The following is a 102,601-nucleotide window of genomic DNA, read 5'->3' on the forward strand; positions in this document are numbered from 1 at the left end:
CGAATCCACAACCCCAAGATCAAGAGTCACGGGCTCTACCAACTGGGTGGGCTGGGCACCCTGGCCTTCGATGAAGCTCTGACTTTGGGAATCATGTTAATATATCACACAAACAAAGCAGGGAACTAAATCCAAATGGAGTATATGAACGGAGCCACATTTCACATGAACTCCATACCCACAGTGAAGAGGGGGTTTTGACTGTATGCCCTCAGGCTAAAGCCAAGCCAGAACTCTAAATAACTATTAAACTCTAGTTAGGTAAGCTGTGTTTTCACAGAGGCATAGGTTGGCAATGCTGACCGTACTTCGTGTTCTAGGGTTGAGCAAATAAATATTCATGGGTAGCGAAGCCAGGTTTCTGTCCAGAAGGGACTCACAAATATGAAGAAAGGAAAAGAATCGGGTGGTGTGGCTTTGCAATTAGAAGTATCCGTGTGAGCTCATGGTTTTAATGTTTCTGAAGAGCAAGATATTGACGTGCAGAGTACAGTTTCCTAGCTGTCTGCTGAAAGGACCTAGAAGCACTGAGCCCTGGAACAAATCACACCGCACAGCCGCCATTCTCCACCAACCAGTGTTTGGGCTTCTTGGAGAAATGTCTGGTTTTAGGACTAGGACCGGAAAAGCGCAAAGCAGCCAAGAACAGCTCACAATGATGGTGGGTACGGTGCCTACAGGGTCCCAGGAACAGATCAGGACACAGGAGACGAGTCGATGAAAGCCAGCATCTCCAGGAGTGGGACAGACAGTGCACTGAGCACACAGCGTCATTTTCAGGGAATTCCCACCCAAAGTGCAAAGCCCGAATCTTATCAGAAAAATCCACGTTGAGGAATATCCTTCAAAATAATTAGCTTGTGGGGCACCTGGGGGCCTCAGTCAGTGAAGCGTCTGCCTTCAGCTCAGGTCATGACCCTGGGGTCCTGGGATCGAGCCCCACATCGGGCTCCCTGCTCAGTGGGGAGCCTGCTTCTCCCTCTGTGGGAGGCTCCCCTGTTCATGCCACTCCCGTCAAATAAATTCTTAGAAAAAAATTTTTTTAGCCTGTGTTTTTTTAAGGTATCCGTGTCATGCACCCTTCCAAAATAAAGACAGCAAAATATACGTATCTGCTGAACAGCAAAATCTGAATAAATTTTGTTGTAGAGTCTACGATGTCGTGTCAGTGTTAGTTTCTGGGGAGAACTGAACTGTGGCCGTGTGATGCCCTTGTTTGGGAGGAGCAGACACAAGTATTTACAGGCCAAGGGGCATGATCTCTGCAACTGATGGCCAAATGGTTGAGAAAAAGAATATAGCAAACAGGAAATGTTAGTATTTAGGGAACCCAGGAGGTGTGTAAATGGGAATGTTTTTGCAATGTTTCTGTAAACCTAAGTTTGTCAAAATACAAATGGGAAAAACACTATGGCATCACCTGAGAGAGACAGTATACTTTACCTTTCCTGGAGGACCCCGGGTGTCGCTCTACACCTTTGTCATGGGGGCGTGTGCTCACACATGCCGGCACCAGGCCCGCAGGCGGCCTGCCCACACTGTTCCTGTGGCTCTCCGCTTTCTGCAGGCATCAAGTTGCAGTCGGTCAGCCTATCTGAACTGCAGCTGGGTGTGGAAGGTATACAGAGTCCTAAAGCAGAAGACTCCCTATGTTCCTGGGTCATGGCCCCTTTGAGATCCTGGTCACAACTGTAGATCATTTCTCTTTAAACAATGTACACGGGAGCTCGAAGGCAATTTGGGAGGGAGGCAGTTATGGTCCTCCTGAAGACCACGGGAATGGTCTTAAATTGCAGTGAGGGCCCTTTTGGGGTCTAGCTTATGCGAGAGGCTGCCGGGGGCTGGGCCTGTGACTTGCACCACCATCCCGTTTCTCAGTGACTGCCTTGGGTTAATGAGATAACCCTTCCATGATGAGGACTCTAGAAGACCGAGCATTATCTGCATGCCAGGCCCCGTGCTCAATGCTTCCTAGACCCTAAACACCCCACAAGGTATGTGTTCTCACCATTCACAGAAATGGGGCTGACAGCCACAAACTTGGCCCTCTGCTTCCCATCAAGAACTTCTGCAAAGAACAGATCACATTTGACCCCACTGGATGGGGAAGACTGGGCTTTTCCAAAGCCTGCACTTGGTCTGCATGTCAACAAACTGTGCTTTGTCCCCAATTCACCACACGCACCAGAGTGTAAGAACACGGATTTAATGAGACAGCAGCCAGAGCGTTGTCATGGTGGGACACCCCGGCTGCTCTCTGTGGAGGGCGCGCCACGCAGACTGGGTCTCGGTGGTCTTTTTACCGTGCTGTGGACACCAAGACCCACACACGACTTTGTTTAAAGACTTTGCCATTCCAACAGGGTAAGTGGAGACATTGGGAAGGAGGAAATGGGCTTGGTCAAAAAGGAAAGGGAGCCAACTCTTTGTCCAGCAGACGCCAGTGTATTATTAATGCTTCCTACGGACACGGTGATTGTAACTGGAATAATGTGATGTTCACTACACAGGAGATACAGGAACGGCCAATGTCCTTGTGACAGAAATGGAACACAGTGGAGAGAAATGTGCAGATTTGGGGGTATAGGAAAAGATTGTTTGGCCCTTAAGCCCCTCTTCAGCCCTGGAGAGGAAGGGGAAGCAGGATGGGGACCTGTCGCTGGTCCAACCTCTCCAGTGCTTGCTTCTCACTGTCACCCCGAGGCAGATCAGAGCACACCACTAGAGGACTGCCCAGGGCCACCATGGGAGGCTTTCTGATGGTGCAGAGAAGCAAGGAGGGGACAGTCTTTATCCACCATTCTTGTCAGCCAGCAAGCTAAGCTGGCCTTTCTGCCACCAGTCCAAGGTGACAGACGTCCAAGGGGACTACACTCCACCAGCACCACCCGGCCCGTCACCTGTGCACATCTGCAGCCAAGCGCAAACCAGGCAAGAGGGCACAAAAGATGAGAGTCACACCATGGAACATCCTCTTCCCACAGACCTCCCCCCACGGCGGGGTCTCTGCAGCACAAAACAACCCCGCAAATACTGAGCCAACATTGGCGCCCGCGGTGAATATCTGGGCGTTCTCACCCTCCGTCCCGGGATTCCACTGGCCAGCAGGGGTAGAGGACCTTCCACATCCAATCCTCAGTCTTCCTGCACACACTCTGGGGTCCCTGCCCAAAGCTCCCTTGAGCAAATACTCCCAGTGCCTGACCTCAGGCCCCCAAACAAAAGACCAGTGGCTGGTGGTGATCTCTGAGCTGTCCAGAGCCCTCAGATGGCACAGGGAGCCCCTCCGGCAAAGATCTGACTGCAGCCAACCCTGTTGCCTAACCTAGACCTTCCCCCAGGGGCACAGTCCCTGCTCCCAGCTGGGAAGGAGGACAGCCTCTTCGACCGGACCCCCAGCCGCCCAGCCTGGAGCACCACAATGAGCACAAAGGGAGGAGTGGGGTCCACCCAGGGGGAAGAACCTCATGGCCCCCGTCCCTCCATGTTGTACGGAAGCGGGAACCCCTGGATGGGCCCTGTCGGAGGAGAACCCAGAGAGAGAGAGAACCTTGAGAGGCAGGAGCAGGGCTCTCAGGAGACAGTCGTGAACGACTCCAATTAGGGCCACCTACAAGTCCCCACACAAGGGGTGAAGGGGATGGGGGCCTCCAGGTAGATCCAAACCATCCATTGCAGAGGAAACTCAGGCCACACCTGGATGTCTGCAACCAGCATTTCCGGGGCTTGTCGGCCACTCCCTCAAAGCCCTCTAGGGGTTCTCAGGGTGGCCAAAGCCCAGCGGCCTTGACCCCAAGGGCCTCCTCAAGGCTCTTTGCCACAGGGGGCAGTAGGAAGCCTCTCCCTGCTTCCCTGTTCATGGACCCCACGCCTTCCCAGCAGCACACCCAGGAAAGAGCCCCACGAGGCTGCCCCCAGTCCCAGCAAGTGCCTGGGACAGGATGATGGTCCTCACAACCTGCTGGCCCAGCACTGGAGAGAGGTCTGGGGCTGGGCCCTAGGGGTCTCCAGGACACAAGAAACACCTTGACTTTGGCAATCACTGGCAGGCTGGATGCCAGAAAGACCTGGGAGGGGCTCCTGCTGCTCTACGCATCCACATCCGGACCAGGCTCCTGGAAGAGCGACTGCTTGCGCAAGGTGAGCCGAGCACATTTGGGGCACGTGGTGGAGTTGTCATAGTAGCAGTCCCTGGGGACACGGAGGGTGGGGTCAGCCCCAGCAAAGGTCTGGGCTCTGCACAAGAAACTACCACGAAGCCTTCCAGGACTTCCTAAGTCAGGCCCTTCTATCCGCCTTCTATGGATGGGCACATGGAGGCAGTTTCTCCCAGAGGGCAGAAGTCAGGTCTGCACCCAGTGCCCCCAGGCCTGGATCCTGGGCCTCAGGGTGGGCCCCTGCCGCAGGGTTCACACCTGCCAGCCGGCTACCATCCGACATCTGCTGGGAGCACCCCGTGTCTCGGCTTCCCTGCCTGGTCTTTCCACCACTGCACAGAGCCTCACATGGGGCACCGGGTGCACACCGGGTCCTGGGGACGGCTGCTCCTGGAATACCCACTTTTCACTCCAGTCCCTCTGGGACAGCAGCCCCAGGCGGCAGCAGCAACGCGCGCCGGGGCGGACAGCAGGTGCCCGACGGAAATCCACGTGGGCAGCCATGGGAGGCGCCCATCTGAGCCCAGTGTGCAGCACCCTGCGGGGTCCGGCAGGCCCAGTCTACGCTGGTAACTGTACGGGTCAGTCTTCCAACCTATGGCATTATTTTTCCGAATATCCCCTAAGTCTTTTTCTCACAAACACTTAACGTTGTTCAAACCTAAGTAGTTAATAAAAACGTTAGGTATTTCTTTGGGCCTAGGGATGTTTGAAAAACCACCGGGACACTGGGGCTGCCTGGAACCAGAAAGTCGAGGGCCCTCTGGCCTCCGCTACAGCACGCGTCTGCCGGAGCAGGGAAGCAGTCAGACCCACCCGCACACCGGGCTCTGGGCCACAGCACCCCTCCCTGGCCCCAGAGGGACTTGCTCCCCTTGGAACGTCTAATTTAATCCCACACATTAGGGTCTAACGCTGCATCTAGGATCAAGGCAAGGGGCTGTGACAATCAGACAGCAAAGACTGACCCCCAAATGCCGCCCCTCCCTCCGCCCCTCCGCTGCCGGCCGGGAACCCGCACACCTGGCCTAGGGGTGGGTCGGGCCACACGAACCTGTGGAAGACAGCAGAGCAGTCGGTGCACACGGACGTGTGGCTGTCGAAGGGGAAGAGGACGTCACCCTCTCTGCAGAGCTCACACACGAAGCCCTTGGCCTGACACCGCTGGGACGACAGGGCAGCGTGGAGGGCGGGTCAGTGCCGGCTGTGGAGGGCACCTGAGGCCGAGGACACACGGGGCCCAGCGGCTCGCCCGCCCTCCCTGCCCCAGGGACTGGGAGTGGCGGGAAAGACGCCCCCAGCCTGCGGGTCCCCGGTCTGCCCACCTCACAGTCCAGCTTGATGTGCTTGGCGAAGAGCGTGTGTGTCTCCGTGAGGGAGCAGCTCAGGCGACCCGTGTGCGCGTCCAGCAGGTCCTGCACGGAGTACATCTCATCGTTCTCCACGAAATGCTGCCGGTCCTGGAGCTGTGGGTCCCAGCAAGCGCCACCCCAAACACTGGGTGAGGGTCCCTCCTGCGGCCCGCCCCCCTCCCCCAACCAACCCGCCCGTCCTCCAGGCCCCCGGGAGCTCACGGGAAGCAACAGGGGGTGTCGGACTCTGGGCCTCGTGGTGCCCTCCCCCAGCCACGCCCGCTTTCGGCACGCGGGGCACCCCGCACCTCTGCCCAGCACGCCAAAGCTCCTCCTGGGCCTGACCCTGTTCACCGTCCCCCCTTCCCGGCTTTGTCTTACTCACAGACCTCACCACCCCCTGACTCTTTCTTTTTCTTCCCCACCTGAAGTGAGGACACAGACTCCTGCCTGTTTTATTTCCTGCTCCCTGGAATCTAGAACAGTGAATACCCATGAACGCTTATTGACCCAAGAGTAGGGGAGCCTTGAAGAGTGTGTTTGTGCTCAGTCCTGCCTGAACAGTGCTGTGCCCGGTGCACTCTGTGGAGACCCAGGCAAGGGCTAGCGGGTGACACCCGCTCCCCTCCATGACAGAATCCGGGAACACTTTTGTGGCTAGAATGCCTGTTTGCTCTCCGAGACCTGGGGTTCCTTGGGACGGAGCATGGGAGACGCGCGCAAGTTAGGAAGTCCTCGGAAAAAGACCCTTTCCCCTTCGCCCCCTGGACTCCCAGCTCCCACTCCGGGGCCGGGGGCCTGACCTGCAGGAGCAGACGGGCCTCCATCGCCTCCCTGCAGGTAATGAAGTAGGGCTTCATGAGCAGGATGTCCTGGCGCAGCTTCTGTGGGTGAGAGGGGAGGTCTGCCGCGGCAGCCCCGGCAGGTCCGCACCGTGGCACACTGGGGGCCAAGGGGGCAGGCACTCCAGGTCAGGCGGGGACAGACGGTGCCTTCACGGCCCCCAGGATGGTCCCAGATCTGAGAGCTCCAGCCAAGCTCGAGTTCGAACCACGGCTTCCAGGCCAGGGCTGCCCAAGGAGCGTTCACCCTCAAACACATTGTACGAAAAAGAGGAAGAATAATGTTGTGTGCTGACCCTGCTGCAATCATCTTGTGGATATCCAGAGTGACATAAAACATACTACTAAATTAACTTCACCTGCTTTTTCCTTTTATTTATTTATTTATTTATTTATTTATCAGAAAGAGAGAGAGAGCGAGCGAGCACACAAGCAGGGGGAGCAGCAGAGGGAGAGGCAGGCTTCCCGCTGAGCAGACAGCCCAGTGCGGGGCTGGATCCCAGGACCTGATCACAACCTGAGCCAAAGGCAGACGCTTCGCTGACGGAGCCCCCCAGGCGCCCTGCTTTTTACTTTTGTAAAAAGTAAAAAGACAATTTCCAAACTGCCTCTGGGCCTTGTATCATATCGTGACTGGACACTGCTCTAGGGTCTTGAACCCTAAGGACAGCTGAGGCCCCCCCCGAACCTCAGCAGGGGGCACCCCCCCGGCTCCCAGGACACACGGGGAGCGGCGCACCCTCACCCCTGGCCCTGCAGCCTCACCCGGATCTCCACCAGCTCCTCCACATAGTTGAACAGCAGAGGGTTGATCTCCCGGAGCCTGAGCACCGGCCGAGACACCATGAGAGCCAGGTACCGCATACTGCAGCGGGACACCTGGGGGGCGAGGGGAGGCACCCCCAGCGTTGCACACGCTGCCCCCCAGGACTCTGTCCCCCCGACCTAAGCCAGGCCCAAGCCCTGGCTCTCCCTTCTAGGGGCTCCAACTCCTCCCTCCCAGCCCCAACCCCCACCCCAGCCTCTACGCCATCCTCGCCGCCCCCCGCCCCCACATCCCGCTCCCCTGCCTTGCCTTGCGCGGCTCGAAGTCCCAGTTGTGCACGACGCGTGCAGGGATGACGGCCAGGTCATTCCAGTGGCAGTGAGTGCAGTAGTACCGGCCCGTGTAGTCGCACTGCCGGGCCTCGCTGGGCGCGCCCCCTGTCACGGTGATGGGTCACTACAAAGTCAGGGCTGCCCTCACGGTCCCTGACAGCTTAGGAATCACACAATATGTGGAAAGCGTGTGGGGCAAGAGGCAGATGACCTGGGAGGCTCCGCCCTCCAGACCTGACACAGTGTCTTCTCAGCCAGTAGGGCACCCTGCCGCCCTCAGTTGTGTCATCAGTAAAGTGGAACAATAACAGGACCCCCGCAGGACTGCTCGGAGGACCCCAGAAATTAGCATGAGTAAATCTCTGACATGTGGCACACCAACGACACTGTGACTCTTCCCATCTACGCAGGCTTTCTGTGACAACGAGGCCACACAGGAGGCTGAGCGCGGGCCAGCGCTGGGCTGGAACCTCAGTCTGCTTGAGTGGGAGTGAAAAGATGCCCGCAGCAGCCCCTTCCCATGGAAAGAGACAGGACACCAGCGCCGGGAGCCCAGCTGCCCCTCACTGTCCAATCTGCCCAATTCTCTTACCCCTGCCCCCATAGCCCCGCCCCCGCACCCTGCTCCCTCCGGGACACTCACGCAAGGAGATGGGCGCCCGGCACTCCGCGCAGCGGTAATCTTGGCTGTCCAGCCCTGTCTCCGGGCAGATGTTCAGCTCATACTCGGCTTGGTGGCTGACTTTGGAGCGCACGCAGGGCTTGGAGATGAGATTCAAACACTTGCTGTGACATCGGTAACAGCATCCTGGGTGGGGGGCAACAGGGTGCCTGTCAGAAGTGGGGGGTATCCAGCAGCCCAGACCGGCCTGCAGCTCCTCCGCAATTCCCACCTCACTCTGAGAGCTTTGCAAGGCCCCCTGTGGGTCCCAAAATGCCAGAGACCTTGTCAGTCCCCATCCCAAGCTTCCGCCTGTGGTGTGAGCAGACCCTCCTCCCCGTCTCCCACCTGCGTGCCTCAAGGGCAGCGAGCTCACTCCATCTGAGGGAAATTCTCGCTCTTCCCTCACAAACCCACCTCCCACACACGGTTTTCTCACCTCAAATGTACTGACTCCATCTTCCCACCTGCTGAGACTAGAATTTGTAACGTCTTCTCAACTTCCCTTTGACAAAAGCCTCTTTCCAACGCTTCTCACCCAAAACACTCCACCCTGATCAGAGAGCCAGCGTCCTCCCCCGGCTCTCCACACTCCTTCCTTCAGGCCATGCTCAGCTCAGTGCCCAGAGTGGTCCTTTCAGAACCCGGGCATGGCGCCTGGGTGGCTCAATTGGTTGAGTGGCTGCCTTCGGCTCAGGTCATGATCCCAGAGTCCCAGGATCAAGTCCCACATTGGGCTCCCAGCGACATGGGGAGTCTGCGTCTCCCTCTGACCTTCTCCCCTCTCATGCTCTCTCTCTCAAAAAAATAAAATCTTGGGGTGCCTGGGTGGCTCAGTGGGCTAAAGCCTCTGCCTTCACCTCAGGTCATGATCTTGGGGTCCTGCGATCGAGCCCCGCATCGGGCTCTCTGCTCAGTGGGGAGCCTGCTTCCTCCTCTCTCTCTGCCTGCCTCTCTGCCTCTCTGCCTACTTGTGATCTCCCTCTCACTCTCTCTGTCAAATAAATAAATAAAATCTTTAAAAATAAAGATCTTCAAAAAAAAATAAAAAAAGATTTTATTTTTAAAGATTTTATTTATTTGTTAGAGAGAGAGAGATCACAAGTAGGCAGAGGCAGAGGGAGAAACAGGCTCTCTGCTGAGCAAGGAGCCCGATACGGGACTCGATCCCAGGATGCTGGGATCATGACCTGAGCCGAAGGCAGCCGCCCAACCAACTGAGCCACCCAGGCATCCCTAAATAAAATCTTTTTAAAAAATAAATAAATAGGGCGCCTGGGTGGCTCAGTGGTTTAAGCCGCTGCCTTCGGCTCGGGTCATGATCTCAGGGTCCTGGGATCGAGTCCCGCATCGGGCTCTCTGCGCGGCAGGGAGCCTGCTTCCCTCTCACTCTCTCTGCCTGCCTCTCTGCCTACTTGTGATCTCTCTCTGTCAAATAAATAAATAAAAAATCTTAAAAAAAAAAAAAATAAATAAATAAATAAATAAATAAACCGGGCGTGTCCAGCACCGACCTGTGGCCCCCTGTGCGCTTAGAGAAAAGCCCTTGGTCCCCTCCGAGGCCGCCTCGACCAGCCTCCTCTCAGACCCAGTGCCCCAGCCACGCTTCTCTCTGCTCCGCGTGGAAGACAATGGCCACACACCAGACACGGAGCCTCGGCACACACCTCCCCCACAGGAACATTCTTCCCCAGATATCCTCCTGGCTTACACCCAGACTTCCAAATTTTGCTTAAATGTCACATGATGCCTTTTCATTCCACCCTAAAGTCACACAAATCATCACACTGCCTGACCCACACTGTTTCTTCCCCTTGTTTTTCTTCAGTGGACCATACTATCTAACACACCACAAGCTCACTCGGAACAGCACCATCCACAGAAATTCTCTGCGAAAACAGAAACGTCCAACACAGTGGCCGCCAGCCTCACGTGGCCACTGAGATTGCATAACTAAGGAAGAAAGTGGTTATTTATTTTAACTGGTTTAAATTAAAATTGGAAGAGGCACCTGTGGCTTGTGGCCACCGCACTAGAGAGCCAAATGTGGAGGAAAGGCTGGTAAAGAAAGGAGTTTGGGTCTGTTGTCCCTTGTCTCATCCCAGGTAGTCAGTCCATCAGGCTCAGTAAACACTGAGCCCACTGCACGGAAGTCACGCGCACACGCCCAGAGCTGCCAGGTCTGGGGTTGACACCCCTGTGCCGGGGCACCCACCTGTGCAGGTGTACCAGGTCTGAATGAGCCCCCAGATGATGGTGTTACACTTGTCACAGGTCTGCTTGACGCTCTTGCTCTTCTCCTTGTAGAAACGGTGCTCCAGGAGGACTCGGATATTGGGCTCGTCCTCATTGGGGTCCTGGAGAGAGGCCCGGGAGGGGTCCCAGGTGAGCTGCAACTCCTTTTCCTTGCCACGAGTTCTTTTACTTATTTCTTCCAGGTACCACTTACAGCAGACGTGGTGAGTTTCCCCCAGCGTCACACCCCCTCTTCCCTTTAGCAACAGAACTCCCCAGGAAGCAGTCGGGCCTGGACCGTCCGGAGAGCAGACTGACTCTCCCCGCTCCCAGATGCCATCCTGGGACGATGTGAGGGTCAAGGGTGTGTGAGCAGGAGTGGTAAGGCCTTCCCTCCCCTCCCACACTTTTCTTGCTAAGTACAGACCCAGAGGTGACAAGAGGCCACCTTAGATTCTCCACGAGGACTGGCAAAGCAATAAGAACAGAGGGCCTGGGACCCCCCAAGACCATTAGCCGCTCTGTGGGCCCTAGGTCACCGACAGGATCTCCACAGAAGTAACATTATGTGTCATTCCTTCAAGCCACTGTATTTCGGGGTATGTTGTTACCAAAGCCTTCCTTGTGCCTTAATGAATATTGTGCTTTCTAATTCCCAGGGATGGTACCAGAAAGTTAAAGAGCACACACGGTCAAGGTAAACCTGTGCGTTTGGGCCTCCAGACCTGTACTGCTGTCCCCTTCATGAAACACTCAGGAAGTCGTCCCCAAGGCTCAAGGAGGGACTGACCTCACGTACTTGAGCCGGTGGGTGGGCATGTGCCCAGCACTGGCCAAGCCAGATTAGACTAACAGAGAAGAGCCTGCCTGTGGGGTGAAGGCCCAGCTCTGTCCTCCATGGGGGGGACAGGTCAGCGCCCACCTTCAGCTCCTGGAGCTTCAGCCGGAGGTGGATCAGCCTCACGACAGCGTCCTTCTGCTTCTCCGACTGCTCAGGCAGCTCCAGGATCACCTGCTTGCACTCCTCGATGGCCTGCCGCAGCTGCTGAATGTCCGAGGCCAGGAACAGACCCTGCCCAGGGCAGAGGGAGGCAGGTGACAGCGTCAGAGGCTCACCCTGCCTGCTCTCCACATGGAGGTCCAGCCCAGGCAGACCCCTCCGCCCCCCGTCACCGGCCTCCATGAAGAAACAGAAGCCCACGGGGAGGGGCCGAGGACTTGCTCAAGGCCCCACGAAGTTAACAGCGCAGGTAGGAACCAGCCCGTGCCACCTGCCCACCAGCGGGACGTGGCCACTCACAGGCCTCTGAAACCCTAATTCAGGATGTTTTCCAAAACACAAATTCTTCTTTTAGAAACTACCCTTCTTCTGGCTGTGTTATTTTGCGTATTTCTACAGAACTTCCTCTTGAATGAAAGCCGGGGGAAGGACAATTTGCCTGTCATGAAGGACAGGAAGTGGCCTCCAGTTTAATCACCAAGCCCCGAGATGCCTCAGGCACCCAGGCACCCTGAGCAGCGGCACCTCACAAGGACTCGGGGCCAGGGCCCAATAAAGGCCCTGGGCTGGGGACCCTGCTATTACAGGGAAGGAAGCCAGGCTCAAGTCGGAGCAGGGTAGCTGAGGCCGCGACCTGGCACAGGGCCTCGGGACACAGCTGCCCTCGGGACACCCCCCACCCCACCCCACCCCCGCCTCCAGGAGACCAGGCAAAGAGCAGGAGACAACCCTACTCTGGAAACTCACTGTGTGGCCCGTAGTGGGGGAGCAAAAATTTCTTCAGTGAAGGTACAAAACACAAATACAAAATACTAAATGAAAAGTAAATGAGAACCAGGGGCTTCTGGGTGAATCTTTTTTTTTTTTTTTTAATTTCAGTTACTTAGGATGTTTCTGTATTTCTCTCAAATAAAAGTTGAAGATACTTTGCATAAAATTAAAAGATTTTCAAACTTTTTAAAAGAAATTATTAGAGCCCTTTAATTAAAAAAAGGAAAAGCAGGGGCGCCTGGGTGGCTCAGTGGATTAAGCCGCTGCCTTCGGCTCAGGTCATGATCTCAGGGTCCTGGGATCGAGCCCCGCATCGGGCTCGCTGCTCAGCGGGGAGCCTGCTTCCTCCTCTCTCTCTGCCTGCCTCTCTGCCTGCTTGTGATCTCTCTGTCAAAGAAATAAATAAAATCTTTAAAAAAAAAATAAAAAAAAAAGGAAAAGCAAAAAAAAAAAAAAAAAGGGAAAGCTTCCATAAAACAAGAAATTGAACCAAGGAGAGTGGCCTGCGGTCCTTCCTGCACCCTGCTGCATGGCCGCAGCTTTCCCAGGACCCAGAGGGAACCAACCCTCATGTCTGCCACCCAGTGACCTGGAATGTGGGGATAGGGACGGCCCCAAACCAGAAGAGCAGCTTTGGGCCCCAAACCCCAGGTCAGCTGGTCCCTCTGGCTCCCCACCAGGGTTTGGAGATGGGAGGCAGGTGTCATTAGGTCTCAGATTCAAGGCCCAGGAGCCTCTGCAGGTAGACCGGTCCTGCTCCCCGAGGACAGGGTGACAAGGATATACCCAGCCGCTCCCGCCTTGGGGGCTCCCCCAGTCCCCCTCCAACCCCAGGCCCAAGCCTTACCACAGGGCGGGAGAAGTGGTCCTCAGATAAGCCAAGATCCATCACTCGCTCGGTGCAGCAGAACTCCGGCTCTCCAGGGGGCAGCTCGGGCAGGGCCTCTGCAGTGGGTGTGGGTGTGGAGGGCGGCAGAGCGAGAAAGGAAGATCAACCTGCCTCTCCCCCAGGAGTAGGCTGGGGCCAGAGAAGCCCACAGGAGGTGCTGAGGGCAGCCAGGCCCTACCCTGGTACCTGCTGTGTTTGCATTGGCAAAGGAACCCTAACCCTATACAGGTAAGAGAGAGCCATGCAAAAAGATGAGGTGGAAAAAAATCTAAAAATAAAATTTAAAAAAGAAACCAAGAAGATGAGGTGGATACCTATGGTCCACAAAGCAGTATTAGAGAAACATCCCAATTTCTTTGGTTGTTTTTTAAGATTTTATTTATTTGAGAGAGAGAGACAGAGAGCACAAGCAGGGAGAGGCAGAGGGAGTGGAGGCAGAGCAGACGCCCCACAGCGGGGGAGGGGGAGGGGAGGCTCGATCTAGGACTCTGGGATCACCACCCGAGCCCAAGTCAGACGCCCCAGAAACATTCCAATTTCTCGGGCACACCTTACGCATGCATACATGGGTTCAAGGCTGCTGGCGGATTTCACAACAGAATTTCTGAACCCCCGTATGGACTCCAGGAGATCTCCGAGCGTGCGCACACACAGCCCAAAGACCCTGACTGCGTCTGCAGCTCTCAGAGCCCTGCCTCCTGACCCCCCGAGGAGCTGGGCCTCTGTCCAGGCCACTCCGTCCTCTCCCTGACCAAACTGCAGCTCTGAGCTCTTTCCCCAAGTACTCCCCCAGTGAGCGCCTGCTCTGTGCTGGGCCCTGGGACACAGCAGTGACACGACAGTCACAGATCAGATCCCTGCCTTCGGGAGAGCGTGTCCTAATGGGGCCACAGAACAGGCAGAACATAGCTTGTGCCGAGGAGGAAAGGGAAGTGGTCAGTAAGGGGCCCAGCTACCTGGGAAAGCCAGCACGCTCCACGGGAGGAACTAGGAAGAGAGGATTGGGGGGCACTCAGGCCTCCCCCCAGCACCTACCTTCAGAAGTGACTTCCGGGGCCTCCTTGCTGGCCCTCTGCTCATGCTGCCGTGGCCCAAGCTCCTTGTTGAAGGGGTTGAGATGGGCCTGCCGGAACCGGGCCAGCTTCTCGTCATATTCCATAGCATCCCACCTGTGGGGGCGGGGAGGGGGGGACGGACAGACAGAGATGAGCCTCTAGGTGAGCTCTAGACTCCCTGCACTCCCACCCCCTTCCTGAGTTCCCAGGGTTCCAGAGGGATGTCCGGCCTCCTTCCCTCCCCCAGGAGGGTTCAGGTGGAGCACCCCCCCACTGCGGCTGCCATCCTCTGCCCTTCCTCCAACCAGCTCAGCCCCTCACCTGGGCCCCACGGGTAGCTTCCCCTCAGGAACAGAGACCCACAGGGGGCACGCAGGTGGAACAGAGCTAGGAAAGGGACGTCACCACCCCAAGAGTACCCGGCCAGTCTGGAACCCAAGCCCCCTCCCTCCCAGGACTTCCCATTCGGCCCCAGGCCAGCCATGCCCTCACTGCTGAGAAGGCAAGGCGTGGCCACTCCCACGAGACGACACCTCCCAGGACTCCGGTCCTTACTTCTGGACCTGAGCACAGGTGTTCCTCTTCTGTCAGAGCACCCCAAAACCAGAGCAGTGCAGCAGAACCATCAGAGACAGCTGTCAGAGGTCACAGTGCTGGACACTGAGAACCAAGGCTGGGGGGCAGGCCTGCTCTCCCACCTGCACTGTGGCCTTGGGCACAGCCCATCTTCCTGGTGCCCAGGGAGCCCTACGTCTCTGCTGGCATGGGGAGAAGGCTCCGGAATGCTCATTAAGCATCACGTAGGCCAGCACGGCACCTCACTGGCCTGGATTCCCACTGAGGCTCTGTGTGGCCCAAGTCAGTGCACGGCCCACACCTCAGGATCTCAGGAAACAGGAAATGCCTCACTCCCCACTGGCCCGTCTCTCCCCTCCCAAGAGCTCAGCAAGTGGCCAAGCACACAGGGCTAAAGGCTCCTGAAAGGTAGAAAGGGGCTTTGACTGGAGACACTGATTCACTTCCCAGGTCCTCCCCTCCTTAGCTTCTCTGCCACCAAAGTGACATGAGTTCATAGGAAGTCAACTGTTTTTCTTAAAAGTGCCGGGTGTTACTAATGCTTTCTCTGTACCTATTTAGTCTAAAATAATTCATGATTATCAAAGACAAGCCTATGACTGCTATCTGCACTCCCTCCAAAAGAAAGACAATGGATTCCAGAGAGGACAGCCTTGACAAGAGTCATCCCCAGCGCCACCCAGTGCTGGCTGCCCAGCATCTGGGTCAGAAACTCCGCACCAACTGTCGGACCTGTCCTACCTGTTCAGCCTCTGCGGTGGGGATGTGGCAGAACCCAGCACCTGGGTCAACGCAGATGCCATGGATTATGGGCTTAAGCCTCCTCTCTCTCATTACCTGACAGCTTTGGGCAGATCACTCAGGGTGGTTGGGCCCTGACGACCAGTGCCTCTCCAAACAACAGAATCACAGTGTCCTGGGAAGCACCTGGAGTGCAGGACAGACCCAGCTATGCCAGGACTCACTCACCCCATCTTTCCTAGTGGTGACAAAGATTCTGTGCCCGACCAGGCTGCAGTCAGGCTCCTGAACCTTCTCCTAGGCCCCCTGGGCCCCTCCTGTGACATCGGTTCTAGCAAGAACCCTGCTCCGTCGGTTCAGCAGGAGCCCCCCACCCGGATACCCCATCACCCTCAAACCTTCTGTCACCCCAGGTGACACCTGATCACCCCAGCCTGCCCTCATAAGAGATCCTGGTAGGTCGGCTTAGCCAGAATCCCCACTCAGCCCTGATGTGTCCCCTCAGTGATTTTACCCTGCTCCCTGGCTATAAATTCTCACTTGCTTGTGTTGTGTTCTGAGTTGAATGCAGTTCCATACCGAGAGGTCTCTTTCCCCTACTGCAAGAGTCTTCAATAAAATCTGCACTTACTGCTTTAGCAACAGTCCGGGTATGTTTTTTCTTCTCTGGGCCGGGGAAGCTGGATTTGGGGTTTGTCACGATTTCCCAGCCTCCCTATAGTTAGATGTGGTCATGCGACTGTGTTATGACCAATGGAATTTAAAGAGAAAAATCTCATGGAATTTTTCTTAAAAGAAGGCCCTGCCCCTCTTCAGCTCTTCCTACCTCTTGCCGCCTGAGATGCAGATGTAATGGGTGGAGCTGGCGCAGCCACCTTGGGTTTGACAAAGAAGCCCTGAGCTCCTTCACCCCAGGCTTCATTCAAGTGAGACAGAAATAAACTTCTGCTTTAACCACTGTTACGGGGAGAGGGATCTCTATCTCTTACATCTGAAACAGATCCTGAGGGATCATCTCAAGAGCCTTGTGGTAATAAAATGAACTGGTGCTATTCAAATCCCAGATCTGTCAGCAACTAGCTGACATGTATGGTCTTGGGCAAATGCCTAAACTTTCTTAGCTCTTGATTCCTCATGTTTCAAACAGGGGAAATGACAGGGTTATTGTGAAGATTAAATTAGTTAATACAAAGTTCCAAGTATCCTGGCCAGCACACAGTACGCATCTGATAAGTACCAGGTACAGCTTACTATTATTATTGTTGTTACTAATGTTATTAAGAATCAGATAGCCCTGGGCACCTGGGGGGCTCCGTCCGTTAAGCATCTGCCTTCAGCTCAGGTCATGATCCCAGGGTCCTGGGATGGAGCCCCGCATCAGGCTCCTTGCTCGGTGGGGAGCCTGCTTCTCCCTGTCCCTCTGTCTGCTGCTCCTCCTGCTTGTGCTCTCACTCTCTGTCAAATAAACAAATAAAATCTTAAAAAAGAATCAGATAGCCCTGATTTAAATTCTGGGTTTCCCAGTGATGAGCTATGCGATCCAATGTTCCTGCCCACAAAGAAGAAGACTACCTAGCTCCTGGAGTGGGTAGAAGGACTAAGTCTGTACTTATAGGTCAGGTGAACCCATAGCCCAGAGCTGCTGCTAAGCGAGCTGTCACAGTCATCCCATGATTACCACCCCAACCCCAAGGAAACCCCCCACATTTTGAACCACGGCCAGAGGAGCTGAAAAGCAGGAACACCTCTGCTCCTCCCAACAGCCCTCCTCTGGGCTAGAAGCTCCCCTGGAAAAAGCATCTTTCAGTTGCCTCCTTACGGGCTGTGCCAGCTGCCGGCCTAGCACAGAGGCCATGAGTGAAGATGCCTGCTCATCCGACCTCTCTAGCCTCAGTCTCTCTCCTGCCAAGCTGGAGAATCACACTTCGCTCAGGACTTCTGAGGGCACACAAGTGATGTCCCAACAACAGAGGCCCCTGGGAGGCATTACTCAGCAGCTGCCTTGGCTCCACCCCCTCCTCCCACTCTCCTCCCCACCCCTACCCCACCCTGTTCACCCCTCAGAGAGCCCTGCGCTCAGATTTGGGCTGGGTCTCAGAGAGGAACAGGCAGGAAGCTGAAGACTTAGAGGAATGAAGGAAATCCATCGCCCCACCCCTGCCTCCTCTAGAGACTCCCCTTCTCTGGCAGGGGAAGAGAGGGTAGGATGAGAGGACTTAGCAACTCAAGCGAACCTCAGAATAAAGCCCAGGGGCTCAGGAGGCAGGCACTGAAGCCCTGGGCTTAAGCGCAGGTGCACTCCTGACGGTTCTATTCTCCCCCAGCCACAACTGGGGCCCTAGAATTCCCCCTGCAGGTGGCAGGGTATAAAGTACATCCTAGATTCTCCTGCCTGGAAGAAGGCCTGGCAGAACCCTCCGGGGAGCAAGGGCGAGCTACTCCCCCTTTAAGGGTTATTTGCCACAGAAGCCTGGCTCAGTGGCCCCCGCGGGCCTCAGGAGCGAGCCACCCCTAAGACATGCCTCCCGCAACTTGGCTGCCGACGGCAACAAGCATACCCTCTCCTACCACGCCCAGCCATTCCCTAGCGAGGAAACGGAGGCCCGGTATCCCCCGAGAGTGGCACAGCCCTGGGATCTGCCGCGGGCCTCACCATCCTACGGCGAGCCCGGACGGCCGGACGCGGTGACAGAGTGACCCGGGGTTGGGGAAAGGCGAGAGAGGAGCCCCTCTCTGGGCTGATAAACCTGCCCGAGCAGGGTGGGAGGCAGCGCAGGTCCCCGGTGCCCCCAGCGCCCCAGGGAGGTCGGGCAAGTCGGAACCCTGCATCGGGCGCGGGCTGGGGCCCTGGGCGGGTTCCTGAGTCCCGGCGCCCTCGGGAGAGGGGGCTCCCCGGGACGCGGCGGGCCCAGACAGCCCCCGAGGGTCGAGCGCCCCTGTTCCCTCCACCCCCAGCACCCCCGCCCCTCACCTGGCCCGCCCAGACTCCCCCCTCCGCCGCTCACCTGACCGCCGCCGCCCTCGCTACATTGTAACGCGCCCCGCCGCGCTCGCTACACTGTCTCGGCCCCGCCGCCCGCTGCTGCCGCCTGCGGCCCGGAGGCTCATGGCAAGCCGGCCCCGGAGGCTGCGCGCCCCGCCCTCGCGCGCTGGCGGCCTCCGCGTCCCGCTCCGGGAAATGGGTGACGCTTCCTCCCGCCTGTTCAGGACGGCATGGCGGATACCACGTTTTCTGTTTTCTGCAATCATAGAAGCCGTGTTCTAGTAGAAACCACAACACTTGGGGCGCCTGGGTGGCTCAGTGGGTTAAACCGCTGCCTTCGGCTCAGGTCATGATCTCAGGGTCCTGGGATCGAGTCCCGCATCGGGCTCTCTGCTCGGCAGCGAGCCTGCTTCTCTCTCTCTCTCTCTCTCTCTCTCTCTCTCTCTGCCTGCCTGTCTACTTGTGATCTCTCGCTGTCAAATAAATAAATAAAATCTTTAAAAAAAAAAAAAAAAAGAAACCACAACACTTAAGGGGGAGAACGGCTGGGGTGTCTGGGTGGCTCAGTGGGTTGGTCCGCTGGGGCTCTGGTCCTGATCCCGGGGTCCTGGGATGGAGTCCTGCGTCAGCTCCCCGCTCGGTGGGGGCTGTGCTGTTCCCCTGCTTGCGCTCGCTCCGTGTGTGTGTGTCTCTCTCTCAAGTAAGATAAATACAATATTCTTAAAAGGGGTGGGGGGGGAACGGTGATATTTAATTTCTTTTTAAAAAGCCCAATGGTGGGGCGCCTGGGTGGCTCAGTGGGTTAAGCCTCTGCCTTTGGCTCAGATCATGGTCTCGGGGTCCTGGGATTGAGCCCCGCATCCAGCTCTCTGCTGGGCGGGGAGCCTGCTTCCCTTCCTGTCTCTCTGCCTGCCTCTCTGCCGACTTGTGATCTCTGTCAAATAGAATCTTTTGAAAAAAAGAAAAAAAAATTAAAAGCCCAGTGGTTGAGGGGAAAGAAAGGGAAGAGGGAATCACTGTGCAGACAGCAGCTGCTGGGGCTCACCTGCACGACCCTGTGTGGTATTCACAGCTGGTGAGGAAGGGATGGGCGGTCATTCTATCCCATTTTACAGAGGAGGGAACTGAGGCACGGTCAGGTTCGGGGAAGGCTCGGTGGAAGATGGGTTGGGGGATGTTGGTGAAGCCTGTGTCTGAAGCAGCCGGTACAGTTTGTGCTTCCCAGCTGTGCTGTGCCCCTGCTCTGTTTCTCTCCATAGACCTCACCACTGCCTGACACCCCCACCCCACACCGTCCTACTCGCTGTCTGTCTCCACCAGCACCCCTCCCCCCACCAGAAAAAAGGGCTCACATAGGACTTCTGTTTCCTCTCTTCACTGCTTCTTGCCTAGAACAGTGCTGCACAGAGTCAGCGCTTAATTACAAGGACTAAGGAAGGGATAAATCCCTGGGTGAAGCCAGCCCTGAGAGGCAGAAGGTTTCACCTGGCAGGTGTCCCACTCCCCAGATGTGTGTTAGCACCAACCGCTAAACCGAGCCATTATCCGCTGCCCCGGACACAGTGGTGAGAAGACAGATAAGGCCCCAGCCCTTGAGGAGCCGCACAGACGGTACACAAAGACGAAAGTTAATAAGAGATGTGATGAGCACTAAGAAAGAAAGAAATAGGGTGACAAGGTCATGGACAAGTACAGGGGAGGAGGACACCAGGCTCCGGCTGAGACCCAAAGGTGAGAAGATGAGAACAGAGAGCTGTGGGAAAGCGTCCAGAGGGAAACCACGAGTGTGAGACCCTTGAGGAACAGAAAGCAGGCCAGTGTGGCCAGAGTTTAGTAAAAGTGGAAGGCTGGTGAAAGATGAAGTGAGAGGCAAAGCTGTAGTACTTGTAAACACATTGGCTTTTTTTTTTTTTAAGATTTTATTTATTTATTTGACAGAGACCACAAGTAGGCAGAGAGGCAGGCAGAGAGAGGAGGAAGCAGGCTCCCCGCGGAGCAGAGAGCCCGATGCGGGGCTCGATCCCAGGACCCTGAGATCATGACCTGAGCCGAAGGCAGAGGCTTTAACCCACTGAGTCACCCAGGCGCCCCGATGCATTGGCTTTGATTTGTGCCAAGACGGAGCCACTGGAAGCTTTAGTGCAGTCTAAGGAGGTACAGTAACCGCACGTGTGTAAGTGTGCAGCCTAGTAAGTTTTGACATGTGCGTACACCTGCGAAACTGTAACGAAGATTGCCAACGTAGCCATCATCGTCGAATGTTTCCCCGTGCCCTTCTGCGATCCTCCCTCCCTGTTCCCAACTCCATCCTCAGGCAACCACAGATCTGTTTTGGGTCACTGCATTGTACTGCATTCCAGAATTTTCTAGAGATGGGATCTTCTCGTATATACTCTTCTTTAGTTTGGCTTCTTTTATTCAAAATAATATTCTGAGACTCCTTTTGTAGCAGGTGTCAGGTGTCGGCTTATTCACATTGCCAAGTAGGATTCCATGGTGTGGACAGACCACGGCTGGTTTATCCATTCACACGCTGATGAACATCACTGCTGTTTTCAGGGTTTGCTGCTATAAACATTTGTGTATGATTCTGTGTAGAAATACACTTTAATTTCTCCTTGGTAAATACTTAGGAGTGGAACAGCTGGATTGTATGGTAAGAATGTGTTTAACTTCCTAGGGATCTGGAAAGCTTCCTCCCATGGTCATCGTGCTGTCTCACATTCCCACTGGCATAAACATTGTGGTCCCTTCATGTCCCCACAGACATTTGATGTCATCAGTCAGTCTCTCTACTGGAGGATTTTGAACGGAGTAGTGGCATTATTTTTTTAATTATAAATTTTATTTTATTGGGGCACCTGGGTGGTTTAGTGGGTTAAGCGTCTGCCTTTGGCTCAGGTCATGTGGAAGGCTGGTGAAAGATGAAGTGAGAGGCAAAGCTGTAGGGTTCTGGGATCAAGCCCCATGTCGGGTTCCCTGCTCATCAGGGAGCCTGCTTCTCCCTCTCCCCTCTGCTTGTGCTCTCTCTCTCTCTCTCAAATAAATAAATAAAATCTTTAAAAACTTTATTTGATTGTGGTAAGGACACATTTATCATGAGATCTACACTGTTAACAGATTTTTAAGTATACCATATAGCACTGCTAACTATAGGCACAGTTTTTTATGGTAGATCTCTAGAACTTACTCGTCCTGCATAAGTGAAATGGTACTAATTGATTAGCTGTTCCCCCTGCCCCTGCCCCTAGAAACCACCATCCTGCTCTTTGCTTCTAGGAGTCTGACTGTTTGGGTAACTCACACGAGTGGAATCATGCAGCGTTTGTCTTTCTGAGTCTGGCTTATTTCTCTAGCATCATGTCCTCAAGGTTCATCCATGTGTGAGGGACGTCCTTCTTTCGTAAGGCTGAAAACATCCCACTGTATAGACCAACGAGCCTTTATCCATTCATCTGTCAACACGCATTTGGTTTGTTTCCAAAACTCGGCTATTGTACATAGTGCTGCAAAGAACGTGGCAGTGTTAATATCACTTTGAGATCCTGATGTCAATTTTTAAATTTCTTATTATTTCTTAAAGATTTTATGTATTTATTTGACAGAAAGAGATCACAAGCAGGGGAGCGGCAGGTAGAGGGAGAGGGAGAAGCAGACTCCCCGCGGAGCAGGGAGCCTGACCAGGGACTCGATCCCAGGATGCTGGGATCATGACCTGAGCCAAAGGCAGAGACGCTTGACCAACAGAGCCCCCAAGCATCCCTGATGTCAATTATTTTAGATAAAGACCCAGAAGGGGGATTGTTGGATGATATAATAGCTCTGGTTTTAAGTTTTTGAGTAACCTCCATACTGTTCTCATAGGAGCTGCACATTTTGCATTCCCATAAACAATGGTCAACGGTTCCAGTCTCTCAACATCATTACCAACACTTGTTGTCTTTTATTTTTCTGGCAACAGCCATCCTAACAGGTGTGAAATGGTATTTCATTGTGATTTTGATTTGTGTTTCCCTGGTGATTAGTAACATTGAGCATCTTCTTAAAAAGTTTGTTTGTTTTAGTAACCTCTACCCCTGGCATGGGGCTCAAACTCAAAACCCCAAGGGGTGGAGGAAGGGTGATGATTCAGCCCCCAACCTCTTCCATTCAAACTGTAGCCCTGCCACTGGCAGCTGGACAACCTGGGGGCAGTTTCAGTTGTCTCCTGCCTCAGTTTCTTCATCTATAAGTGCCTGCTTTCTAGGGCCATATAAGGAGCAAGCAAGGGGGTGAAGAGCTCGAGACCACCTGGCATGGTCTCCCAGAAAAGGCCCAGCTTCAGGCTTGCTGGGATCCCTAGGCTAGGATTACTGGATCTAGCAATGGAGGCGTAATTGCTTACTATAATCATGCCCCCAAGTGGAATGTCATTTGTCGCTTCTCTGAACTTCCTATTTACCTGGGCACTGTGTATTTGCTCTAGCAGCCCTACCCGGGCATGAAGTCATCTCCTAAACCCTGAGCTCTGCCTGCAGGGCACCAGGCAGAGGGTCAGGCAGGGGCACACACTGGGAGTGTGCCCAGGTCTGGACACCCCCGGCCCTGCACCTCGGCTGAAGTGGACAGGTGGAGCTGGGGGTGAACCAGCCAATGAAGCCACCGTCCCGAATGCCAGCCGGACGTGCAGCGCTCGCTGGATGGTGCTGGGCTGAGCAGAGCCCTGTTAGGAGGTTCAAGCAAGCCTGAGCAGCCACGTAGCTGGCCTCTCCCACCTCTCCTGCCCTGCATCTCTGCAAACAAACTTCTTTGGCTAACATGAATGCATCCGTTTAAGAGCAGACATTCGTGGCCTTTACTAGGGGCCACATGCTGTTCTAGCCACTCCCCACATGTGTTTCTATTTTTAGCTGCTGCATAACAACCCACTCTGAAATTCAATGGCATAAAGCAGCTGCCATTTCATGAAGCTTAGGGCTATTGTGGGTCAGGAACCCTTGTAATGCACAGGGCTGATTTGGGTCGGCCCCTCCGATGTCCAATGTCTGATGTCCGAGATGGAGGGAATGACAACTGACTGGTGGAAAACAGCAAAGACCTAAGTTCCTGCTCAGAAGACGGTGCAGCTGGGGCGGGGTGCAGCCGGGGGGCTCAGTCAAGCCAGCACTGCCATCCGCTCAGGTCATGATCCTGGAGTCCCGTGTGGGGCTCTTCCCCTCTCCTGCGGCTCCCCCGATCGTGTGCGCTCTCTCACTGTCTGTCAAATAAGTGGATAAAAACGTTAAAAAAAGAAAAAGAAAGTACAGCTGGAGCTTCATGAGGGAAAACCAGCTGGCAGAGAGGGGGCAGGCTGGGAAGGAAAGCATGACCCCGGCCACAGAGGAACCCTGGGGGGCAGCTGAGAGGAACTCTGGGGGCGTCAGGGATGGGCTGGGGTCTGGAAGTCCTGGGTTCCCACCCCGATACCTCTCACATCCCCGCCAACACGCACACCACACACTTGTGTTACATTGGGCTGTGGGCCTTGGGAGGAGAAGCGAGCGGAGTGGCCGGAAAGCCAACTCCACAAAGGCAGGGTGGCCCAGGGAGGCCAGGCTCATCTGAGTTGTGGTGGGGGTCAGTGCTCAGGAGGGAAGTACACTTCTTGGCCATTTCTGGCCCCAAGGATAGGGCTGGACACTTGGCTGTGCCACTTGCCAGCTGACAAACACCCTCCGTTCTCTGAGCCTCTGTTTCTCAGCCTGAAGGACGTGCAGCTCACAGCGTCACCATGAGGGTTAAGCGAGGTGCGCGTGTTGAGCTCTCAGAAGAAGGCCCGGGAAGACGGAGGACCTGGGGCCCAGGAGCAGCATCTGGGAGTGTCATTGGGCCAGACGGAACTTTGTCAACACTGAGCAGGTGTCTCAACTCTTCTGGGGCCGGAAGCCTTGAGAGCCTGGGTGGTGGACACCCCTGCCCGCCACCATGTGGAGGACAGCAGCCCAGTGAGGCCCTGGGGGACGAGACTCAGGCACTTCTGCTGCTTCCTAGGCAGCGAGGACCCAGCTGCTGTGGCCCAGAGCAGCGCACAGACCCCCACTTCCCACATGGCCATGTCAGTCACAGACACTCTGGCCTGGCCAGTGCATGTGTGGGGTGGGGGGACACTGTTCTGGGGGTAGCGAGCAAGTGTGGCCAGGCACACAGCAGGCCCCCAGAGCGTCGGCCTTTAGAATGTGCTTCTCCGCTACTCGGGGACCCCAGGGGCCCAGCCTGGCAGGGGTCAGGACGAGAGCCCAAGACTTGCACCCCGTTGGGGGCTTCAGTTTCCTAGCCTGCCTCAGGGCCAGTGGTCTCCTTGGCTTCCCTTCTTCTGCAAAGACGGGCCAGGCACCAGTGTGCCGCCGGCACTGAAGCCGCTGGATGTCCCAGGTGGAGCTGGAGGAAACCCCTGGCTTCCAGGGACTGGGTGTGGGAAGGCAAATGGAGCCAGAGCTGGGCTCCGTGGTGGGCCCCTTCCCGGTGCCCGTGCCGTCGGACACAGGATTGCCACCAGGGGGCGCATGAGGCCAGCACAGGGCTCCCCGCCAGGAGAGTGGGAGCGCGGGTGACACCTGGGTGCAGTGGCCACAGCTCACTGACTCCCACCAACCCCTTCCCAGGGCCGAAGACCGAACTCTCCAACATACCACACTTTTCCGCGGAGTGTTCAACGTCCTCCCTTCCCACCTCTGGTTCGCCAGAGGAAAGCTCTGGAGCGTGGGCCTCCCCATGGGAGACAGGGAACGCTCTCAAGTGGCTGGGCTCTGGGACGAGGCTTCAGCAGCGCGTGGCCCATCTCCAGGACTCCGCCTCCGGAGGCTCCCAGCTGCTGAGCCTTCAGAACCCACAGGCTTTCCGCACAGGCCAGCCCCAGCCAGCGGCCTGAGACAACAGCCCTTCCCTGCCCTGGGCCTCCCTGTCGGCCCCTCCTCCCACCTCAGGACCCAACTTTCTAGAATAAAAAGAACTCTCCAGCACCAGGCAGGGATATCTGACAGCAATAAATTTATTAAGTATCCCCCCGCCCCAAAACAAAAACATAAACCAGTAAAAAAAAAAGAAAAGAAAAGAAAACGAAACGAACCATCAAACAGGCCTGGAGCAGACACAGAAGTGGACCTGACCTATGCAGAGAAGACGGGACTGGCGTGGGGTGGGGATGCGGTAAATACAGGAGGACAAACACTCAGGAGCCCTAGGGTGCCGCGGCCGGAGCTGGCGGGGGCGAGGCTGGGGGCGGTGTTAACGGCGACATGGCTCTGGGGGACAGGCCTCTGGGGCCACAGCCGCAGCCCGGCTCCGGCCCTCCAGCCGCCTCATTTGGGGCCCTGAGCCTCGGACTCCTCCTCATCATCTTCGTACATCTCGCCCTCCTCCTCGGCCGTGGCGTCCTGGTACTGCTGGTACTCGGACACCAGGTCGTTCATGTTGCTCTCGGCCTCGGTGAACTCCATCTCGTCCATGCCCTCGCCCGTGTACCAGTGCAGGAAGGCCTTGCGCCGGAACATGGCCGTGAACTGCTCCGAGATGCGCTTGAACAGCTCCTGGATGGCCGTGCTGTTGCCGATGAAGGTGGAGGACATCTTGAGCCCCCGGGGCGGGATGTCGCACACGGCCACCTTCACGTTGTTGGGGATCCACTCCACGAAGTAGCTGCTGTTCTTGCTCTGGATGGCCAGCATCTGCTCGTCCACCTCCTTCATGGACATGCGGCCGCGGAAGACGGTGGCCACGGTCAGGTAGCGGCCGTGGCGGGGGTCACAGGCGGCCATCATGTTCTTGGCGTCGAACATCTGCTGCGTGAGCTCGGGGACCGTGAGCGCGCGGTACTGCTGGCTGCCGCGGGCGGTGAGTGGGGCGAAGCCCGGCATGAAGAAGTGCAGGCGGGGGAAGGGCACCATGTTCACGGCCAGTTTGCGCAGGTCGGCGTTCAGCTGGCCGGGGAAGCGGAGGGAGGTGGTGACGCCGCTCATGGTGGCCGACACCAGATGGTTGAGGTCGCCGTAGGTGGGCGTGGCCAGCTTGAGGGTGCGGAAGCAGATGTCGTACAGGGCCTCGTTGTCGATGCAGTAGGTCTCGTCCGTGTTCTCCACCAGCTGGTGGATGGACAGCGTGGCGTTGTAGGGCTCCACCACCGTGTCCGACACCTTGGGCGAGGGCACCACGCTGAAGGTGTTCATGATGCGGTCTGGGTACTCCTCCCGCACCTTGCTGATGAGCAGCGTGCCCATCCCGGACCCCGTGCCGCCACCCAGCGAGTGGGTCAGCTGGAAGCCCTGCAGGCAGTCGCAGTTCTCACACTCCTTGCGCACCACGTCCAGGACGGAGTCCACCAGCTCGGCGCCCTCCGTGTAGTGCCCCTTGGCCCAGTTGTTGCCGGCTCCGCTCTGACCTGTGGGGGTTGGGAGGTGGCAGGAGGGTGACAGGCTAGGTAGACCTACAGCGGCCATCTGAGCAGCCTCCCAGAGAGCAACCATGGAATCTCTGTGTCTGCTTCCTGTCTGGGAAGTGGGGGTGCCCACATCTCCTCACTCCCTCCATGGCCCTCCACACCCACCATGATGCGTGTCGGGGACCCCACTGCCTGGTGCCCTAAGGCACCAGGGCTCAAGACAAGAATTGAGAAGCTGGAGGGACGCCTCCTGCTTTGCCTCCCTGGGGGAGGTTCTGGGTGAGTCGTCAGTCCTCCCCTCCAGCCTCTGGTTGGCTGTGCTGGAAGCATCAGCTAGAGCTCCCAGAATCCCAGAATCCCTTGCAGCTTGGGTCTAATGTGGATTGGTGCCCATCAATTGGGGTGCCGAGCTTCAGAAGACAGAACTGGGGTGAGGCCCTCCTGATCACAGCAATGTTTCATGCCCGTGAACTTGAGTCCTCTGGAGCCCAATGCCCGTCTGCCAGCTCTGTGATGGTCCTATAAACTTAGCTCTCTGTCTCACCCATCATTCTGCTTGAAACACCAAGTGGTTTCTATTCCCCGCGCAGAACCCTTTCTCTGTGCCACTGCTGCCAAATGCAAAATGGGAAGGTCAGTTCTGTCCTGCTCAGGGGTGACTCTGCCCTGTTGTTTCTGCTGATCTTATTTGCCTGTGATGGGGTCTGCATCAGAGTGTGAGACAAGGGAAACTTACCAAAGATGAAGTTGTCAGGCCTGAAAAGGTGTCCAAAGGCACCAGACCGGACGCTGTCCATGGTTCCGGGCTCAAGGTCCACCAGAATGGCCCGAGGCACATACTTATGAGCTGAGGGGAAAGGGGTAGGTTAAGTGGGTCACAGAGGGTCAGGGGCTCCTCCTGACCTCTAAATCCTGCCCTGGCCTGCCAGAGTGAGGCTGTCATCGTAGGTGCTCAGACTCCGGGGTCAGAGAGGCTGGAACCATGTGTGAAGTGGGGATCTCGGTCAACACCCAGCCATCCAGGACTGCGAACTACACTGACAGGGCAGGTTAGTATTCCTCCGGCTCACTATGGACATCATCTTACAGCAGCAGCTAAGTGGCCCCTGCTGGACCCTCCCATGGACTTCTGAGGAGCCTCCAGGACCCTGCCCAGCCCTGTTCGTCCCCCAGACTACGCAAGTGTCAAGGGAGGATCCCAGATATTTGAACCTCACTATGGTGGCAGTTTCCAGGGCTCCCCATGTTTGTTTTGTGAGTCTCGGGTTATACCTGCCAAACCACCGATAGGAGGGCAGAGATGCTGAGACCTGCAGTCCCAGCGCCCTCCCCTCCCTCCTCCCAGACCAAGCGCAGGGGTGGGGGGAGCTCACAAGAGGCCTCGTTGTAGTAGACGCTGATGCGCTCCAGCTGCAGGTCTGAGTCCCCCACATAGTTGCCACTGGGGTCTATTCCATGCTCGTCACTGATGACCTCCCAGAACTGCAGGGGGGAAAGGAAGGGTTGGCAGGTGCTTATGACCCCCACCAGGCCCTTTCCCTTCCAGGGCCTCAGCCATGTCTGTTAAATTAGGGGCCTGGACTCAAAGCTTGCACTAGCCCCTTTGAGTGACTTCAGAGAAGAGCCCCAAAGTTGGTCATCTGTCAGAAAAGAATCCCAGTAGACATGACATTGACTGCCTGTATGTCCACAGTGCCTGGCGCCCTCAGAGTGGCTCAGGGCTCAGCAGACGCAGACCCAGGCCCCCCAGATTCAGCTCTGCACTTGCTAACCAGAAGTCCTGCTCGGTCCATTCCTCCATGAGGGGCTGGTAGAAAACACCCTCTAGGGGTGGTTTTCTTTATTCTCTCTTTCCAGACAAAGGAACCAAGGCACAGAGAAGGCAAAGAGCTGCCTACAGTGACAGAGACAGTGTCCGGGATACACATGCCCCTTAGTGTCCGGGCAACGGATGCTCAGAGACAGGGTCTGGTACATCATCAGCCTCAGCCAACGGGAACCACAGGGGCCCTGAATGGGGGATGACTTGCCTGGTTCTCCCAGCCTGTCTGCGAAGAGCTGCCCAGCCCAAGCTCCAGGGTTCACTCCGGCCACTGCCTGCTGCCACCCACCCTCACCCCCTTGAGCTGGAACCCATAGTGCTTCTCAAAATCTGCTCCCAGGGCACAAAAGCACAGAGCAGGGCCCACATTCAGGAGCTGTACCACGTCTTCCCAGCCGTGTGACCCTGGGCAGGTCCTGAAGACTATGTGCCTCAGGGTCCTCATCTGTTCATAGGCCTGATGGGGAAAATGGTCTTTGTGGGAATAAAGCCAGGGCAGAGCATGTGAATGGGCACTTATATGTCAGCACACAAAGCCACATCCCCTGGGTGAAGGGAAGGCTGCACAGAGCTTGGCTCTCACCCCAAGGACATTTCTAAGCCATGTGGAACACAGTGGGCCCATGCAGAGAGGGTCATTAGTCACACACGGTGTGACTTCCCAGGGCCCCTCCCCTTTGCTCCTCAGGGTTGGAGTGACTTTCAGAAGATGAATGGTAGGAAGGCCTGGAGAAGTAACAGATCCTTACGTGGGAGTCATGTGCCCATAAAAGACGGCTCAGTGAGAAATGCAGTTAAAACCCAGTCTGCGCGTGTTTATCTCTATACAGACGTCTAACAGGCCCAGAGGCATCTGCTCCAGGGAATTGGAATGTGGGTCTGGGCTAGGGGAAAGTTCTTCTCACTGTATATCCTTTGGCTCTTTTGGAATTGTCCCATGTTAGTTTCTAAACAACAAAAGATTAGTTAGAAAATATTTTTTAAAACTCTGATAATTAAAGGGGCGCCTGAGTGGCTCAGTGGGTTGAAGCCTCTGCCTTCAGCTCGGGTCATGATCCCAGGGTCCTGGGATCGAGCCCCGCATCTGGCTCTCTGCTTAGCAGATAGTCTGCTCCTCTCCCAACCCCACCCCCACCTGCTTCTCTGCCTGCTTGTGACCTCTGTCTGTCAAATGAATAAATAAAATCTTAAAAAAAAAAAAAACTCCTCTGATAATTAGGGACGCCTGGGTGATTCAGTCACTTAAGTGTCTGCCTTCGGCTCCAGTCCTGATCCCAGGGTCCTGGGATTAAGCCCCCCATTGGGATCCCTGCTCCACGGAGAGTCTGCTTCTCCCTCTGTCTCTGAACTTTCCGCCTGCTAGTGCCCTCATTCACTCTCTCTCTCTCTCTCAATTGAATAAATAAGAAATATTTTTAAAAATAAATAAATTATTAAATTCTGATCATCACAGACAGTGTTACCATTATTATAAAACAAGCAGGAAAGTCCTGGTGTTCATCCAGAGAGGCTGTTACCGGAGGTCATCCCTCAGCGAGGGGAGGGGCTGGATTTACTCCCCATTTTGTCACTGTTAACTGTTCTTTTCACATTGTGTGTGTTAATTTTGTGAGTACAAAAAAGAAACACAAAAATGTCACTGTGGCCTTTGGGGTCTGATCCGAGCTGCCAACAACTGCGTGGATCTCCTTGGGCCCCCTCAGCCCAAGGCCTGCATGAAGGCAGGAGCCAGAGCCTTGGCCCCAGAGCTCTGAGACATCCCAGGCTTCTGGTTTCAGGGACACCACAGCCCCTGCAGAGGACCGGGAGGGAGTGAGCTGAGCACCGTCCTGCCAATACATCTGCAGAGAGTTATGGGAAATGTGTCTCTGGAAATCATGGTCTTCCAGGAGGTGATGGGCCAGAACCCAGCACCGTCAGGGTGGTCCACTGGCTCCCTCTCCTGGGACCTCAGTTTTCCCATCTGTAAAGTGGACACAATAGTAGTACCCACATTAAGGGGTCAGCACAAGGCCTGATGGATTCAGCAAATGGTGGCTTCATTGAGTTAGAAGGTTAGATGCTATTTAAATCTGTAACGCCATATGCACGATAGCAAATAAAAATGAAAGCTTTAAAAAGCCAATATACTGTGGTGCCTGGGTGGCTCAGTGGGTTAAATTTCTGCCCTCAGCTCAGGTCATGATCCCGGGGTGCTTGGATCGAGCCCCGCATCAGGCTCTCTGCTCGGCAGGGAGCCTGTTCCCCCCCCTCCACCGCCTGCCTCTCTGCCTATTTGTGATCTCTGCCTGTCAAATAAATAAATAAATAAAATCTTTTAAAAATAACATAAAATAAAAATAAAAAGCCAATATACTAAAAAAAAAAACAATATATTTTGGGACACTGTGGTGCAGTAAAATATCATCACTGATAGGAACACATCTCCAAGACACACCCTCGATGGAAAGGCACATTGCATAATGATAAAGTAAAAAAGGGGCCTTCGAAAAGATGTTATGTTTTTCTACAAAGATATGCATAGCTGCACATACACAGAAAACAGGCTGGAAGAATGGAAACAAAGTTGTCCCCCCAGGAGAGCAGGACCTAGGGTGGACCTAGCAGGTCCGAGCAGGACCGTGAAGTGGTTATATGGGCACTTTGGTTTTATCTGCAATGTTTCAACTTTTTAGAAGAATGTATTAATTGCTTTTGAGGTTAAAACTAACAAAACTGTGATTTAAAATAAGTATCGTCCTAGTAAAAATATGATGTGATATTTAATCAATAACAAAACGCAATTTTGTAAATTAAGTACGAAATAATTATGACCATCACTACGGTTGAGAAAACTGCCGGATGGCGCGGGGACTGAGCGTCGCGGGGCCGCGCCCGGCGCTGTCCGTGGTGCTGATCCTTCTCCCCGTCCTCGCTCTGGGACGGAGGAGGCGTCGGCGAAGGCAAGCGGGGGCAGCGGCTCCGCGGAGGGAGAGCTTGCAGATTACGGGCAGGCGTCAGACCCTTCCAGGATCTCGAAGCCTCTCCCCGCCCGGAGCACCGCGAGCGCGAACACTGACCCATTTAGGAGACCGGTTCAAGGAAACCAGGAAACCCCTCCCCCCATTGGCGGTCAGAGCCAGGGCCCGCCCTCCCGAGGCTCCGCCCAGCGGCCGAGAGAAGGGGGTCCAGACAAAGGCTCCCGGATGGCCCTGCACCCCAGAGAAGGATGAGGTCCCCGGATTCATCCGCCTGTTGTGTGGCGGCCGTGTGGGTTTTGGGGGGTGTCCCCGCCCATCCTACGGATCCGTGCAGACCTAGAGTCCAGCCCTGCCCTGTCCCTCCTGGGCGGTGCCTCAGCTTCCCGGAGCGACCCATGGGGGAAGGGCGACCCCCTATGTCACTGGATCTCAGTGAGGTGATGGGTCTGAACACCAGGCACCGTGCTCAATACTCAGAGGTCCATTGTCATGAGCGTAATGCCGGCAACCTACCGCTCAGGAGAGGTGACCTCTCTCCTAGCCCCAGTCGCCCTGACGTCTCTCCATCCCCCACAGCCAGGCCCCTCCCTAGAGCAGGGGCTGGGCTGGGCCAGGCTCCACGCCAAGAGGGGCAGACAGGAGAGCAGCGGCTCCTGCCCACCCCTCAGCTGCAGCTGGTGCTGAGAAGGAGAAGTTTGCCCTCTCCCCTCACCAGGGAGCCCACAGCCACGATGGGATCAGAAAACAGAAATGGTCAATGAACAACCTGTCCACAGGGCAGATGGCAGCATCTGCTCGGCCCGCAAGTTACCTACACGGAGCCTGGCGCAGGGGCTTGGAGAACTTTCTTTGAGTTTGGTCTCTGGAGACTTCAGAGGACAAGGAGGCCAGAAGGAAACAGCCTAACTGCTGTCACTGGTCGCCACAAAAGGCAGTGGTGAAAAGAAAGAACCAATTCCTCTCCCCACAAAATCCACCTCTCTCTGGTTTGAATTGTTAGAAAGGATCAGACACTAATTTTTAAAACAACATAAAGTAAGAAAATCAACCCAAAAAGAATAAAAAATAAGCAAACCCAGGAGGCCACACCTCCAAGAAGTAGGAAATAATCTCAGCCAAGGACACCTGTCCAGCACTCAGGCTACTGACCGCCCTCCTCCCTCCCGTCCTGCCACACCCTGTGCCCTCCCCCCACCCCAGTGACAGCTCCGGGTGTGGACTTGCCTTTGCTTGGTGTGCATCTGCCCCAGCCATACAGAGGAAGAGTGTATAACCAAATCACCACTCCCCCAGGCTCAGGCAGAATTCAGGGCTGCCCTCCCTCCCCCCAGTGACCCCTGGCCCTCCAAGGAGCAGATGTTCAGGGCAGGCCTGGCCCCTGTGGCCACATTAATGAGCCCTCCGCCCCTCCCACCTGGCCAGGGCAGCTGTCAGTGACTGCCCCAGGGGTCCTGATTTGATTTGAGACCATCATCCCCCAGGCTTCCCCCTCTCCCAGCCCCCTTCCTGGAGGCAGGCACAGCTGTTTCTTCGGGGGATTAGGGAGTCTCCTTGGTGCCCCCCCCCACCCCATCCAAGTCGCCTCCACCCTACACAAGAAGTTGCAATTTACATGTCAGCCACGAGGCTGCCCCATCCCGGTTGTAATTAGCTTTTTGTTCTTTCCTGGTTTCCATAGCAACAGCCTCCAGAGGAACCCCTTCCGAGGCCCCTTCCCCTTCAAGTCCTGTCTCCTCCCACTGCCTCCTTTGGGAAACCCGCCCTGCCCCACTCCCACACTGCGTCCCTGGCCTTGGTCCTGACAAAGCCACCCCAGCCCCGTTTTGTTCTGCGGGGTGCCCCGGGGGCAGCAGGCCCCACCCACCTAGCCTGAGCCCAGGGTGCATGTCTGAGGGTGGCGTGGCTCTCTCGCACTGGCTGTGTGACCTTGGGCAAGGGACTCTGCTGGATTCGGGGACGTGACACCTGTCTCCTAGGTTCCAGTGAGGATTGTACTCCCTGCTCTTCCTCGCAGTCCCCACGTCTGCGAGGTGGACTAACAATGGAGGGGAGGAGCCCGGGGGTGATGCCGCGCTCCAGCCGAGGAGCGGGGCTTTGTTCCTACGTCTCACCCCCAGACTCCACAGTCCCTGGGCGGGTGCTGTCCAAACCCGGCGGAGGTTTTTGCCCAGGCTTGGCTGAGCTGAGGGACAGCCCAGTTCCGGACCAAGGTCACCCCGAGTCTGGCCCCAACCCCTCCTCCAACAAAGGAATAGGGTGGGGTCAGGAAGGAGGGTGGCAGCGAGGCTGCGGGCGTGGGGGCGTCCCACCCAAACCTGCCCACCCCGCCCACCTCGCTCAAGGCCGAATCGCGACCCCAGAGAAAGGGGCCACGCCCAGGCCGTCCCCGCAGCCGCAGCCGCTGCGGAGGGCGCTCAGCCGCCGACGTGCGCTCCGCGGCCGCAGGCCTGAGATACCCGGGCAGGGCCGGAAAGAAGACGGGGGGGCGCGGCAGGGCAGGGGTCCCGGTGCCCCGGCCGCCGGGCGCGGGGCCCGGCTCGTCCCTTTGTTCCTGGCTTCGCAGTCGCAAGCGCGGCTCGGGGTGCGGCGCCTCCCGCTTCCCTCCCTCGGGCCCGGCTCTGGGCGGGGAGGCGGGCTGCGCGCGGGGCGCGGGGCGCGGGGCGCGGGGCGCGGGCCGGAGCCTGGGCCGGGGCGGCGCGCGTCCTCACCTTGGCCCCGATCTGGTTGCCGCACTGGCCGGCCTGGATGTGCACGATCTCCCTCATGCTCGGTGCGTGCGGCGGGCGGCTGCGGGGCGCGCGGACGGGCCGGGGCTGGCTGCGGAGGGCGGGTCGCCCCCGCCGCCCGCTCTTATAGGCCGGGCCCCGCCCGCAGCGCCCGCCTGGCGTCACCGCGCGGCCAATCGGGGCGGCCGCCGCAGAGCGCCGCACGGCCCGCAGCATCGCGCCGCGCCCCGGCCCGCCGTCCCCGCCCGCCGCCACCGGGTCTGCGGGGCCCGCACACCGGAGGGAGGGGCCGGCGGCCCGGGGAGGACAATAGAAGCCCCTCTTGGCTGCCGGACGCCGCCCAGGCTGCCCGCTCGGGTCCCACCGCGCGGCTGCCCCGCCCCACGGCCTTGCAAAGACGGGCTTTCTTCCCCACACCCGTTCGGGGACCGGCCCCGGGGTCCCACCCCAAAGGGCGGGGAGGACGCCTCCCGGCTCCCTGTCTGGGGGCATGAAGGGACAAACAAGGTCCCTTGAGCTCTGCTGGACCCCTTAGGGCTGGGGGAGGCAGGACAAGGCTGCGGCCGGCGCTGACCCCTCCAGGAGAAAGCACGGGGCAGGGCTCAGACAGCCGTGTCAGAAGGACGGTGGGTTACAATGGCAGCTCTGAGTCGCGGCCCTTCCCTGCAGCGGGGAATGCCATCTGCCCCTCCCCTCGCAGGGATCTGCCACGAGGTTGCCAGTGGACCTGGTCCGTGGGGCTGCTTTGTGCCCCTGCTAGGCACAGTGCCTGGTACGGAGCTGCTGCTCAGTGAGTACTGCTGTCGGGAATTACCCAAAGGACCCCAGCCAGGCAAGGGGCTGACAGGGTGGGGAATGGTGGGCAGGGATTTCTGTCTGATTCACGCCCTGGTGTCACCTGGACTCCTGGACTCTTGGTCCAAGTGAGGCCAACACCACAGGGGATGGAGGCGAAGTAGTGAGACGGTGTGCATAAGGCAGAGATGGGGGATTCCTGGGACGGGGGCGGGGGTCAGAGGAGAAAGGAGGGTGTGAACTAGACCACAGTACAGACATTACGTTACACGTGCAGGACACCGAGGTCAGACGCTGTCGTGAAGCCACCTTATAATAAGGTCCTTCTGGTATTTCAGTATCAGAACCTTCCAGGAAGTCTCGGTCACAGTGCATGGAGGTCCCACAGGCGGTCAGCTGGGCAGGCCTGTGGTGTGCCTGTGTCTAGGCTGCGCTCAGGAGTGCATGGACAGGGTGTGCCTGTGCATACGCCCTTCTTTACCCCCACCCTGAGCTCTCCAGTTCAACTAGTCTAGAAATGGGTCTTTTGTTCTCAAGAGACACCCCTCCCCCACAACGTGTCCACGATGCGGCTTTCTGTGGTTGGCTTCCGGCTGCCTGGGGCCCCTCCCTGTCTCCCGCTCAGGGGGTCCTTGGTAAGCATTTGGCTCTTCCCCAAAATTGGCTGCGCCTCCCCATCCGAGCAAAGGAAGAACCTTTGCAGCACCGTGTTGGCCAAGCTCCATTACCCAACATGCCCGTCTCCCTGCGTGATGGCGTCGGGCCAGGTCACCTCTCTCTCCATCCCCAGAGGACTCTGGTGCCGGGTTCAAGGCTGACTCACTGTCTTGTCTCCCAGCAAAGGCTGGCCCTGCCGGGAACCAGTGCCTGGCCTCAAGGCCAGCAGTTTGGGCTGAAGCTACCAGCAGGGGTGGGGCCTGGCTGGGGCAGAGTGGGGGTGGCTGCCAGCGGCTGCCGAAGGCTTGAGGCATTACCAGACCTGCCTTCAAGTCGGCTGATACCATCACGCTTGCCACGGCTGAACCTGCGTCAGGAAGGGTCGGCTGTAGGCTCAGTACCTGCGGAGGGAACCAGGTGGGCTCCCCAGTGAGAATCCCAGGTTCGCAGCAGAGGGAGGACCCAAGGGCTGCCAGTACCAGGGCTCACCCCAGAAGTGCTCATCCTAGAGGGCCATTCCCTTCGGGACTTGGACTCGGACAGTCCCTGGACAGCCTCACCCCACTCTGGGAGGCCTTGCCTCCTTCCCCGGGGGGCTGTCCAGGAGGAGAGTAGACCGCAATCCCCAGCACACTCCGAACTGTGGGCAAACGTGGAGGAGGGGCAGCAGGACTGGGGGGGGTGGCTCAGGCTGAGGTCACACATGGGTCACGGTGGTCGTGCTCCTGCTCCAGCTGAGGGCAGCCCGGACGGTCCCGGTGCTGAGTTGGGTCCCCATGGAGGTGACTGGGCCAGGGCAGCTGCTGTTTCTCACTGTAGTTGCTCTGAGCTGGGGTTTCCACCATGGAGAGAAAGCTGAGACCCAGGCCCGGGGTGGGTGTGATTGAGGCCCCCACACTCTCCCCTTGGTTAGGCCGCAAGCACTCTGGGTCCTTGGGGGCTGTGGCCTCTTCACCTGGGCAGGCCTGCCATGGTGTCTGGCTGGATTCTGGTTTCTTCTCCCTGCCCATCACCCTCAACCCCACCCCGCCTCTCCCCCTTCCTCATCACTCCAGCTCCAAGCACTTTCTGGAAAGAGGCAAGGCAGGGGGCCATGAGTCTGCACCAAGCACAGCATTTATTACCCGACTGCTTCCCTGAGGCCCTGCACACTGGTCTCTGACTCAGGCCAACAGCCTCTGCCCTGGCCAGAGCAGGTGTTGGCCGGCCCGGTCCGCTGGGGACAGGCAGCAGACACGGATGGGCCCCCAGCTCTCCGGGCACCACTGAGCCTTAGATCAGCACCCCCTCCACTGTAGACACGGCCCTCGGCCTCAAACAGGAGCTCCCTGCTTCCTGGAGCGGTCCTGTGCGGCCGGTTCTTGCTGGTCAGGAAGCCCCTCTTGCGGAGGCTCTCCTGGGGAGGAGTGCTCGTCCTGCACCCCCCACGGACGCTGCACATCCCAGCAGGCAGGGGCAGCAGAGGTGAGTGTGCAGAGCTTGCCTGGTCCCTGGGTGGAGGTGGAGCGCTCCCGGAGTCCGCAGAGCCGCGCCCAGAAGCCGGAGATCCGCCTCGGGTGCCTGCGGCCCGGCCCTGTCTCCAGCCTCCTCCACGGTCCACAGCTCCTCCTGGCGCGCCTTCCTTTCTCGGGCCCCAGAGGGTCCGCGCAGCCACACCCATGGAGATCATCTCTTCGTTCCCTTCAGGCTCACACAGGCCACGGGCCCCAGCCCCCGCCCCCTGCCCAGCGGTGCGGCCAGCCCTCCGCCTCCCCAGGAGCACAGGACCACCTCCTGCAGCGCCCTTCGGAGCTCCCGGCTGCGGAAGGCGTAGACGAGGGGGTCGACGATGGAGTTGCAGATGATGAGGGTGAGGAAGAGGTTGAAGTTCTTGAAGACGCAGCCGCAGGTGGGGTGTTGAGGGCAGAGGACCACGAGAGAGAGGTGCAGGAAGAAGGGGCCCCAGCAGAGGAAGAAGACGCCCAGCAGGACGGCGAGCGTGGCGGTGCCCTTGAGGCGGAAGCCCTGGCGGGCAGGGCGCTGCCTCTTGTGCAGCCGCGCGATGCGGCGGGCGTGCTGGCGGGCCCGGGCCAGCATGTGCACGTACAGCCCCACCAGGAGCGCCAGCATGGCCACGAAGAAGCCGACCAGGCAAAGCAGCACGGCCGCGCGGTCGTCGTAGGCGATGAAGAGCGCGCCGGAGAGCACGCCGGCCAGCCAGATGGCGGAGATGGCGCGCCAGGCGCGGGCCAGCGTGACGATGCTGTGGTAGCGCAGTGCGTAGAAGATGGAGATGTAGCGGTCCACGGCGATGGCGCCCAGGAAGCAGAGGCTGGACACCATGGCGCCACAGACGAGCACGTCGATGGCGTCGTCCAGCTGCTGCACCACGGTGGCCCGGGCGGCCAGGGCGCCCGCCTCCAGCAGCAGCAGCGCGGCCGTCTCCAGCACGTTGCTCACGCTCACCAGCAGGTCGGACACGGCCAGGCAGCAGATGAAGTAATACGTGGGCGAGTGCAGGTTGCGGTTCTTGGCGACGGCGGCCACCACCAGCACGTTCTCCAGCACGCTCACCAGCCCCAGGCCGAGGAAGAGCCCGTCGGGAACGGACACCTCCAGGCACTGGGGCCCCGTCCGGTTGGCAGGCGGCCTGAGCGGAGGGGAGGCTGGGAGTGTGGAGTTGAGGGAGCCCAGCAGCCTCCTCTGGGGGCCCTGCACGGACATAGTCCCACCGGGGAGCAGGAAGGGGTCCTCACTCGCAGGCGTCCCGCTCAGCTCATCGCCCCGCCAGCAGGACTCGTGTCCCCCCAGACCGCCCTCACACTCACCCTCTCCCTGTCTGTACCCACGTCCGCTCGGCCATGACCCTGCTGGAGAGACCCCGGCTTCCCACCAGAGTGGTCGCTTCCCAGCCAGGACCCCAAGCCCTCAGCGGCAGAGCTTCTCGTCTCTCTGGACTCCGGCCCTTCAGCCCACCTCCCCACCTCCTCTGCAGAGGTACCGTTGCTCAGGTCCAGACGTACGTTTCGGGGCGGCTTGCTGCCTGTGGCTCGCCAGGCCTGCTCCTCCGGGCCTGGGATGGGCTGAGGTCCCAGAAAGAATGAAGCCTTTCTGCACATCTTCAAAGTCCCCGGAGCCCCTCCCCGAGGGTGGCCACGTGACAGGCGCGCACCCTGGACGCCCAGTGGAGACCACCCACGCTCGGCATTCTCCAGGCAGCACCAGTGGTGGTCAGGGTGACACCGAAGACGGGGGCTCTGGGGGACGTCTCCCTCTCACCTGTGCTCAGCGCTCCAGCGCTCCCAGCCCTGCTCCACTCCCGGGGGCCTCCGATGCGGTGGGGGGGCTCCTCTGCGTCTGCTCCAGGTCCCCCGCAGACTCCACCGCCTCCTGGCGCCATCTCGGACCTCTGGCCGCCCGATGCCAGTGTGCTTGGGAACAGTCATTGGCTGTCGACCACCCACCTCCCACCTGAAGCCCTGACTCCCTACCCCATGTGAGATGCTTACTCAGGGCAGCCCCTACCCCCTAGGGCTCCCACCCAGGCCCTGGAGCCCTGAGGGAGGGCTCTTGCTCTGCCTCCTTCTCCCACGGGGGAGGGGCAGGGACAGAGCTGCCAGCCCCAGCGACCAACAGCCCCTACTTCCTCCGCAGAGAAACCACTTCCAAGACAGCCACGGGGTGCACAGCCCAAAGGGCCTGTGGGCACCTGCTCTGGCCTCGCTCCAGGGCGCTCCTAGCACTTTCTCACTGCAGACTGGAGCTCCTCCTCTGAAGAGCGGAAGTGGGAGGGGGAATCAGAGGTTTGTGGACGGTTTGTGGATGGGGAGACAACTTGAGGCAACAAAGGAGGTCGGGGCCTGGTTGGGTGTGGTGCAGGGCTGGGAGGGCGGGCTCCCTGTGACATTCCTGTTCAAGCCCACTCCCCCCGCCCCCACCGCCCAGGGCCAGGCACCCCACTCACAAACATCAATCACCCCTTATATCTGCATCACCCCATGGACAAAGCTGTCCCCCCTCCGTGCTTCTCGCTGAAGAACATCACACATCGAAGTACATGAACTGTAAATATGCAGGTTCGTGGGTGCCCCAACCTAAACATGGCCAGGAAGGCAGCACCCAGACCCATCCAGAAAATGTCAATTGCCCCTGAACCGCTTGGGGGTCCGCCAGCCCTGGGGGCCCCTCCGTGACATCCTCGTGGCTGTGTGGAGTGAGTGGTCTTTGGTGCACAGACCCCACTGGGCGTCTGTCTGTTCTGGTCCCATCTTTGGTGGATGCAGGCCCCCCGCTTGCACAGGGCAGGATGTCGGAGTGCAGACCTGCTGGCCTGTTGCTGGCAGAGCATGAGGACCCCAGCCCGTCCCCCCACGGAGAACAGAAGACAGCCCTACACCCCACAGGCGCCAGGCACAGGATGGATCCACACAAGCAGCTCCTTGCCCTCTGTGGACTTCTCCCCTCCCATCCCCCCCTCCTGATGGAGAACCCAAGGGAGCAGAGGTTCCCAGGACCACGGGGCGGCGGTCCCAGCCGCAGGGAAGCCCAGCTGGGTCCCTGCCACATGGTCCCAGGGTTCATACCGCAGCTGCCCATCACCAAGGCCCACCTTCCTGACCACCTTCCGCCTCTGGGGGCAGTCTGCCGGCCACCCCCCCCCCCCCCCGATTCTGTGTCCGCAGGCTGCCAGGACGCGGGATCTCCAGCTCCATAAATGAGGCCTTTGAGACGGACATGCTTCCCCACCCCCAGCTCCTGCTGGAGACTTCAAAGAGCCTGAGAACTGGACGGCCTCTGGCCGGCAACCAGTCTTCCTGCGGAGGCCTCGAGACTCCCCATCCGGTTCTGATGTGCGCGACAGGGACTTCACGGGAGGGAGACTCTCAACTTTGTGATTAGTTACGGTTATGAGGGAAATGTCTGGATGAAATCCCAGATAATCTTAAGGCCAATGATAACTTGATCTCTCATGCCCCTGGGAGGTAAGGACTGGCCACAACCATCCAAACGGAGACCCACACATGAGGAGGCTGAGAGCAGGAGCGCCAAGGACAGGGCCTGGCACACAGCAGGCCCGCACAGTGCAAGCACTCAATGCGCAAACGAGCTTCACGGGGCAGTTGGAGTCCAGTGAGAGAGCAGTGTCTAGCCATGGCCACACCAGGGAGTGGGGGTTAGTGCCTGACCAGAGAGCCCAGGCCCTGCTTCCTTCATGGAGCTCCCTGCAGGCCAGCTAGGAGACAGAGTCCGGGGAGCAGCCACACGGCTCCTCCTGGCTCTTGGCAGGATGGGACCTCAACAAGGCCTGGCCCAGAGCTGGGTCACAGGGCGTCTCTGAACTCAGGGAGGGCAACACCCTACATGCTCACCCCGTGGAGTCTGTGCTAAAGACCCTGGGGTAGGGTCTGACTTCACAGGAGAGAGCATAACCGTCAGCACTCTCCACGGGCAGCAGGCCGGGAGGAGCCCACTCACCCCTGCCTGGACCCTGGGGGGCAGGGCAAGCCTTTAGACAGATGCTCCCATGTGAGAGAGCTGTCTTGCCGTCTCCACGGAAACGAGCTGCAAGTAATGACCTAACCCTGAGCAGTCTAGCTGAGCACCGATGACGTGATCCTCTCTCGGGGCAGCGGGCCCAGAAGCAAGCAGCCGCACCAGGGCCTGGGCCCAGCCTCTCTGCCGCACTCTCTCTAGGACACGGGCTCTGCTCTGAAGGTCACCGGCTCCTGGTTGTGAAAGAACTGCTGCGACTCGGGACATGTCCCCGTGCAGGCGTACTTACAGGGAGGCAAGGTGTCAAGCTCACCCTTGCTTGCACGTCTCCATCAGAGGACAGACCCCTTCCCGGAGGAGCCCAGCAGACCCCCGTCCTGCTGGCTGAAGCTTATCACAGGGCACCCTCGTGGGACAAATGTGGACCTAGGACAGCCTGGGATTACGTCGGTCCTCCTCGATCCCACTCACCAAATCCAGGTACAGAGACAAGGACTAAAGTCCGGGTCGTAACTGACAGACTCCAGCATGGGTACAGGGCACCGTCCTTGTCGCAGCTGTTCACGGCAGAGACTTGCGTTGCTGACCCCCAAATGCAGCGAGTCTCCAGCTGGAACTTCTGACAGGACAAGCTCACAAACCACCCTCTGCCACCAGCTGACTGCACAACCACGCCTACAGCACTGAGGGGACTTCCCGGCAGGCTCAGCCCACACGGATCCTGGCCCAGATTGAGCAGCACACCCAATGTGGCCGAGGTCAGGGCCGGGAGGGCGCCCGGTACATGGCAGCTCACCGCCTCGGTGTCCCTGATGCTTCCACGACCCATCGGACTCCGGAGCTCCAAGCAGCTCTGTGTGGTGCTGAGTGACAGGGGGGCCAGGACTTGCCCCAGGTGATGAACCCTCCCCCACGCTCTGTTCACCTCCCCTCCCCCCCAATCAGAAGCCCCCTAATCTCTGCCACGTACAATCTCCAGAACCGCCAGGACATCCTTCCCAAGGTCCGCCTCTCAGCCTCCCCCCAGCCCAGGGCTGCCCTCAAGTTCCCCAGTAAAGCCGCCGGGACTCTGCCTCCGTGGTGCCCAACCCTGGGACTACGCGGTCAGCCTCCAGCCTCTGGCCGGCCCGTCCAGGCTCCCAAGCGAAGCAAACATCTCGGTGTTCTCGGCTGGGATGTCGCAATGGAAACCCGTGGGACCTTCTCCACTCCGTGGCCCAGACTGTGAGGGCAGGGCGGCCGCCGAGAGAGCTCACATGGCGCTGGGGCTCGGGTGCCTGGGACCCTGGGTCATGTTCTCTGCTGGGACACCTTGGGGGCTGGGTGGATCCAAGACCCACCTGCCTCACATGGGCACAGAGTCCAGCCCCGGGAAAGAAGAGCCCACGCTGCAGGGAGCGTAACCCATTCACATTTATAGGCGACACGGGAGGCAGGCGGACGATACATCAGCGTCTCGACTCCAGGGAACTGGCCAATTCCGACCAGAACAGCAATCAGGAACATAATTGTACAGCGCTGGGGCACGGCATCTCCGCGGGCTCAGTCCCACTCCCCGTCCCCCTCGGGGTTGTCCTCACGAGCCGCCTCCACGTCGTGGAAGTGGAAGTTGGCCATCATGTCTCGCACGGCCAGCATCAGCCTGTTCAAGCCTTGGTTGTGGTTCAGACCTCCGGCCCCTCCGTCCTCCGGCCGCTCCCCCTGCAGCAACGAGACTCATCTGAGCTGGGGCTGTCCTGGGTCCTGAGGCCCAGCGCTCCCACCCCAGCTCACCCAGGACCCTGCTGGGGAGAGGAAGCTTCAAACCCAAACACAAGGCCAGGCCCCAGTACGAGGTCCAGGACCCATGCCTGGGGGAGGGGCTGAGGTGGCCGCGACGGTTTTCAGGCTCGTCCTGGCCTCCTGAGCGGGCTGCGGGCGCCCACCTGAACCCACGTGGCAGAGAGAGGCCAAAACGCGCTCACATACCTCCATGGTGTAATTGGGCAGCAGAGACCGGAAGAAGAGGGCGATTGTGTTTCCATGGCTGACGGGACTCAGCCTGGAAGAGGAGGAAGGAAGGTCTGATGGTGCAGCTGTGCACCCTGCCCCGGGGTTGGGGGCGGGGTGCACCAAGGCAGCCAGCGCAGCAGCTGAGGCACGAGCTCAGGCCTCCCAGGGAAGGTCACCCAGAGGGGGCGGGCCCTTGGGGACCTGGCTAGTCCAGCTCAGCAGAGAGCGGAAGGTCACCTGCCGCGGCTCAGTGGCTGGCTTTTAAGAAGAGCCATGCAGGGGCTACAAAGTGGTCACGTGAGGAGAAGATTCTAGAGTGTGCTGGGGAGTGCCCTCCTGGTTAAAACATGGTGCTGAAGCCCAGCTCCACTGGCCATTTGAGGACTGGTGGCCTCGGGCTGGCACAGCCCTTCAACCTCTCCTCAGGGCTACACTGTCCAGCAAGCCAGCTCTCTGAACCCACCGACATTAAAAATGTGTGTCGCCTTGATTGATCGAAGAATTCAAGTGGGCACTCTTTCCCTAGGCGCATGCAGTCCAACTTTCAGAACGTAATTCAGTGAAGAAAAAGCTTTTTATTCTACATAACGTGCTCGACTGAAGCCTGGAGAGGGCATGCGTTCTGGAATGGGACAACCTGCCTGGGGCTTCCAGAGCGACAACCTGTGGTAAGGCTACCACTCAGCCTGGAAGGCTGCAAGGAAAGCAGAAAGCAGCTTTCCCAGACCCGAGGCGAAGCGCCGTCCCGCTCCACTGCAGCTCTCCTGGGCTGGGCCACACGGGCCCTTCTCAGTTCCCAGGGCCCCCGGCGCCGGCAGACTAGGGCTGTGGCTTTGATCTTACACTGCCTGCTGGTTCCACACGTAACACGGCCCCGTGGCGCCGCACAGGCCACGAGGGCGCGGCTGGTACGCTCCTCCAGCTTCCCACCCTTACATCCGACACCTGCTCTAGAACCCCATGGGAAAACGCTCCTTCGTCAGACAAGCAAAAGCCGACCTACGACCTCACATCACCCTGCCCTCGGGGGCCTGGGTCTGGAGGAGGCGGGGAGCCCCAGGGAGCAGGAAGCACGGACCTCAGAGCTACACAAGCAGAGGAGCAAAGCAGGAGGCGGAGAGGTACCTCTCGGGTCTGACGTAGGAGTAGATCGTGTCCAAAGGAGGCAGAGGGTCGAAGCCCATCACAGACTGCGTGGTCACGTCCTTCAGAAAGGGAAGCAGACCCACCGTGAACCCCGGCCGTGCCCCCAACAGACGTCCAGCTGATTCCAGCCTGGACTAGCCTCTCCTCGAGGAGGTCGTCAGCCGAACAGAATCGGTCCCTGGCTGTGCGGCTGCGTCTGTTGGACGCGGGGTGGGGGACAGCCTTGCTTCCACCCAGACAGGCACTCTGCCCTACTCAGATGGCCAAGGACGGCCAAAGGGCCCGCGCAGCAGGGGAGGAGCAGAAAGCCACGCTCCCTGTGCCGGGATCTCTCACCAGAGCGCCCCAGGGCCCCTGCGCTGAGCCCTGGGAGGTCAGCCGGCCAGGAGCAGCCCCCCTAGCTGTGAGGGAAGGGGCCCGCAGGCAACAAAGCCCCCATTTCCAGCCCCTCTCCCTTACCGGGGGGAGGGCAGCAACAGCCTCCTTGACCTCGGACAGGACCACATGCCGGTGGATGTTCCTGGGCGCCCGCTGGTACAGCACCTTCCGCCTAAGGCCCGGGAGAAGAGGCGTAGGCATGTGGCGCGGAGCCCGCCCTGGCCCCACGGCCACCCCTGTGACCACCACCCCGAGCACAGGGCTTTGCCACCCCCCAGGCCGGGTGCTGCCCCCCTCGCCCCCACCGGCCCCCAGGCCCACCTGCTCTCACACGCTCCCACTGCAGGGTCCCCAGCGTCCACTGCCCGCAGAACCTCACGCACGTTGTCCTCCAGCCAGCTCATGGTGGCAGGCTCCTTCCAGAGGAAGTGTGACCTTCCAAGGTACAGGCTCACCAGCTGGCTAAGGGCGGGGGGCTGGCTGTGGGAGACGAGGGCTCATGAGCTGAGCCGGCCAGGGTATGGACTCGACACCCACCAGCCCCTGGGGGGAGGCACAGGGGCCCGGCCAGCAGCCGAGGGGCGGAGCAGGTTGCCCAGAAGGGCTGCTGAGCTGGGACAGGCCGCTGCCCAGACGTGGGGACACATGGGTCCGCTTCCATGAAGCCCGCACTTTTTAGTAAGAACAAGGTCTTTAACAGAACTGCCAAACAGAAAGGGCATGTGTAGGTCTGTGCTGGTCTGCCAACAGGGTCTGAGGACGGCCGGCTCCCACGGCGCACGTTTCCCTTTACTCTTCATGAGGCCTACACGAACACCCGTAGGGTTACCAACCCTACCCAGCAGGGCTGGTGCATCGGGCCCCACGCCCGGTCCACTTCTCAGCAAGAAGGCTCATGCTCGGGGCGGCATGTGGCCCACGTGCCGGCCGGCGCCACGTCCAGGCAGTGAGGACATGGGGCCCAGGCCCCCGTGGTGGGAGAACGGTCTGGCCGCCAAGGTCCCCGCAGTGAGCACCTGGCAGGACTCTCCCTGGGGCAGGAGCGAGCAGTGATGGCCAGCCTCACGAGCCTCGGGTCTGAGTGAAAACAGTCCCCGGGCTCTGCTCCCAGGGGCACCCCCATGACCCACCTGTGGGCGGGCACTGTCCTGTCTTTACCTGATCTCAGCCTCCGGGCCAAAGAAGCGGTGCGTGGCGACGGCGGCATCGGGCCGCACGCTGCAGTACTCGAGCAGAGGCAGGAGGACTGCGGGAGGAAGCAGGGGCCCCCAAGGGCACGTGACAGGGTGAGGCAGTCCGCCCGTGCCAGCCCCCAGGGGGCCTCTGCCACCTTGGACAGGGTCTCTGCCCTGCTGCCTCCCAGGGGCCCCCTGTGCATCCGAGGGCACCTCCACAAGGCTGTCCCCACACATTCCACCTGCAGGCTGCTGGAGGGGCCGGCTCATGGGGTTCGCGCTCTTGTGCAGACACCCGTGAAGGCGCCCTCCCTCTGAGCACCGGAGGTCAAGTGGCCAGGGATGGGCGACAGCTCAGTGGGCCAGCAGGACCCCAGGCCGCATGGAAACACCACCAACAGTCATCCCAAGGCCGCTAACACCCCCCAGGCCGCATGGAAACACCACTGGCAGTCATCCCAAGGCCGCTAACACCCCCCAGGCCACATGGAAACACTACCGGCAACCATCCCGCAGCTGCCAATAGACCCGAGGCTGTACGGAAACACCGTCAGTCATCCCGCGGCTGCCAACAGCCCTGGCCCCACACGAACAGCTAGCGCCCACCGGGGCCTCGCCTCCTCGCTACACGCAGCTTGATGAGGAAGGGTCAGTTCTCCTAAAACTTGGCCTGGCAGCTACGTGTGTTAGGCCCAGACGTATGAGCAGAGACTGAGAACCCTGTTTGGTGGGAACCCTCGCTGACACGGGCTTTGATCCTGTCCTGGCCACCTCCTCAGACAGCCACCACCCCTGTCTCCACCCCCTGCTCTGTTCTGTCCCCAGCACCTCGTATCCCGATACAACATCCTTTTCAGCTCATTCCACTGTCGGCTCTCTGCCCTAGGCTGTGAGCCCGAGAAGTGGGGACCTTGGCTGCCTCCTCTGCCTGGGAAGCAGCAGGCTCACGGAGGCTGACGGAGCTGTGGGGACAGTGTGCCTGAGCCACACGGCCAGTCCCTGGCACACAGTCCTCTGTGAAACCGCACGTGGCAGGAGGGCCCAACTCCACCAGGACCCTGACAGGACAGGAGGCTGTTCTCTGATCTCCTGTCACCACTGAGATCAGCCCGCAGATCTCTATCCCCACATGGACACTGGCCCACGACTCCAGAAAGCTCAGGGATGGTCCAGGAGCCTGTGCTGTGCAGCCCCAGGACAACCTTGTCTCTGAGTTCTTCCACCCCCCGAGAAGCGCGCTCTGCGGACCCGGTCCCTCCTGCGCGGCTTTGCCGCCACCCAGCAGCTCAGGCCCCTCTCTGGAAAAGACCTGCCTTCTGAGAGTAGGTTTTTCTCTGTCAGTATCGACACACTCATCCTGAAACCCCAAGAGAGTTGGAGACCAAAGTCACTTCTGACTCATGTTCAGCTTTCAAACTGTGCTTGGGTGGGGGTGGGGTGCTCATGAGGGTGCACCCACCTCCGGGGAACATGGTGAGGGCCTGTCGGATCAGGACAGACGCCTGCTCCCTAGCAGAGCTCAGCTCCTGTTCCGGGAGGTCTGCTTGTTGACTCAGCAGGAAATAGGCCAACGGCACAGAGAAGGCAAAATTTGGGAGCTGAGACAGGTTCCGGTGAGCCTGCAAGGGCCGGAGAAACAAAGTCTGGAGGGCTGACATGGCAGAGGAGGACGACGCACAACTTCCAGGTGCTCCGAGTCTGGGCCCTGGCAGTGAGCACGAGAGTCATGCTGGCGTTTCTCTACTTGGCATGAAGAACTTCATGGAATATGTGGGGGCTTTCCCTTGGCAGGAGACAAGTAACAAGGCTGGAGTGGGGGAGGGGGGTTGACAGAGACAGAAGAGGAAGGTCCCAGGGGAGGTGGAGTCAAGTGGGGTCACAGGCACCCACAAGCAGGCAGCTCGTGCTCACCCACAGTGGGAAACTCGGGAAGCCCGGGTCCAACGAGGAGCGTCCCTCCCCTCGCTGGGACCTGATCACATCCGTGAACATGGCCAAGCACTTTGCTGGCCTTTCTCTACGTGTCCATAACAGACAACACACAACGGGCCAGGTTTTCTCCACTAAAGTGGGGCCATGGTCTCCACAGCTCAGCAAATGTTCTCCTTTAGCCCTGCTGTGGAGGGAGGGTGCGCTCCCTGGAGCTGCATTGGGGGCTCCAGAAACTTCTGTAAAGTAGGTCCCCAGAAGGGGGATGCCTCGGCCAACGAGCCAAATGAAAGGGTTCAGAGTGACTCATGTATGTGGTCATTTCTCAGTGACACCCACCAGCCCCACCCCACGGGAGGTGGTCAGGGTCACACATCCCCAAGAGGGCACCATCCAACAGAAACCTCTTTTCCAGCAGTGGAATCAAAACCAGAACAGGGGAAATGAATGTCCCAACTGTGACACCTAACGCTAACCCTAAAACAGCGTCACTGCAGCCATCACTACTGAGGCCGGCGGTGAGGCAGTGCATTTTTTAGTGCCCAGTTCTGCCTTGAGGTCAGGACCACGGCGGTGGGGGTGTGTGTGTGCGTGGGGGTGTGTCCGTCCCAAGGGGCCCCGCCCCCCACAGCTCCGGCGCCTACAGAAGCAGAAAGGGCCCAGAGAGAGACGCGGAGGGAGGGGCGCACACCCACCTCCCACTCCTGGAAGAGGCGGATCAGGTACTCGTAGTTACGCGCCCGCAGGGCCAGGTGGTCGATGAGCAGCAGCATGCACAGGGGGTCCTCGTCAGGCTCCAGGCTTGGAGGGCAGCACAGCAGAGAGAGTGTCGCGTGGGCGGGGGCGGGCAGCTGCGGGCGCGGGCCGCGGGGACCCCGGGCGTCAGCTGCAGGCGCTTACCTCAGGATGAGCTTGCAGAACTCCAGCGCCGTGCGCGGGCAGCCTCGCTTCTCCAGGAAGCTCATCTGTTTGTAGAGGGCCAGGTAGAAGCTCCTAGACCCAACACAGTTCCGGGTGAGCCAGGGTGGCCGCAGCCCCCGAGCCGCACCGCCGCCCACTATGCGCTGGTGCCTCCCGGGCAGCCCGGGCGGTGCGAAGGGTCATGAGCGTTCCTCGGTCTGCGGTCCTGGCGATGCTCCACACTGTCCGGTTACACAGCTCCCCAGGGAACGCAACAAGCTCGCCATTAGCTCAGATCGTTTTGTTTTTGGTTTACTGTTCAGCATTTCTGGGAAGAGTCAACCTCTCCTCCCATCACTACCGTGGGAACCTCCGTCCCAGGAGCACCCAGGGCGCCGCTGCCCGGTGTCAGGTTTGCTGAGCTGGATCCTCCTGGGGGGGCGGGGATTGTTACCAGTGGACACCACCCTGCTGGGCCTGCACGTGTTAGTATGTTATAACCCATCTCCAAGAACCAACAATTTCACTGGAGAGACAAGTGGAACATGCACAGAACCAGACAACCGTGCAGTGAGGGGTCCTAGTGTCCTGGGACCCAGGCTGACGGCCAAGGTGTGTGTGCGGACATGAGCCAAGCTGCTGCAGGCCCTGAGTGGGTGAAGAGGGCACCAGGACAGGACACACCCATCTCCCCCACAAGGCCCTGAAGGCCAGGCCAAGGGCAGGAACCCAGGGGGTGAGGAGGGCTGGTGCCGGAGCAGTGCTCTGGGGCGGGAGTCACATCTGTGAGAAGAGAGTATCACGCAGTCATCCCTGTTCATTGCAGGGAACGGGATCAGACTGCGTTCAAACAGCTGGATGATGGAGGAACGTAGGGCTGCCCACAAAACATTCCAGAGCATTCCAAACTCATGGGGCACAGATCCTTTTGTCCAAATATAACAAGGAAACACAACTACACACTCCCTGATCAAGCAGCAGCTTATCAGACTCATTTCTTTCAAGGACAAATGGAAGCTGGCCCAACCCATCTGTCCTTGAGTCCAGCCCTCTTACCTTCAGGTTACAAACACAGTGAGATCCCCTGGTGTGAGCTAGCAGGTGGGACAGCTCCGGGACAGACCCCTGCCACCTGCCCTAGCTGCTACAGGGGTACTCACATCCCATCACCGCTCTGACACCCCTTAACACACCTGTCATCCTGGAAACGCAGGAAACGCACCTGTTCTCAGGTCGGCGGTAGTCCAGCCGGCAGGTCCCGCTGGTGAGGCTGAACAAGGGGTGGAAGGCACACTCCATGCTGTACAGCGCTCTCTCTGAGGGCCACACGAACACCAGGGGAGGGCGTCACGGCCAGCATGGGGCACCTCCAAGCCTATCCCCCATGGCTCACAAAGAAAGCTCTCAAAGGAAGAAGGGAGCACAGCAAGGATTCTGGAAAGTGCCATGGTGCAGCTGTGACCCTGGGGATCACTGATGCCACTCTGTGCATTGACCTCACGCAGAGGGACGACTTTCTAGACAGGGAGATACAAACACACGTCCTCACAAAACCCACATGCACACATCCACAGCAGCTCAGTCATGTAACCCAAGAAGTGGAAACAACCCAAGTGTCCGCCAAGTAACACTCCAAACACAGCCCATCCCCTCTACGGACCATAATCTGACTGAAGAGGAGGGAACCCTGAAGACGTGACAGTCAATGAAAGAAGCCAGGCCAGGGCGCCTGGGGGCTCAGTCAGTGACGCATCTGCTTTTGGCTCAGGTCGTGACCCCAGGATTGTGGGATCGAGCCCCGAGTCGGACCCCAAGTTCAGTGGGGAATCTGCTTGAGATTCTCTGTCCTTCTGCCCCTTGTCACCTCTCTCTCCCCCTTCCTCTCTTAAAAAGAGCCCTGGCAATGGTTGCGTATGGCCAGCGCCTTCGGGGACAGCACCTGCGCTCCGTCAGCGGAGGGGGTGCTGGGCCCGAGGGGTGGCAGGGCCGGGCGCCCAGGCGGGCTCTTACCGACGAGGTCTCGGGCCATCTCCTGATCCTCCTGAAAGCGACAAGCATCGCTGAGCTGCAGCAGTGAGTCCACATGGTACGGGCTGGTCTGGAGCAGAACCTACAAGCAAAGAGGGGACGCCGCTGGGACCACAGGCCATGCCTCCTGAACAGCCTGAGCAAGGCAGCAGCCCCAGGCGGGGCTTTCCCTCAGCCACGGAAACCAAGCAGGCCTGTGGTGGGAGCAGGGACTCCGTGCCCCAGGACCTCTACCTTCACCCTCTGCCAGTCCCCCAGCCCCGGGATCCAGGTGTACAGCAGGGGTCAGAGGAGCCAGAAGGAGAAAGGGCTTGTGGGCCAAGGGACTGCAGGCTGGGATCCAGGCGCAGGGCGGCCTGGGTAACTGAGGAGAGGATGTGGGCCGGGCAAAGACACTCTGGGGACACACGCACCACGATGTTATTGGGCTCCATGGACTCCACCGCGGCCAGGAACTTGTGCTGGGTCTGCTGGTACTCCTCACTGTGCTCGAAAGCAAAGGAGGAGAGGCCCTTCTTGGACTCCAGCAGCCTCATTGACAGACCTGTGGGGAGGGCAACGTCAGGGCCCTCCTGCTGACCCCCACGAGCAGGCTCGGGCACACCCCACTGAGTCCCCGTCAGAGCGCCGACTTTCTCACAATGCCCAGGACTGACTGCCCCTGGTGTGGTCCACACCAGCTTCCCGCCTATGCTTTTCCCAGGAAGAGGCTGCTTCCCCCACGGGTGTGGCCGGATCACCAATGTCCCAAGACAACAGAGGTGAGGACACACAGGGTGCCCCCCCCACCCATCTGGCTGGGCTTGAACACCAGGCAGAGCCCAGATCCAGCTGGGCACGGGAGACCAGTGGAAGTCCTTTCCCCTTCTCCTCCTGCCAGAAATCGGGCGTATGAAGCCGTTTCTTCCGAGGAGCCTTCAGGAGCATCATGAAATAGGTAAATGGTTCCAGGCTACCCTCCTGCCGCACCACAGAGCCAAGGAGACTCATCTGCCTTGGCTCGGGGCTTCTGCGAAGAGCTTCCCGTGTCTACGCTGCTGGCACATGGGACACGGGCAAGGTGGGGCCGTCACGTGCTCCCTCCACTGACGACAGTGGGTGCCCTTGTCTCTACCCTCTCTCCCACCCCAGTCAGGCCCTATACCCAGGGCCTCTCAGATATGGGATGTTTACGCCACACCCCAAGTGCTTCTGCACAGTTGCTGATCTTAAGTTCCACAGACTTACTAGCTGGCAACCAAGTACAGACTATCACACCTGGAAAATGAACGAGATCGCTTCCTACAATACAGTATCCACAGGAAAAAAGTAGAAAAAAGCCGCATGGAAGCCTATTTGAGAAAACACGCAGCTGGTGTATGGGGCGTCAGGAGGTCCTCGGTCCTCCAGCACCAGGCCATGGAGCCACACACCTGCTCTGCCGAAGCCTGCAGCCCCTCACCTGGTTTGGCGTACCGCGGCCAGGTGCTCTTCGGGGTTGTGAGCCAGGTACACTTGGGGTACACTCGCTGCCTCTGCCTTGGCCTGGGGAGAACAGACATGCTCACAGCTTCCCTTCACTGCCTGACCCCTGCAGGGACTGTGGAAACAAAACTGTGGGGAAGGGAAGGGTGGGGACGGGGGTGGCAGAGTTATGGCCAGGACAAAGGACCCTCGGGGCGCCTCGGGAGCTCAGCTGCTCAGTCTGCCTTCAGCTCAGCTCATGATCCCAGGGTCCTGGAATTGAGCCCTGCTTTGGGCTCCCTGCTCAGCGGGAAGCCTGCTTCTCCCTCTCCCTCTGTTCCTCCCCCCACTTATGCTGTCAAATAAATATATAAAATCTTAAAAAAAAAAAAAGAAAGAAAAACAAAATTTACAGTCCAGCAAAATGGCAGAAAGGGTAAAAAGGAAACAAACGCACAACACCGAAAATAAAGACACGGGGACGCGCGAGCCTGTAGGCCCCCGTGGAAGGAAGCGATCTGCATCCCTAAGGACCAGGCCGGACAAACGCCACACCAGACGGGCACACAGGACAAAGGGAGGGCCTCTGGCCTCTGTCCCGAGGTGGTCCACTCCTCCCCTTGCAAGACGCCACTAGTGCGACAACAGGTTTTGAAAAGGGAACAATGGTAACCTCGAAAAGGACTGGTGTAGCAGGACACAGATGTCAGCACGCTTCCGGGTGGGAATGAGCAAGACAGAGCACGAGGGGGCGGCCGGAACGGGAGGCCCGGCTCCCGAGATGCTGTGCCTGGACGGCCCCCTCCCCTCGGCCGTGTGCCCCACTTCCGTTATCCGGGGGTCTCTGCTGCGGGGGCCAGACCGCCCTCTTGAAGCAGTGGCCACTAACAGGTTATATATTGTCACTGAGGCTTTTTTTCTTAAGCTGAGGAACAGGGAGGTGGACATGTGGACACTCTTCTCTATCCTTTGATAATCTGAACCACCTCATTGAGAAAAAAAAGTACGAGTAAGAACTGGTCTGTATTAGGAACAGGATAAAAAAGCATGTTTCTTCTCCCAAAAAGAAGGCAAAACTGCAGGGGAAAAAACAAAAAGCATGGTCAAAATCTAAAGAAAACTCGGGGCACCTGGGTGGCTCAGTGGGTTAAAGCCTCTGCCTTTGGCTCAGGTCATGATCCCGGATCCTGGGATCGAGCCCCGCATCGGGTTCTCTGCTCAGAAGGGAACCTGCTTCCTCCTCTCTCTCTTCCTGCTTCTCTGCCTACTTGTGATCTCTGTCTGTCAGATAAATAAATAAAAATCTTAAAAAAAAAAAAAATTAAAGAAAACTCATCATTACCTATAAAATTTTAAGCTTCTAGCCCTGAAATTTTGGCCAGCTTAATTTTTCTCAGCAGCAAAGCCAACACGGGGTTCAGATTCTGGGATAAGTCTGATCTTTGTTATGTAACAGTTCTCAGTGCTTGATGACTTCTGGGAGACGCAGCGAGAAATGCTCTGAGAAATGTTCAAACAAGGGTCTGTTTTCAGGACTGTTATGTCGGAGGGGTGGGTGTTCAGCTCTCCGGACCCCCAGCACCGAGGCAGCTCTGATTGGGAGCGTGGATGCTCAGAACCGTGTGGTCCCTCGAACCGCAGACAGAGCTCAGCCGTGCACTGAGCAGAGGAGCAGGCAGACACCAGCAGGGCAGTGGAAGGGCTGTCCCTCCCGCTGTCGGGGGGAAAAAGCCGTGCATAGGCCCTGCAGAACTGAAGGGGCTGCCAAAGAGGACAACCAGAAACACACGGAGTCTGCCTGTGTGCAGAGGAAGGAATGAGGGAGACAAGGGAACCGGAGCTTTTCAGGGAAGCCTTTGGTGGGACTTGAAGTATTAAATCGGTATTCTAGAAGTATGCTTCTACTATTAACATAGTAACTATCATCACTGTGAATGACCGTTTACACAGACATAAGACCGGGCGGACATATGAAGGAACAGCAAAGATGGACCAAGCCAACCCAAACCAGTGGGACAGGGTGGGGGAGACACGCGGTTCAGCCAGGTGACAAAGAGGAGCACCCTGCAGTGACAATGTGTTTTCATCCACTTTCTGAAAGAAGACAAAGTAGAAACCCTGTGTCCTGAATAACTTAACACCCAAGATAAAACCAAAACCCATTCGCAAGTAACAAGAACAACTGCTCGTGGACATTAGACAGAATGTGAAACCCCAACCCCAGCGCAGGTCAGACAGCAGCGGGCTGCGGTACTTGGAGGGCAGTGGAGACCTGGCACTACCGCACACGGGGAGAGCCACCGCTGGGCAGTTTCACTAGAAATGACCCCAGCTGCAGGGAGACCACAGCGGACACAGCAGCCGTGCCCTGGGGCGAGTGCACTCCCCTCATCCACCTGGAACCCAGGACCCGGCCAGGCAGAACCAGGTGGTGCGGCACACGGCAGAAGTGCCCAGATGGGGGCAGGAAGCGCTCCTGAATGGTTTTCTTGGAGGGGGGCTCAAAGGAAACAATTCTATTCTAAATTGCCCCAATTTTTTTTTTTAAAGATTTTGAGAAGAAGAGAGTGTACACACGAGAGAGCATGTGTCTGCGGGGATGGGGGGCAAAGGGAGAGAGACAGACAAGCAAGGCTCTAAGTGCAGAGCCCAAAGTGGGGCTCAATCCCAGGACCCCAAGATCATGACCTGAGCTGAAAATAAGGGTCTGATGCCCAAACGACTAAGCCACCCGGTGCTCCTTGCCTCGATATTTTTATAACAAGCATTTAATTCTACATTTAGAAAAAGATCATATACTGCAAAGACAGAGCTTCTGCCTGTGCGAAAGCTCGCAGTCAGAACTGGCCTCAAGGCTGGGGGTCAGGAAAGCTAACACCCACCCCTCCGACACACAGTCCTGCAAACAGACCTCGTGCTCAGAGCAGTGCTCGCTGCATCTCCCACAGGTCGTCAAGCACTGAGAACTGTTACGTAACAAAGATCAGACTTATCCCAGAATCTAAACCCTGTGTTGGCTTTGCTGCTGATGGAGAAAAAAAACTAAGCTGGCCAAGATTTCAGGGCTAGAAGCTCAAAATTTCAGGACCTCCAGAATCTCTGTGAAATTGTGACTCACATGCTAGCAAAGGCGGTGTGAGGGCTAGAGCCCAGTGGTCACGGAAACAGTCAAACATCAGCTCCTCCCTGACCCTTCAGGTTCCGCAGAGTTTGCAGAACCAGAAATTCGAAGGCTTTCTTTGGCAAGGAGCTTTACCTCCCCTCCCCCAAAGGTTCAGAGGCCTCGAGAAAACTCCCGCACGTATTTTAGAACAAAGCCAGTGTTGTGCTCACCTTTGCTCCCCAAGGACAGCTCGAGCACCAAAATACCTTTTCAGCTCCGTGTCTGGATTCAAGTGTCTAGAAAATTGAAAATTTTACAAAGAAAAATGAAATGGAGTTCTTTTACGAGTCTGGGAATTCTGAAAGGTCACATAAAACTCAGCAGGGAGAGCGGCTACTCTGACATGAAAGACAGCTGGCAGGCCTGCTTTCCTCCAAACCATGCGGATTGCAAACAGAGGCGGCCAGGACTGGGGCTGAGTCAGAGCAGCCTCAGGCCTACAGACCAGATCAAGGTGGGCTCACTGACGCAGGAAAAAAAATAGCTTTTGGAACACTGGCAACAGTCTCTTAGTAAGAACAGGGTTTCATTAGGCATCTACTAGGACAAGAGAGGAATAATTTATCACAGAACGACATCTTACTTCAATACCATTCAAGGAAAAAACATTCCCAGATATCTGAAGCTAAAGGACGGGTCCTTGGAAACGGAATATTTCCCCTTTCCTTCTTTCTCCTTGTTCCTATTGCCTAAATGTTTGGCAATAAACCTACACTGCTGGGGCGCCTGGGAGGCTCAGTGGGTTGAGCCTCTGCCTTCTGCTCAGGTCATGATCCTGGGGTCCTATGATGGAGCCCCGCATCAGGCGCTCTGCTCAGCAGGAAGCCTGCCTCCCCCCCCAACCCCGCCCTGCCTGCCTCTCTGCCTACTTGTGATCTCTGTCTGTCAAATAAATAAATAAAGTCTTTAAAACAAAATGAAACAGGGATGCCTGGGTGGCTCAGCGGGTTAAGCCGCTGTCTTCGGCTCGGGTCGTGATCCCGGGGTCCTGGGATCGAGTCCCACATCAAGCTCCTTGCTCAGGGGGGAGCCTGCTTCTCTCTCTGCCTCTGCCTGCCACTTTGCCTGCTTGTGATCTCTCTCTGACAAATAAATAAATAAAATCTTTAAAAACAAAACAAGACAAAAACAACAAATCTACATTGCTTTTGGATATAGGAAGTCTTTTGCAAATGTTTTTTTTCCTTTTTGGGGAGTCTGTGTCTCAGCAGGGGAGGGGCGTACCTGTGCTCCACATACAGGACGTGCTTCTTGGAGCTGAGGGGAGGCGGCCCGGGGCGGCTGGAACCGCTGCTGTCCTCGATCCTCTCCAAGATGCGATCGATATCTTCCAGCCCATTTTCCTAGAAACACCAGAACAATCTATCAATCACCACAACGACTTTATTTTAAATGTTGTAATAATAACAAAATTATTTTTATCAGAAACCCGCATTATATTGTTTACGTTCCGAAAGACAGTATGACCCCAGCACTGAGTGCTGCAAATACATTTAGAAAAAGGGAGAGCGTTCAGCACTGGCAGGACCACAGAGCCAGAAGGACCCTTGGAGGAACTCAGTCACAAGCCCAGCTGCTAGTCCTACAGGACTGCCACCTCTCCAGGTGGGACTTGGGACCAGAACCACCGGTGACAGGTCCAGAAAGCTACAGCCTCCTCAGGAGACACTGCGTCTGGCGGGGACGACGGAAGGCAACAGACGGCGCCTGGAGGCTCACACCTCACCGTCCCGTCAGTCCGGCGGCCTAGAAAAAGCTCAGGGCACGGGGCCAAAAGACTGAGAAGGGACTCTGCCGGCCAGAGAATGTCACTTCAGATGGTGGCCAGGACGTGGATGTCAAACCCTCAAGGAACAAAGTGAAGGAACATCAGCCGAACCTGGTTCGTGACTTTCCCTGACCTCTGAACTAGATTCCTAACGGGGAGAGATCAAAACACCAAATAAAAATGAATTGCTTCGACCACCACTTTGAAAAACAGCCAGACGCACATACCAAAATTTCTCCTGTAGTGTTTTTCTTATTTTTCTGTTTCTTTTTCTTCTTTCGGAGTTTGCCACTTACATTAGACTAAGAAAAGAAGCACGTTTTGGTCAATGGACAGAGACAACAAAATGTTAAAATCTAACAACTAAAGCAGCAAGCTGAAGAGGGACATGGGACCTCAAGAGACTCACAGGGCCCAAACCATCCACCCATCTGCCCTCTGCTTTCATCTTTCACTGTGCCAACCACCCTCCCTACCACACGTAGCTGCCCTGGAGACGGGGGCCCCTGCACACCTCCCCCCACACCCGTGGTGGCTCCGCCAGAACCCTCTGGTGCCGCCACCTGGCCACCTCCCTCCTTGCAGTGTCCAGCCCCCCACCATCCCGACCTCGGACAGGGGTCCACCCCTCTCCAGCTGCACTTGTCCTTCACTCGCTGCACAAACAAGCAGAAGCCCCCAAGAGACCCTCTCCTGTGCCACGCACCAGAGCCATGCTGCGACACTAACTGCCAGCAGTTCCTCAAGGCCTGACCCCCCCCCCAGAGCCCCGCCCACCGGACCAGAGCTGCACCCACACAGTCCCTGAGCACACACAAGCTGCCGAGCACAGCAGACCCTCCCCAAGAGTGAAGGCAGGTCGCGTGCTAGGAAACCTTGTCGAGGGGACACTATGTGCCTCCCTTAAGAGCTTCCTGCAAATCTTCTCCAGGGTCCCAAGGAAACTGTGGGGCAGCTGCAAGGGCCGAAAATGACAGCGCAGAGTGGGTGTGGCGGCCCCCCGTACCTGCTCCGGGGGCGCCGCCGTGTCAGCGACTTCTCCAGCCTTCCTGCGGCCTGCACCTCCACTCTGCGACCTCCTTTTGTTCCCGGACACCGCAGTGCCTGTGCGCAGACCGTCGGGCCGCTCCCCGTTCAGCACAGGTCCCTCCTCCAGGTCTTCGATGTTGATCTGGGGAGACACAGACGAGAACAAGGACGTTCCGGGTGTCCCGGTCACAGAGTAAATGGTGATACTGAGCTGTGTCAGAGTGGAAAGTGGAGCAGAGCTGGGGCGCGGAGATCTACGCAGGGTCGCTCTGAGGTCACAGTGGGAAGAAAAACACCCATGTCAATGTGCCCGGCAGAGCCGTGGTTCTTACCTTCTCAACAAGCCCTGCTTTAGGGTCATCTTAGTCAACGAACCCCAGAGATGCTAGGGCCCAGGGTCGCTCCATGTGTCTCTGTCTTTACAGCTGACATAATGAAGAATCCCCAAACCTTACAACCTATCTCCCTTGCTGACCACCACCCTGGGGCAAAGAGCTCTAAACAACCCATTCATGTTCCCTCCTGCTACTCAGAGCTCTAGCTCAGTTCATCTACAGCAGCCAACAGGACTAGGAGCTAAAGAAAAGGTACCTAGGGACTGCCTTACCTAGAGACTCCTCCCTGATAATAACAAGAGCTCACACAACAGAACCATGCACAGCAGTGCAGAAGACTGAACTGTGCACACACACTCACACTCGCACTCTGGAGGCGAGACGGGGGCGGGGTGGGTACAAGTCACTGGACAAGCTCTGGCCCTTCAGTCAAGGAATAAACAAACAAAAGAGGCCAATACGGAACAATGACAGTGATGTTTCATCAGCCGGATGGGGTGGACCCCATTACTGCACTGAGGTCCAAAAATAAATAAAACTGAGTCTTCAATTTAGGGCATCTGAAAAATATAAAGCTCAAAACATAAAATAAAAATATAAATATGATCTACTTTATCCCCCACAACCCTGAGAGAACTTTTTTTTTTTAATTGAGATCAAGGGGCGCCTGGGTGGCTCAATGGGTTAAGCCTCTGCCTTCGGCTCAGGTCATGATCTCAGGGTCCTGGGATGCAGCCCCAGCTCTCAGGCTCTCTGCTCCACGGGGAGCCTGCTTCTCCTTCTGCCCTCTCCCTGCTTGTGCTCTGTCAAGTAAGTAAAATCTTAAAAAACAAAAACAAAAACAAAAAAAACACCTAATATGGGGGGGGGGAAGGACACCTGGGTGGCTCAGTCAGTTAAATATCTGCCTTCCACTCAGGTAATGATCCCAAGGTCCTGGGACTGAGTCCCACACCCAGCTCTCTGCTCAGGGGAAGTCTGCTTCTCCTTCTGGGGCTCCCCCTTGCTTCTGCTCACTCTCTCTCACAAAAAAAAAGAGAGAGAGAGAGAACAAACCTGAGATCATACTGTACCTGGTGGGTTTTCATTGATTTTTTTTTCTTTTTGAACCTACTGTCTCAGCTGGGAAAGTATCAAAGAAAAGAAAGCAGGAACAAGTTTTGTGTCCTTTGGTTTTGCTTGCTTTGTTCACTAAGGGAAATTTCCAAGTGGCAAAGATAAATTTCAGGAGTACATTATGCTTGTCTGTCTATAAATCCATTCCTGACTTGAAAGCGCTAGAATCCTACCAAAGCAGCATCTGTCCCAGCACCACCCAATACTATGGAGAGTCCTACTGTGGATACCTTTTTAGCAAGAGTGCCAGGGGCCCAGGTGTGGTCTGGTTGGTTTAGATTTGGGAACAAAGAAAGAAAACTGGACCGAGGCCTCCTGGGACATTTCCTCTCAACAAAGGGGGGAACTGGCACCCAAGTTTTCTCAGGCATTCAACCAAATGGTATCTCCAACGCTTCCAGTGAAGCTGGGTGCCAGCCGACTCTTTTTTTTTCCCCCTTAAGATTTATTTCTTGGGTGCCTGGGTGGCTCAGTGGGTTAAAGCCTCTGCCTTCGGCTCAGGTCATGATCCCCCGGTTCTGGGATCAATCCCGGCCATCAGGCTCTCTGCTCAGCAGGGACCCTGCTTCCCTTCCTCTCTCTCTGCCTGCCTCTCTGCCTACTTGTGATCTCTGTCTGTCAAATAAATAAATAAATTTAAAAAAAAAAGAGTTACTTATTTTAGAGAGAATGAGTGCAGGGGAGGGGCAGAGAGAGAGAAAATCCTCAAGCAGACTCCCTGCAGAGCAGGCTGTCCGAGGGTGTGGGGTTTGATTTCACAACCCTGAGATAAGGACCCACAGGCGCCCTGGGGTAAGTGTACTTTTAAAGCAAGCAGGAAGGGTAGGCAAGCCTGAGGAAGGTGAAAGAGAGGTCACCTGCATACAAGATGCTAAAGGCGAGGAGACAGCAAGGGGACGCATCGCTGCGAGAGCACAGCGGACCAGGTTATAAAGGAAAAAGGTAGGAGAGCTTATGGGGCGGACTGGGCCAGCCTGGAACCACTGGGGGGTTGTAAAAAAGGAGGGCTGAGGTCAGACATGTGCCTAACAGGGTCACTGTGGCTGGCCTCTGTGTTCAGAGGGACTGCAAAGGAAGAAGAGCAGAACCAGGACTGGGCAGAAGGAAGGTGATGATCCAGGCCACAGGCAATGGTGCTGCACCAATGGTCTGAGTGTATCGTGCGAGAGAGAAAGCAGCTCAGGGATGCCCTCACATTGCTGGCGTGGACAAGAGGAAATGTGGAGATGCCCTCCACAGAGACAGGAAGCCTGGAGGAGGCAGGAAGGGCAGTGAGCATTGGACACACTGGGTTTGAGATGTCTGTGAAAGGTCTAAGAGGAGACAGATGTTAAACTGGATACATGAACCCTAAGACAGGGAAGGACATCCTAGCCAATGGTATCAACATCAGAACGCGGAAGGGAAAACACAGACAGCAGAGCCCTGAGCAGAGGTACAGGATCTCACAGTGAGGTCCACGTCAATATTCCTCCTCTCCTTTCGCATGTGAGCTCCTGCCACTTTTTCCATTTCTCCCGAACACTCCGCCCTCTGTCCATCTATCCTCCTTTCTCCTTCGGCGGGAACATTAACTTGCTTCAGAGACAAATACCGTGGCAGGTTAAGAGCACAGGTTTTAAGTCGGAAGCCTAGATTTACTCTGCAGCTGTCACTTACTACCTCGTTTGCACAAGGGGACAAGATGACCGCCTTCCCAGACAACGAGAATCCCATGACACAGGGGCGGCGCCCGGAATGTGTCAATGTCCTCCTGACAAAAGCTACTGGTGCTAAAGACTGAACCTGGGGAATACGGGAACCAGGAAGCACAAGGTGGTCGAGCGTCCACGGAGAGGGCCGACGACAGCACACGCTGGTTTCAGCCTGTGCACGAGGGAGGCGGGAAAGAAGACTTGGTGTTCCGGAGGAAGTCAGAAAACCGACCCGCAAGGTTACGGGCACACGAGGGGTCAGGAATATTGGGAGACAGACTGCTGCGAGCCCAGCTGCGGGCGCCGGGAGGTGAGCCCAGGAAGGTTAACGCCACTCTTGTTCCTGCACGTGTCGGAGACGGTTTACAACAAAGATGTCAGAAGGACAGAAAGGACAAGAAGCAGGGTGGAGGGGCGGAGAAGCAGAGCAGGTGGAGGCGGCTGCGGAGATCGGAAGACGGGACCGGCCCCACCTCCCCCGTCTCGGCCCTCCGAGGGAAGGGCAGCACTCTGGACGCCCAGCTCCCGGACGGGCCGCCCCGCTCCCCACCATCTACGAGGGAGCAAGCGCGGCCCAAGAAAGCGCTGACAGAGGTCCCCGGTCTCGGCAGACCCACGCCGGCGGTTCGAGCGCTCGGGCGCAGCGAGGAGGGGTCCGAGCGGAGCCACAGACACGCTGGCTGCCAGCACAGGGCGGTCAGAGAAGCGAGCGCAAGATGGGGCGCGCACAAGCGAGGGGCTGCCTGCGGCCAGCTGCAGACACCCCGCGGGGCGTGCACCCTGCAACTCGCGTCCACCGCGCTGGGGCTGGGCCAGACACCTGCTGCGGGGGACCCAGCGACGAGCCAAACACCAAGTCCCGGGCTGGGAGGAGGACACAAGGCTGTGCCACCGCCCTGCGAGCTCCTGGCGTAGGCAACGCCCAACCCTGCGACCCAGCCAAGAGCCCCCAGGCTCGGAGACGTGAAGCCCCGCCCACAGGACTGCGGACCCGCCCCGACGTCACGGCCACGCCCCCTCCGCCGCAGCCCAGACCTCCACGGCCTTCCTCGCCGCGCCCGAGCCCGACGTAGCCACGCCCACCACCGCCCCGCGGCAGCCCAGACCACGTACCGCCCCGCCCCCGTGACGTCACGGACCCGCCCCTCCCACTGCCCCCTCCCACCGCCCCCACCCCGGGCAGCCCCGTTCCTCACCAGCTCGAACCGGTTGTTGACGCAGACGCCCTCCTTCCCTGCGCCCCGGGGGCGTCGGCCGCCTGGACCCCGCTTTGGACCTTCTTCTTCCGCATCATCGTCATCGTGGAGGACAAACTGCAGGGCGCCGGGCCCCAGGGGCTCCTGGCCGCGCTGTTCCCCCCTCAGCCTCCGGAGGGCCCGGCGCGACATAGGACCCAACGGCCGCTGACGTCTGGAGACCGGGAGAAGGAAGAGCAGAAAAGAGAGCGGCCGGCGCGCCTGCGCACTCACGGCGCGCTGGCGCGAGGCTGGCGTGTCGCGTCTGCGCCCTGAGCTTCTCCGGAACTTCCTCTCGGTCGTCTGGGCGTCAAAGAAGGTGCGGGCGCGGCCGGGCCAGTTCTCGCGCGACTTGGGCGCCTCCGCGCGGCCGTCCCTCTGGCGGTACCGGCGCTAGGCGTCTCCGGGCCTTCCGGAGGCGTGTCCGTGGCCGCCGCTGAGCGGGGGCGGGGGCGGCCGCGGCTCCGAGCCGTCCACTCGCGAGCCCACCCTCTGCTCTGCGAGTGCGGGCTCGCCGGGCGGGAGGAGCCTGCAGGCGGGGTGGGCGGGGAGGCCGTGCGAGCAGGCGGGCGCGCGGCCTCGTGGCGTTGCACCTGTGCGGGTGCACCGGGGACGGACGGACGGGCGACCTGGGGGGCAGCGACTGCCCTCGGTCAGCGCCCTTCTCATTAGAAGTCAGCACGTGCACACCGAGGGGCGTCCCAGACGTGCAGATCTCCGCGCCGCTTCCTCCCCGGATAGACTGAAAGCGAATCTCTGGCCGTCCTGGGAGTTCGCCTTCTGTTGGCGTTAATGCGTCCGCGGTGATCTCCTGCGCGTCCGCGTATCCGGGGTCTGGGGTGGAGGCTCGCCACCCTCACTGTGTCTGATCTCCTGGGGAGATTTTTGCAATAAAGATCAAGGCGCATTCCTAGCAGTTAGAGGTGGGGTCAGGCATTGATGGTTTCTAAAAGCTCCTCGGGGATTCACGTGTGCCGGCAAGACCGAGAGCCCCCGCACTGCGCAGGTCGGAGTGCAGGACCAAGAGGCTCTGGTGTGTGTTAGAAGAGTGGAGACGCGGCCTTGAGTGTGGTGATGGCACTGTGCTGAGCTTTCCTCCTGGGAGTAGCTGTCCCCGCCATTCCAAGTAAAGAAACCGGGATTGAGAGTAACTGGCCCAGGTGGAACCTGGGTTTGCATGCAGGACTGCGGTTCCGGGGTTCGGTTTATGTGCTGCCCAGGCGAGCGCTGGTTCCAGGGTTCAAGTGAGGAAGACCACTGCCAAGGACCAAGAAAGGGAGATGGGGACGGGATGGGTCATGGCCTCTGGGATCCCTCTCCCTTGACCCTTGAGCTCCACCCCATCCTGCCTTCCTCTTAAGCCTGACTGTTCCTCTCAGACTGGGCATTGGGTCTCCAGAGACCCACGGAGGGAGAGGGTGTGCGCACACCGGCATACGTGGCTGGTCAGCCTGCGCAGGCCGTCAGGGTCTACGGTGCTTCACATTGGCTGACATAGCTGCTGTCTCTAGCCCCCCAAATGCGCCACCTGCTCCAGGCACTCCCTGGAGTCCTTAGGCTTTACCCTCCCTACTTCCTGTAACCCCACTGTTAAAGGACTAGCTCCGGGAGAGCCTCCAGGACACCACCCTCATCCATTCCAATTGGCCAAGGCCAGCCTAATTAAGTAGATTTTGTGTCCCCGCCCCCAAGTGGTGTGAACAATTTATGCAGGTTTCTTGCCTCCCCTTTGGATGAAGACTTAGGGATTCTCAGCCTGGAGCTGCTGCCTCCTTTGCCCTTTTACAAGAGAGCAGCCATGTGCCCCTGAGAGATGCAGCATCCGGCCAACCTAAGTGGAGAGCGTCGATCTCCCTGTCCCCACCGAAGGCATGGCCCTCAGAAGTTTGCTTGTAGACAGTTCTAGACAAAGTGAGCTCCATTTGTCACAATCCGAATTAGGTGAGGGTTGGGTTCACTGGGGTGAGTGCACGGCTTTCAGTCCCTGGGTCAGCAGGAGGAGACCCTGCCAGAATGGGGCAGCACCCTCCCAACTTCACCTTCAAGGGTTATGTGGGCCCCCTGCGGCTCAGCCCAGATGTCCCAACGTGGGTTTTTACTTTTATTTCCAAGCATTCCCATGTGGAGTAGAACCTTGGTTTCCCATTCTTGGGAATGTGGGCCTGAACCTATTGCCTGGCCCGCTTCCTCGCCTGAGTAATTAGAGCGGTGACGGCAGCGCTCACCTCCCAGGATCGTCCATCGATGGCGGCTGCTGCACAAAGGTTAGCTTTCCCATTGCTGGTTGTGTGACCAGGAGCAAATCTTACCCTCTCTGTGTCTGCTTCCTCATTCTTTTTTTTTTTAAGAGAGGGAGAAGGCTCCATGCCCAGGGGGAAGACAAATGAGGGGCTCAGTTTCACAACCCTGAGATCATAACCTGAGCGGAAATCAAGGGCTGGACGCATAACCAACTGCTGCCCAGGAACCCCTTTGCTTTCTCATTGTTAAATGGAAATAATAATACTCCCTGCCCATGAAGTGCCCAGAGGTGTTGGAAGCTGTTTTTAATGGGCTGTTGTGATTTAGTGTAACCTGCTGATGAGCTCTCTCTCCAGCAGGTCCCTCTGTTACAAGTCCTGTCCCTCAGGGCCTCCTCTGGGCCCCTGTGCACCTGGCAGACAGCTAGAGCCTGGCATCTCATAGGCCTGGGTTGAGGTCGCAGATGAGCTGTTTATTTGGCCAAACTCCTTCCCTCTTGAGCCTCAGTTTCCTTTCCTGTAAGGTGGGATGACAAGCCACCTCCCAGATGCATGTGGCAGGCCGAGCACACAGGAGCTTCAGCTGTTCTCCTGAAGAGCAGCGGGAGCTGCCCCCTCCCCCGCAAACCCCAAGGGGGTCATCTGCATGGAGAACAGGAGCAGGGATCTGGGGATGAGGCTGGCGGTTGACAGGCTCCAGGCTGAGCCACATGCAGAAGCCCTGCGGCTGTGGGAGACTGCGATGGCCAGATCGGGAAGTTGGGCCTCATGGACAGGAGTGGGTGTGAGCGGCCTCGTCTCATGGTGGGCATCCTGAATGGACCCCAGATTGCAGGTGGCCCCTAAGAGCCCAGCTTCTGCCCTCGGAGACTGTGCCCACCGCTGTGGCTCCGGAGTGCTCAGTCCACACCCAGACGGAAGACTGTGAGACCGCCTTTATTAGGCCAAGAGCAGCTCTGTGTACACACTTACAGACTTCCTCCCCGTACCAGGATCACCAGCATCACCGGGGCCCTGGAACCAGCACCATCTCTGCACCTCTGAGTCTGGGGGGATAGCTGGGGCCTGGGTGCTGGCCAGGGGGCAAGGAGTGAGCCTGGCCTGGGACCTTCCAACTGGAAGGCTATGATGCTGCCCACCCCTGATCTTTCCAGCCGCCTCCGCAGCCCAGGTTCCACTCAGAGTGCCCCTGTCTACCTGAGGACCAAAGCATCCCATCCCAGCCTGGACATCCACCCAGGGAGGGGAAACTGCTGTGTTCTCATTCTTGGGATGGAACAAAGACCGGGATGAGGGTCTTCCAGAGCTCTGACACCTGGAGCCCACTGCTGTATCTCCAACCTGCCCTTTTTCCTGAGTGAGAAACCCACTCCTGTCCCGTCCCCGACCCCAGCCAACAACTCCCAAAGGAAACAGCCTCCCTCAGGGAGGGTCCTGGAGTGAGCCTGACCCCAAATAAACTCTGGGGCCAGAAAACATGTCTATAAATATATAGGCTGTGTGTGTATTATATAAATGTATCTGTATATGTATATATGTACATGCACACTCGGGAGAGCCGCTGTGCCCCAGGACGGGGAGCTTCTCAGCCGGGGCAGGACTAGCCTGGCTCCTCCCCAGAGGCCTGGCTGCCTTGAAGAGCCTCTGGCTGGTGGCCCAGGAGGTTGAGAGCCATCACTTGAAGTTGAGAGTCCAGGTGTTGGGGACGTAGAGAGACTGGGTTTGGCGGGTACGGCGAGGCGTGGTGTTGAGCGCATCCACACTCCTGCGGCTGGAGCGAACCACGTCCGCCACGAAGCTGGTGCAGTCGCTGCAGACGTCCTTGAGGACACAGCCATGGGTGTAGATGTGTGGGAATGCCTCCTCCACACTCTGCCACTGGGGCCCCTGCAGGGATCTGGAGCAGGACCAAGCCGTCAGGGACGTGCCCTGCTGTCTCTCCGTATCCACAGCCCACCCCCGTCCCCTCCCCCCAGCAAAAGCCTTCCCTTGAGTTGGCTGGAGGCCTGGAATCTGCTTACCACTTCAGTTTCCAGCTCCTCCCACTCAGCCCCCAGACCCACCTGAGACCGCTCTTCCTGGACAACTGCCTTGGGTTTCCATGTCCTGGGAGTGTCCTCACAAACCACCCCCGCATCCAGCTCCTGTGTTCCTATCGTGCCTGCCACCCCAGTGACATCAGCAAAGGGCAAAGGGACTCACTGGAAGGCCTCTGTTCTCTGGGTCGGGGTAGTGTTGGTAGTTGACACCCTCCGAGGACTCTCAAAGCCCAGCGTGTAGACGGGAATGTGTGCAAACTTCTTCGAAGGCATCTTCATCTACAACACACACAGGGAGACGTGAACCAGGCAGCCACAGGGACAGGCGCACGCACACACCCACACACCTGCTCTGGGCCCGGGTGACACCTTGGGGGTGTCGAGAGGCCATCCTTTGCCCCACTCCACGCTTGCTTGGTACCCACACCAGCCACAACGTGTGCCCATCTAGACAGACGCTTGTACCACCTGTGACCTGGCGCATGGGCGGAGGTGGAGCTTTGCCGCGGTGAAATGGCAGGACACAGAGGGTTTGGAAACGTGGTGGGAAAACCCCTTTCCAGCACTCCTGGTTTCTAGGCTGAGGTGAACCAGGACGACACGGTTCTAAACGTGATGAACCTTCTGTGCCTGTCCGTCTGCAGGTACAGACGCCCCCGAGTGCTGTGCGGAGCCTGGAAATGTCCAAGGAGGCTGTGGTGTCAGAAATTAGGACTTTCACAGGGGAAGTGAAGGTTTCCTGGCACTAGCCTGCTGACACGGAATGTTAAAGAACATTTTTAAAAGACCACTTACAAGCCTTTAAAAACAACAGTCTTGGGGCACCTGGGTGGCTCAGTCAGTTAAGGGTCTGACTCTTGATTCTGAATCGGGTCATGAGATAGTCCGGCCCCTTTCTCTGTGCTCAGCAGAGAGTCTGCTTCTCCCTCTGCCCCTCCCCCCACTCTAAAAATAATAAAAACTGCACAGTGTGGGGAAGTGTAGGAATGGGTTCTGTGTGGAGGAAGGACGTGAACAAGGTGGCTGGTCCACGTGTGACCTGCTCACAGGAGACGGAGAGAGGGTGCCCCCCCCCCGGTTCTGCCACTCTTGACAAGTCACAGGTCACACACCTGGGGCCCTGCTCAGACCCCAGATGCTCCTCACCTTCATGCTGCAGGAAGTGCAGACAGCCCTGGAAGGGAAAGAGGGATCAGCTGAGAAGAGGCCACAGAGAAACTGCTCCCACCGTCGACTGCCCTGCCCCCTGCTCGACCCCCATTTATTCAGTATTTCACTTAGTTTATCCCCAAACCTGGCTTTTCTCTTTAATTAGCTGTACATCCAAAATACGTGTGCCACTCACAGCTCTTTCTCTGGACAGTTTGGTCTGGTTTTCTCATGCGCCCGACACTCCCCACCACAAGCCCCCCAAGCCACAGGGGCCACAGGTGAGTGGCTCAGTTTCGAGCTGCGACGGACATCTTGCTCCCCATTCCTGATTTCGAGAATGAATCTTTTTTCTTGGGAAAAAACCTGACAGAGAGACGACTGTGATGGAGACCCAGGAGCCCTGTCCCGTAAAGCCCGTCCTCAGAGGCAGTCCTTGCTGACTGGTTTCCCTTCTCCAGATGGAAGTGTGGTGGACAAAGATACACATTTAAACGTGAAATAAAAGTAAAAAGAAATGGGGTTTTATGCATACTATCTACAAAGTTACATCAGGGGACAAATTGTCCAAATTCATTTTTTTAAAAGGACAGACGGTGTCGTCTTGCATGGACTTTTTGTTTTGTTTCGTTTTAAATTTTATTTACTTGAGGGAGAGAGAGTGCACACAGTTGGGGGAGGGGCGGAGGGAGAGGGACCGCGGGGCTCCATCCCAGGGTCTTGGGATCATGACCTGAGCCAGAGGCAGACCGCCAGTACGTTTTATAATTGGTTTGCCATCTAGAAACCTCTGCGTTAATTTTACTTTACTTCGCTGCAGTCAGGGAACTTACTTTCCTTGAGTCCTACATTTGTGAGAATTGTTCTGTGCCCCAGAACATGGTCTGTTTGGAAACCATTCCATGTGCACCTGAGAAGAACATTCTGCCGGGCTCAGGTGCGCGCCATGAACGTCCGATCAAGTCTCCTGTGTCGCACTTTCCTGTCTGCGCGTCGTGTCAGTTGTTGAGAGAAGGCTCTTGAACCTCAAGGGACTTATCAATTTTTCCTTGCAACTTGCTCAGATTTTTTACTCCACGTATTTTTGACCTCTGTTGTTAGGTAGGTCAAGTGTTTAGAATAGTTATTTCTGCCCCCTTACCATGATGACGGGAATGCCTTTAATCTCTGCTAATGTTCTTTGTGATCTACGTTGAGATGAATAATTAATACATCATCGTAGCTTAGCACTTCACACAGATTATGAAGAACTTCCATCAGCAAACTTCCGATCTCCTCCTTGGCCTTAATGCTGTCGGGACGGTACTTTTTACTGAGATGTCATGAGTCCTGTGAGATGCTGCTGCTAATTTCGGGGCTGCCTGGTAACTACTGAGTGGGCAGCGGACACTGCCTTTCCCCCCATTGGGTGCTGGATCTCGACTCACCTTGTGAAGACCTGTGAGAAAGCAGTCTGTGCTCACTGACTGGTTGCTGCCATGCTTCCCACCCCTGGGTGCATTCAGACTCCATCGGGTGAAGGACTGAACATTTGCTTTGTGTAGGTCTACTGCTGAAGAACTCTTAGTTTTTGTATTTCTGGAGATGTTTCTACTTTTTGTCTTTGTTTTTAAAGCATATGGTGCTGGGTATAGGATTCTAGATGGACAGTTTTTCAGTCCTTCAGAAATGCTTTTACTGTCCTCGTGCTCACACTGTTTCAGCAAGAAGCCTGCCACCCTTGTCTGTCCTCTCCGCATGTCTTTACCTGCTGCCTGGTTCTAAGAAGTTCTCCTGGGGCACCGACCCTTGATTTTGCCTTAGCCCACATCGGGTTCCACACTTAGCATGGAGTCTGCTTGTCCCTCTCCCTCTGCTCCCCTGCTGTCTCTAAAATAAATAAAATCTTCTCTTTATTACAGTTTTGATCACTTTGGTTAATATGTGGCTTGGTGTAATTTTTTTTCATGTTCCTTGTGCTTGGTGTTGAGTTTCTTGTGAGTTTTTATTTATCATCAAATTTAAAAACCTTTTTAGCTATTATTTCTTCAAATGCCTTTTCTGTCCTCCTCCCCCTTTTCCTTTGGGGACTTTAATTACGTTTATATTAGATTTAACGTTATCCCACAGCTCACTGGCAGCGTTTTTGTTTTTTAAATTATTTTTTCTCACAGCATTTCATTTATTTTTTTTAAGTTTTCTTTTTTTTTTTAAGATTTTATTTATTTATTTCACAGAGAGAGAGAGAGAGATCACAAGTAGACAGAGCAAGAGGGGGAAGGAGGCTCCCCGCTAAGCAGGGAGCCCCATGTCGTGCTCAATCCCAGGACCCTGGGATCATGACCTGAGCTGAAGGCAGAGGCTTAACCACTGAGCCACCCAGGCGCCCCCACAGTGTTTTCATTTTAGACAGTTTGTATTGCTTTCTCTTTGAGTTCACTAATCTTTTCTTCTATACATTCTTGTGAATGTTCAATCTGCCGTTAATTTTATCTGGTGTAATTCACCCAAACATTCTGGTTTTTATGTCTGGGACTTTGAGGCTTCTTCAGATCTTTCATGCCTGTAACTTTTTGAACATATGAAATACAGTTCAAAACTTTTAATGTACTTACCTGATTCTAACGTTTCTGTCAGTTCTGGGAGATTTTGATGGATTTTTCTGTCAAGGGTCATGCTTTCCTGCTTCTTGACGTGGCTAGTATCTTTGATTAGATGCTAGACATTTTATCTTGCTGGGTACTGGTTATTTTGTTTTGTTTTGTTTTGTTTTGTTTTTGGTTATTTTTTTATTCCTATTTTTGAGCTTTGTTCTGGGAAGCATTTAAGATATTTGGGGATGGTTTGGTCCTTTTAGGTCTTGCTTTTATTAAATTTTAGGTCTGGAACAATGCTCAGCCTAGGGGTACTTATTCCCCACTTGTGGAACAAGACCTTCCTCTGTGTCCGACTTCCCGGCTCAGGACTTCCAGCCCTTCCACCATGGTTGGTGGGGACAGACACTAACCCTTAAAGCTTCAGCACAGGGTCAGAACACTTCTTCTGTAAGGGGTCAGACAGTAAACATTTTGGGTGTGGCTAAATGAATAATGAAGAAACAAAGGATGTGACTTTGTTCCAATAAAGTTTTATTTGCAAAACAGGTAGTGGGCCAGACTCGGAGCCTGCAAGTCCCTGCTTCAGGGAGCTTCTTCCCCAGCCTTCAGTCATTTCCTTGCTCATGTGTGCTGATAAGAGCCTTGCTGACTACTCTTGGGGGATCTCACCCTGCAGACTGCTCTCTTCCTGCAGGAAGTATATTCTGAGACCTTCAGCTGCCTTGATCTCTCTAGGCCTTGCCCTAGAAACTCCAGGCTGCTGAGGCAGTCGTAGGGCTCAGCCTGTCTCCTACTATTGCCCGATACCCACTGCTTCCTGGTCTTTGGGTTTTCTGTTTTTTTATGGGTTTTTTTGGTTGTTTCAGGTGGAAAGTGCCTGTTCTAATGCCTGTTACCCCACCGTGGCTGAAGGTGGGAGCCCCTTAGCTATTAAAATTAAGTTAAAAATTATGTTCTAAGTTGCACCAGCCCGTGGTGCATGACAGAACATCCCCACAATCCCAGGAAGTCTGACAGATCAGGGCAGGCTTGGAGACGCTTCCCTCCTCCCATGTTAATCACTGCTTACAGACGCTCACCTCTTGCAAAAGAGACAGGTGGGTGGCCAGGAGAACAGCGGGAACTTGGTTCGGCAGCAGCAGCAAATCTGTAAGAAAAGGCCCAAATTAGCTTGTCCTGCCTGGGGAGGAAGCAGCCCTGGCTTCGGGTTCCGGCCTGCCCTCGACCCAGAGCTCCTGCCCGACGGGGGAGCAGCTGGATCCGGGCCAGCTCACCTTCCCCTTCCTCAGACTGCTGGCGAGCTCCTTGTCGTGCAGGAACCTCTCCATCTCGGCCTTCACCAGCACGCGGCGCACACCCATCACCTCCTCCACAGTCAGAGCAAGGCTCTCCACGGGATGGCTGAACTCCTGGGGACAGAAGGGTCGAGCGGTCAGCACTGCTTAGGCCTTCGGGAACGAGGCCCTTCAAGAGTCTGTCCACAAGGGCCTCTCTCCTCTGAGGACTCTGGAATCTTCGTGGCCTCAGTCTACCCACACCTAGCAACTTCCTAAAACGCCCCACTCTTCAGTTCGTCTACCCCTGGGAGCCATACACGCTCCTCATGACTGCTCTGACGGGGTCCTGCGGCTGCAAGCAAGCTGTCCTGCGACCCGCCCCCGGCCGCTGGGGACCACAGCCCCTGTAGCCGGCCTCACCTGTGTTCACGGCGCTCCCCGACCTGAAATGTCTGCCTCCCACCTCGTCCCCGCCCGCAAGGTCACACGACAGCGATCGAAGCCAGCCAGGGTCCCCAGGCCCGCCTCTCCCGCTGCTGGAGCCCTTCCCCACGGAGCTCTCTCCTCCACGCCGGCACCCCTGCGCCCGCCCAGCTCAGGGCTCGCCAGCCCGCGGGGTCTGAGTCAGCCCGTCCGGAGGCGGCGTGTGTCCGTGTCGCGCCGGCCACAGCCGCCTACCGCGGGAGCGCGCCTGGCTGGCGGCTCCCTCCGGGCAGGGAGGGCGGAGCTCGAGCTCTCCAGGTCTCAGTTCCCCTCCTGTGGGGGGTTGTAGGCCGCTGCAGGGGGGTAGCACGGCCCTCAGCGCGCAGCCCGAATTTAAAATGTTAGCTGCCGAGATGAGGCATCCTGAGGGTCACCAGCCCGTGAGGGTGCCCTAAAGATGGGCGCTGGGTGACTGCTTGGTTTCCCATCGCCAGTGCGTTTTCCTCTTCAGGGCAGTGGTCTGGGGAGCGTCTGGGAGCCGGTGTTCTCACTCCCAGCCGAAGCATTAGGTCGTCGGGCTTCCGGCAGCCCCAGCAACTCCCTGGGAGCCTCCCACGCGACACACGACACACGACCAGCACACGTGGCCGGGAAGCCTCACGTCAGGACCAGGGGCCGGCAGGCCGTGTGTGTCCGATCGGCTGCAAGACGCGTTCAGGGCGGACGGCCGCTGAGCTTGTGTGCCGTTTGGCAGCCGAGCCTCCCGGGAAGCGCTGGAGACCGGCGCTCACGGAGCCTCCTCTGAAACCCGCCGCCAGCAGCTGAGGAAGAGAATATACTGAGGCGCCTGGGGGCTCCGTCAGTTCAGGGTCGGGCTCTCGGTCTCAGCGCATGGCTCGATCTCAGGGTTGTGAGTTCAAGCCCCACGCTGGGCGTGGAGTCTACTTTAGGAAAAAACCCCACACTTTCCCCGGTTCTTTGACATCCCTTCAAGAAGCGAGCCTGCCTCCTTCCCGGCCTCGCTCCTTCCCGGGGCTCACGTGCACTCAACCTCAGCTGCCCCCGTGCCCCACCGCCATGGCCGAGGAAGGCCCTGCTGCTGGAGGGGTCAGGGCATTAGCACCGCGTTCCGGGGGCCTGGGACTGCCCTCATCCGCCATGGCCTTAGACCAGCGCCAGGCCCTCTCGGCGCTGAGCCCGCGTGCGCCCAGCTGGAGGAGGCGTGTGTTCCGAGCACCAAGTCAGCCTCAGGAGGCTGGCGACGACCAGCAACGCGGGGAAGGGCGGAAGGGAGACCCCGTGAAGGACTACAGCACAGTCAGGTCACGATGTCATCAAGGAGCACTTCCAATGCAAGAAGTCAAGAAGTAAAAAACTTGTTCTGGTTCTTCGCCCAAAGAGGGAAAAAAAGTGCGGGGGGGAGTGCTTCGTTGTCCTCCGCTGAGGACGTACTTAGCGAGTCGTCGTAACGACAGATCGGTCACTTCCAACACTGGCGTCTGCCTTGGTGTCTCAGACCACGAGCGCTAGGGAAGGCCGCTGCCGGGTCCTGAGGACACCCGAGAGCCCTGGGGAGAGGGCCACGTGAGGAGCCCCATTCCAGGGCCACCTCTGGGGAGGCCTGAGCGCGTCTGCCCACCTGCCCAGCTGGGCCGCTTCTGGATTCCTGACCCCGGCAGCTGGGTGAGAGAACAGAAGTTTGTGGTTTACACTATTCCCTTTGGGGGAAAGTTTTAATGCAGCAAGAAATACCACGGGACTGAGCCGAGAACTGTCGGTGTAACCGTACCTCACGTTTACACGGCACCTGTCAGCATTTTGACGTCTGTTCTCGTCTGAGCCTTGACAGAACTTCAAGGGCGGGATGACTGCAGCACCAGTCACGCGGGTCGTCAGCTCTGCCCCCCCAGGGAGGCTGAGGGAGCCGGTGCGAGGCCCATGCTGCAGCGGCAGAGGCTAAGTCCTCCTCCTCACTGCCTTTGGGCCCAGGGCCCAGCTTCTCAGAGAGCGAACCGAGAACTGCCCATGTCCATCCCCTTCGCACGGTCCTGGTTTGGCAGCGGCGGCCGTGCCCAGAAGGCCCAGAAGGCGGCGACAGCACAGCCAGCCACACAGGCTGAAGGAGCGGCCCCGCTCCTGGGGCCCCACGCCTGCCGGCCTTGTCCGGGGCAGACATGAGAGGGAGGGCCCAAGGGACGCCCCCACCCAGTCACTGTGGACGACAATGCCTCTGTCACTCACCAGCCACAGGTGATGGGTGTCTGGGGCTGCGGAAGCCTCTGGCTTGTCCTCTGCTGAGCCCCGGTCGCTGTGTGGTCTGGAGCTGGGGTCAGGCTGGGCCTGGGCACTCATTGGGAACAGACCTGGACTCAGAGCACACAAGTCCCGTCAGGACAACCTGGCAGACGCTGGTGTGGGAGGGCTGTGCCCAGGGACCCAGGGAGACAGCTGGCCTGGCCATGGGGACCGTGGGGGCAGTAATCAAGCAGAAGGACATGTAGAGAACATATCAACCACTTTGGGGGCACCTCGGTGTGGTAGGCCCAAGGGACCCCTGTCGGAGGCCCCACATCTGATCCCTGCTAACGAGCCAACAGGGAGAGCAGGTGACACCAGCCGCGCAGGAAGCCCGCCTCCCCCACTCACGCCGCTCCCTGCTCTCAGCGCGGAAAGGACGAAGGAGCAAGAGGCCGGTTCACCACAGGGTCTCTACGTCTGGAGGACAGTTGGGGGACAGTGAGGTATGGAATTGGCCTGGCCCGGACCCCTTCACTCCAGCAAGTGAATCAGCTACCAAATGGCACCACCATGAGTGGCAAGAGAGCAACAGGGTGGCTCCGGGTAACCTCGAAGGCAGAGAAGGCGGGCTGGCCAGGTCAGGTCGAAGCAGTGGGGGAGGAGGAGAGGACAACCCCATGTCCTGTCAGCACTTGGGGAAGCACAGCCCTCACAACAGTGGACTAACTAACCCTGTGTGGCCAGAAGGGTTATTTTGACCTCTGTGCTGAACAGGACAAGTCAGGTTCTAGAATGGTGTGTGCTGCATAGCCCATCTGATTCACTGCAGACACCTTTTCGTTGACGGGAGAAAAAAAAAAAGACTAGAAAGATCTCCCAGTCATCCATCCATCCACCTATCCTGTCATCCGTCTATATATCCATCATCCATCCATCATTGTCCACTCTCCATCTGTCATCCATCCACCCATCCATCCATCCATCCATCATCCATCCATCCACACATCCATCCATCCACACATCCATCCATCCATCCATCATCCATCCATCCATCCATCCACACATCTGTCCATCATCCATCTATCCATCCATCCATCATCCATCCACCCATCCACACATCCATCCATCCATCATCCATCCATCCACACATCCATCCATCCATCCACACATCCATTCATCCATCCATCATCCATCCATCCATCCATCCATCCACACATCTGTCCATCATCCATCTATCCATCCATCCATCCATCCACCCATCCACACATCCATCCATCATCCATCCATCCATCCATCCACACATCTGTCCATCATCCATCCATCCACACATCCATATATCATCCATCCATCCATCCATCCATCTATCCACCCATCCATCCATCATCCATCTATCTATATATCATCTGTCCATCTATCCTCCATCCATCCAATTTTCTTTTCATATACCAATATAGTAATACCAATGTTGGCATATATGGCATTATCATATATATGGTAATTCATATACCAATATAGTAATAATAATTATCTCTAGGTATTAGAATCATGGAAATGTTTTAAAGTTTTTTAAAAAGTGTCTTACAGGGGTGCCTGGGTGGCTCAGTGGGTTAAGCCGCTGCCTTCAGCTCAGGTCATGATCTCAGGGTCCTGGGATCGAGTCCTGCATCAGGCTCTCTGCTCAGCAGGGAGCCTGCCTCCCTCTATCTCTCTCTCTGCCTGCCTCTCTGTCTACTTGTGATCTCTCTCTGTCAAATAAATAAAACCTTAAAAAATAAATAAATAAATAAAAAATAAAAAGTGTCTTACAAAAAACATGGGTGACTAATTTAGTAAGATTTTCAAGTTAAAAAAGTGGGGGATGCCTGCCTGAGGCAATGAGGTAGATCTGGGCTTGAACTTTAAACACCCTTCTTACAGAAATGAGCTCCCTGTGCCCTCTGGGTGCTGCCTGCTCGGGAGGACAGTAGGATCCAAGCGAGGACATGATGCCCACAGGGCAGAATCAAGGGAGAAGGAATGAGAGGCACCACTTGCCTTGCTCTTGGGTGCTCGGCCTCCAGGTGTGCATGCTGCCTGCGCGGGGCCGGGAAGATTCCAGCCCTCCTTGGGGCTGAGTGGCCGGCTGCAGGCTCGAGGACACTTCGCTCCGGAGCTGGACCAGGTCATGCTCTGAGAAAGAGCGGTCCCGCTTCAGTGTCCCCTCCCCACACGGAGACTCTTCCTCCTGTGAACACAGCAGACTCAGCCCTAACCACTCAACCTGACCATTCTGCCCGCCAGCATTTCCGGCCTGTCCCTGGACTGACCAGGGGCTGCTGCCTCACTCTCCTCTAGACAGTGGAAACAAGTACCTCAAAAGATAAACCCTTTCCTGAGGCCTGTGGGAGGTCCTGGAGACGATCGGTCCTCTCTCAGGTGTAGCCCACTGGGATCGCTACCACCCCTGGTTTCCTTGGGCTCTGAGGGCTGTGGGGACATGATATCCCCATCGATTTCCCACTCAGTGTCCCACTGAGACACACTGGCTTTTCACATCAGCCAGAGGGCACTCAGCTTCCCAGCCACAAGATGATGGAGCATGTCCATTCCAGCCCTTTCTGTGCCGTGGGAGGAGATGGCCCAAGGCCACTGTTGCAGTCACCTGTCTGAGCCACCAAGATGGGGACATGCTCCCGAGGCCCACCACGACTGCTTTCAGAGCAGACCCAGCGCCACAGCAGGACACCAGCTCCAAAGAAGAGTGCGGCCCTCAGCCCTAAGCGGTGGATGCCTGCGGCTGAATGCCCCACGCTGCCTTGGCTCAGCCCTTCTCACTTTCCCCCACCCCCACCCCCGGCCTCTTTCCAGGAATCTAAGGGCTCTGACCTCAGATGTATTCATCTCCTCCATCTCAGCCAAGGTGGGGGCCTTGAGCAGAACCCGGGGCCGTGGGCGCTGCATGTTGCTCCCAGCACCCGTGACGGACAGGTTGATGCAAGACGTTGATTTGGTGTCCCCCGAACAGGCATTGAGAATGCAGGGCAGAGAGCCAAACCCTGGTGGAGGCAGCACAGTGAGGGGCGCGGACGGAGTGGGGAGGTAGCAGGGCAGGAGGGAAAGTGGGGAGGGGGCGTCCCATGCTCACCCCGGCCACCCCAGCGCTCGCCCCCCACTGGGCGCAGCCTCCGCTCCTGCTTGATCTCCTCCAGGATCTTCTCGTGCAGGGTCCTCTGCTTTTGGGGTAAGGGGCGAAGCCTTCTCTCTGACACCTGGAGGGAGTATGGCAGTTCTGGGAAGGAAGGGCAGTGGGGCTGTGCCACAGACACACGGGAGCGGGGAGGAGCCCTGCGGACACAGCCCATCAGGAGCGGGTACACGGAGGGCAGACGGAGGTGGCCTGCGTGCTCCTGGGGCAGGTCCATCTCAGACCCAACCTTCCAGCCACCTCCTCTGGGGAGGTGCCAGTCTGCCCTTGGGGAGGGAAGGCCAAGAGGGGAGGCCCCGTGCAGCACGTACCTGTTTCAGTGGAGGCCGGGAGCGGATGAAGTCTAAGATGAGTTCATGGGCGTCCTTCTTCACCCTGGGAGGTATGTCTCCATCGACCTGTGGGGGAGGCAGCTAAGGCTGAGGGCTTGATCCCCACCCAGGAGTGGGGGCCATGGGAGGGCTCACAGTCCTGAGCAGCGCCTGGTCCTCATGCCGTCCTTCCCTCGGCTGCATGGCATGCACCTGGCTGCCACGACCACTACCACCGTCCCTACATCTCAGGTTCTTCGTGTGGAAATGAAGGTCGGTGGCGCCCCTCCGACCCAGCTGTCCCAAGACTGAAATGAACGCGCACATTTAGAATTCGCAGAGTGAAGCCAGCACGTAGCACGAGCCTCATGAGTACAGACGGGACAACCCTCTGGGGTCCTCCACACTTCCCTTCTCCCCCTCCTTGTCACACCGTGTCCCCGACATCACACTGTGTCCCCAACATCACACCGTGTCCCTGACATCACACCGTGTCCCTGTCCCAGTTACATGTCTCTGACATCATACCATGTCCCCAGCATCACACCGTGTCCCCAGCATCACAGTGTCCCCAACATCACAGTGTCCCCGTCACACCATGTCCCCGACATCACACCATGTCCCTGAAGTCACACCGTGTCCCTGTCCTAGTCACGTCTCCGACATCACACCGTGTCCCTGTCCTAGTCACATGTCTCCGACATCATACCATGTCCCCAACATCACACTGTGTCCCTGACGTCACACCACGTCCCTGCCCTAGTCACACTGTATCCCTGCCCTTGTCACATTGTGTCCCTGATGTCACACTGTGTCCCTGACATCACACTGTGTCACACCATGTCCTGTTACACTGTGTCACACCGTGTCCCAGCCCTAGTCACACTGTGTGCCCACCCTTGTCACACCATGTCCCTGCCGTAATCACACCATGTCCTAGCCCTAGTCACACTGTGTTAGGTGGAGCCAGATGGGTCAGGGCCACATCTGTCCCTGCACATCTGAATACCCCCTCAGTAGCCAGCGCAGAGAGTGGGGGCTGCAGAGCCACCGGCGGGCAGAAGGCTCAGGGGCAGGCTGCCATCCCCCAGCAGCTCACCATGACCTTGCGGAGCTTGTAGTTCCTGGCGCGGATGTCCTGCATCAGCATCTCGAAGGGGGTGAGCTGGAACTCGGTGGGCAAGGGGTTGAACTCCTGCTCCTGCACCTTCTTGAGCTTCACGCCGTGACGGAGCTCCCTCATGAGCTGCACCCAGAGTCGGGCCTGGGCCCCCGAGAAGACGGAAATGGTCCTTAGACCCAGCAGGGCTCCCCCTGGCCCTGGCACCCCAGGTGGGGGGTAGCCATAGCTTACCCAGTCGGTGTGTCCCAGGTGGTCAAGCTCTGCCAGGGGCTTGCCTTCCTGCAGCTCACCCTCCCGAAGCTTCTGCAGCATCTGTTAGTCCAGGAGAAGGTGACAGTGGCTGTCACAGGGCTGCGGGCCCCGCCAGTCTGTCCATCTGGGGACAGTTCCTGAACACGTGGGCTACTGTTCCACCGGCTAAAAAAGGGATGAGTGGGCATCTGGGCCGAGGCTCTGGACTCAGAAAGATCTGGAGAAACAAAGCCATTAGCTTTGGAGTGTGGGAGGCCACGATAAGGCTTGAGATGAGGAGCCATGTGGGACCCTTGGTGGCCCATCAGCTATCTCTGGCAGTTTCTCTTGGGCCAGGAATGAGAGATGAGCAGCCACCTAGCACCCACACAGAACGTCCTGGCTCTCTTTCTTCTCTCAGCCAATCCACACGGCCCAGAGGGGCAGCGTGTCCTTCCAAGAGGGCAGATGCAGGGGGACCCTGCTCTCTGTCACCTGTGAAGAGCTCCCAGGCTTCCTTCCGATCCAGCTCACGTGGCGCTCCCTCAGCCATGCCTCAGCCTCTCTGTCCCGGGCGCATGCATAACCCCCTCCTGCAACCCCCAGAGCTGCTTCTTGACCCACTCCAGTGGGGACACTGGCGTTTCGGTAATCTGCTTCTGTGAGTGTTGTCTGGACCACTGGCTCCATGAGGCCAGAGCCACGGGTATATTTCTGTTTTCTACCCTGAGGATTCCTGGTTCCTAGCACAACTGGCAGAGGTTAGTCTTCAACAATGATGGATGGATGGATGTGTGGGTGGGTGGGTGGATGGATGGATGGATGGACGGACGGACGGATGGATGTGTGGGTGGATGGATGGATGGATGGATGGACAGATGGACGAACGGATGGATGTGTGGGTGGGTAGATGGATGGACGGACAGATGGATGTGTGGGTGGGTGGGTGGATGGATGGATGGATGGACAGATGGACGGATGTGTGGGTGGGTAGATGGATGGACGGACGGATGGATGGATGGACGGACGGATGTGTGGATGGATGGATGGATGGACGGACGGATGGACGGATGGATGTGTGGGTGGGTGGATGGATGGATGGATGTGTGGGTGGATGGACGGATGGATGGATGGACAGATGGATGGACGGACGGATGGATGGACGGATGGGTGGACGGATGGGTGGACGGACGGATGGATGGATGGACGGACGGATGGATGTGTGGATGGATGGATGGATGGACGGACGGATGGATGGACGGACGGATGGACGGATGGATGTGTGGGTGGGTGGATGGATGGATGGATGGATGGATGTGTGGGTGGATGGACGGATGGATGGATGGACAGATGGATGGACGGATGGATGGATGGACGGATGGATGGACGGATGGGTGGATGGATGGATGGACGGACGGATGGATGGATGGATGGATGGATGGACGGACGGATGGGTAAGAGGATGAGTTACTCAGCAAGTCCTGGGAAACAGACAGGTTCATATTTCATGAAGCAGAGAAAATGCCAACATCACAGTGAGGGCCAAAGAAGAACAGGAAGGATTGTTAGGTAACTGTTCTTTGCTCAGAATTTGGGAAGAAGCTACTCGATTCACTCCCTTCATTGTCCTGGATCTTGGGAGCAGCCAGAGACTCGGTTCCCACCAACTCCCTTACCCTGGAGAAGCATCGAACCCTTAGCACACAGCTCCCAGCTCACCCCTCTGCCCTTACACACACAGTAAGCCAGAACCGGTTACCCTGGCTTTCACTTGAAGCTATTTGCTAAACTGCTTTGGGATGCTCTAGAAAACGCGCCAAGTCTCAGAGTGCCGCATGGTGTGTGACTTGGCTGATTCTAAAAATAGACCTGTGTGTGATCCGGCGGTTCCCGTGGGCAAAGGGCATGAAGGGTGGGTCTCCCAACCCTCCTGGACTTTCTCTACCTGTCCCTGAGCAGGGTGTTTCTTCCTAAAATGCCGGCCCAGGTGTGTCCCACTGACACCCTCTTCTCATTCCCTGTCACTACCAATTCCCTAAACATCTCTTGGGGCAATTACTTGGAAGTCTGGAGTTATTTGCTCCTGCTAAAGAAAGAGCTTCCATTGTCTGGATAAGGAATTGATGTAGCAACAGAATAGACGACTTCAGAGCAAGAAAAACAAAAGCATGAAGACCGTCCACTCATTAGAACATCAGAACATCTCCAAGATGCCAAGGAGGAGCGGGTTGGGGGGTTGCAAGAGGAGAGTGGCCAGAGGAGCCACCTACCCTTGGGCCACCAGCTGGGCTACAGATAAAGGCTTAATGGCTCAGGCACTGTCACTGACGTGTCCTGTTCTGGGCCCCCCGCCCAGTCCATCAGAGCAATACTCAGAATCGACTCAGCCCACAGTTCAGGGAAGCTGGTGGGGGGAACCAGACACCAGTATCAGTCAATTCCCAAGAACACCTCTGCGTTGAAGCAATGGAACCAATTCCCCCGCCCTCTGCCAAGTCTGCCTTTTCTCATATCTGACTGCTGAGGCAAGGCAGGAGTCCCTGTGCCAAGACCCCTGCTTCAAGGAAGTCTGCTACCTCCTTCCAGGATGGAGATGGGAGAGTTGGAGGAAGACCGTCCGCTAGTAATTCTGGAACCATGAAAAGACAGGACAGCCCTGGGGAGACCCCAGATCTGCTTGGATTTCCTCTGACTTGGGGCAGGGGACACCTTTCAGAACCTCTATTTGTGGGGTTCCCGGGTGGCTCAGTGGGTTAAAGCCTCTGCCTTTGGTTAGGGCTCTCTGCTCAGCGGGGAGCCTGCTTCCTCCTCTCTCTCTCTGCCTCTCTGCCTACCTGTGATCTCTGTCCGTCAAATAAATAAATAAAATCTTTAAAAAAAAAAAGAGAAAAACGCTGTTTATCTGTAACAAGGGGGGGCTACGGTCACTGAATTTCCTACCGCCCCAAACTCCAGGCACAGTGAGAACACATGTGCCAAAGTACGCTAGCGGCGCCGTCCGTTCCCGTTTCCAGAAGGAACCAGCCCTGGGAGAGGACAGCCAGTCCCGGGACAGAAACAGGAGGATCCCGGGGGCAAGAGGAAAGAGGTCCTGGGGCCAAGCGGCTGCGAGCCGGTGAGTTAAGGTCCTGACCCTCAGTTCCTCCCTGTGCAAAATCCAGCTCCGGGTCCGGGGAAAACCCGCACAGCGTGACAGCGCCCGGCCGAGCGCCACTGCGGGGCGGGGCGGGTCAGAGCCCGAGCGGAGGACCCCCTTCCCGCGGGAGCGACAGACGGACAGACGGACGCACGCAGGCGAGGGGCGGGGGGCGGGCAGGAAAGACCGCCGGGAAGTACCTTGGGGGCCTCCGCCCCTTCCCCTGGGATCCCTCCCGCCCACTCCCGGCCCGGGCGCACCTTCCCGGGGGCCCTGCCCCGCCCCTCCCTCCCTCGGCTTCCGGGAAGCCCCGCCCCCTCTGCGGCCCCGCCCCCGCCCGCGGCCCCGCCCCGACGCGGCCCCGCGCGCACCTCCTTGGCCTCCCGGACCCTGGCCAGGAAGGCCCGCAGCTCCAGCGTCTCCACGAAGAGCGCCCGGCACACGGCCTGGTAGTGGGTCTGCGCGCCCCGGGGGTCGGTCAGGCGCGCCGCGCACAGCCGCATGGCCTGCGCGAAGGTGCGCACCGCGCGGGGGCCGCCCTCGGCCTCCTCCTCCTCCTCGGGGCCCCCGTAGCCCTCGTCCGCAGCCCCGCAGACGCCGTCCTCGCAGTCGTTGTTGGCCATGAGGTCGATGAGCCGCTCCAGCTGCGGGCTGAGCTCGCGCTCCTCGCTGTCGTCCAGACCCCAGTCCAGCGCGCGGTAAATGGCAAAGCCCAGCGACTGCACCATCTGCAGGACAGGGGCCCAGAGTCAGCGGGGGGGCGGGGGCCACCCGCAAGGGACCGCCGCCCCGCTGGAGCACAGCGCGGCTCCCGGCGGCGACAGCGCGACAGCCGTGACCGCCAGCGGCCCAGCCCGAGGCCCCGGAGGCCGTGCCAGCCAGACAGGTCCGGAGCGCGCAGGCCGCTTCCAGCCCCGGGGCACAGCCTGCAGCCCGCTCTCACCCGGGGAGGAAGACGCGCACCCCCACGGACTCGTCCCGAACGCCCGGAGCGCCCACACCTGCGATGTCCAAACGTCTTCCACGCGGACACCGAACACTAAGGTGACCCATCCTTCCGGTGGGATGCCAGGCGGCAGTGCCAAGCCCAGACTCAGGCACTCCCCTTACACGCAGGAGCACAGAGCCACAAAGCCAAACTACATGTTTCCATTCATACAAAACCCTGCGCACGATGAAGCCCGCCTACAGCCGTGAAAAGCCGGTAGGAGCTCTCCAGCCAGGGTTGAGGGTTGAACTCACTGATCATAAAGCATATCCCAGTAAACGGGATTTCGAAACACAGATAACCGCATTAAACATTAGCTTTTAAAGTGACAAGAGTGTGTTTTAAATCAGAGGAGAAAGACCAGCGTGCTGGAATCATTAACTACATGAGATACCGTACAGACACCTGAACTCATAAAAAATGACACCCTCTCCCTTAAAAAATACTGTAAACGCCATGCAGATTTCAACATATGTAAATTTAATCTGGAAAAGAAGAGACTGAAGAAGCAGTGGCACCTGTGTGGGGGCTTGCCCAGGGCAGGGAGTTGCCAAGGGACCAGGAGCCGCGGGCACCCAGCCAGGTACGGGGCCTACAGTGCTGCAGTTTACGTATCCTTGAAATTCTCCATAATTAGTTCCTTTAAAAGCATATTCACATATTGAAAATCTGAGTTTTGCAGTAGAGAGACCTCTTAACTCAGCATTTCTCAATTTTATTTGTCAGGAAACCCTATTTTCATGGACTACCATTAACCACCGGGACTCCGCCTTCTCCGGGGGACATCTGCAGACCCCGCCACTCCATTTGTGGGTCTGTCCAGTGGCCATCGGCCCCTGGCGAGGGCTGCGCACAGGACCGCAGTCCCAGAAAGGTCAGGGCTGCTCGCACAGGGAAGAACCACGTGCCATGCGCAGAGAGGGGTGAGGACGACCACAGGGATGCTGCTTCTAGCCTGCCTGGCTTTCATATTTGGACATTTCTCCTTTGTGACAATGATACAAAATGACCATAGCTCTTCTCGTGGCATCAGCTACGCAGAGCCCTAGGCTACTTAACTCTAGGACAACCTAACCGGAGTCCTAACCTCTGCCTTCTAGGCAGAGGAGGGAGGCACGGAGCCATGGGTCATGTGACCACAGCTGGCAGCTGGCGGAGCTGGACTTGGGACCCACGTTTGTCCCCAACCTGGGCTCTAAGCCTTGGCCAAGGCAGGAGGGAGCCACACCCTCACCTTCCACCCGGAGTCTGAGTCTGCCTGGTCTGAGGGAGGGGGTGGCCTCTGGCCTCTCCTCCTGTTTCCCACACCTGCAGCCCAAGGGGACTGGCTTGAGCAGAGCTGAAGGACATGGGGAGAGTCAGTGTTGGGCAGGGGGACAGGCACAAGACAGCCTTCTCTATCCTGCAGAAACGCCTCAGACACACCCTGGCCAGTGTGGGGAGAGGGATTCCAATAGAGCCAAGTTCCAGTCTACAAAACCCCAGTCCACCCTTGGAGGCGGTCTTATCTCTGCTTAGCCGGGCAAGAATCACAAGCCCAAGTCATGAGTCAGAGGGCAGAAGGCCAGGGCCAGGTGGAGTCCCCTATGGCAGTGGGACCCCCATCAGGACTACTGGGCTGGCAAGAACCACAGGTCACACAAATTCCCATCGATTCTTTCTTGGCCCAGAGGTAGAGGTCAGAAAGGAGATGGTGAGAGAGGTTCGCGCCCATTCTCTACTCCACGGCCACTGCTGACCCAGGTGTGGCTGTGGCCTGGTCTCTCCATCGGACACCACTCTACCACCCCGTGCAGAGAGGGCCCCGTAGGCCAGCCCCTGCTCCAGGGCATCTTGGAGCAGCACCCAAACCCTCCATGCCTCTCCCTCTTGCTCCTGGTAGCTGGCCTAAGCTAGCACCACGTCAGTTAAAGGGTTAACCCGACAGGAGCCTCTCAGCTGTGACAGCTGCTCTGTTAAAAGCTTCTCTGTTCCAGCCCAGACGCTGGAAACCGCCTGAAAGGCAGAGAGCCCTTGCTTTCCCATAAGGAACAATCTGGGCAGCTGGCCAGGGTCTGAAAGCCTCCAGGCCTACCTGCCCACAGCGTTTTGGGAACTGAGCAGGCTTCCAACAGGCCAGCTGGGCGAACAGCCTGCTAACTGAGGGGCTTGGAGAGAGAAGGGGCTGAGACTGCAGGACGGCGTCCACAGGAGGCCGGCAGCAGGAAGCCGGGTTAGCCCAGCAAGTGGCCCCTACGGTGGTTTCTGGGGTGGGGCTCCGGGGTCAGTCTGTAAGAGCGCAGACGACCCCCACAAACAAGGCTCCTTGTAAATATCATCAGAACTGCTAAGAGGTCTCCTTTGGGGCGGCAGGTGGCCACGGTACACTCACGTGGGGACTCTGGGCAACAGGGGCCACCCTGGGATCGCTGTCTGAAGGGCAGGGGACTGTTCCTGGGCTTTGGATGAACAAAGTCTCCAGAGTACTCTGCCAGCCGTGGCAATGTTGTCTTCAGCCCAGACCGAATTACGGAAGCAACATGGAGCGGGAGAGAGCCTCACCACGGAGCCCTGGACAGAGGCCGTGTGCCACTGGGAAGGGTGTCTTATCACTGACAGCAGAAAGATTGCCAGCATGTGCTAGGAAGGAAAAGCAGGGAAACTCTGGGATGATTCTATGATCGTTTTTCAATTCTCCACGACAGACTATATGGCCTCTTTGCCGGTGACCAGCCCCCCGCCCCGGTATAAGGCTGTGTTCAATAAATAAACACGTTTGTATAAAGCTTTCTTGAAGGCAGTAGAATGATCCACATTAAATTCAGGACAAATTCCTGGACGGTAGAGGGAGGGGACAGGGAGGCGCTGGTCCTACTGGCGAGGTCTGAATTGCGGGCGGGGTGGACAGCGGCCACCGGCTGGTTTTCCTGCTTGCCCTCAGACCCACGCCCTGACGGACCTTCTGCGTCCACAGACCACAGCCCCTTTGCTCCCTCCCTCAGGTCTGTGGGAGGCAACACCGGCAGCTTGGGGGCGGAAGAGGAGAGGGAGGTGGGGTACCATCGCCCGCCCCCACCCTTCAGGCCCTCCAAGACCTGCCAGGTTCCGCACTGACCAGTGGGGTCTGTCCTCACCTGCCCGCTCTCGTCCTCAAGTCATTTCAACGAAGCCCTTTGAGTATCTTATCTGTGTCCTGCCTCGTGGAAACAATCTTGTAACTTTATATGCTGACTAATTCAGACAATGTGAGGCATATTAGTTTTAATGTGTATCACGTAAATTAAAAATTATTTTAAAGGTACCTGGGCTTCTGAGCTGGCTGCTGACAGCACCATCGTTGTAGAATCTGCAAGAGGAGACAACAGGCAGTCAAGACACACCTCAGCAACCCCAGGCCGTGGCAAATAGGGCCGCCCACCCAGCTGGCCTCCCAGGAACACACAGTGTATCCCAGAAAGCTTAAACAGGTCGAGCAGCCAGTCATTTGGAATGGACATGCAGAGGCAGGAGACACGGCCCCTGTCCACACCCTGCACAGCAGTCGCACCCCAACGGGACCCCTCAGAGGGGAGCAGCCAACAGGGCCCCCTGGGGAGGCATGGTTGGTGCCGGAGTAAAGAAGGAGTAAGGAGAGAGCAGGTCAGTTAAATCTTATCTGCAGGAAAGCCCTCATGGTCTGTAATTCACAGTCTGAGTCCATGTGCCCCCAAATCACAGCAGAGTCACATAAGACCCAGGCTCAAAGGCAGCCACAGAGTTTGCTCTGGAGTTCCCAAGAGCTGAGCTGGGTAAGGCAGCATCTGGCCACCACCTATAGATCCGGAGACCTACGGAATGTGAGGGCCTCCGTCAGAGAATCAGTCTCTGGGTCAAAGCCCAGGTGCTAGGGGCGCCTGGGTGGCTCAGTGGGTCAAAGCCTCTCCTTCGGCTCAGGTCATGATCTCAGGGTCCTGGGATCGAGCCCTGTGTCAGGCTCTCTGCTCCGCAGGGAGCCTGCTTCCTCCTCTCTCTCTGCCTGCCTCTCTGCCTACTTGTGATCTCTCTCTCTGTCAAATAAATAAAATAAAAATCTTAAAAAAAAAAAAAAAAAAGCCCAGGTGCTAAACTAGGTACTAGGTAATTTATTATCTTCACTACTGCACACGGTACTGAATTCACAAGTTTATGAGTGCTCACTTGTTGAAACCCGTATACAACCCAGAAGGTAAGTGGTTTTGTGACCCATTTCACAGGTGAGGAAACAGAGGTATCACAGCCGGAATGGTGGTGCTAGGTGGGCCCCTGCGAGGGGGTCGTAGTCTCTGCTCTAGCCACTCCCCACACCACCCCAGATGCCAGCTGGATGAGCCGCAGGAAACCCACCTACTTCTACAGACTTCCTTGAATTCAGCGTGCAGGTAGGACCTACGCGAGGGGGTGACCTCGAGTTGCCTTAACTTCTTTTTGGAACGAGGTAGGGTATAAAAAAAACATAAACCATGAAATCGCCACTGAGTGAACCTGCTAACTCTGCAAATATTTTCAAAATGCCATTAAGAGCAGAGAGATTGCCAAAGATAAAGGGCGTTTGTGTTGGGCTGATCCATTAAAGTAATGGAAAACAGCCCACTCCCAACATCAGTGAGGCCGAAAGGGAGGGGCCTGCAGGACCCTCGGCCCGCCGGACTGCAGACTGCGCAGCCGGCTGGAGGCAATGGGAAGAAGAATAAATCAGACTCAGAGCAAAGGTGGTCCCTGGAAGCGGCCAGCGTCCTGAGTTATTCTGAGGGCTGAGAAGGGATGGAGTCAGCCAGCCCTTACAGATGGAGCACCGTGCAACCCTGCTCAGTGAGAAGCCTTCTGGCTGGAACAGTTTTAATGCCTATACCCCAGTTTAAATGGTCCATATGTTAATGAAAATAAGGGATTATTAATTATACGTGAAGTGGCAAGGACTTGGGGAGTCTCCGGGTTTCAAGGAGCAAGCTGCCCTTTCTGGGCAGAGACTGTGCCCAGCTCTTTGCTACAAAACGAATGAATGATTTATGTTTTCAATCCACAATCACCTCATGCAAGTGGGTACCATGACTCCCTCGTTACAGACAAGGAAACTGAGGCTCAGGCAGGTGGAGAAAATCACCCAGAACCACAGAGCATATTAGTAAGCGCGGGTGGGGGGTGGGCAAGCCTGCCAAACCACCCAGAGCCTCGGGACGCGCTTCCTGGAGCTACAGACTCTTGCTGGGGGGGGGGGGGGGGGGGGGCGGGGGCAAGGGAGGTCACAGAGCATTTGCAAATTGCGTCCTGCTCATTTAAAAAACTGTCTTGGGGCGCCTGGGTGGCTCAGTGGGTTGAGCCGCTGCCTTCGGCTCAGGTCATGATCTCAGGGTCCTGGGATCGAGTCCCGCATCGGGCTCTCTGCTCGGCAGTGAGCCTGCTTCCCTCTCTCTCTCTCTGCCTGCCTCTCTGTCTACTTGTGATCTCTCTCTGTCAAATAAAAAAAAAAAAATCTTAAAAAACTGTCTTGGAGGGAAGGCACAGAGCTGCAGACAGCATGGTCAAGAGGGCCCTCCAGGTCACATGGAGTTGGGACTGCAACCAGGACACCGGGTCTCTGGGATGCTGTCCCTCCACGGGGGGCTCCTCTCTCCCTGTAAGGAAGAACAGCCTCACCAAGACATGCCAGGAAAGAAAAGACACTGTGATGTCTTGGGTATAAGATGGCAATGAGGAGAACTCAAGATGCTAGGAGGTCTCCCTGGAAAGATCACGATCACGTCACGGCAGGATGAGATCAAAGACCACCCAGAGGAGGGAAGTCTGTGAGGGCTGTGCAGGCTGGACCTCCCGGAGGAAGGGCTTCCCCCTGCCCGGCAGGTGAGGTGGGCCGCCGGCTCTCAGACAGCCTCACCCCGCTGTGCGGGTGGGGCGCACAGGGAAGAAGTGTAGTTCAGGCCAGATCCCTGCCTACCTATGGTCATGACCTCGAGGTCCTCTCTGACCTTTCCTCATCTACCTGCCCAACCTACCCGACAATGTCACCTCAAAGGGTGTGTGAGGGAGTGGAGGCGGACACTCCTTGTGTGTCCAGACCCGTGAGGATGTGGACAGCCGTGATCACCGTGGTGACGGGGACACCAGGACCTCCCAACCAGGCTCTGCCCACGGGCATCCTGCCTGTGACTCTGTTTGGGCTTGGGGTCAGGACAGAGAATGGCCGTGGAGGAGCCAAGGGCTACCTCTGCAGCCCCCAGGAGGAGACCACGCACATGGGGGGGGCACTGGCTACCCTAGGCTCCCCTCAGGTTCTTAATTACATACAAGGAATGCAACTACCAAGTGTGGGGTCCTAGCTTGAGCCCAGGTGGCTCCTGCGTTTCCGCATCTCAGGCTGAGCTCCCAGGAGCACCCGTGTGCCCGGCAGCGGGGTGGACAGACTGAGGCCCTCAGGGCCCCCACTCAGTGCCAGCGGAACTGCCAGCCCCGCCAAGGCAGGCAACTGGCAACATCTCAAAACGGCACCCCTGTTTGCCTCGATTCAGCAGGTCTGCTTACGTCGACCCACGACCCCTGAGACTGCCCACAGGGGCAGAGGCAGCCGCAGCGAAGGAGGAGGAGATCGTTGGAGGTCCCCATTAAGGACGAGGAGAGTGCAGCCCCTGCCTGCGGTGTAGACACTAGGGCTCCTCCGCGTGGGAGGCTGGCAGGAGACTGTTTCCCGACACTTTCTCATCTGAAACATGTCCCAGTGCATCAGGAAATTAACTCACGGGCGAGTGTGAGAGTCAGCAACGGCGCAGGGTGCACGTGTCCCCCCACAGCCCAGGCCAGACAGACTCACCAGTGACGCCCCGCGTGTCCCACAGCAACACACTGGCCTTCCCGAGCCCCCAGAGCCCCGAACAGAACGGTACCACCCACCACACAGGTGACCGTGAAGATTCGACACAGTCCCCGCGTGGTCTCCGAGTCGTGAGTTCGAGCCCCACGTTGTAGGCTGTGCAGGCAACTTAACAACAGATTTTTCAGAAAAACCCAAAAGCGAAAACCAGCTAGTGTCCGGCACCCACTGGATGCTTCAATAACGCCTGTTCCGTTGTCAAGGAGCGATTTCCAAACATAAGCTAAGCAGAGTCTTCAATGGAGCATGGCGTCTAGGAACGAGCTGCTGGGAAACCCAGGCCTGAGAGCTGAAGGCCTGCAGCTAACTGGGAAGCTGTGTGTTTGCTGAGCAAACGGAGAGTCTGGGGGGCAGAGGCCCTAGCATCCGTGGCACGTCCCTCCTCCTGCACCTCACTCCCCATCTCCATAGGCTGTGGCTGACATCAGGCCGCTTCTCCATAAACTCACTTGTCACCCCCCCCAGCAAGAACCTAGAAGCACCAGGACCCACATCACCTGGACCCCAGTCGAGGACATGTGTGTTGGCCAGAGGGCTCCCCACACCCCAGGCAATCGTGCTGTTAATGCTCCACCTTCTTAGCAAGCTCTGGCGAGGGGAGGTCAGCGGTCCTCTGCTCCCCCAGCACGTCCACACCCTGTGTCTGCCCGGGTGACCGGGGATCCCCACTCTGCTGATAGTCACAGCAGACAGGGGCACCCTTGAAAGGATGCATTACCTCTGAGGCTCTCTCCTCCCTGTGGGGCCAAGGATAACTCACTTGAAGTTCCTGAGGACTCCTCAGGGCCACATCACACATCGTTGCCCCATGACACAGCCCAGGAGGGTGAGGAACTCGCCCAGGGTCACCTGGCTGAGATCCAATCCACGGCTAGACTGGCTCTGTAGCTCAGACCACGAGTCATCCCCCTCACTGGCCGTTCCAGTCACCCGAAGACGGAATGGGTCCTGGCCCTGGAGGGGTTTCCAACAGGGAGTGGGTGACCCCTTCTTAGGTGTGATGTGGGGAATCCACACACGGTGGCCTGACGGTCACAGTGGGTCCCGGAACCAGAAGAACCAGCATCACTGGGAACTTGTCGGAAATGCAGATTCCCAGGCCCACCGCAGACCTGGGCAGAATCAGGCTCATCGCAGGGACCCAAGAACCCGTGCCCGACACACCCTCTGGTGACTCGAGGGTGGGAATCGCCCCGGTGAAGCAGCACGTGGAACTCTTGTGCCGGAACCCACGCTCTGCTGTGCTCACCGGGGCGTCAGGTGCAGGAACCGTGCCCACCTGTGTGACCCTCCCCTCCACCATGGGCAGAGTAACGGCCCGCAGCCGGGACCCATCCAGGACCGTGGACGTGTTTCGCCCCATCGCAAGGGGACCTGAGCTGGCACACAGAAGTGAAGTCGCTCATCTGGCGACCTCAGGGCAAAGAGGTTACCCTGGACCTCCGGCCTCCCCGAGGGCCCGAAACACACGTCCGCGGTCGGAAGCAGCGCGTCGGTCTAACTCGCCTACCGCAGCCCAGGCAGCCCTTCCGCGGCGCCTGTAACCCGCCTCCTTGAGCAGACCAGACCCCAGACGTGGGGGTTCCAGCCCCCGGGGCTCTGCCCGAGCTGGTCGGGCTGGTCACCACATGGCCACCTCCAGGCCGGCTTCCTCCTCACCTGGTCCTCACCGGAGGCGACTCCCTCTGAGGAGCAGACCGGGACCAGAGTGAAGCCCTAGCGCCTTCCCGCAGCCGGTACTCAGCCGCACGTCTGTTCGAGCGGCCACATCCCAGGACCAGACCGGCCAGGGTCACAATACTCCCTTTGTGGGAGCCACTTGAATACTTCCGGCCCCACAGGTCAGCCCTGGTGCACAATTAAAAAGACAGCAGACACAGCTCCCCTTCTTCATGAAGACGTCAGCGTGGGGGCTGGGGGCGGCTGGCCAGGCTATATCCCTCATAAGCCAGTCTCGATGGCACACAGGGACCCCAAGGTCACCTTCTGCACAGGTGCAGCCTGAAAGCACAGAGCTGGACCTGCAAACGGCTGGGGGCTATGGGCCAAGGTGGCCACACAGGCTAAGCTAACCCCAGTTATCGGGGACAGCCGACCCCAGCCGCCGGCGCTCACACACACCGGACAGAGAACATGGCTTGCCAGCCGATGCCTGCCCAAGAGATCATCTTTGCTCAGAGGAGACAGAAAATCGGGTGCTCCTACAAACACCGGCTCCCAGTCACACCCAGCCCCTCCCCGACACGCAGAGGCCCCCTCGCGCTGCCCCACCTGGGGCCACGGCAGCATGTGGCTTTCCGTGCCTCACGTTTTACTTCATCGAGAAACGCGCGTGGGGACCCCGGCTGAGTGCACTGGGCAGAGCGGCCTCCCGTCCCTCGTCCCTAGCAGCCTAGAATGCTGTGACCAGACCTTCACACGACTCTAGAGGGGCTGGTTCCTCGGGTGGGTCTGGCTGAGGCGCAGAGAGGCCCAGGAGGCGACGGCTGATGCTCCTGGGGCCCGAGAGCTCCCCGGAGCCAGCTGGGGCCCAAGGCTTAACAGAGCCGAGGCCATAGGTGCTTCTCTCCCCTCCCATTTCCCAGAGAAGAATCACAAGTCACTCCCCAAGGCCCGGCTGAGGGTCCGGGCAGGGCTGGAGCCCAGCTGAGTCCACACTTGCAGCCCCCCTGCCCCCGCTGCCGCACCGGGTGACTGGATGCTTGCTGTGGGAACCTCGGTTTTCTCATCTGTGCAATGGGGACCCTCACAGCGTCACAGGGCACAGGCAAGTGTAAGCCCAGCAATGCCCGGCACACTCCTGCAGGAGCCCAGCAGTGTCGGCCGCCGTCGCCCGGGCTGCGAAGCCCCTGGGTGGCCTGGGGTCAGCTCCACACCACAGCTCCACTGGAAGGCCCTTACGAGGTGCCACGGAGAGCAGAGGGAGCCCCGCATGCCACAGGCCCACATGTGCCCGCAAGGATGGGTGATGAGTCAAGAACCCAGAACGAAACCACAAGGGCAGGACCTGAAAGAAAGTGTTCCCACCAGAAATATTCTGTGAGGAGATCTGCCAGGAGGGAAATACTCTTTCCAACCCGCCCTCACCTCTGCCCAGCCCGTCAGGGGACGCTATCCCGTGACAAGGCCCGTCAGCACTCACCTGCACATTTCCCTGTTGGGGAGAGCCATTTACCGAAATGCAGCCAAGCATTCAGAAGGGAGCTCCCCCAGAGGCCCACCAAGTCCAGCAGGAACCAACGGAACCCACAGGCCCGGCAGAGGCTCCAGGCACCAGGGGCCCAGAGCCCTTCCTGATGGCCATGGGACCCACCTCAGCTCCTGGGACAGGACACTCTGGCCCAGGAGACCTGAAGGAACATCTCTAGTGGGGGCAACGGGCAGCCCCATGTGCACATGTGGGGAGCCTCAGAGACAGCTCCAGAGGAAGGGGCACTGTGTGTGTGTGTGTCTGTGGCCGTGTGTGTGTCAGTGTCTGTGACCAGGCACGTGTGTGTTGTGTGTCTGCACGCACACACACCTCCTGGGCCTGGGGCTCTGTACTGACGGGTCCTCACCCGCCCCAGGCTGGTGCGACTGCCCCATCTTCGGAGAAGGACTGGGCCACTGGGGAAATGCTGAAGCCGGCTCCTGAACACTGCCGTTTCTCTAGCTACGAGCTGCAGTGAGGAAGAATTCTGGGCCCCACGGAGCTCCTGACACAGGCTCCCACCATCCAGTACAGGACAGACTGTTAATCATTTCTGTGTTTGAAACTCAGGCTGAAAATGAGCTGAGCTGGGAAGGCTTGGAGTCTGTGCGGTGGTGGGCTGCTTGGAGAGCCTTACCCTGCGGTCCGGTGCCAGGGCTCTGGGGGGGTGGGGGGGGTGGGGCATGGGGACAGCTGGCCTCTGAACTCCAGGCAGAAGAGAGAAGAAAGAACGGGGGGGGGGGGGTGCTGGGCAGCTCATATGGGGGACCCAAGCTGAAGAGCCTGTGAAAAGTAGTACACAGGCAAGTGTACATGCTTACACGTACAAGAAAAAACATCAGGAAAGGAGGGCAGTGTGTGAATTAGCATAAGCAGGATGGGAAACGTGGGAGGTGATGAGTTCACCCCCATCTCAGACACACCTTTGTCAACACTCATGCCCAGCATTTGTCTGTCCACGGGGGTTTTCCTGAAATGTTTCATCAGCAGTGTAGGCCAGAAAGGCAGGTGGTCTTTCCATCAAGGGGACGGCCAAACACTGCATTGAGGAGCAGTCATCCTCCTGGGGTGATCTGCCCAGGACACCCTCCAGTGGACAAATGCCCCTGAAAACATCCCAGGGTCACTGGATCACTGACCCAGCTGCATTTAGGGAATTAGCTTTGCCTGAGGGAACAGCTGGGCAGAAGCATTCACTGTGATGTCTGGCTGAGTTTCTCACCTCAATTTAAAAAAAACAAAAGGGTGACCCTTTCCCTATCAAGAGGTTTTAATAATGGCCTCTTAAAAATAACTTGACGGGGCGCCTGGGTGGCTCAGTGGGTTAAGCCTCTGCCTTTGGCTCAGGTCATGATCCCAGGGTCCTGGGATCTAGCCCCACATCAGGCTCTCTGCTCAAGTGGGGAGCCTGCTTCCCCTCTCTCTCTCTGTCTGCCTCTCTGCCTACTTGTGATCTCTCTCTGTCAAGTAAATAAATAAAATCTTTAAAAAAAAATGAAACACAGGGGCGCCTGGGTGGCTCAGTGGGTTAAAGCCTCTGCCTTCGGCTCAGGTCATGATCTCAGGGTCCTGGGATCGAGCCCCGCATCGGGCTCTCTGCTCAGCGGGGACCCTGCTTCCTCCTCTCTCTCTGCCTGCCTCTCTGCCTACCTGTGATCTCTGTCTGTCAAATAAATAAATAAAATCTTTTAAAAAAATAACTTCACATATTAACACGCTTTCTCCACTTAAAAAAGGGGCGGTTTCCAGCAGTTATAAAGCCTTCAGGTTAAAGGTTAGGGCTTTTTCCCCACTTGGCGGGAAGAGGGGAGAGGTACCACACCTTGTATGCTAGGACATTAATCATTCCCTCAAACGTGGTTTCATTTGTTGATTTCTTTAGTTATTTTAAACATTTACTTAATGCTAGATTTACCAGAACTTTGTACTGAGAGCCCACGTGAGACTATATTAAACGATCTTGATTTTCCTGATTGCTAGTCACAGCAAGAAATAAACACATCAGCTTCATGAATGAACCCCTCACTCGGCTGGGTTAGCCACCGTCAACAAGATAAAGTCTGAAAGCCCAACAGGACTGAAGAGAAAGTTCAGGGTAATCTATTTTTCTTAATCTTTATTTTTTTAAGTAGGTTCCATGCCCTGCGTGGAACCCGAATGAGGAGCTTGAACTCACGACCCTGAGATCAAGACCCAGGCTGAGATGGAGTCACCTCAGCCACGGAGCCACCCAGGTGCCCTATTTTTCCTAATCTCCAGAGAGGCAGCAAGTCATAAACCTCCTCCACCTTATGAGACATGTTTGTGAACAGAAACTAAAGATGGTATTGAATGGAAGACGGAATTGGGCTCCCTCGTTTCCTGAGTCAGTAAGTTCCCTAGAGTGGCCACATGCCTGGATCTCCAGTGGCGCTGTGGGTGTGCAGGCGGTAGGAGGAGGAGGCAGGAGTCCAGTCCTTGGGGACTGGAGAAAACCTGATGACCAACGACATGAAGGAGAGCCACCAAGGAGCATCTTGGAGAGTACCAGTAAGAAACACGGCTCGACTCTCCCACAGTTAGAGATATGCAAGGGCCCTTAGTTCTAACCAGCGGTCACTCTTCGCCTCAGTTTCCCCATCTTCGAAATCAGAGGGTCTGACCCGGCAGGCTGGTGGACTCCAGATCTTGGATTACATGGTTATGTCTGGGGAGGGGGATGGGCACAGGGAGGAAAACACAGCTTCAGGAGAGAAGCTCCTTGCGAATATGCAGGGTCCAGCCCCCCAGGGGAAGCGCTCCCCACCCCACCTGTGACGACCTTGCACACAGAAAACAACACTATGAAGCTGAATCCAAATCATCCTCCTGGGCAAGCCTGAACCTCAGCTTAACAGAGTATAAAATGGGAATAATGCCGTTTGAGTACCAACTCTTACTGTTTTCACCTGCCCAATACGTTGGTGCTTTTCGCGTGAAATGAATGCACAGCAGAGTTGCAGGCAGAGCTGGGAGCTGGTCACGGGGGTAAGAAGGACCCTGTGGAGAAGCACAGTGCCGGTCCCTGTGTGGGCTCAGCGGACACGCCCTGTCAGCACGGTGGCTTCTGTGCAGCTCTGTCCTGCTCCTTCCCTGTCCTCCGTGAAGCCCGTCCATGAGGACCTCTGCAAACCCAGCTCTCCGGCAGCACGCAGAGCTGGCCTCTGTGCTTCCCCACAGGATATCAGCTTTTGGGTTAATATCTCCAAATGCTCAGACCAGCACTCCAGTTCTCCAGGAAAGAAAACACTTTTTTTTTTCTAAGAAGGAGAATAAGAATCACTTAAACTCACTATTTTGAGCAGACTTCAGTATCTTTCAAGGGATTAACCGTTTGTTCTTGATAATTAAGAGCAGAAAAACCAAATTTTACACATTCTCCTTACTGTCAAACCCAGACAACGGGTGAATTCGCAGGGTTCCCAGGGAGACGCAGCCCCCTCCTCCACCCTCATTCCCACGAAAAAGGACTTCGAAAGGACGCGACACTTGTTCCTTTCCAGCGAAGCCATCTGCAGTCCCCAGTAAGACAAGCGACCGAGCGCTTCTCACCATGAATCACAAAGGCTGAGGGCTACACACCCCCAAAGCAGAGGGAACTAGCCCCAGGCGGGGGGAACTGGGGCTAGGCGACGGAGAATTGGGTCCACGGGCAGTTCTCGGCCGTCAAAACCCCAAATCCTCCCCCGCTGGGAACAGGCCCCGCTGCGGGGAGCCACCGGACCGCAGCCCGCCCGGAGGCCGCGCGACGGACGGTCGGAGAAAGGTTCCGGGAAAGGAGGGGCACCCGGGCCGGGTGAGGAAAAGAAGGGCGGGAGAAGCAGGGGACTTCAGGTCCCGCAGAGCCGGGGCGTGGACGGTGGCCGGACCGGGAAGCAGGAGGTGCAGACGGGGGGCTCCGGGCCCAGCGGAGGAGGGTGCGGGAGCGGAGGGTGCGGGAGCGGAGGGCCGGGAAGGACAGGACGGAGCGCGGGGAGAGGGGGAAGGGCAGGAGGGACCGGCCGGGGAGGGGCACGAGCACCCAGAGGACCCGGGGACCCAGGCGACCCAGACGGCCCAGGGGAGGGTCGCAGCCGCCCCCTCCCCCACCCCGGCGCGGCCCGCGCGCCCGGCCACACCCCCGCGCCCCGCCGGCCCTCACCCGCGGCGCCCGGGTCCCGCCGCGCGCTGACCGAGCCGTCCCGGCGCAGGAGGATGTCCGCCGTGTCCCGGAGGCGCCGCCCGCCGCCCGGCGCGCCCCGCAGCCCGCGGCAGCCCTGGAAGCACACGGCCCACGCCTGCTCCTCGTTGATCGGCTGCTCGTAGGCCGTCAGCACCTCCTCCAGGGACAGCTCCCACGGCTCCGGCCGCGCCGCCCCGCCGCTGCCGCTGCCCGCCCGGGCCATGGCCGCCCCATTATCGCCTCCCGCGCGCCGCGCCGGTTTCCATCCCCGCCGCGCCGGGGCGGCCGACGCACCGCCGAGCGCGGGGGGCGGGTCCCGCGGCCTCGTCACCGCGCGCGGCCCCGCCCCACGCAGCGGCCGCAGGAGGGCGGGGCCGGCGAGCGCGGCAGGGGCGGGCGCGGGGGCGCGGGGGCGCGGGGCTGGCTGGAGCGGGCGGGCGGGGCGGGCTGGGGGAGGCTCCCGAGGCTCCGCCTGTGTGGGCCGGTGTCCGGCCGCAGACCCTGCGGTGACTGCGGGACCTCAGGCCCGTGTGATGCTGCAGGGCGGGAGGGAGTCCGGAGGCCTGCGAGCCCACCTCCCGCCACCACCCCACGCGCTTCTGACTCCGGCCGGGAGGAGCAGGTTCCTGCAGTGGCCTCTGCGGGAGGCCGGCTGGCAAGGTGACCTCAAGAGGTCACTTACTGGAGGGAAGTGTGAGCCAGGGAGCCCCGCGCTCTGAACACTTGGTAAAGGACCCTGTCCTGCGGGAGACCCACGTCCGAATCAAACGCTCGAGTGTCTCCAGGAAAACCAGGCGGTGTCCTGCAACCGCCCCGTGAGTGTGCCTTCATGCCAGGCCTGCTCACGCACGGGAGGGCCGCAGTCAGGCGCGCGGCAGCTTTATTCTGGCAAATGCCACGACCTTTCGAGCCAGAGTTATATCAGGTGAGGACAGCAGGCCCGGAAGCAACTGAAAAATAAAGGTCCGTGAAGCGCTTGGTCCCGAGCCAGCTTCCCTGGGATGGGGGGAAGGGTCCTAGGACGTTCCCTGGCGACTCTGAACAGTGGATTATAGAAACCACACCAAGGGGGCAATTTCACCTTTGGGAGAGGGGATGAGGACAGGGTGTAGGCTCTCAGCTGGGGCCCAAATGTCAGATCATCCCATCTGGATTGTTAATCTTCAAACAGAGAGAAGTTTGATAAAGATAAATTTGTCTCTGTCAAATAAATAAAACCTCTAATAAAAAAAAAAATTACACCAAAAGAGTACTTATCGGAAGCTTTGTCCCTTTAGGCGTGACCAAAATGAGGAAGCAAAAGCATCAGTCAGCTCAAAAGATGTTCATAGAAACCATATCTTTTATCATCCTAGGTCATTTACTCACCCATCCTCCAAAAAAGTGCCAGATGAGCCATAGAAATGGCCCTATGGGGAGGAAGAAGCCAGATGTGGCCTAAGGTTGGTGGTAGTAAGTGAGGGGATCCCAAGCTTGTAGATGTGAGCCAACAGCTGCTTTTAAGCAGCAGACTCAGAAATGAGGCATGGATCCCCTAGAAGAGAAACTGAATCAAATTCTCCCAGGGCTCTAGGCTCTAGCAAGTAGGTGCGACTGACTTCTGAGCTGGTTAGTTGGAAGTCTAGGTACAGTGACAAGTTCCACCTGTTAGTCACAAGTCCAAGTCAAGATAACCATTTCCGGGGCACCTGGGTGGCTCAGTGGGTTAAGCCCCTGCCTTCAGCTTAGGTCATGATCTCAGGGTCCTGGGATCGAGTCCGGTATCGGGCTCTCTGCTCTGCAGGGAGCCTGCTTCCCTCCCTTTCTCTCTCTGCCTGCCTCTCTGCCTACTTGTGATCTCTGTCTGTCAAATAAATAAATAAAATCTTAAAAAAGAAAAAATAACCATTTCCTTCCTGTGCAAGGGTACCAAGCTCAGTCCATACTCTTTTTTTTTTAAAAGATTTTATTTATTTATTTGACAGACAGAGATCACAAGTAGGCAGAGAGGCAGGCAGAGAGAGAGGAAGGGAAGCAGGCTCCCTGCTGAGCAGAGAGCCCCACGTGGGGCTCGATCCCAGGACCCCGGGATCATGACCTGAGCTGAAGACAGAGGCTTTAACCCACTGAGCCACCCAGGCGCCCCGTCAGCCCATAATCTTGATTGAAAAGTCCAGTGAGTATTTTAAGCCCACCTGAGGGCTCATGAGGTCGTAAGGAACTTGTGTGGGTAAACTGATGGTCACCTGGGCCCCCACACGTGGAGGGAAGAGCGCAGAGCAGAGCAGCGCCTGGGTAAGATGGTAACTGGGGTTTACTTGAGCTGAAAGTGACACCAAATTTAAAACACTTGGCCGGGGGTGCCTGGGTGGCTCAGTGGGTTGGGTCTCTGCCTTCGGCTCAGGTCATGATCTCAGGGTCCTGGGATCGAGTTCCGCATCGGGCTCTCTGCTCGTCAGGGAGCCTGCTTCCTCCTCTCTCTGCCTGCCTCTCTGCCTACTTGTGATCTCTGTCTGTCAAATAAATAAATAAAATCCTTAAAAAAAATTTTTTTTAAATAAAACACTTGGCCGTTTGTCCGTAGAACATCAGAATCAAAGAAACGTTAGTCCTTCCACAACTGGAACTTGCCACTCGGATCTTGCAAATAAAGGCACATATTTCCAGCTATTAAAGAGTCTCAACTGAGCAGCACAGTAGAAATGATTGGGGTCAATCATTAACCCAACTTGGAAAGCTGTGGATGAGGGTCATTTCTATAGTTATGAGATGACCTGTGGCCCACTCCTAAAAACACGATCTTTATACTTCATCTCCAGTAGACTTGGAATCCTGCAGAAGGGACATTGTCAGTCACTGGAGGCTGCTGTGCTTGGGGACAGGGTAGAAATATGTACATTGACTAAGCTCCAGGGCTCAGAATTGGAGAATTACTTCATCAGGTTATCACAATAGCAAAGGTGCTCCCTGAATATTTGTCTCACGGTAGAGGCTATTCACATATACTTGGTGAGCCACTGGGCCTTGATGCCTTCTGCCTGGGAAGGGCCAGTGGAAAAACCCACTCAGGTCCCTCCCCACCCCTTCTTAGTGGAAATAGCGCACAAGGAAACACAGTCTCTGTAGGTGGGGAAGAGCTACAGGGGCGTGATGTGAGCCAGGAGCCCCACTGGTTATGTTGTTTTCCCATGGTCTGTGTTTGATGCTTGGAGGAGACCTCGGGTCGATAGTGCCCATACTGTGGCAAATGCAATTGGAGGGGTGGGTGGCTCGTGATTGCAGCTGGCCATGGATTAAAGAGCTCCAGGAAAAGTACTTCGGAACGTCTTTGCAGACACAGAAGCTAGAGGGTCCTAACTGTACGCTCCCGGGGGTCAAACACATGAGCTGGAGTCCCAGGTGCACTGCAGAGTACAGTTACATTATTCTGGGAGAGCAATACAGGGTCCGCAGGCCAGGATGACGTCCTAAGAGTGCTCTTGAGTTCTTGCAGGAAAAGTTCAGAGCAAGTCATGTACTTGGCCAATTGAATCTAAGAACAAAGACAATTTGAGATCAGAGGCCCCTCTACTCCCCTGAGCACAAGTCGAAGGGCCTCACTTGTGATGGAAGGCAGAGCTTTCTCTGCCCCTTCCCCCACTCATTCCACTTCAGATTAAAAAGCAGGTCGGTTTCTCTCAAGGGACCCATGCACAGTGAGGGCAGTGAGCCACCAGGCCTCCTCTTGCCACGATTCAGAGGCCCCTGAATGCCCTCTTTGTCATGCTCCTTGCAGCCGGTCAGGGCTCAGGGGTCCAGGAGGAAAAGCTGAAACTCAAGAGGCCATGGTTTTGTACGTGAGGTTTATTTTGGGATAATGATAAAGGCCACGAATCCCAAGGGATGCCAGATAGAGCCAGGCTGTGCTTGATCTCTGAAAGGGAGCACAGGACCGCTCCAAGGAAGGGCCCTGGGACTGGGCATTCCTTCAAGACACAGTGGCTAAATATAGCCCCAACAGAGGCAGAGGGAGGAGGAAACCCAGGGCACAGGATGGGACACCAGAGTTCCAGAGCTCAGCCCAGATAGCAAGAGGGAACCCTAGGAGGTTATGGAAAGTGGAGAGGACAGCAGACAGGACTGCTGTGTGTGGCACAGGACAGGGAGTAGAGGGCACACTTGAGGACACGGCTTCCTACCGGAGACATTCGAGGTATTTACAAAGCAAGAATTGATTTGTGGTTGAACAGATGATGCAGGATGGTTCAACATGAGCCGAGGACTTTGCAGATGTCTTACCCTGACGCTGGCTGCTGTCATACCAGGTCTTCCTCACAGCCTGCAGTAAAGGACGTTCTACATCGCGGCTGACAACCGACCTTGATGTTGGGACTCAGAGGCCTGTGTGGGGCCTAAGCTTTGTAACAATCTAGAAATAACTGTGCAAATTGGTGTTGACTCATTTGACTGGTTTGATGTTCTGAGGTACAAAAAGGCATGAACTGAGAAATCCTCCAGAACACACTGACCCCAGAGACAGTCACTGCGACTGATCTTGTACTGGTCCTTCCAGAAACTCTGGATGCCTGTTACACTTCCTTTTCAGAGAGAGGCTTGTCGTACACCGCCCCCCCCGCCCCCGTCCTGTTTCTGCTTTGTCCCATCAGTGTAAAGTGTACATATCCCTTTGTAGGGGCACCGTAATCTCCCCACCTGGTGGACAAGCAGGTTGGTCCCAGTCTCGACTGAGTGACCTCATACGTAGGATAGGCTCCAAGAAGGTGCCGATGTTGTTGGCTTACCTGCTGCTGTTCCAAGTTCCCCAGACACTGTGGGAGTGCAGCAGACATTTTACGCTTTTTTTAAAAAATTTTATTTATATGACAGAAAGAGACACAGAGAGAGAGGGAACACAAGCAGGGGGAGCGGGAGAGGGAGAAGCAGGCTCCCTGCTGAGCAGGGAGTGGGACAGTGGGACGTGGGG

General features: G+C 57.4%; 4 protein-coding genes across 10 annotated transcripts; all 4 read right to left on the reverse strand.

Annotated features, from left to right (window-relative positions):
• Positions 1 to 2,189: 2,189 nt before the first annotated feature.
• On the reverse strand, positions 2,190 to 18,438 carry DEF8 (differentially expressed in FDCP 8 homolog). Of its 3 annotated transcripts, none has more exons than XM_045988490.1 (12): positions 18,383 to 18,438; positions 14,041 to 14,174; positions 12,964 to 13,061; positions 11,268 to 11,417; positions 10,326 to 10,467; positions 8,093 to 8,257; positions 7,427 to 7,554; positions 7,117 to 7,230; positions 6,313 to 6,393; positions 5,483 to 5,623; positions 5,212 to 5,321; positions 2,190 to 4,191 (listed from the first exon to the last, which is right to left on the reverse strand). In XM_045988490.1, exons 2-12 carry the CDS (start codon positions 14,162 to 14,164, stop codon positions 4,089 to 4,091), a joined length of 1,356 nt encoding a protein of 451 aa, XP_045844446.1. In that variant the 5' UTR covers positions 14,165 to 14,174; positions 18,383 to 18,438; the 3' UTR covers positions 2,190 to 4,088. The 3 variants fall into 3 exon arrangements, with proteins under 3 accessions (XP_045844446.1, XP_045844445.1, XP_045844447.1); XM_045988489.1 differs by lacking the exon at positions 18,383 to 18,438 and adding an exon at positions 16,680 to 16,744; XM_045988491.1 differs by lacking the exon at positions 18,383 to 18,438 and having other exon boundaries at positions 5,483 to 5,572.
• Positions 18,439 to 25,348: 6,910 nt separating this feature from the next.
• On the reverse strand, positions 25,349 to 38,480 carry TUBB3 (tubulin beta 3 class III). The gene is made up of 8 exons (XM_045988019.1): positions 37,380 to 38,480; positions 36,425 to 36,541; positions 36,273 to 36,352; positions 35,879 to 36,113; positions 34,243 to 34,520; positions 28,126 to 28,234; positions 27,489 to 27,599; positions 25,349 to 26,752 (listed from the first exon to the last, which is right to left on the reverse strand). The coding sequence occupies exons 1-8, from the start codon at positions 38,413 to 38,415 to the stop codon at positions 25,677 to 25,679; spliced, it is 3,042 nt and encodes a 1,013-aa protein (XP_045843975.1). The 5' UTR covers positions 38,416 to 38,480; the 3' UTR covers positions 25,349 to 25,676.
• Positions 38,481 to 42,573: 4,093 nt separating this feature from the next.
• TCF25 (transcription factor 25) lies at positions 42,574 to 65,535 on the reverse strand. The gene is made up of 18 exons (XM_045987042.1): positions 62,477 to 65,535; positions 58,113 to 58,277; positions 57,334 to 57,408; positions 56,563 to 56,681; positions 55,509 to 55,574; positions 52,174 to 52,256; positions 51,146 to 51,276; positions 50,715 to 50,814; positions 49,927 to 50,020; positions 48,705 to 48,797; positions 48,500 to 48,605; positions 47,335 to 47,494; positions 45,859 to 45,946; positions 45,022 to 45,180; positions 44,782 to 44,872; positions 44,302 to 44,381; positions 43,153 to 43,225; positions 42,574 to 42,885 (listed from the first exon to the last, which is right to left on the reverse strand). Exons 1-18 carry the CDS (start codon positions 62,666 to 62,668, stop codon positions 42,727 to 42,729), a joined length of 2,034 nt encoding a protein of 677 aa, XP_045842998.1. The 5' UTR covers positions 62,669 to 65,535; the 3' UTR covers positions 42,574 to 42,726.
• Positions 65,536 to 65,676: 141 nt separating this feature from the next.
• SPIRE2 (spire type actin nucleation factor 2) lies at positions 65,677 to 97,958 on the reverse strand. 5 transcript variants are annotated; one of them, XM_045987036.1, is made up of 15 exons: positions 97,639 to 97,958; positions 86,712 to 86,755; positions 82,814 to 83,170; positions 79,307 to 79,387; positions 79,052 to 79,216; positions 77,953 to 78,039; positions 77,582 to 77,705; positions 77,323 to 77,492; positions 76,492 to 76,681; positions 74,461 to 74,582; positions 71,794 to 71,928; positions 71,599 to 71,666; positions 67,941 to 67,968; positions 66,958 to 67,073; positions 65,677 to 66,652 (listed from the first exon to the last, which is right to left on the reverse strand). In XM_045987036.1, the coding sequence occupies exons 1-15, from the start codon at positions 97,880 to 97,882 to the stop codon at positions 66,430 to 66,432; spliced, it is 2,154 nt and encodes a 717-aa protein (XP_045842992.1). In that variant the 5' UTR covers positions 97,883 to 97,958; the 3' UTR covers positions 65,677 to 66,429. The 5 variants fall into 5 exon arrangements, with proteins under 5 accessions (XP_045842992.1, XP_045842994.1, XP_045842993.1 ...); XM_045987038.1 differs by having other exon boundaries at positions 97,670 to 97,800; XM_045987037.1 differs by lacking the exons at positions 86,712 to 86,755; positions 97,639 to 97,958 and adding an exon at positions 83,406 to 83,647.
• Between the last annotated feature and the right edge of the window lie 4,643 nt (positions 97,959 to 102,601).

This window comes from Meles meles, chromosome 19, assembly GCF_922984935.1.
Source record: "Meles meles chromosome 19, mMelMel3.1 paternal haplotype, whole genome shotgun sequence".
Taxonomy (NCBI): Eukaryota; Metazoa; Chordata; class Mammalia; order Carnivora; family Mustelidae; genus Meles; species Meles meles.

What these genes read in the sequence shown, in the direction of transcription:
- DEF8 (XM_045988490.1), bottom strand. Translation starts at nt 14,164, where the DNA reads ATGGAATATGACGAGAAGCTGGCCCGGTTCCGGCAGGCCCATCTCAAC. An exon ending in AGGCCCGTCTGCTCCTGCAG is followed by an intron (nt 5,624 to 6,312) that starts GTCAGGCCCCCG and finishes TGGGACCCACAG; the next exon opens with CTCCAGGACCGGCAGCATTT. An exon ending in TGCTCTGCTGTCTTCCACAG is followed by an intron (nt 4,192 to 5,211) that starts GTTCGTGTGGCC and finishes CCGTGTCCCCAG; the next exon opens with GGACTGCTACTATGACAACT.
- TUBB3 (XM_045988019.1), bottom strand. Translation starts at nt 38,415, where the DNA reads ATGTCCGTGCAGGGCCCCCAGAGGAGGCTGCTGGGCTCCCTCAACTCC. An exon ending in CCTGAAGGGAACGAAGAGAT is followed by an intron (nt 36,542 to 37,379) that starts GATCTCCATGGG and finishes TGGAAACCCCAG; the next exon opens with CTCAGAGCAACTACAGTGAG. An exon ending in GCCTGACAACTTCATCTTTG is followed by an intron (nt 26,753 to 27,488) that starts GTAAGTTTCCCT and finishes CAACCCCCACAG; the next exon opens with GTCAGAGCGGAGCCGGCAAC.
- TCF25 (XM_045987042.1), bottom strand. Translation starts at nt 62,668, where the DNA reads ATGTCGCGCCGGGCCCTCCGGAGGCTGAGGGGGGAACAGCGCGGCCAG. An exon ending in TACCGCCGACCTGAGAACAG is followed by an intron (nt 48,798 to 49,926) that starts GTGCGTTTCCTG and finishes TGTTGGGTCTAG; the next exon opens with GAGCTTCTACCTGGCCCTCT. An exon ending in TCCTACGTCAGACCCGAGAG is followed by an intron (nt 43,226 to 44,301) that starts GTACCTCTCCGC and finishes CTCCTCTTCCAG; the next exon opens with GCTGAGTCCCGTCAGCCATG.
- SPIRE2 (XM_045987036.1), bottom strand. Translation starts at nt 97,882, where the DNA reads ATGGCCCGGGCGGGCAGCGGCAGCGGCGGGGCGGCGCGGCCGGAGCCG. An exon ending in CAGCCAGCTCAGAAGCCCAG is followed by an intron (nt 83,171 to 86,711) that starts GTACCTTTAAAA and finishes CCTGTCCTGCAG; the next exon opens with ATGGTGCAGTCGCTGGGCTT. An exon ending in CGAGCGCTGGGGTGGCCGGG is followed by an intron (nt 77,493 to 77,581) that starts GTGAGCATGGGA and finishes TGCCTCCACCAG; the next exon opens with GGTTTGGCTCTCTGCCCTGC.